At 58.3% G+C, this 126,971-nt stretch overlaps 1 protein-coding gene across 14 annotated transcripts; it reads left to right on the forward strand.

Moving 5' to 3' along the window:
• Positions 1-8,289: 8,289 nt before the first annotated feature.
• LRRFIP1 (LRR binding FLII interacting protein 1) lies at positions 8,290-112,923 on the forward strand. Of its 14 annotated transcripts, XM_053655288.1 has the most exons (25): positions 8,290-8,428; positions 56,978-57,064; positions 63,031-63,048; positions 66,074-66,121; positions 67,072-67,116; positions 67,800-67,880; positions 72,873-72,932; positions 75,153-75,215; positions 78,907-78,954; positions 79,231-79,266; positions 79,620-79,685; positions 81,850-81,927; positions 88,920-88,955; positions 89,412-89,537; positions 90,791-90,862; positions 92,875-93,045; positions 94,886-94,978; positions 95,951-96,043; positions 97,077-97,169; positions 98,310-98,451; positions 107,419-107,468; positions 108,902-109,019; positions 109,652-109,731; positions 110,800-110,904; positions 112,091-112,923. In XM_053655288.1, the coding sequence occupies exons 1-25, from the start codon at positions 8,333-8,335 to the stop codon at positions 112,199-112,201; spliced, it is 2,016 nt and encodes a 671-aa protein (XP_053511263.1). In that variant the 5' UTR covers positions 8,290-8,332; the 3' UTR covers positions 112,202-112,923. The 14 variants fall into 14 exon arrangements, with proteins under 14 accessions (XP_053511263.1, XP_053511264.1, XP_053511265.1 ...); XM_053655289.1 differs by lacking the exons at positions 95,951-96,043; positions 97,077-97,169; XM_053655290.1 differs by lacking the exons at positions 90,791-90,862; positions 95,951-96,043; positions 97,077-97,169.
• The last annotated feature ends 14,048 nt before the right edge of the window (positions 112,924-126,971 follow it).

Below are 126,971 nucleotides of genomic sequence, written 5' to 3' on the forward strand. Positions count from 1 at the left end.
TCACCGAGCTCGGAGTCTGGAGTGGGTGGCCTTGTTCCGTTCTATGAAGACCAGAAACGACGAGCCACCTTGTACTGAGCACGTACTATGTGCCGGACACTGTGTAAGTCCTGGACTTGGGGCGTCTGACTCCGCCCCCTCCCTCCCAGCCAGGCCACCCCGCTGGCCCTCTCCCAGCTGCGCCCCTCTCACTGGGCGAGGCCTCCAGGCCCCACCCCCATTTCTACACCCTCTCCTGGGACCCCCAGGGCAAAGAGGGCTGGCACGTGTTCCCCACACAATGAGTCTCAACCCACCTGTGTCTTCCCGCTGGACCCTCGACCCTGTGAATGGCGCACAGAGCTGGGCGTGGCTTCCATCCCGTCTGACCCTCTGACCCCCAGGTCGGGGCGTCTGGACCCTCGAGTAGCTGCTGACAGGTCTCCCATCCCCCGCACTCGGTCCCTGCTCCCTCTGTCCTTCGTGCTGTCCCCCCTCCCCTGCTCTGGATTCTGCCGGGCCGGTTCAGTATTCCCTTCCCCGGCTCCGGCGGCTTCTGGGCTGGACCACACGGTATTTCTCAGCGCCACGGTTTCCGCTGGCCCTTCTTTAGAATCCCTGAGTGTCCTGAAATTCGCCACTTTTCGGCCCATTAGAGCACGTTCCCCACAGAATTGTCGCCGTGTTTGTCGTGGGGCCTTATGCCCCTCGTCTGTGTACCCCGCCGTCTGTGCGGGGCTCCGAGTCCTCAGACTGGCTGTTTCCTGGTTTCCGTGACCACAGGTCATGTCTCCCCGTCCCCACTTCTGCCTGGGGACCGTCCTCGGTATTGAGTGTTGCGCTTGATGTGTTGGCAAAGGCTCGGGGCACCCACAGTTCGGCAAGAGAGGGGGCGGGCTGGCAGAAACTGCGCCCGCGGGAGCGGACCGCACATTTCCCGGGGGACAAGCTGGGGCCGTGTGTCCATGGGCTCGGGGACATGGCCACCTTCAACCCAGCTGTGGTCCCACGGGCAGGACACCTAGAACGGGGGGGGGGGGGCAGAGTCAAGGAAGTGACTCATGTCTCGAGCTCATTGGCAGCTTTCAGGCGCACTCGGGGCGACAGTAACATCGCTCACCCCCTCGGAGTTCAGCTCTGAGTAGATAAACACCTGAGGTCTGACGGACGGACATGCTCCAGTCTCAGGGTCACCGTCCACCAGGCTGCAGGGTTCGCTCTCCTTTCCCTCGTTACGGCCCAGCCCCCCAGTTTCCTGACCCGCCAGCCTCCCTAGGAAAGAGGCTCTGGGGCAGAGCTCCCCCCGGCCGCAGGGCCCAGCCCTCGCCCCGACCCTCCCAAGCCCCTAGACCCTGGGAGGGGCCCCCTTCCACTCCTGGGCAGCCGTGGGTGGCGTGACCCACAGCAGAGGCTGCAAGCTGCTGTACCCACAGTCTCCCCCAGGGCGAGTGGACTCTGCGAAGATACTCACAGCCACTTTCAGAGGGGGCCAGGCGGGACCAGAGGAAGGCGCAGATGCAGGGACAGCCCCGTTCCATAAACAGTGGGGCCACCGTGTGTCATTGTGCCGCTGTCACAGAGCGCCACAACCCAGGAGGCTCAGGCACTGGGGGTGGGCCGTCTCACAGTTCAGGGTCAAGGGCTGGGTCTGTCTGAGGCCGTGGGGAACCTGCCCCAGGCCCCACCCAGCTTCCGGGGGCTGCTCCGTCTCTGCTGCCACCTCCCCTGGCGTCTCCCTGGGACGGTGCCCACATCCTCACGTCCTCTCTTAGGACGACACCACTGGTATTGGGCCCAGGCACCCAGTGACCCATTTTAACTCTGCCGAGACCCCATCTCCACACAAGGTCACCTGCGGGATCCAGGGCCGAGGACGCCCACAGGCGAACTCTGGGGCAAAGTGACTGAACCCGCGACACCCGGGCTGTCATGAATTTTCACCAGGGGCCGGCACGAGCTCTGCCCCGTGAACAGCCAGTGGGGCCTCTCCCCAGGCCCATCCTCTGGGGTTTCGGGACCAGAGAGGAGGGCGTCAGAATTGAAGCCCTTGCACCAGGTTGAAAAGCAATCCCCAAATTCGTGTTCAGGCACCAGCAAGGACGGGCACCGCCCACCAGAACCCAGGAGAGAGGCCGGGCTGGGTTCTCCTCGGAGCCCCCGGAAGACGCGAATCCCACCTCCTGGATTTCCGGCCCCCGGGACAAGATGGTGTACGTTTACTTATCGAGAGCCTTCCCACCCCCCAGGGCGGCGCCCAGGATCACGGGGGGCTCAGAAACGCCCTTGGGGGCTCACTGTCCACTGAGGAGCCCGTGGAAACCTTCACAAAGGTCAGTGGTAATATGAACTAAATGACCCGCATCAGCACCACCCAAACGCCACACTAAGAGCACGCGGGCAAGCCCCTGAGAGACGCAGGAGCATCGAGGAACACAACTCACACCCACGCCCGCCCCGCACTGTGGGGCGAAGGCCGACCGGAGGTCAGACACCTGCAGACGTGCTCCGGGCAGGGTCTGCCTCCCGCCTCCCCCCTCACCCTCCCTCTCCAGGCTCGAGTGCAGGGCTCTTCACCACCACCCCCATCGTGGCCTGAGGAGCCGGCTCCCGCCACCCCCAGAACAAGCGGGGAGCAGAGGCACCTCCCCAGGAACAGAAGGGGGTGGGGGGAGCCGAGGCCTTGGCGGGCGGCTTCTCCCTGCAGGAACCGGCACCGTGGGAGAGCCCAAGAAGCGGGAGGGACCAGGCGCCCAGCTGGTGCGCCCGGACAGGCTCCGCTTCACCTTGGTCTTGGTGGAAGGGGGGGCCCCGTCACCTCGCTAGCAGAGGGCACCCGGTGACTCTGTCCGCCAACTGGTATGTGGACCAGTGAACGGCGGGCCAATGAGAGGGACAGAGACAAAAAGTCGGGGCTCCCCACCCCCCGAAGCACAGCCAGGCACAGCACTAGACGGCCACCCGAGGAATGAACGCCTCCAGGCACTGCAATATCTGGAACACACTGCACTGGGGGGTCCCCTGGGGGGTCCCCACAGTCCAGCACCAAACCCCCAGAGAGGCGAGAGCTTAGCGGCGGATCCCGCACACTCGTGCGTGCCAGACACACGGACACGAACGCTCAGTCATACCCTGGGACCGGCCGCCGGCCTCGTCTCTTCTTCACTCTCCTCTCTCGGCCGGGCACGCACACGTCCTTGTCCCCTTATCTGGGCCTGTCCTGCAGGGCCGTCCCTCCTTCCTGGCGTCAGCCCCAGCCCGTCCCTCAGCCCCGTCCCTTCCGTCCCACCCCCACACGGCCCCCCAAGGCCGCAGGCCCTCCTCCTTCTTTGGAGAGGTGTCTCATCTTCTCCCCAGGGCGGCCAGGGGCTCAGTCAACAGCTAAGTTCTGGTGCTGAGCACGGACCCAGAGTGCCCTTCTCAGAGGGACGGGCTGGAGTCTCTGGACAGCGCACAGAGGTGGCCGTAGGGAGAGAGCGGGATGGTCCCCCTCTTCTTCCGAGTCCTGGCTGAGGACCTGGCAGTGAAAGACAGAGTGAGGACAGAAAGACAAAGGTCATTAACTTGTATGCCTCGTGTCCCCCTGGGAGACACCAAGGGGACATGGGCCTAAGCCACCGGCTAAAAGTCCATCCTCAGCTAAAGACCACAGACAGCAGGGGCCCAGGCGAGGAGAGGTGGCGGGAAGGGCACAGGCAGCAGGCAGCGCCGTCCGCGGACTGTGCGCCTTCTCCGCGGATGGGCGCCGGGCCGCTCAGCCGTCTCCCCCCCTCACCCCCCACCCTGCTCAGCATGGGGACCCTTCACGCGTGGGGACGCCCTGCGCTCACGGGCGCTGCTCTCAGGAAAGCGCGGCCTCTGCTGCCTCCTGAGCGTCCCTGCGGTTTCTCAGAATCATCGGCCCAGACGCGGTTCGGCGCGGCCCGCCCACCCGTGGTCTAAGGCTCGTCTGCAGGCATGAAGTCAGGACGCGGCCACGGGCAGCGAGCTGACAGCGCCGCTCCTCCTGCTGCGTTTGCAAAGCGAGCATTTCCTCCTGACCGTCCCAGCTACATGGACCCGACTTGTCGCTCCGCCTGCCGCCCGGAGACCCGCTGAGGGCAGGGGCAGCGCCTGGCGCACAGCTCAGGTGCCCCGCTGCGCTTTTACCGGGCGCGGCCGCCACCAGGGGCTGGGGTTCCATGGGGCCCCGCCATCGCTCCCATCTGGCCTTGGGATTACAGTTACCGTGGGGGAAATGTTTCACAGGGAGAAAACCATGTGATTTTTGTTCCCCTTGAGGCGAAGCTGAGTTTTATGAACTGCCTGGAGCAAATTTTTATAAACTGTTCTTTGTCTGGGGGTGTGGAGCACAGGAAGCGAGTGAGTAAGCAGCGAACTATTTTTCTATTATGTTCCTAAAATAGGTCGCAGGCGGGCCGGGAGACCGCATCTTGGCCCAGACCCCTGTGCCCGGTGCGGCTGAGGGCAAAGCCGGGCAAAGCTGAGGCCGCTGCTCCCAGTGGTTTGGGTTCTGTCTTAACGTAGAGAAGAGAAAGTCCCAGATTTTTCCCTTTTCACACCAGAGAACTCTTAAAAGTCACTGCCCCACAAGGGACGAGCATCTTCCTGAGAAAGATGAAGAAGACCGCAGCCTCCCGGGCTCCGTCTGCGCTGGGGCTGAGCAACTGCTGAGGGCGGCCCCTCCAGGGGAGAAGCCGCCTCTGCCCACGGGTGCCCGTGGATAGCAGAGGAGTCCGGTGACTGTCCCTCCTGTCCCTCCCCAGGTGCTCCACATCTGCAAAAGTTCCGGCCACGAGGGAACCTGCCCGTGACCAAGATCACCTGTGGGGACAGGCAAATCCCTACACAGCCCAGAAGCCCCGGGCGGCTCGGGGCTGTGGAAGCCCAAGGACAAGGGGCGCAGAGAAGCTCGCAGGGAGGAAGGGCTGCAGGGAGTGAGAGGAAGTGGTGGGGGAGGGGGACCATCAGGAGACATGAGCCCCTTTCTCGGCACCAGGAGCCAACCCGACTGTGGCCAGTCACCTCTATACCTCCAGGTCCCCACGTTCCCCGGGGCCCATGCAGGCAACAAGCCTGCAGTGGGGACCCAGCAGACAGGCGCCCAACTCACTGACCCCCAAACGTCCCTCTGGCGTGTTTGCTGGGACCCTCCTCGTCCTGGAGGAGGTGGTGTGTGTGGTCAGTGTGTGTTAGGAGGCCCCGCGGGTCGTGGTCCTTCCAAAGCCGTCGGGGCAGAACCGTGAGTTTGATGGGGGCACCCGAAGGTGTGTTCTCGTCTGCTGCCCAGTCGCTCTCATTGGTTTGGCTGTTTTTCCATTGCTTTACATGTTTTTATTTATTGGTTTTTCAAGAGAAACGTCAGTTTGTTGTTCCACTCATTCATGAACTCATGAATGGGTTCTTGCACGTGCCCTGACCGGGGATCAAACCCCCAACCTTGGCGTATCAGGACAACACTCACTGAGCTACTTGGCCAGGGCCGTTCTTTTGTAAAACACTCTTTTTTATTGACGTGGGGTTGACACATAACCAGATGCACAGATTTAAGTGTGCGTGGACGTGCACACCAAACTTCTGCGTGTGCTGACAGACGGGCACATGCAGGTGACACAGGACGACCACAGGTCCCAGCCTTCCTGGAAATGTCCCTGTTTGGGGAAAGGAAGCCCCTCAATCCCAGGTCGGCCTGGACTGCTGGTCACCGGACATGGCAACCCCCTCACAGAGGACAGAGAACGTTCCCATCGCCCACCCTTCGGAGTCCATCCACCCGTCCCTCCCTGGCAGCCCCAGCTCCGACCCTGACACCATCGCTCGGTGTGGCCTGCCCTCCAGTTTCATGTTAGTGGGATCGCTCCATACTGGGTCTTGTGTCTGGCTTCTCTCACACAAATTAACGCTTTGGCGACCCATCCACTTGGTCGCTTATCTCTGGGGATGATGGTCTTTACTGCCAAGTGGCATTACATTTACAAGCAGAGTGCATGAGATCTCCCCCAGCACACCCTGGGGGCTGGACACTGTCCCCTGGGGAAGCAGACGTCCTGGTGGGAAGGCCCAGCCCGCTCCAGTCCCGTCTGTCTTTGATTACTCTCCTGAGCCTGCACACGGTTACTTTTTGTATCTTATTTGACATTTACCATTGTATTGGCCGGAAGGTTACTTTGATATAAGTTTCACTTCTGTTGCTAAAAGCTAAAAGAACTCTGTCGCCTCCTTTTAAAAACAATGTAACTGCTCGTCAGTGACAGCCAGGTCAGGAGAAACACAGGCCAGACAGATCCCATCGCTAGTCTGTGAGCACCGTAGCATCTCCCTTCCCTAAGTAAAAGGAGCACCGACTTCACGTCCGGATTCATCGGGCACTGATGGAAGGGCTCCATGTGGGCGGGCCACGCACAGTTCCTGGGCCCCCAGGGGCCCACCGCCCTAAACGAGACTGAGGGAAGAGAAGACCCCCTGACCTTGATCCTGACCTCAGGAACGCCATTCTGGGGCCTGGCTGAGGAGTTGGCGCACAGGGGGACGGCCACCGGAAGCCTTCCTCCCCTGGGACACGTGTGGCCTGGGGTTTTCCTGAGTGTGGCACCCTCCCCACAACGCACCTCGTTTGTGCAAAACTCCTGCCATGGGGCAGCACTCAGGAAGGATGAAATTATTCGGGTAATGACAGACGTCAAGTGATCTTGCACACCTCAGCATTTTAACCGTCCCCCGTCTCACGTGACTAGGGGCATGTCCCCCACCTGCTGGGGCTCCCGGGACCGTGGGGGTGGCACGGTGGAGCCGCTCTGCCGTCTGGAGTGGCATGTGACAGTGTGTGTTTGGAAGGCTATCCTGGCCTCGGGAGGTAAAGGGTCGAACGGGGACAGTTCAGATGGGAGTCCGAGGCCCCGGCTGGACTCCAAACCGGCACCCGGTAAAGCCACACCCCAGTGACCTGACCGTGGGCCCTATTTTTTCCTGGGGGGAGGGGGAACCCCGCTTTCACCAGACCCTCAAAGACATTCAAAGATCCCTGCAAATTGAAGCACCGCTGGTCTGGAACCAGGCTCTTTCTCTGCACCGTGGGCCCGCACCACGTGCTTCCAACAGCCCCCTGGCATTTACAGGTCAGTGACGTGTAAGCTGTCAGCAGCGGCAGTTCCTGCACCGAGGCAGCGCACCCACTGAAACGAGGTGAACCGTTACTGACTGGCACGCAGTTCGAGTCGCTCACTTCGGAGGGGGGCTCGTCACTCTCCCGTCCAACAGCCCCCGTCGGGTTCGGCCAACCCAGGGCTCCTCCCTGGAGGAAGAGGCCCCACGCACAGTCCGGTCTGTGACTTGGGGGAAGTTTCCAACCCTTTCCAGCCATTTTACTCCTTGAGTTTTTGCTAAAAGTGGGTCGTGTTTTCCATAAATCCATTTAACCTGGTTCAAATACATCAAAATATTCTGGAAATGCCCAACTGGGGGGCGAAGAAGCCACAGCCGCCGCACGGGGCCACTGCGTGTTGCTGCCATGTGGCCGCAGCCCCTTAAAGTGAGGTTCTACCTGACACGTTAGTATTTGCTCTATAACGTTCTTATTTTAAATTCAAAATACGTATTCGTGGAAGTTCTAGTGTGTTCTTCCCCTACCCTGTGGACAGGAGGGCGATGGCTTTGTAAACCCAGGGGACTCTCGGTTTATTTTCAAATCCGCCTTTAGGGAGTGGAAGGTAAACCGGGCAAATTCGTTCCTTTTCCAACAACCCTTGATTGAGAGCAGCTGCGGTTGTCAGGCCTTTTCCCCAGAGGCTGGGGACATGGGAGTGAAGTGACCAGTCGCCCAGGGCAGGAGCCGCAAGCAGGAGCCGCGTCCCTCAACGCGCCGATTCTGACCCTGCCCGAGGCCCCGGGGCTGGCCAAGGTCGCAGGACCTGGAAGCTGCAGACCGGTCCGCGGGCGCCCGGCCTGACCCACTCTCACCGGGTCTGAGCCACTCCATCCGGACGCGGTGGATGCCCCCCACCCCCGCTCCAGCCGCGCAAACCCCTCTCGGCCACCCCGTCCCCGAGAGTCATCCACGCCCCGTGGAGGTCCCCTCTCCACCCACATCCACGGCCCCGGCGCCCCAGGCATCCAGCGCCCACGAGCCCCCGACCCCCAGCCTCCCAAACCTCCCTCCGTCTCTAAGTTCACGGTCCCCGTCCAGCGGGTCCCTACGCCCGGCGCCGTCCCCCGCGTCCCCGCGTCCCCAGTCCCCGGCCCGCGCCCGCTGACGCCATGACGCCGCGGCGGAGGGAGGGGAGGGGCGGGGCGGACCGGGACAGAGGGGCCGCAAGCGGCGGGAGCGGCGGGCCCCGCGGCAGCAGCGGCGGCGTGGCCGATGGACATGGGCACCCAGGGCGCGGGGCGCAAGCGGCTCCCCAACCGGGAGCGGCTGACGGCGGAGGACGATGCGCTGAACCAGATCGCCCGCGAGGTGAGCGCCGCCGGTTCTGCGGGGGCGGGGGCGCGCGCGGCTGTCAGGCTGCTGTCCGTCGGTCTGTCCGTCTGCGGGGGCTGTGGCGCCGGCCCGGCAGGGGTCTCGGCGGACGGGCTGGCAGTCCAGCGGCCCCGGGGACGGGCCAGCGACTCTGACCCCTCCCCCGCCCCGGGCTCCCTTCAGCTGCTGCCCCCTCGGCGCGCGGAGAGCCGGGGCGCCGCCCCTGGCGCAAGGTGGCCCCGCCGGCGGGTGGGGGACAAGCGCCCCGCTTTGTCGTGCCGCATCATGGGGGTGCTGTAGGCCAGACCCTGGAGGCCCGTGGACGTCCCCGGAGACCACATGGCCCTGAGGAAATGGCCGGGCCGCTGCCGGGGACCATTTGTCGTGGTTTGTCACACGGGAGGCAGGGACTTGCGGTCACTGTGGCTCTGGAGTCAGGAAAGAGCCTGACGCCCGGCCCAGGCCTGCTGAGGCTCCCTCAAAGTTTCCTGGGCAGAGTTCGTCCCAGCGGGGTGGCGATGCCCTTCCCTCCAGCGGAGGCACCCGGTGCGCCTCTTCTCCCACCAGTGCTGGACCCGGAGGCTGGACCATCCCGGGACACCTGCGAGGGCGCCCAGCAGACCCGGCTGGGGCCGGCCACAGGGCTTCCTTTTGCAGAGGACCCGCTTCTGTACCTTCCTAGCGGCGCGCTGTGTGTCCGTGTGCGCGCAGACACGCTCCCGATAAAGAATGCGCACGCAGAGGCCGGCGACCCTCTTCCAAGTGCTGGGGTGCGAGGGGCCATTGGTCCCCAGAGCATTGTCCTCACGTGGAAACACTTCCCGGGATGAGGCTGTGTGTAGGGTGGCATCAGTCAGCTGCTGAGTCCACTCCGTGACCAGTTCTTGGGTGTTTTGCTTTAAATTTTGCTGTTATGGGCACATGGCTGCCCGTCAGTATTTGTTGACTAGTGAACGAACTCAGCTTTTTGTTTCTCTCTGCATGAGAAGGGAAAGGCCTTCCCGGGCAAACTCCTCTTCATCCCTCAAAGCCCAGGGTGGGCTTGGTCCTTGTTCACCAGTCTGTCCCCCTGGAGAAGGTGACAGCCGGGCAGGCAGTGTCTCACTTTTGTACCTCCAGAGCTCCACACAGAGGCAGGCACAGAGCAAGGCCCCTCTGTGCCTGGTGCATTCACGAGTTTAGAAAAAAAGGGCTGTAAGGCGCTTGAAGTGAGCTCGGCTAAATATAGCCGTTCGCTATGTGCGGCGGCTTGAGTGCACCCCCCCCCCCACAGACAGGCACTCCTGTAGGTGTCTGACCCTCAGAGCACGTCTGGCCAGGCGGCCAGGGGGACCCGAGATCGTGGCTGCATCTGTCCATCGGAGGTTTGGGGACAGAGTCTGCCTCATCGCTGCTGGTTTTTGGAAGACTGGAGGGAAAGGAACAGCCCTGGGATGGTGCCCTGAGGCTGTGTAACAGGCGCCCAAGTCCTGCATTCCGGCCAGGGAGCCCCAGTGGGTGGCCACCTGTTCAGGCTGGGGTCAGACACGAGCTCTGGAGTGGCACGCAGCTCCGCACGGACTGGGCCTCCCTGGGCAAGTGAGGCCCCCACCCCTGAGCTTCCCACCCCTTGTTTCTGAGCGGGGAGAGTGCACCCCCGCGGCCCTTGGGGTCAAAGCAGGTGCGGGCTGCCCGGAGGCCAGTGACGGGGACTTGGAGAGCCGCCCCCACACACGCCCTTGCAGCAGCACCAGCCAGAGAGCCAGGGGTCACGAGTGCCGGTTGGAGGGGCCGGCGCACCAGGGTGTGTTTTACTACCACTTGGACGCTATCTCCCGGCAGCGAAAATTAGAATCACTAGCTAGGTGGCCATTCTTCACCATCGAGTTCTTGAGAGTTCTTGTAAAAGGTAACGGAGTGGCCTTAAGTTCAGCACTTGATTTGCTCAGTGATTGAGGGCACCCGTGTGCCCCCCACACCCGGTCCTGGTCCTCGGGAGAGGGGTGGCCCTGAGGGGCACTGGTCCCCAGGAGCTGGGTCGGGTCGGGGAGGGGGGAGGTCTCACCGCAGGCGAACAGGGGGAAGACGTGCGATGTGAAGAGAGCAGGCTCTTTGCTCTGCAGGTTTGGAAATGAGAGTCAGCACCTCCTAACAGGACGACGAACGGCAATCCCAGGTGACATCCTGGAGGAGGTGGCCTTTTGGGTTATTCTTTTAATTTTTTAAACTATTTTATTTATTTACTTTAGACAGAAGAAAAAGGAGGGAGAAAGACAGGGAGAGAAAGTGTACGGTTGCCTCTCACGGGCTCTCTACCAGAGACCGGACCTGGCTGCAGCCCAGGCATGTGCCCTGGCTGGGAATCGAACCGGCGACCCTTTGGTTTGCAGGCCAGTGCTCAGTCCACTGAGCAACACCATCCAGGGTCATTTTGAGTTACTCTGGAAGGGACAGAAGTCCTAGTCCAGACGGGCCGCCCCGTGGGTGCAAATTCCCCATCAGCCTCAACAAAGACTGGTGTCTCTGTCCTCAGGACCCCTGCAGCTGCCTTCACTGGGCCGTCCTCTGGGGTGGCCTTGTCCTTGCGTCATTCTTGCGGGAGGCTGGCTGCTGTGTTCCCAGGCTGCCCCCGTGAGCCCACCCCCATCTCTCCTGCGAGTGAGGAGCAGGCCTCAAGCCCTCTTTCCCAGGCTGCTGCTGACTAGCAGCCCACCCCAGTTCCTGTGGCCAGGAGGTGGTCCTAGCCTGTGACCAGTCAGGCCCACCCTGGGACTGGGGGAGTCAACCTCCCAGGAGCACTTGGGGAGGGTGGGGCTTGAACAAAAGCTGGGGAGCGGTGAAGAAAGTGGCAGGGCCCACGCTGGGCCTGGTGACCCGGAACCTGCCCTGGACGCGAAGTGCAGAATTGCAGGCAGAGGTGGTCCCCGGGCAGGGAGGCAGGTCCCAGTTCCCCTGGAGCCCAGCTCCGAGTGATACATTGTGTCTCTGCAGCTACACTGTGGTTCATCCAGGACATTGGGAGGAAATGGAGTTGCAACTTTCGATCTCTGCAGAGGCCTTTGCAGCAGGAACTCACTTCTCACTGTCTGTCCGACCTGGCTTATGGGCACAACGTTGTTGGGACAGAGGCCCAGGAGGCACTGTGAGAGCCGTCCTCACAGCACCCCCCACATGGAGAGCGCCTTTCCCCACACCCACGGTGGGCACTGTCCCCGGCGAGCTTCTCGTTCCCTCTGTGGCCACACAAGCCCTGGTCCCCTCTGCTCCCTCACCCACAGCCCCGTGCCCTCCCACACAACTGTCCCCACAGCCTCCTCTCTGAGGAGGTCCCACCGAGACTGTGTCCTCTGAACTCAGGAGCCCTGCAGGGGACGGCTGGTGGCCGCCCAGAGCTCCGATTGGCAGGGGTTCGTTTCCTGGCCTGTGAGTGCTGGCTGTCGGGGTTCACAGCTACCCCCTTCACTGGAGATGCTCCGTGGCCCCCAGGAGTTACTTTGGGGGGAGGACCATGACGCCCCAGCCCTGGGGCCTCCTGTATCTGCCGCCTGTGGAAGTGAGGGCTCAAACAGGCCCCCCGGGTGAGAACCACTCGTGGGGCATCCAGGCTCCAGAGCCCCTGTGGGACGGTGGGGTCGGGTGAGGGGTAGGTCCGGCTGAGACCACCCCCGGCCCCAGCCCCACTGCTCCCCTTCCCCACTCTGCTGCCTCCACCCCTCCCAAATCCCTGCCTCTGCTTCTGGGGACCCCCCCAACTCAGGGCAATCCCCGTGCCTCATTCTGGGGAGCCCCAAAGATACAGGACACTCTAACCTTAAGTCCCCTGTGCCCTCCCCAAACAGCCCTCTCAGGTCAGCCTGTGGGAGGGACCCCGTGTCCTCCTTTCCTCCGAGCCATCGAGGGCCCAGCTGGGAGGCTGGCCCGGTGCAGGGCCTGCCGCCCCCCACACCCCTGCGCCTCCAGCTCCTGACTGAGCCCAGGCAGCCCTGCCTCGGGGAGGGGACTCAGGCCGGCATTTACCTGAAGGCAGGCTGGTGGCCGTCCCCCCTTAGGTCCTTGTTCTGAATAAATCTGCTTTTCTGAGGTGGCCAGCAGGTAAAGCTGCTGGAAAGTGATTGGATGATTGTGTCACTCAGTGTCACCCACATTTGGTGACCAGGGGAGGGGAGGCAGTCAGCCCCCGGACCTCAGGCTCCACTCACAGGGACACTGACCTGCCCCGCACCCCAGCGCAGCCCCCGGGGGCCCGGGCCCCAGCTCATCTTCCTCAGGCGGACACACAGTCTCGAGCGTCACCCACAGGCATTAGGGATGTGACAGCACAGGCATTCCAGGCGGACTTTTGTCACCCTCTGGGCTGTCAGGGCCGTGGCAAACACAGCGCCCATGACCTTGGGCTGCTTTGGAGAGCCCCAGCAACATGGCCTGGCTGAAGGAGGACGCAGAATCGCATCTGTGGGCAGTCCCCGGGGTCGGGGTCACTGGTGGCCAGGGCCCACCCACGGCTGTGTCTGTCGGACAGCCACTGTCCACTGTCCCTGTCCTGGGTGAACCTTCAGTGACTCGCCGGTGTTGTGGTCGGGGCTGTGACTTGCACGCAGGTGACGTGAAAAGGGCCCATGGGAGCGTGGAAGGCAGGGGACCTGGGGGACAGGCTCAACTGGAACCTGGCCAGGGTGCGGGATCGGAAAGCGGAGAGCGGGCAACTGGGGTTGCTTTTGAGGTGGACAGTGTGCCCAGTGTCCCCAGAAGCTTCACTCCCAGAATTGCAGGGAGTCCCCTCAGAGGAGTTTAGGGATGGGAGGGGACTTGCCTGAGGTCACCTTACAACGAAGAGGTTCGGTCCCTCATCCAGGCCGCGTCCTGGTCAGCATTTGGCTCCATCCTGGGCCCTGTCCCAGGCTGTGCCCTGCAATCCAGCTGGCTTGTGTCCCGTCGCTGGGACTGTTGTCCCCAAGTCACCTCTGAGCCGTCAGGCATGACAGGTCCCGGGGAGTCCACGCAGTGTCTCTTGTCTTCTTTCCACCCCCACATCTCGGCGGAGCTCACTTTTGTTTCGTTGAAGTAAGACCTGCCCTGCCCCTTGTCCTGACTCTCCAGCCCTTCCCCACGCGGCGGCGGGCAAGCCTTTCGCCCTGTGTAAGGTCGCACCCCCCCGCCCCCCCCCCCCGCCCCCCCCCCCCCCCCCCCCCCCCCCCCCCCCCCCCCTGCCCTGCCCTGCCCTGCCCTGCCCGGAACTCGCCAGCGGCTTCTCCGGTCGCTCCACAGAAGCCGGGTCTGCAGTGGCCTCAGGGTCCCCTGGTCGCCCTGGCAGCTGTCTGGTGTCTGTCAGTGACAGGCACACGCCCCGTGCATCAGCGTTTGGATCGTGGGCACAGCCCGGTTTGCAGAAGGACCGGGACCCACGGGGCCAGCTGGGGGCCCTCTCCCCGCCTGCCCTCCTCCTGTGGGGCCACAGCGAGGGTGTGAGTTGAGGTTGGACAGGCAGGCCCGGTGGGGTGCGCGCTCCAGCGGCCGGGTTCCTGGGTCCGACCCTGACCCCCCACCTGCCCCCCAGCAAGCTGCGTGCCCGCTTCCTGCCTCCGTCCCCCCAGTGTGCGAGACGGGGGCGTTTTAAGGGTGCACTTCTCACAGGTGCTTGTGAGGGGAAAGGAGGCGTTTTGTGACGAGCCCTCGGAACGGTGACCGACACACACGGGGAGTGCTCGTGGTGACCACGGGACGCCCGAAGCGCCGGCTGTGCAGCCAGGTGGCGCACGCTGACGTCTCTCCCCGAACAGCGTCCCGCCTTCTGGGGGCTCACCGCTTCCGCTTTTCCCTGCCGCCCTTCATTCCACACGTCCGGCGTAGCTGACTCCTCACACTGTCAGCAGCCTTCCCACAGTGTGGTTTTCTGTCGCTTACACCAGTCAGACGATCGCCGGCTCCACCTCGTTCCCTCCTGGACCCCTCTCCCCGGAGACCTTGTCCTCAAGCCCCGGCCTGCCCCCCTGCTCAGGGTTTGCTGCCGCTGTCTGTCCCTTCCCACCGTCTGAGAGTAGAGTCGTCTTTGCCACGTTCCTGCCGCTGCCCTTGTAACTTTAGTTGCTGGATTCCAGATACATTGGATACATTGTCTTCTTTCTTGGATTACTGTCTCATTTTGCTGGGACACATCCTTCGGTATCTTTCAGAGACGATGCCTTTCTAAATGTTTGCATATCTGAAAGTGTCTTACACTACTCTGGTACATGATGGACAGTCTGGCTGAGTGCTAACCTCCTGGGTTAAAAATAACTTTCAGAGAGATGACAAATATTCCTGCATCTTCCTTGAAATGATGTCCAGCATGTGCGGGTCACGGAAAACGCCAGAAGGCAAGACCAGCCTGCTGTCCATCTGTGAGCAAGCTGTGGTTTGCATGAACCCCGGCTGAGCCCAGCGAGAGACGTGGGGGTCCAGGGGGGTTTTGCATGTGGAACTGTTCACACTCTTGATATCTGAGCCAAGTGACTGACCGGTTCAATACAGTAAACTAATAACCATCAGAAAAATAAAATTAAAAACTAGTTCTACCATCACCTTAAGGCATCTTTCCATTTTGTTTCAGCTCTTTCGGTTGCTTCGAGAGTTCTGACACCGCGTGCATCTTCAGCGTCTTGAGCAACATGTGGTTTTCGCTCTCCAGGGTCCTCTCGATCTTTGGCTTGTGGAATTTTTCTTCTTTCTTGTTTTTTTCTGTGGCTTTTTGAATGTTTGTTGGGTTCATGCAAGCTGGAAACGTGTGTTCTAAAGTTTGAGGAATTTCTGAATTCTCCCCCCCACACCAGTGTCTCACTTTCAGAAGCGCCTGCTGTTGAGGGTGACTTCCCTTTCCTCCTCCTTGAGCTATTTTTGCCTCTCGCCGACGCTTAATGGGAGATCGCAGCGGCCTCTCCGCCACGCCTCCTCCCGGACCCTCGGCTCTGTATTCAGTGTCCCGCCGGTTTCTGTTCTCGCTCTTTGTCTCCTTCTGCAGCACTCTTTCCAGGGTCACTACTACGGCGCCTCATTCTGAGCGTGTCCCTTTCCCCCCCCTGAAGTTTTCTATTGCATTGTGGTCCCTTTTCTTTCGTCCTTTGTCTTTTTGGTCCCTGGCTCCTCGGAGGCTTCCCCAGATGCATGGTGGCCAGGGGCCGTCTGTTCAGATGGGGGACGAGGCCCTCAAGCCTCTGAGAGCCATCTGAGTGGAGGTGGGGGGGACAGGGGGGAGGGGGCACAGCCGCAAGGCTGCAACCGGCCGCCCCCGGGGGCGTGAAGACACGGCTGCGGCTGCTGCGTTGGCTCAGGTGTGGAGCAGTGGCGGGGCGCACGGGCCCAGGCCCAGACCCGAACCATGTCCCCGTCACCAAGGCCGCTGCCCTTGCCCACGGCGTCACGTTGAAGGAAATGCTGCTCCATGCTGATGAGCCTCCTTCTCTGATTTGGTGCCTGTGGGTGCAGTTTCGTTTCTGGTTACGGGGCGGAAGGGACTGGGGAGAAAGTTGGAGACTAAGCTGAGCCTTACACCAGGGAAGCAGAGTTCATTTCCAACGTCCGAGCAGCGCCCACCAGGGGGCGGGCCGCCCTCACACTCCTCTGCTGAGATAAAATGTCAAACTAGGTGAGCCAGCAAAGGGGGTGATAAAAACACGGTTTTCGAAGGTTCGGGCATCAAGGATAACCTGCTTGTTTGTTTGTTCGGAAAGTTCTCGGAGAGCTGAGGTCCGCTTTCCGTGGACCAGCACGAGACGCCCAGAGCGTCCAGGTCGGCGGAACGCGATACGGCCCTGGCAGCGGCGGCTCCGGTCAGCAGGCCACGGGAGCCAGCGCTGGCCTGGGGCTGAGTGAAAAGTCACAGGTGCAGAAACCCACAGTTGTCACGCGGCTTGCTGTGCATCGAAACTCCGCCCTGGAGCGGTGGCCCTTCTACCCTTATCCCTAACTCCCTTTATCTTGTTTTTCACCTTCTTCTCTGGTGTGCCCTGGGCATGTGGCATTTTCCAGGTGACGCTCAGAGATGGGGTTTCCATGTTGACCAAACAGCTGACGTGACTCTGGCCCGGATGCCCAGAGATGTCACTTTCAATGACCCTGGTCCCCGCAAAGCCACCGAGGTGGTGCTGGCTGGTTGGACTTCCCGTGGGGACAGAAATGCGGCCCCCGTGCCCCGCGTTAGGGCAGCCCCAGCCCTGAGTGCTGCGAGCGCCCGGGCGTGGCCGGGGCCACTGAGGACGAGCTGCATTTTGGCTTTCTCTCTGCTCTCATGCATTTGCCTTTAAGGAGCTGCCTGCGGGGAGGCCGCCAGCGCCCGGCACTGGGTGGGTGGCCTCAGCAGCAGCCTCGGGGTGGCCCCTCTGTCTCACACAGCTGCGCACTCAGGGTCGAAACCTGCGAGCAGGTTTCCCGCCCGTCACTGAGCACCGAGGCGGAGAGGACCCCGTCCTCAGTGCGGGTTCTGCTGCTTGGCCTTGCACTGAGGACTCGGCGGTGAGATGCCGTCGGGTTTTCCCAGACGCTTTCTGGTCAGAAGCCCCCCCAGGTGCCAAGTCTGCAGTCGGCTTCCTGGAGGTCCCCACGGGCCACCCCCCAGGCCCTGCCCTGTTTGTCTCTGGGTTAGGGTTAGCCTCTCTGGTGGGGGCAGGGCCGGCGGCCCATTAATCTTTTTACTCCTCACCCAAGGGTATGTTTATCGATTTGAGAGAGACGGTGTGCGGGAGAAACATTGATTAGTTGCCTCCCACACATGCTCTGACCAGGGTTTGAACCTGCAGATTTTTGGCGCATGGGACGGTGCTCCGACCTACTGAACCCCCAGCCCAGCAGCGGCCGGCTGCCTGTCTACCCTCCAGACTCCCCGACCCCACCCGGGAGGCCCACCGCCTGGACCAGAGGGGCCTGGCTGTGGGACGACAAAAAGACCGGTGGCAGCACATTCCCACGGGATTAGCAGTGTCCCGGTCCCTCCTGTGAGGCATGTTGCTTCTGCCACTCACAGCTGAACTCCCTAAAATAGCCCTGCAGAGCCCCAGGTCACTGTGATGTGGAAAGTGGCCTCTCGCCCGGCCCCCTGGCCCGGTGACGGAGCCTGAAAACCGCGTGTTCCAGGGCTCACTCTGTGCCTCCCTAGGCCCCTGGCGTTTGGCTTTCGTGAGCACTGTCACAATTTCCACGTGTTTTCCTTCCCTTTCCAAAGCCTTCTGTCAGCTCTCGGCAGAGCAGGGCCATGCCCAGTCCAGGCTGCGGGGAGGGGGGGGGCGGGGGGGGTTGCCGGGCAGCGGCTCTGGACGGGAGTCCACATAGAAAGCGGAGCAGGTAGAAAACGTAACGAATGATCTGCCCCAGATGCCGTACGGTTCCCATGGATTCTGCTCACAGTTTTGTGTGCAACATTTGAAAACTTCGAATGATTTTGGAACAGGATTGGCCCTTGGAAGGCTTCCCGGGCCCCCCGCCTTAGGCCCTCGGCGGGCTCTCACGGGTGACTCATTTCTCCAGGAGACACGGGCACAGGTGGGCTCGCTGTGCCCCCGGGACGGCCCTCTGAGCCAGCGACGCTGCCGCAGCAGCCAGAGCCTGCGAGTCTGGCCCGCAGCAGCAGCAGTGACCCGCACTCTCGCCCGCCCCCGACCAGCAGGCCCTGCTCTGCCACTCGCTGGGTTGGGGGCGGGGGTCCTTCGCTGTCTCAAAGCTTGCGGTTTGCTCGGGGCTGTCCCAGTGCCTGGTGGAGGCCGTGTCTTCGCCAAGACCGCCTCTACGCCTTCATGGGTACGTCCCCGAGAAGTGGGCTGTTCTCCAGGCAGCAGTCACCTTGAGATGTTCGCTGATGCTCATTGATGTTCTCGGGACCTGGAGGACCCACTTCCCCTTTTCTCTGATGTTCAGATGGGGCTGAGACAGACTCTGTGGGCACGCGTCTCCAGCCTCTTTTGGCCGTCTGTGTTTGGGGTATGATGTCACATTCGTCTGTCCCCACGCCACAGTTCTGTTGGACTGACTCACTGCTTCTCCATCAGCCCTGGGCGGAGGTGGCCTCGGCCCGACCCGGCCCTGCAGCCTCCCCTGGGGCCCCGCTGCCGGAACCGGGAGGCCAGAAATAGCCGTGACTGCCCCCGTGTCTTCCTGGCATCGGCCGCTCCCTCCTGACCCCCGGTCTCCTCTGTCCCTATTTGGACATGGTCCTCTTCTGAAACCGTGAGCCCGCACCGCCGAGGTCTGCCGTGTCCCCAGTGGCCCGAGGATCCATTTCAGTCCCGTGCCCTCGACGCCCGCCGTTTGGAGGACCTGTGGTTCCAACCCTCCTCTTAGGACGTTTATTTTCTGAACCTGGGCAAACTCCTCTTTGCGTCTCTTGCCTTTGGGTGGTGAGCAGCCGACACCCTTTCTCCTGGAACGCCCTGCACCCCCATCTCCCCGGCCCGAACAGTCTAGATGGGGGCGGCGGATCGGAGCCTCAGGGTCTAGAGAAGGTCCCTCAAAGCAGGATGAGGTCAGGGCTTCGCAGGAAAAAGGAAAAATTCTGAAATCAAGCAGTTTATCACCTCTTACCTCAGTCTCTCAAATTCCTGGAAGACTCACATTTTATTCAGGATTTTCTCCCTTTCTTCCCTCTGGGCGTATAATTCGGTGAGATGTGCCGGTTCCGGCTGCCCACTGGTGAGTTCTCCAAGCCAATGTGACAACAACCGAGGGGTGGCCTTTGCCCCCCCACCTCACCTGCACGGTCAGCGTGGTGGCTGTGGGCCCGCCGGCCTCAGCAGGGACAGGGGGCAGAGCCAGGGCCAGGGCTGGGGGCGCCACGACCCCAGATGTGGACTGAGGGACACCCTGGCGGGTCGCTCCCTCCCCACCCACGGAACAAGTGCTGTTTAGCTATTAAACAGCAAATTACGGCTCATTAGATGCCCTTACGGGTCAGGCTGAGGGCGTTCTCAGCACGGTTTCAGGCTTCGCTCTCTAAAAGGGAGGCCGTTTTTTGCAGCATGCTGACAACAGCGACCTGCGAAGGATGCAGGCGTTTTTGCTTTTCAGTTTATTCCCGGGGTCATGGCCTTTTCTCCCCTCCCGCCGTTCCAAAAACAGCCGGCGGGGCTCGTTCCCCAGCACACCGTCCGTGCTGTGGCGGGTGACGCGGTTTCCTTCCTTGCTGAGGCGGCCTGCTACCCCCGCCCTGTGTGCGGACGGGCCTCATCGTGTTCATCACTCTCTGGTCCAAGGGCACCTGCTTTCTCCGCCTCTGGGCCCCTGACAGATGCCGCGTGAGCCCGGCGCAGCAGCGTCTGCTCCAGACCCCGGTTTCGATTCTCCTGGGGACATGCCCACAGGTGGAACGCCGCGCCGTGCTGCACCCCACGGTCGTCCCCCCGTACCCGTGGGGGTGCGCGTCCCAGGACCCCCAGGGGGGGCCCGAGACCACGGCGAGCGCCGAACCCCACCTGTCTCATGTTCTTTTACACGTATACGTGCCCGTAACGACGTTGGATTTATGAAATAAGTGTAGAAACCACAAGTAACAAAGTGGAACAGGGCCCCGTAGTGAAGTTACGGGGCCCTGGTCTCCCTCAGAACGCCTTGTCTTGCCGCACTCAGTTCTCCGGGAGGGGCTCCGGCTGCTCCTCTCTGGCGTCTCCAAATTTCCGGCATCACGGCTGCTGTGCTGTGGGGCTACTGCTCAGGGAGACGAGGTGGCGTGGACACAGGCCCTGTGATGCGGTGACAGTGGATCCATGGCTGAGACGGCTGCTCAGAGACGGCGGGTGGGGGGAGGGACAGCCATCGGGCCCGGGCGGGCGGAGAGCGTGGCACAGGTTGTATCCTGCTCTCAGAATGGTGTGCACTCGAAACTTAAGAACCGTTTAATCCTGAAATCTTTCATTTGATATCTTCACACTGGCGTCGGCCGTGGGTGACTGTGGATAAGGGGGGGGCTGAGGAATCCTTCGCTCTCCTGAACCCCTGCAGCGGTCCCGGGAGAGACCAGTGCTGTGTGACTGTCTTCACCGGAGGTCCCTGGAGGGGACAGTCACAGAGACAGCGAGTGCAGTGCTGGGTGAGGGGGAGGGGCTGAGGGTGGGGAGTCCGTCTCTCACGGGGCCAAGTTCCCATCTGAGATGACGAGAAGGTTCTGGAGTGGACGGTGACGGTGGCCGTACACAGCGTGAATGGGCTTAATGGTCGAAAGGTTCACTTTTACGTTACGTGTATTTTACCACAAAAAGTGGGGGAGGGCATCGAGGCAGGGCTGCCACAGGGCCAGGCGAGCGGGGCGGGGGCGAGCGCTGTGTGAGAGGCGGGGTAAGGGCTGCGCACCGGGAAGGAGGAGGAGGAGGAGGAGGAGGAGGAGGGCCTGGCTGTGCAGAGAGGGGGGCAGCGAGTAAACAATGTTACAAAGTGGACGCAGGAAGCCTGGCTGGCGGCTGCCTCTCCATGGCCACCTGGATGCAACAAAAAAATCCAGGACCTCTTGCTAAGGGTAACTTTTAGGTGGGGTCGCAGCACCCACCCCCCGGGGGCGCTAAGTCCGGACTGCACCAAACGGGACCTCACCTCAGGCAGACGGACACCCCCGGGGCGAGGGCCCCCGCTCTGAGACTGCGGTGAGGGCTGCGCCTCTCTGTCCATTCACTGACCACCCCTGAGTTGTGCGCGTGAGGAGGAGGGAGGTTGGGGTGTGTAAAGTGCACGATTGTGCTTCCCAGGACCCCGAGTGTGTCCCTCACGCAGAGGCCCTGCCCGCTGCCCCTGTTTCCCCGGGCGCGGAACGTGGTCGCAGGCCGTGGGCTGCGCCCCCCGCGTCTGCCCTGTGTCTGGGCCGTCGCCGGAAAGCGCTCCCATCGGCACCAGGTGGCCTCGTCGGAGGCGGCTCCCTAGGTGGCCCGGCAAGACTCCGCTCAGCTCCTGGGCACCCACCCGTCAACCTCCCTGCCACGGGGGCCATCGAAACGGCTCCAGCAGGTGGCAGCTCCCCCGGCTGCCAGCCCCATTCGCTGGCCGCTGGCCTGGGCGGCCCTTGAGGAGACTCGGAGAGTGGCAGTCCCCACGTCGGCCTGTCCCTCCAGATCCTCTCCCCCCGCGGCGTCCGTCCAAGAAGCAGCAGCTGGGCCAGCAGATAGCAACGCGGACGCCGCGGTCCTGCAAACGGCTCTGAGCCCTGCCTTTGCTTCAGCCATTCGTCACCTCATGCCTGTCCTCTCTGTCGCCGGGCCCTGGTGCCACAAGGACACGTCGCCCAGGGTGCTCGCTGCTGGGAAGGCGTGCTCGCCGGCCACCGTCACAGGGGGGCAGCTGCTCCGCCCAGCACAGGACCCGTGGAAGGGACGCGCTGAGCGGCCTCGCTGAGCCCGGACCGGGGCAGCTGCTCAGCGCTCTCCTCTGGGAGCGGCAGAAAACTGTGTGGCCGACGTGAGGCAGAGCTGGGAGCAGTGTGAGCCACTGTCTGCACCCCATTTCATTTACGGGAAGTGCAGTTCGGAGGCCCAAGGGCGCCCACTGACTGAGGGTGTGGACGCAGGCTCGACACCCTTTTTCCCCCCCGACAGCTCCCGGCAGTGCCGCTTCCCACGCATCAGGCCTGGTGCCCCCCGGTCCTGCGGTTCTTTCTCATCAGCAGGCCTGCCTGTCCAGGGAGGAGGCCGTCTCCCGAGCTCCGGGTCAGAGCAGCCTGCGGCATTGGGAGGCCCGTGACGGCTGCCACTCCAAGTGCAAGCAGCGTCTTCGCCAGGACCAAAATGCAGTGCGGTGGGACGGAGCTGGGCCAGGGGGCGCGGGGGTGTCGGCCACTTCCTTTCAAAGTCTCCTCGGTATTCAGTCAATGTCCATGTTTCCAAGTGTCTGTGTTAAATGTCAGAGCCGGCACACACAGAACATTGTTAAGTGTTAGCTTTTATGATGTGAGTCACGAATCTGAAAAGCAGCCCACGCTGGTCATCCTCTCGAAGGGTCACTCAGTCTGGGTGACTCAGGCCCTGGGTGTGGCTGGTGCATCTCAGGGTCTAAAATAGTATGTTTGTGGACAAACTCACTGCTCTGGGGGGCATCGCTGTGCTCTCCAGCCAGGCTTGCCCCCCCTGCCGGCCCCTCCGGCGGAGGCAGGACAGCAAAGGCCCGTCACCTTTGGTGTAATTTAAAGTGAAGCTGACATCTTGTTACGGAGACGTCCAAGTTCACAGGCACATGCCCTCCAGCAGGAAGGCTGGGTCGCAGGTGTGATTCAACAGTGGTGAGCACTTGTCAATGCGCTGTGACCTGGGCTGCTCCAGAAAGACAGGCAGCGCGTTTCTCCTCATCCTCAGTCCGCCCCCCACACCTGTGGGGCCAGGCTGTCCCAGCCCAGGCACCTGTCTGTCCCCAGGAGAGTAGTCACCAAGATCCCTTTGTGCAAAGTGTAAGCTCTGGCCGAAGACGGTGTGCCGAGGGCTGACATGGGGCGACATGTTTCATTGGTTCCCGCAGCTGCTGTAATAAGTCGCCACCAACCAGGCAGCTTCAGACCAAACGTGTGTTCTCTCGCCGATCTGCAGGCTGGACGTCGGAAGCCCAGGGGCCAGCAGGGCTGGCTCCTTCGAGAGGAGCCAAGGAAGGCGTCCCAGCCTCTCTCCTCGCTCTGGGGGGCGCCCCGAACCTCTGGTGTCTTCATGTGGCATCCCCGGCGCCTCTGTCCACATCCCTCTCCTCTCAGAAGAGCACTGGTCCCCGGGTGACGGCCCATCGCTGTCCAGGGTGGCCTCACCCTGGCTGGGTCGCAGCTGCAGAGCCACTTCCAAATCGGGTTCCCCCGCAGGTTTGGGGCGGAGGGGAGTGTTTGGGGGCGTGTTCTAGCCTCCAGGGCGTGACTTCATTCTTCAGGGCACAGTGGGCTGTGGTGCCTCAAGCCCTTTTCTGGGCCCAGCGACTGCACCCGCATTTCCCTTTCTCCCGGCCCTTGAAGACGTGTGACGCTGTGTCCCAGACTGACCTGAAATACTTGTTTGTTCCGCCGCAAAATCCATTAATAACGCCTTACAACTGGGACAGCTTACGCTTCCATTCTCAATCTGGCTATTTATAGTGAAACCTATTTCTCTCTGGATTAAAGCTCACTGGCTAACATTAAAACAGGAGCAGGTTTAACAAAAATGACTAGAATTTGTGGCTTTAAGAAATGATAAAGATCGAGGCCCTTCTGCAGGACAAGAAACGGCCTGCCTTCCAGTGATGACAAAGCTCGGGGAGGCCTGTGGCGTCCTGGTGTCGTCTGTGGGGACTGGGGCGCGGGTGGGGGCAGAGGTGGGGGCGGGGAGGAACGAGGAAGGAGTCCAGTTCCCAGGCTGGGGAGGGAGGTTGGCAGGGTCGCAGCAGCAGAAGACCCAAAGGAACATGTCACTGGGACCATGTGGACCGGGGTCCCAGGTGGCCTCAACCTGAGTGGCTGCAGTGATGTCATGGAGGTGGAGGGACTGCATGGATGGCCCCTAGAGTGGGCTGGGACTGGGCCCCAGGTTGGCGCCCAGCTCTCGGCGGGGGCCTGTGGCTGTCTCCCTGCCGCGGGTCCATTCACACCAGCACCTGCCAGTGGCTGCAGTCCCAGTCTTGACTTCCGGGGGCGGGCGCGGTTGTTCTGCACCTTGGTCTGCGGCCTGCTTGTTGCTTCAGGCGGCACCTTGGGCACCTCCTGCTGGACATCTTGCCTCCGTCACAACAGGACGACTCCGAGACGAGAGGGCTGCCCTGGGAGCCAGAGCCCTCAGTGAAACCGGCCTGGCCTCCTCTGAGTGCTGGCCGGCACCAGCCTCTTACCTCCATCTCCCCAATGGTGTCTGGGGTGCGTGTGGTCAGGGGAGAAGCCAGCAGGCGCAGAGGCCACCGGCTGGGAAGCAGCGGAGCCGGCCGGGGCCACCTGCCCCGGGCGCTGGGGCCACCTGCCCCGGGCGCCGGGGCCAGACAGGCTCCCAGACAGCCCTCTGTTGGGGGCCCGGGGAGGGGCTGCGTGTGCTGAGGCTTGGATGCCACCTTCGGAAGAAGAAAGCGATGTTCTCTGCATAAAGGCGAAAGCTCTGAGGAGGGAGGGCTTTATTCCGTGTAAAAAGGACCTTTCCAGAAAGCAATGCTGCTGGAAAATGGACTTCCTCTTGAGGGTGTTGAGGGTCTGGTCTCGGGAAGTGGGTTTTGCTGCCTTCTTTGAAATTTTGTGTTTGAATTTTAAAACTTGAAGCAATTATCACTTTATGTAATAAGTCATTCCAAATGTCCCCAGTGGCTGCCCAGCACTCTGTCCGTGCTGACCACAGATTACGTACTGAAGGCCCCGCGTCCCCCGGCTCTGGGCCACGCGGAGACGCACACCCGGGCTCAGTCTCTGCAAGCCTGCGGCTGCCCCGGGGCCCTGAGCACCAGTGAAGCCCTCGGAGCCTGCCCGACGTCCTGGCCCCGTAACTTAGTTTCTCGTCACGTGGCAGGATTTCCCGACAGCCCCGGTTTCCATTCACAGAGTCGGGTGTGGGGTTTGCTCTGGAAGCTGGTGAGGCACTTCAGGCTCGTCATCTGCCCAGGGCGCCATGCTGACTCTGGTGTCTAAGTTTCTCGCACCTAATAACGACCAGTTACGATTTTGGTGATTCGGGAAGCATTTAAACGAGCGTCTTGCCCACTGGTGAACTGAGCAGCATTTCTTGCTGAGAAATAAGCTACTTCCTTCTGCTTCTTGAAGCTGACGAAACTGACGTCTGAGAGTTTCGTGTGAGTGCTAAAGTGGTGCATGGTAGGGATTCTACTAAAGAGAAAAACCCGCCAGTTTTCTTACTTACTGGAGTAAATTGTTCTCCCGATGTCCTGATAGCTTAAAATAACTTTTTTCAAAGCCTCCAATTTTGAACAAAACATATAGTGAAGCAACGTGTGATCTTCTGCACAGAGGGGCCCTGATCCTTTCATAGGCGATGGTCGGGGAGCCAGGGCTGGGACCCACGCTTCACAGGAGGACGGGGGCCCCCCAGGTGTAGCCAGAATATCTTTCTCTGTGGCCAGCACAACATTCAGAGTCGGGGTTTCATCTGAGTAACTCATCTCCGGCCCCTGAAGTCCCCAGAGCTCCCACAGCAGTGAAACAAGGGCACTCTCTCTGCGAACTTGACCCACGTGAAGGCTGGAAGCCTAAAGGCATCGCTGCGTGTTTGCGGAGGGCGTGTCGGACAGGCTCCAGCCGCACAGGGCTGGCTCGTGGGGTCCTGAAGCCAGCAGCGCTCAGCGTCTACCCACTCCCACCCTGTCTGTCTCCCACAGCACCTTGCAGTCCACCCGTCGCTCTGCGTTCCTTCCCTCCAGACTCAGTTCCCCTTCCTCCAGGAAGCCCTCCCTGACTTCCGCAGGCCGGGGCGGGAGCCTTCTCACTCGGTGCACATTGGTTATACTTGCAGCATTTATCCTGAAGTTTGCCTTACAAGTTCTGCTATTGTTGTTGTGGAATAAATTAAGAAATTACCAACAAAGGTTATTATTGTTGACAAAAGACTATGTTCAATGTATTCTATTAACTATAATACGTGTTTAGGGTAGAAAATAATAAGCAAAAGAAAGGTAACAATAGGAAATAAAGTCGTGCCTTGGTCCCGTGACCAAGCAGAGACCGTGCCAACGTTTCCTTTTATTCCCCCCACTCTTCCATCTGTGGACATTTTTAACATGGTCTTAATTATGTGTTTGGAAACACCGCATTTTTATTATCTTTTTTAAGAAAAAGAATAAGCACGACCCTCGTAGCAAACGTAAACTCCCAAGTACAAGCGTGTGGGGTGCCGGTGCCAGCTCCCCGGTGCCAGCTCCCTGGAGGGCCGCGTCCTCGCACCTGCGCCACGGTGGGCGGGGCTCCCGCGGTGGGCGGAGCACTGTGCGCATCTCAGCCTTGCGCGGTTGGACAGCTCAAAACGGGTAGCTCTTCGGTTCTTATTTTTTGCAGTTCCTTTTCCGATTGTCAAAACCTGTCTTGGAGTGTGGGCGTGTCTTTCCGGTGATTAGTAGGTTACGTTTTAACCCTTTTCCCAGCTGTTGTATGGATCTCTTCCTGGTCGAGACCAAGAATTGCACATCTTCCAGTTGCCGAAGGAAATCCGCCCGACCCCACGCCTGCAACCCCGCCCTGGACTCTCCCCCTTCGTCCGGGAGACACGGAAGCCAGCAGAGGAGGGGGCAGGAAGCGGGACCTCCCGGGACCAAACTGACGATTCCGTCTTGGCTCAACCCTTCAACACTCTCCTCTCTTTAAAAAAAAACATGATCTCATTAAACAGACTGGCTGTTCCATCAGCTGTTCCCTGGAAACCGTTGAGGACAAGCAGAAGCCCCCCTGGGAGATGAGTCTGCTTGGCGCAGAGGCTGGCCGGTCGCCGCCCGGAGTCAGCCTGAGTCAGACCGGAGAGCGTGGGCAGCTCTGAACCCGAGACACCAACCCCCACTGAAACCCCGTGTTCCCGGACCCCTGGCCAGTGAGTGGGGCTCCAACAGGGAAAAGCAAGGCCTCCTCCCGGGAGCAGTTGCCGGCCGGGCCTTCACGGAGGAGCGGACGAAGTGGGGGTGTCCCCTGTCGAAGCTGCTGGTGGCAACACCACTGGTGGGGCAGACGGCGCTCCTGTGGGAGTGGACGTGCTCTGTCCTGCTCGGCCTGGGCCCGACGCCCCGGGGTGTGAGCCGTGCCACGTGGCCTGGGGCAGGTCCCTGGCAAGACTGGGACAGCAACACCCCCTGCCAGGAGCAGCGACCAGCCCACCTGAGTTTGGAGGCCCCTTCTCGCTGTGGTTGCAAGAAACTCGTTTCTCCCCCGGAGGCCAGACATGGGGCAGGAAGAGCCGGCCCGGAGGACACACCTGCACCGGCCAGAGCCTGATACTCAGCCCGGGCCTCGGTTTCCACCGTGGAGCCTCAGGAGCACGACCGGCCTTCCGGGGCTGCCGAGGCGGGAATGAGACAAAGCACGCAAGGAGCCCGCCGGGCGCCGGCACACGGTCAGCGTTCAGGGTGTCGGGCGAGGGCACTGCATCGGTGTCCCCGTGACAGGGCACGCGTGGCGGCCCCCACGCGGCGGACCTCGCCCTCAACTGGGGAGCAGGTGTCCTCTGTCGAGATGGCTGCGGTGACAAAGGACAGAGCCTGTCGGGTGTCCGGCCGCGCCCGCCACATGGTGTCGGCGCTTGTCTTTGTCATTGGCCTCACCTGGAACGTTCGTGAGGAGGTGGGGCGCCCAGCATGGGGGGCAGAGGTGCCCACCGTGTGGAGCGCAGCCCGAGTCCTCCTTCTGCAGGCTCCGCCCACATCTGGTTTCACCTCAAGAGTCTGCAGCCTCTTCACATGTGGTGTGGGGACCAGCCTGTTGCCCCGAGGAGGCTCTTGGGCTTCGGATCTAAGGGACCCCCTCCGGCTCCTGGGGCCGTTACTGCTGTGACGCCGGGGTTCCCTTCTCAGGTGACGCGCAGTGGGCCCCCGGGACACCCCCACCGCACTCGGGTCCCACCCGTGGCCCTGCGGGTCCCACACTGCCCCGAGGTGCCATCCGAGAGCCAGAGGCTTCTGAGCCAGTCAGGCCTTGACACATGGACCACCTGCCCGTGAAAGCGAATCCAGCACAGCCCGCGTGTGGTCCCGGGAAAGCCGGCCTGTCTGCCACACCTCAGACACACAGGGCGGCAGTGAGCGGGTTCTCTCTCACTGGCCGCTGGACATTTAAGTTGGACGCTTTCCTGTCACAGGTGAACCACCACGATGGCAGAGGTTGTGCCTGGCCTCTCCTATTCTGGCAAGGACCAAAGAGAACCGGAGAACCGTGGCAGCGGAGCGGGGGCGGGGCCCGGCTGAGGCCCAGGGCCCACCCTGCCCCAGCCCAGGTCCCCTTGGAAGAAGGTGGCCAGGGGCTGGGCGCACACCAGTGCCTTCACCCAGTTGGTACTGCTTTGCCTAGGTGCATGCTGGTGTGCACACCACGTGTGCGCATGTGTGGTGTGTGTACATATGCACACACGTGTGCTGATAGTGTGTGCATACATGTGTGTGCATGTGTGGTTTTCTTTTTTGGAATATACAGGGTCTGGCGCAATGACGCCCCCTCTTTATTGCAGAGTCTCTCACTACAAACTGATAAGTGTGTCATTCTGTGACATGCCACTATCACACTCCAGCAACTGTGTGACATTTTAGGGGAAGTGTCCCCATTGAAACTGTGCATAATCACACCCGTGTCATCACCCGGCCCACCACACCGAGCAGGCCTGACTTCGGCCACACGCTGTGCGCGAGACAACCGCTCGGAGTAAGTCCCATCCTGGGACGCCACTCACTGGCCTGGCGCCTGGTGACGCGTTTCTGAAGCTTTGTCGCCGTTCACCAGGGTGAGCTGCCTTTCCTCACTTTGATTTCTGCGTCTTTCACTGAGGAGACAAATGACACTGTGGGAGGCTCCCCAGGTCCCAGGATTCCACGGGGACACCCAGCAAGACACCTGTGTCTTGGGGCCCGAGGTCCCTGACGGACCCCTTCACACAGGACGGGTCAGCGCGCTCCACCCCTGGTTCTGTTCGTGACCCAGCAGACGGTCCAGAGCTTTGGAAAGCAGGGTCAGGAGGTGTGGTTGGTGTACAAAAGAGTCACACTTTTGTGTTCATTGAGAACGTGATATTTGAAAAATAAAAATTGAGCATATATAAAAGATTCAGACGTTCTTGGCTATCTCTTATGTCCATACTACTAGTTCAAAATAAAGAGCAGAGAATTTTCTGCGCCCCAACAGCACAAAATTTATCTTGCCCTTAAAAACACTGACCTGAGTTTAGTTTGTTTTAACTTTGGTTTTATATTCTCATTATTCTAAGAGTATAACTACTTCATCATATATTGAAATAACATCACACAAATATCAGAAAACGGGTGGTATATATTTTTAAATATCTCCTGTAGCCTAATGCTCAATGCAAAACCTCTTGCTGGGATTTCCCTGGTATCGTCAATATTGCTGTAGAGAAGCCATAAAACACTGGCTTTGGTGTCTCTAGTGAACAGTTGCCACTTTCCTATCTTTTTGGAGCATGAGCACGGTGAGTAATTGTTGCGTGTGTGTTCACCCTAGGAGACAAGTGGTCCTGTTTCCATATTAAGTGAAACTGGGACATAGACCAGGTGTTCACTAAGTTCCTCAGCTGATTAAACCTTTCCCTGTTAAATGTTTCTAAGTTTGAGTGGAAGTAGACCGGAAATTCACGCTGAAAGTCCCGAAGTCACCACCAGGCGGCGCAATAGGCTCTGCTGTCCCCCCGTGTGCGGGAGTCAGCTGCGGGAGGGTGGGGAGGGTGGGGAGGGTGGGCGGAGGGCTGGTGGCAGGAAGCCCAGCCAGGTGTGGAAGAGCAGGTCGGCACTCCGGAGGACCCTCTCCCCCGCAACCCCAGAGGGGCGCTTTGAGGGGTTGGCACAGAGGCCTCCCCTCCCCCTCCCCACCACTCCTCACGTCCCCCCAAGGGACAGAGCTGTGTTTTCGGTCTGCCCTCCCCTCCCCGAGAGCCCCGTGGGGACAGTTATCATTATTTACTTATTGTGCAGTTGGGTCACATCAGCCTCCCTCTGGAAGGTGTGTACGCCCCTCGTTCGTGGTTACATCCTCTGGGGGCAGGTGACAGGCCCCAACCCGTGTTTGTGGACTGAAAGGATGCGTGATGGAGGGAGGGAGTGGGTGCATGAACAAGTGACCGAGACTACACCAGCAGCCACACGGGGGCCGGACTAGTGGGGACCCTTCCCATCATCCCCAGCAGCCATGAGGCCTGATGGGAGGCGGCGGCCTGGGGGGCGCTGAGCGGACGCTAAGAGAGGACGCTGAGTGGACACTGCGCCGAAGGGGAGGCGCGGAGGGACAGTGACTGAGAAGAGAGCCGGCTGCGGGCCGGTGTCCTCTTCCTGAGTCCTCACAGTGCCACCCCAGGTTCATGTGAGGACTGTCCCTCACAGGTGGCGGAGCAGAGGCACAGGTGTTGAATAAGCCTCAGGAGGAAGTGCAGGAGGAAGACTCCGGGCGGCAGGGGTCGGTCTGGACCATAGTCAGAGACACCTTTGGGGGTTCCAGGCGGAGGGTGGGCTGAGGCTTGGGGGAGTCAGGACTGGAAATACAGCCCTGGTGCTCGGGGACACGTAGGTCACAGTCACAGTGGGGGGGCAGACGGACCCCAGGGAGCTCTCACGGCCACCCTGGGGTCCGAGTATGTTCCCCAATCCCCCCACCGTGAGTGCGGGGCGGGGTGTGAGGGCAGCGGCGTGTGCTTCCTATTTTCCGTGACGGTCAGACAGGACCCGTGAAACGCATCAGGGGCTCCTGTGTTGGTTAAATGAGAGATGTGGACAAAGGCAGGGCCTTGGTTCCATCTCAAGAGCTTGGATAGGAAAAAAAAAGGTGCAGCATTATCACCAGTGATGCATGTGGGCCAAAAACTGCCGTGGTGTCAGTGTGTGTGTGACTCTGTCACCGGTAGGAATCCTGGGAATGTTCACGACACTTTGCGGTAGTTGCAGACCGCTGGAGGCCACTGTGTTGGTGCGGCCTTGTCACTAATGCGGATAAAGAAACCCACACGTACGCTGGCTGTAAGCTGGCACCTCTCTGCACCCTCCCTTCCCAGCTGCCCTGAGGTGCCAGCTGAGCTGGGCACAGCGCCTCTCGCCTGGGCCCTGCCACGGGAGGGGCACGGGGAAGTCTGAGAGGAGCCGGAGAGCGAGCTGCCCCTCCCCCTCTGCTTCCTGTTTCTGGGTGCCGCGACCCAGCAAGGCTCTGCGCCCTGGCAGCTGCAGCTGCTTCTGTTTCTAGTGTTTTCCACACGCTCAGAAACCGCCCCCATCGCAGAGCCTGTTGGAGCTCCTGAAACCACCCCCCGGCCCTGCCCGGCCCTGCCCGGGGTACGACAGCCCAGCCCTAGCTGTTCCCGAACCTGCTGCCCCTGTGTCACCTGAGTCCCTGTCGCCTTCTCAGCCATCCAGTCCCTGTTTAGTGGACCCCGTATTTAGCTACTTCTGTTAACATAACTGGTACAGTATCTTTTTTTCCTGCTCTGATTGATACAGTGTATCATGGTTTAAAATGTATTTTAATGATGTATTTCTGAATGACCCATTTCCTTTGTAACCTTCTGTACTTTGTCATAAGCACTTAAAGGCACTACCCTGGGACTGGCCACAGACTCCCCGCCGCCTGCGGAGGACATCCACCCTGCAGAGGTCGGGAATGGCTCCAAGCGGCTGCCCACCTAGCTAGCCGCAGCCCCCCGGTCAGCTTTCGAAGCCTCCAGCGGCACATGGCACAGAGGGCATGGTCCTCTGTTCTCTCTCCCTTTCTTGTCAAATACCTGGAGGGGGGAATGGGCTCTGTGTCATCCCCCCCGTGAAAGTCGTGCGTGCTCCTGGAGAAAAGGCTGGGGAACAGAAGGGAAACTGGCTCTGTCACCTCACTGTGACGTGGACACGACCCGGCCCTGTTCTGACGGGTTCCCTCAGAACCCTGGCTTTCGTGTTTCTTCCTCGGCACCGTGGGGGCGGGGCGGTGACGATGAGGACTCACGTCCACTCAGCCTCGTCACGAGCGTCCGCGTTCTCTCGTGAACTCACTGAAGTGCCGTCTTCAGAGCGGGACAGGTGCCTTGAAGTCAGTGTCCAGGGTTGACCTGGCCACGTTCTTCTGATGAAAGACTTTGAGAACCACTTATTTCTATGTTGTGGTAGAGCAGACATAAGGGGAAAGCTACCGTTTAGCCGTTTCCAGGCGCAGGTCAGGTGCGTTGCCACTGTTGGGCAGCCCCCGCCGTCCACCCCTAGAACTGTTCCGTCTTCCCAAGTCGAAACCCTGCCCCCGCCGAACAGTGAGCGCGCCCCCGGCCCCTGCTACCCTACTTTCTGGCTCTGAGAATTCGGTTAACGTGCGTTTATACGGTGCGGTGTTGCTTTTCCAGTAGAAGTTCACAGTGAAGTGACTTAAATGTCCGTCCTCTGTGCGCACAGTTTGCCCGACGGCCGCCTGCCTTTCCTTCCTTCTTTCTTTTCTAAGTAATCAAACTGGCCACTGCCCGCATGGGCCGCCCTCTTGCCGGCCGTGTACTTGTTTTTCTGAGAAGTCCCAGAGGCTGAGACGGCGCCCGTGGGCTGTTCTGTGCATTTGCAGCACAGCAGGCTCGCGGCAGGGAGCGGTTTTCAAGCAGAGATGTGCTCAGCGCCGGCCAGGTTCCCTGGGGGCTTCCTTCCACCTCCATCCTCTGACCCCCTCGTGGGGCCAATTTCACGCAGAGGCCGTGGGAGCCCCCACCATCTCACTTCTGTTTTCTGGGGAAAACTCCACGTGGCTTTTCTCTTCCTCCTTTTGTGGCCTGGGTAACAAAAGAGTCAAGTATTTTTTTTTAATTGTGGTAAAAGGCATGTAACATAAACTTTGCCATCTTGCCCACTTTTGAGTAAATGCGCACTTCGTGGCATTAAGGACATTCACGGCGTGGCACAACCGTCCCCACCGGCCACATCCATAGTTCTGTCTGTCTTCCCGAACTCCGTCCCCATTAACACCCGCTGCCCCCCACCCCAGCCCCTGGCCCTGCCCCTCTGCTCTCTGCCCCTGTGTCCGCCACGGTCCCAGGCGTCCCCTGTACGTGGGACTGTGTGTCTGGCTTCTTTCGCTTCCTCCTTCCCACTTCACTTGCGTCGAGGTCTCTCCCGCGTTGTGTCAGAGTTCCCTGCCTTCGTCGGGGCCCCGAATGGCCCCTGTGTGAAGAGTCCACAGTGAGCTCACCCGTCCCTCTGTCCACGGACGCCTGGGCCGCTTCCTCTTAGAAAAGACTAAATTAGTTCTTGCATTTAACAGTAGTCATTAGCAGTGTTCATGTGGACCGACAAACCAAACCGGCGCTAACGCCCATTTTCGTCATCCTGCTGGTTCCCTGGTACTAGGAAGCCGGCAGGAGGCCTCTGGCTTTAGGCCCCTTGGAAATGCTCCGCCGTGGCCAGCAGGGGGCAGCCACTGCAGCGTGAGGCCCCCCCCCCAAGATAAACGCTTCCCTCTGGTTCCTCCAGTTTGTCTCTCTCTCTCTGCACCCCTTTGCTGTCCCCCAGACATAAAAGATGCCAAAAGGTGGAGGTGCTTCTACCATACTTTATTCTAAGTGTAAGACAAACATTTTAAATAATCATGGAATATTAGCGCTCAACATTTGAATATTTTTGTCTTTTTGGTAGTGATTTAGTTGCTTTACTGTGGGCAGAAAATTTCTTCTTTTGCCAAAACCCATGCCCTAGGAGAGTCCCTTCACCCCAGAGGGGAAGTTCATGCACTCCCCTTGCCCAATGCCTCCTTGTCTGGCTGGAGAAGTTCAAGTCCAGCCAATCTAGCTCATAACTCAGCCAGGAAGTGGCTGGGGGCCTGGAGGAGAGCAGGTGTCACGGAGTGTGGGCTTCTTGTGCCGGAGAGAAACCGGTCCCTCCTAGCAGAGCCCGTGACTTAGGACTCGGGCCGGCGTGGGGTGCCGGTTGTGTGTCCTCACCAGGGTGCACGGGGCTCGCTATGGGTTCCGGGCTGTGGTGGGGGCGGGCCGGTCACCTGCATCCCCGGGGGCGGGGCAGGAAGAGAACTAGGGAGGGGCCCGTTGGTCTAGGACAAAAGTTAACTCCCGCGTCGCTTCGTAAACGATGACTGGACACATTAGTGACACTGAACGCTCCTTGACCTGTTTCGTAAGAACGTGTGGCGGGCGAACCAGGCACCTCTGCGGAGTTTTCCTCATTGAAACAGGATCACGAGTAATCGCTCACTCAACCCTTAGACACCCTGTGAGCAAAGTACCGTCATCACTCCTGCTTTCGGGGGAGGAAACTGAGGCAGAGGAGAGCGTGTGTAGCGTGTGCAAGGCCAGCAGCCGGTTTCGGGCGGGCAGGGCCGGCCCTGGACCGAGCCAGTGCACTGCCCGGGGTCCCCTCCCTGCGGGAAGCGGGCACAGCAGCACTGACGGCCTCTTCCCACCCGACTCCGGCACTCTCCTCCGCAGGCCTCCTGCCCGTCTGTCTGCTGTTGGTCAAAGAGTCTTTTGTTCTGGGATCCTAATTGGGTAACTGGTTTCCTCCCAGGTGCGTGCAAGCCAGGTGGCTGACAATAGACTCTCCCTGCGGGCGAGTTCGGTGCTGTTCCGTCTCCTGACAGGCGAGTCCCGGCCTGTCCTGCGGTGACGATGACAGAGACACACAGACCCTGACTTGCAGGGCTGCCCCGTAGTCTTTGCTGGTTCCCTAGGGGCAGGACATCGAGCTGAGGAAGAGACGGTACCATCAGGGCCCCGGTAACAGCGCAGCAGTGGGGGTCCCGGAGCAGGTGAAACCTGTGACTGCTGCCGATCCATCTCCATGTCCAACCCGACACTCGGCCTCAGACCGAGTTCAGCGAAAGAGTTTGTAACGACAGGGACAAACCCCGGAGTATTCCCGTGCCCCACGGTGATGGTTTTTTAACAACAACAGCAGAAGGGTAAGATCCCATTCAAAGCAGAAATTAGGGATAAAGGAATAAGCAGCACCCCCTCCCCAAAAGTAATACCACATTGTAGGTCAACTGTAACTGAAAAATAAAAAAATTTAAAAATATAAAGTATTTTCTTACATTAAAATAAAAAGAAGAAATAAGCAGGACCTATACAAAGAAAGTATAACAGCCCTGGCTGGTGTGGCTCAGTGGACGGAGCACCAGCCTGTGAACCAAGGGTCACTTGTTCAATTCCCAGTCAGGGCACATGCCTGGGTCCCCGGTAGGGGGCGCTCAAGGGGTAACCACACATTGCGTTTCTCTCCCCCTCTTTCTCCCTCCCTTCTCCTCTCTCTAAAAATAAATAAATAAAGCATTTTAAAAAAAGGAAAAGTATAACAGTATTATTGAAGGACATATCCGATTTAAAAATGGAGACAGACCTACCTTGTTTCTGAATGAGAAGACTTCCTGCTGAAAAGATGTTAATCGATCCACAGATAACTTATAAACACAATGTCACTCAAATAAAATCGCAGCTCAGGGAGAAGGTCCGTTTAAAGTTCACCTGGAAGAATAAACAGTGTGACCACACAGGCAGGTTTCGAAAAAGAATCCTGAGGGCGATCTTCAACCTTTCCTGGAGCCTGGGGACTCTCTGTGCGAACGGAATCTCACCTCCCTGTTTGGAGACTTCCAGCGGGTCCCTCGCTGCCTCCTGAGTCGAGTTCAAGCTCCTTCACCTGAGTACTGTTTGTTCGTCGGTGTGCTTTCGAGCGTCTTACGAGACCCGAGGGAGTCCCAGGAAGCGGCGCGGCCCCCAGGGCCCTCCCGCAAACAGAGCAGCTCTTCTCTGTCTTGCGGCTCCTTCCCGTCTTGGTCTGGAAGCAGGTTTTTCCGTGATCACAGGCACGACGCAGGTGTCGAGCACTCAGACACTGAAAGCTTGGCTTTCGCAGTAGCAAGGAGGCAAAGCCCAAATTATGGGCTTGGAGGTGGGCAGCCGCCTGGGAGGGGGCGAAGCTGGTGAGGGCCCGAAATGCTGATGGAAGCTGGAAACCTCACCCAAGCTAATTAAGTGACACCAGGCTGCCCCCGGCCTCCCCAAACCTGTGTGTAGACGAACCCCAGAGCCCCTCGTCTTGCAGGAAAGGTCCCCTGTACTTCAGAATAACCCACGCAGCATCTTCATGCTGGACGGGGCTCCCACCGTCACCTGCCGTCCTGTCTGGTGGCCGTGTCTGTCCCATTTCACACAGGAAACTGGAAGAGGGCCCCTGAGTGCCTCGAACTGCAGGCTAGGAAGTGTCGGAGCAGGGGCTCCAAGCAGGTGTTCTCTAAACCTCTGCTTTGGTGCTGGGAGGACTTAATGTTCAGTCCCTGCCTTCTCTGCAGGGGATTCACCCCCGGATTCACCCCGAGTGCCGTTCAGTTTCCCTGTTGGCCGAGGGTGCTGCGGGCGCTGTTTAAGTTCAGATGATAAAGTCCTGTGCCCCCCACACTTCCTTCCTTCTCTGCAGGGGCCATGCAAGTGGCCTCCCACCATCAGGTCTCCGACATCGTTGCTTCCAGCCTGCCTGTGCGATCACACCCTTGGCCTTGGCATGGCCGAGTGGACCCTGAACCTCAGCTCCCTTCCCACCCTGGGGCCCCCTCCACTCCCCAAGGGTGGGACGCTCTGCCTAACGGCAGGAAGTACGGGGCCTGGCGATCTTACGGGATGAAAAAAGGGGGCCCCCGAGGTAAGGCCTGGAGTTGGAGTGCTCCCACCTTGGCCACGAGCTCTGTGCAGGTCTGTCTGCAGTTCGAGGGACTTACCTGCACCAGCTTGCAAGTCAACCTCCTTCTGCAAGGTGGGCGCCCAGGATGAAGGCCAGTGTGATCCAAGTAGCTGAGGTCAAACCCCGGCTCAGGAGAAGCCCTGGAAAGCTGTCCCAGGCTCAGGGCCACGCCCTGCATCCATCAAAGGCGGGAAAGCTGCCCAGGGAGGTGAGGGCGGCGATCCAGCTCCTTTAATTGACCTTCTGCTGGTCCTCCGAGATGACGTGGTCAGGAGTGGCTATTTGATCTCCAGTTATTCCAGAATTTCTACTCGCAGGCTAGACATCTCTCTCCAGACTGCCGTCCCTTGCTCGTCCTCCTACTTCCCTGGACGGCCGTCCGAAGCCATCGTTTTCCAAAGGTGAGGGCTCTGTGTTCTGCGTCAGTGTCTTCGGCAAAGGTGTCAGTCTGTCAGGCAAACTGGGGGTGAGGAAGGTGCTGGTGACTGGACTCTGGTGATGGACGGCTGTTCTTTGAACTCTGTTTCGGGGCCGGGCACAGAGGGGGCCCCTGAGACGTGCTGTGGATGTGTGTTTCCCACTCTGCTCTGAAGTGAGCCCTAGTCTCTCTTCCTGCAGAGAATTCCTTCTCCTGGAAAGGTCGCTACGGCGACGCCCCCGGATTCACCCCGAGTGCCGTTCAGTTTCCCTGTTGGCCCAGGGTGCTGCGGGCGCTGTTTAAGTTCAGATGATAAAGTCCTGTGCCCCCCACACTTCCTTCCTTTTTCTTTGAAATCCTCGTCCCAGGATATATATGTATTGATTCCAGAGAGTAAGGAAGAGAATGAGAGAGACGGACGGACGGACGTTGGTTGGCTGCCTCCTGTATGCGCCCTAACCAGGGACCGAACCTGAAACCTAGGCCGGGGCCCTGACTGGGAACCGAACCCACGGCCTTCAGGTTTGTGGGATGATGCTCCAACCAACGCAGCCCCTACAGCCAGGGCGCCACTTCCTTTCCAGGAGTGGCCTCTGTCAGTCACGTCAGCAGACGGGTTGGTTTCTGGGCTTCCCGAGCAGCCAGGAGAGTGTGTTTCCTAGATCCGACCGTCAGGAAGCTGGGGCCTCCCTGCAGCGTCGCCCCCGTCGGTGGCAGGGTCACTGAGGCCACAGCGAGGAAGAGGGCGAGGGTCAGGGGAAACGTTGCCCTCACCTTTCACTCGCTGTGTTCCACTCCCGTTCGCCTCTGGTCGGCGGGGCGCTCTGTCTGCTGGTGGGTACAGTTGTCGAGAGTAAAGCTACTTCCCCCAGTCACTCTCTGGGTCCAGGTATTTTAAACGGGCTGTTCTGGCAGCGCGGAGACTTTTTCTCCGAACCCTGGTCCAGCTGGGGGACTCAGAGTGGCGCTGCAGAGCGGGCAGTGCAGACCGGGTTAGGGGCGCAGCCGTTTTGTAGTTTCAGAAAGTAACTAACTTTCAGAAAGTGCACGTTCCCAGTCTGTTGTGTTCGTGGAAAATGGAACTGCTTCTCCCAGGGACGCCATTCCTGGGCGACCTGACCTCGGGGCCGTCCCCGTGCTGGCCCTGCTCCTGCCTCCAGGCTGCCGGAGCTGGGGGGTGGGGACAGGGGTGCGTCTGACCTCCAGGGCTGCTGTGGACTCACTCCTGGGCACTTTGGAGGTGAACTCGATTCCAGAGGAGAGCGCATTACAAACCGGTTTGGGTGCGGGTCGGGTCTCGCCTTGTGGCAGCGTTTCCGGGGTTTTCCTGAACACACAGAGAACGGGCTCTGCTCTGGTCCCGAAGGCAGTGGCGCACCCCCCCCCCCGGGCCGGGTCTGGCGGCTCCGTGACCGGTCCTTCTGTTTCCGTCCCACGGTCCCTGCTGCACTCTGTGCTTCTGGTCACCTGTCCTCTTCCGGCCGCTTGGCTTCCTCCCGCCATTTATCTCAGAATCCCAAAGGTCCGTACGCGCCTGCCGTGCCCTAGTCAGGGGTCTCTCTCAGGCCCCTTCCCCACCCCCGCTTCACTTCCTTCCCTCTCCTTTGACTCCTGTCTCTCGACCTCCACACGGCTCGGCTCAGAGGGGTCTTCCCCACCCTTACAAAAGCACGGGCCAGTGAACCAATCCCCACGCACCCCACGCCCTCCCCGAGCCCTGCCTCCTTTCCTGCTGCAGTTCACAGCGGCCCGAACCACCAAGCGTGTGTCATTGTAGCATTTGAACATGGGGTGCAGTGCTCACACCAGCCTGCGGGGGGCGCCAGGGAGCCCTGGCTGCGGGGAGTCGGTTTCTGTCCCCGTCACCACCCATCCGCCTTGGCTTGTCCCCAGCACACCTCTAACCCCTTCCATGTGCGCATCCAAGGCTGCCTCTCCCCCAGGCCTGCGGCTGTCTCCGTCACCTTCTTCCAGCAGGTCATACTCCTGCGACTGAGGTGCCCAGGGCCCCCACCCGCTTCCTGCCACCCCCTCAGACTCAGGGAGAACCAGACTCCCCCTCGCCCCCTTCCTTGGAAAAACCAAGGGGATTTTTTTTTAACTCCAGGAAATGAAAAAGAATTTGGTGAGTTGCTGGGTGCTGCGTAGTCATGCAAAACCAATAATACTAATTCCTAAAGATGTGCCAGTTTTAAAGATTGTATTTACTTATGTTTTTAGAGAGGGGAAGAGAGGGAGACAACAATTGATGTGTGGTCGCCTCTCATGTGCCCCCAACTGGGGACCTGGAGAATTGAACCCGTGGCCTTTTGATTCACAGGCCGGCACTCAATCCACTGAGCCACACCAGCCAAGGTGATGTGGGCTTTTAAGACAGAGTTTTCATTCTAAGTTGCTACAGAATATGAAACATGTGAGATCAGTGAGGGTCTGTGATGACCTGTTGAAGTTCTTATTTTATTAGGAGAGGTTGTCCCTCCATCACCATTTATAAAGAGGTAAGAACGTGCCTCCATCCCAGAAGAGCCCCCTCCCCATCTGGGAGGAGGGCAGAGGGCGCACAGGGTCACGGGCAGCCTCAGGGAGGAAGCAGGGCGACGCCCGGCACCGGGCGTGTCCACTGAGCAGCGCTGTTTCCGGCTGGATTTGAGTTCCCTGTTGCTTTGCAGCATCTCACTCCGGGATGCTCTGTCCACTGGAAGTGGTCAGCACCCTGGCCTGAGGGTCAAGTTCACCTTGGTCCTGAGCTGGGCCGGCTGACCATGGGGTACAGCCTTCTCTGCTGACGGCAGGCAGGGGCTGGTTCCCCCAGCTGGTGCCCCCGTCAGTGGCCCAAGTCCTCCTGGGTGTGGGCACTGCTTCGCCAGAGCCCCTGGTCCAGACTGAGCCCAGGGAGATGGCTAAGGACACTGCCCCCCTCCCCCAAGCCTGCCTGTTGACTGTTGGCTCCCAGTGAGGACCCCTGGCTGGCTGGGTGGGGGGAGGGACAACTCGTTCAGGCCGTGCCCTGGATGCTGAGCACGTAGGACTTCTCGTGGGGATTTTGGTTGAAACCTGCTTCACTCTTCGACATCCAGCCTGTCTGTGCAGACAAGTCACACAACTCCTGTGGGCGTCACTGTGTGTGTAAGATGCTTTGTGGGCTGAAGGGCACTGTGCAGATCTGGGCGATTATGTCACAGACACCTTTATAATGTGAAGGGTTTTGATACTAGTCAAAAGGATCCACAAAAAGTAATAATAGCCCTTCTGTTTGCAGAAGGAACTTAAAGAAGTTTATTCTGCCCTCATCAACATGGCTAGTGATTCATGGAAAACATGTACGGCTGTGACTTAGAAGAATGGTTTCATGTCACTCGTCTGAGTAATGGGGAGGCCTGGCGGGAGCCACTGGGGCCCGCCCCCGGCTGCCTGCTGCTCTGCTCAAGGGCTTCTGGACGGGCTTGTCTCTGTGGCTGCAGCGCCGAGCGCTAAACCGCAGCAGGAGGCGAAGCTGGTGAGCCTAGCAACCCAGCAACACGGTGGAGACCAGCAGCCCAGCTTGGGTGTGGCCCTGCACTGGCGACATGCTCTGGCGTCTGCGGGTGAGCTAGGATCCTCGTGTTCCTAAAACAAAATGAGGCCGTTCTATTTACTTCTTGCTCCTTCCTTGAGAAAGAAATTGAGTTTCTGCATAGAACCATATTGTACATCAGAGAAGCGCTTTTTTTTTTTTTAATTTGGGACATTGCACTTTTGTTGAGAGGCACAGCATGAAGGAGTTTAGGGGTGCCCAAGACAGCTGGCTCTCCCCAAAACTCAGGCCCTTCTCAGCGCAGAGTTCTGGATTTCAATAGCAACTGTGCATTTACAGCTCATTCACCACCTGGCAGCCTGGAAGGGGCTGGAAATTCAGAGTCAACCTATCAGAGGTGGCATCCCGCCCAAAAAGACCTGCGCCGTTGACCTCATGGGTTCTTACATATGTCCTTATATGTAAGGACCCTGAGCCCTGGCTGGCACAGTCCAGGTCACCTGCTCCCTGAGCCCCTGTTCCCCGCCTCCCGGCCATGCTGCTCTGACCAGGTGACAGCGCCCGGGCCCCTTCTGCTGACCTTCTTGAGGATGGAAATGGGGGCTCTCGTCTGGTTTCTTCTCACCAGACACTCTCAGGTCGCTTTCACTCTGTCTTCTTCAAGGCGGAGGGTGTGTGTTATTCTGCCCAGCCGCCTCGGAGCTGTGAGCACTGAGATGAACATCTTGTGCCTGTGCCCCACACCGCCCCCCCCCATTTCCCAGTCTGTTCACACAGCCACACCCCTTCCTTTGGCTTCTTAGAGGACTTTCCACAGACTGAGTGTATAGGTTCCGCCACTCAGTAGTCATCATCGCAGTGGCCTTGCCCTCAGTGAGAAAAGAAAAGGCCTCCCCGGCAGGTGGCTGCCTTGCGGGACCCTCTTCCTGAGAGAGCTGCTCACACCAAAGTGGGCGGAAGGCGGCCAGGCCTCTGCGTTCTGCTGTTGGCCCGCTGGCTGCAGCGCAGCACCAAGCAGCGCGGACTCGGCGCTCCCCACGCCCAACAGCTGGCCCTCAGCCCGTGGGCTGACTCGGCCAGGCACCAGCGTGGCTGGGCTGAAATGGGTCAGAACGTGGCCGCCTCCCGTCCAGGACGGTGACTTTCCACTGTGTCCCCAGGAATTTTTAAATCGTGCCGTAACCAACTATTTGGTCAGGGGCACCGACCTTTTTCCTGTGGTTCGTCAAATTAAAAAATGGCAACAGCCAACACAACCGTAGCAGCCTGGTGTGAATGAATCAAAATGATAGCTTATTTTTTGTCAGATCAGCAAAAAATGTATTTGGGGTGTGCCACAGAATTTCGGTAATTCCTTTGTGTGCTGCGAGATGAAAAGGCTGGAGCTGGCAGGTCCTGAAGCCTGTTGGACGAACGGCAGTTCCCTCCGACAGGCCACCGCTCAGCGGGGTGAGGACTCTGGGGCACCCGGGGGTCATTGTGTGGCTGGTGCCACCGGCCCGCTCCTGCATTGAGCCGACTCGGCCGCTTCTTCCTCCTGCACCCTTGGCTCCTGCAGCTGCGCCCCCACCCCCCAGCTTTTGTGGGGTCTCTGGGCTTACTTTCCTTCCTGGGCTGCCCACTCTGTCCAGGCCATCCCACTGTAACCATTGTCGCCAGCGTCCTTCCTGCTGTGGGCAGGAAGGCCTGGGCGCATGGGGTGGGGACATTCCGGGAGCAGAGGGAAGGGTGTGGGCTCAGAGGCGGCAAGGCAGGTGTTGGTTTGAGGATTCAGGGGCTAGGGGGTCTGTGTGCCCTTGGTGTGTCTTTGTCCCTCCGTGTCCCAGGGGCACCACCACAACCCGCAGGGCTCAGTGACACTCCACACACAGGCGACTTGCTCAGGACGCCCCCAGTAAGCGTCAGACAGGAACCAGACCAGATGGCTTCAGGGCAGAGCTCACTTAACCGCCCATCACGGCTTGGCGCTGGGCTCACCCGAAACCTGCCGAATTTCTCACAGCACCCACTCTAACCCTTTACCCCACCTCTTTTCTGTCTCCTCCGTCAAACCTTCGGTCCCCCAGAGCCTCCTCTGCTCTCGGCCTTCCCCAGCCCACTCCCCACAGCTCGTGGGAAAGGGCGTGCGGTCCACAGTCGGCAGATCCAGTGCTTACAGGTTACAGAGAATTAGGTTCCGGGGGGCAGGGAGGGGGAAATGGGGGGGGAGCGGTGACATTTGAAACATTCACGTGTGACTTTGTGGTCTCTCAAGGCTGATTTGGGAGCAGCCTTTGCGAAGAACTAGGTCAAGCGGTTCTGGTGAAAGTTCCCCTTTGGAGGCGGGGAGATGGTTATTCTGAAATGAGCCTCCAAAAACGTGTCCCGGAAGAGGGGCCGAGAGGGGTCGACACGACCTCCCGGCCTGGCCAGGACAGGTTGATATTCTGATGAATGTCACAGTGTCATCAGGGGCTTCTGCCCGGCCCGAGCGAGCTCCGGCAACGTCCCGCTGCTTTGTTGGCTGGACTTTTAATGAACGAGAGGCGCGCATCCTGTGGCTGGAGGAGGGCGTGCGGGGAAGTTGGGTCCCCTTCCCAGCGCCGGAACGACTCCACCCGGCGCCCTGCCCTCCCGGACGGGCCCTGGACCCTGCGGCCCGGCTGTGAGCCACCAGATCCGCGCCGAACCGCTGGCAGCTGCCTCCGTTCCTGCGCGGGGATTCTGATGGGGAGGGGGGCGCGGGGTACACCGGCCTCGGACTCTCCTTCTCACCGCCCGGGCCGTCCTGGAAGCCGGCCCCTTCTCCGGGTGACGCGTTAACGGGCCGGCAGGTGCTGCTGGGCTCGGCTGAGATTGCCAGGCCCGCCCAAGTTCAGTTTGGCCCGAGTTTCGAGGAGGCTGCTGGGCTGCAGTGGCAGGAGCCGGCGGCGCGGCGGCCGTGGCGGGAGCCGGGATGGTGGGGGAGGGGAATAAAGGAGGCGCTCGCCCCGCCCCCACGCAGGCCCCGCCCCCAGCAGGCCGCACACCCCTCGCCTCGGGTTCCCGCCCGCGCCTCTGGCAGGGTCGGCTGGGGTCTGCTTTCCCACCGCTTTCCAGTGGGACCCGAGGGGGTTGGGCGGTGATTAATAACCGCGGAGATGGGGCACGCGCAGAGGACGGAGGGGGGGGGGTGGAGCGCAGACAGGGGGCGTGCCCTGGAGAGGCGGGGCTAGGGGAGGGGCCCTGGGTGGGCGGGCGGGGCCCTGGGTGGGTGGGGCGGGGCGGAACCGTTGGGGCGCTACCCTGCACGCCCGGCCCGCGCCCGGCCCGCTCCCCGCTCGGAGGGCCGGGGCCACCTGCGCCACGCCCCTGGGCCGCGCCCGAGCCGGGAAGCGGGGAGCGCGCCTCCGCCTGGGGAGGGGCGAGTCCGGTGCCGGCGCGGGCCTGTCCCTGAACCGGAATCCGCCGCGCTGGGCATGCGGCTGCGCTGAGAGCCTGAGCTCGCGGACCGAGAGCCCGGCGCTCCCCGAGGTTCTGGCCTGGCTGTGCGAGGAGGTGGACGGGCAGCGGGCACCATGACCAACCCGGCGACCGCGCAGAACAAGGAAATAGACTGCCTGAGTCCAGAAGCTCAGAGACTGGTAAGAGGAAAACCCAACAACTTCGGCGCTGACGGCGAACGTTTGGTCCTGGTTGATGTTCCAGGTCCAGGGCACTAGGCACCTTCGGCCGCAGGCGTCCGTGCCTGGTGCGCTCTGGGGCGGGCTCCACCTGGCCGGGAGCCCCTCTTAAGTGAACGTTCCCACGCGAGGTCGTGCGGGTGGGAGGGGCCCTGCAGTTCGTGTCTCCGTGCGCGCTGACCCCCCTGGGCAGAGGGCAGGTTTCTCGGGACGCCGCCCTTCCCAGGGCCGCTCCCCTGTGCCTGCGCGCGGCTCTGCCCAGCTGGGTGACTGGGCCTCTGAGGCCTGAGACCTGCGCGTCGTCCAGAGTCTTAGAGGGAACTAACTATTCGTTAGGTGTTTTGCGAAGGACAGCGCCCAGGAGGAGCCGGTGCCCGGAGCCAGGCCCCCAGCCTGAGAGCGGCAGCCTGTGGCGGGGAGGGGGGGTTGCCTCAGAACACTGCTCCAGTGCCGCACCTTCCGGCCTCTGGGGGCTGAGCCGGCTTCCCCACCTCCCCCAGCACCCCAATCTCCACATAGACTTGGGCTGGTCCCCTGGGGCCTTGTGGGTCTGGACAGGGTCCTGCAGGATTTCACAGTCACCGGCTTAACACCCGTGGGCGTGGGATAGTTTGGGTAAAACTGGGCGGGGGTGGGGGCTCTGTCATTTCCCGTTGCCATGCAGCTTGGTCGATGGGAATGTCTAAGACAAAAAGGTGCATCTGGGGAAAGAAACACTTTGTGAAGTGACCACTGCAGAGACCCCGACTTCCACTCCACCGGGCCTTGGTGGGAAGTCGGTAAAAGTGGGGTCCCAGAACTCTCACTCCTTCGCCAGGTGGGAATTAGTGAGCACCTGCTGGGTGTCGGGGGAGAATCCGAATGTAGAGACTGCCTGACCTTGGAGGTGCTTAGCTGTAGGCGAGCACCAGAGAGGGGGAGACGTGGGCTGCGATGCGCTCCCACTTGAAAGCCACCTCCCGGGGTTTGGGGTGGGATTTCCATGTCCGCGATGTTGTGCTGCCTGTGAGACCTCGTCTCCTCCGTGGTTTCCAGGGGCCTGGGAGCCTGCAGAGAGACCCTGGGCTCCCCACCAGGGGCGCCCCGGGAGGAGGGAGGGCAGAGTGCTGCCAAGGGAGGTGGGCGTTCCGGAGGAGGAGCCTCGATGGCCAGGGCAGGGCCACACAAACCCCGGGCTAGATGGCGCTCCGAGGAAGGAACTCGGGGCAGGGACTTTCTGAAGGAGGAGAGCCAATGCAAGGGGAGCAAGGACGGGAGGGAGGGAGGGGACTGTCCATCTGCGGGAAGAGCAGAAACAGTGCCCGCTCCCAGGACCCTTCACTTCACCCTGGGGTTGGGTCTGGCGGATGTGCGTGCGTGCTTCACAGAATCGGGGGAGGGGCAGTCTGGACCGGGTTCTGATTGAGAGCACTGGTGGCCCCCCACCCCCCAGTTCAGCGATTTCCATCCGTGGGCCACAAGAATTTTCACAGCATGGGACGCCTGGTTGGGGGTGCTGGCCCCTTTCCCCTTAGATCGTCAAATTAAAAAGTGACATCAGCCAACACAGCAGTAGCTGCCTGGTGTGAGTGAATCAAAACGACTTACCTATTTGTCAGCAAAAAATGTAATGTCTGTTTTTGGTGTGCTGCAGAATTATAGTGATTAGTTTATGTGTGCCCTGAGATGAAAAGGGTTCAGAATTGCTGCCCCACCAATCCCAGAACCCAGGAAGCTCTAAAAACCAAAAGTGGTTGCTTGTGTGTGTGTGTGGGGGGGGGGGGTTGTGGCAGAATTCATGGAGCAGCAAGACCTGCCCTGACAGGCCTGCACCCCCTCATGCCCCGCCCCCCGCAGCCCCGCTCAGGGCTCGAAGGGGGGCTGTTGCAGGGCACTCGCTGGGTGCACCCCAGCACCTCTCTGAGATGGGGAGCTGTTGAATTCTGAAACACACTGGCTCCCAGGACTCCCAGTATGAAATCGGAACCTGTAGGGGGCTTTTTTTAAAAAACTAAATAATAGCAAAATCGCTTTGGGAGGTGGAGGGGGGGCAGAGGTTAAGCCGGCCTCTGCTTGGTGAGGGGAGTGGTGTCCTTGGAAGGAAGTGTGCTCAGTGGCCAGATGGAGGTGGGGTGCCTTGGAAGGGTGTCACCCCGTGGCCACCCTGGGCATTTCACACTGGTCTGTGTCACTTGCGTTCTGTGTGAAGTGAGCCCGTTGCCCTGGAAACAGGCGCCCCCCCATGGGGATGGAGGCCGGGGCCTCAGCAGTGCCGGAGGAGGGCGGGGGTTGGCCTTGCCTGGACAGGAAGGAAAGCGGGACCAGAGCAGGAGCCCAGGCTCCTCCCACGACCCTCAGCGCAGCCCCGGAGCTGCCCAGGAGGACTGTGCAGAAACCACACATTTATCGAACTTGCGTAACTTCCCATGTGTGACATGGTTGTGTCACCTGTGGTTGCTTTCCACACACTGACTGGCACAAACTGACAAACACCAGTCCTGTCTGCTGGAGAGGTTGTCCGGGCAGGGCGCCGGCCCGGTCCCCAGCTCCCGCCTCAGGTGTGTCCCCGAGCCCAGGTCCTGGGTCTCATCACGCTGGCAAAGGTCGGGGGCTCAGGTGGCGGGCCCTTGCCCGCAGGACGCTCAGCCAGATATTTTGAGCCCTGGGACCACATGGTTCGTTTCCTCCAGCGTAGTTAAGGCACAAAAACCCCGAGGGAGGTGTTTTCTCCCACGTTGAGAGGGCCCCGCCAGAGCAGAGGTGAAGGTCGCATTTCACGCTCTCTCTACAAGTTAGTTTCTGTTCGGCCTGAGCTAATGTCACAGAGCGGAAGCCTGCTTAGCAAAAAGTTTTCAAGCCTGTGTAGTCTACACTGCACTTATGCTGAGCACAGGAAATCCAGCTGTTTACAAGTGCAGAGCTCTGTTCTCTCGAAGTTGGTTGGAGTTTTTATTACCTACCAGAGTGAGGCCTTATCTCGATTCTGCAGAACCTCCAGGCTCAACTCGGTGCCCTGCGTTTGCTCCTCAAAAGGCAATGTTCAAGAGGCCTGCCTTATCCCCGAGAAATCGGGCCTGTGACTCAGAGGGAGAGCGTGATGACTAGTTGGTTACTCATGTGCCAAAATCTCCATCCGTGTTCAGGAGTTGGCAGCTCGAGGCCCGGGAGGCGGGGGTTACTGGCCTGTTGAGAAGAGGAGCCTGGTAAGCTCCGCTGTAAGGAGCACGAGGGGGAGGCTGGAGAGCGCCTTGTCACCTCCTCTTCTAACTCCGAGCCTCCCAAAGTTTAGTTTGCTTTTTTGAATGAACAAGCTTATTATTATGACTGAATTCACTGAGACTTTCAGTATTCAAACTATCCAGATAAACTCCAGTGAATTAACTTCCTTCTCCTAAGTGGAAGCATTCTGCTGACCACCCCCAAGCCTCAGCCAAACTGCAACACAAAGGAACCCAAAGCAAACACACCAGACCCCCCTCCCCCTTCTCCCCCCTCCCCAGCAGCTTGCTGCTGCTGCTGCTTAGAGGTGGCGGTGTGTTCTGACCTCCTTCATTCATGGGGGTGAGCCAGCAGGGCTTCGGGTGGTTCTCTCCTTAATGCTGTAACTTGGTAGCTTGAAAGCAGTTTCACTTTGAATTTAAAGAGCAACTGCTTTGTGGCAAAGACGTAATTTATCTTCAGTTACTGTGATGAGCATTTCCTTTTAGTTTTAGCCACAATGTTTCATTCGCACATTTGTGTGATGGAATCAGTGAAAGCAGCCCTGGTCCTGAAAAAGGCCCGTGGGCTTGTGGCCCCGGGGCCGGTGAGGAGTGGGCCGGCCCACCCCTGCCCGAGCTCTCCCTGCAGGTCCTGCCTGAGCTGAGTCCACACCGCTGCAGCACTGGTGGCCGTGGGTAGCGTTTCCGTCACCCCATGCCCCACCCCTTGTCACCCTCTTTAGCATTTCCTGTGGGCGTCTTCCCCGGCGCTGGCGGTCACTGCATCTCCTGAGAGGGCTCGGTTACCCCCACTGACAGATAAAGAGGAAACTGAGGCTCAGAAGGGCCGGGGACTTCCCCAAGTGCACACAGCTAGCAGGCCTCTGAGCTGGCTCGGCCAACCGTCCCCAAGGGGACAGTGCCCCGGGGGCAGGAAGCGGCTGTCGGAAGCTCCTCTCCTTGCAGCCCGGGCCTCACGGCCCAGGGTGACGGCAAGGGTTCCGTTTCACTAGGACAGCCCCTGCAGACACAGTCCTTGCCCCCGAGCACCTCTCGAGAAGTGTTCATCGTGTAAATGTTTCATTTCTATTTCTGGTAGTTTGCAAACTTTTCAGAAGGAGAGAACAGGCAGTCTACCCGAGTTTTCTAAATAAGGAAGAGAGCACCAGAGACGGGGGGGGGGGTGGGGTGGGCATTTCTCTCCCATTCCTGGTACCTGCCTGATGTGCCCTGCTGGTCAGTGTCTGGTACACGGGGACCCCGGGCAGCCGAGCCTTGTCCCAGGTGCTGCGCGGAGCCCCTGCCCCACGCCACCCAGACAGACAGGCTCCTGGAGGCGAGAACGGATGGCGTCCGAGTCTCCCCTGGCCAGTTGCAGGGCTGACACAGGGACGCAGGGAAGGCGGCCAGTAGCCGAGTCCTGCAGTTGTGTCCTGCCCGACACGGGAACGTGTGGTGCTGCGGCAGAGCCGGCCTGACCCTGGGAAGGGGCCATGGCGACGCTCTGGCACCTGGAAGGGGTGGGGCCTGCGGGGAGACCCTGAGTGGACACGGGAAGGGAAGGGAGTGGAGCCCAGATGCCTGGGCAGCAGGGGACCTGTCCCCTGGGGAGCCTCACAGGTGAGCCATGCTGCTGTCACCTGCCAGCCACACGCACGGGTACAGGTGGCCGTCACGCTTTTGTCGGTCGCACCAGCATGTGGAGACTGTTGAAGGAATGGGGGCATTGGCTCCTCTCACAACAAAATTTAAATGTAGTGACAGCCACAGGGGGAGTTTATCTGCGTGGAGGCTGATTTACTCACCGGCAGGACTGCGCTGTGAAGCTCGAGCAGGTGAGTGTTCTAAGGCGTCGCACTTGGTAAGGTGGCATGAGTAATTTTGTCCCTGGGTGACGTAAGTTGGCTGTTTGGTATGTGGGGTACTTGGAAGGCATTTATTATTCTGAAAACAACGTCAGGAGAGACGCTGACTGGCTCAGCACACGGGTCCTGGCGCCTGATGTGGAGACAGCGTGTGAGCCCGTTCGTCCCAGGGCCTGGCGCCTGCCCCGTAATAAGGGCTGATGTTCAGGAGGGATTCGCTTTGCCCCAGCTCACGATGTCACCATTAGTGGTAGGGCCAAGACTGGGGGCGAGGTCTCGAGACCCTCTCTGGACAGTGTCCCTTAGCGGAAACTCCAGGCCAGGCCAAGAGGACGGGGCCCAGACAGAGGTGGCACCCACGGCTTCTTGGGCTGCTCCGTGGGGTCCCCCAGGAGCAGAGGACGGGCGCCCAGGGCACAGCCACGGCCAGCCTGGAGAGCTGGAGGCTCTTCTGAAGGCTGCCGTCCTATCACAGAATTCCATGATAATTTCAAATCATGAGTTCATTTTGGGGGAAACATAGCATTTTAAATAACCAGTTAAACTCTAGTCTTTGACACGTTGTCCTCCAGGTCTCCCAGTAACATCCGTGAAGGGTGGCTTGTTTATTTTATGGCAACACACTTTAAACATCTTTGCTATGAACCTGACATGAAATTCATAAGCCCTCACATCTACCCACGTACATAGTATCGGGTCGATAGAACGTTTAACTGTAACGTTGAAACGAAAGGAAGGTTCATTGCCACACTGGAGTGTGAATTTCGATACCTACGTGGTGTTCCTCACCAGAGGACAGATGCAGTTGTTGGACGGGCGCTTGGGTGAACCCGGGCCCAGCACCGTCGCCACAGAACATAGCCCGATACTGACACTGTCTTCGCACCCAAACAGCACGTGGGTGCAGCCGCCGGTGACGTGACATCCCGAAATGGTGACGAACTCTCGGGAAAGCTCCAAGCCAGACACACACACTCTCCCCTCACTCTCCTGCTCGGATGGCCAGTGCTCGGTGAGACCGTGCGGGCCGTGTTTTGAGTTCGTGTGCAGGCTGGAATCCGCTCGCCGGGCTGAAACTGATCGGGGGTGTCCTGTCTGCTTGAGGAGGCCGTAGGAAAGCGCCTCCTTGTTCAGGCCTGTCTCGGCACAGGGAGGTTGGCAGGCCGCGCCTTGCCCCTAAATGACATTAGTCTCCCCTCTGATCGCTGTCACCTCCCAACACACCCCCAGCCCCACAGCACTTCCAAATGCCCTCCTAAAGCTGCCACTCCCCCCACTGACCGCTGTCGTCCCCCTGGTGCCATATGACAGTCTCGGTCCTAAAGAGACGCCCCCTCGCTGGGGAACTTACTGTGACTGCCTGGGTAAGGGTGGGACTTTGAAAAGATGAGACTTAAGGACAACGGTCAAGTGCACAGTGGCAGCTGAGGGACCAGGGGGGTGGTGGGCACATGGCATCGAGGCCAGCAGGGGCTGCCGCTGGGCGCTGCGGGCCTCCAGTGCCCGCTCACAGCATCGTAGGCTGCCCCCCGGCCAGGCCACTGGGCCGCTCCGAATGGCGGACTATGTTTAGAATCGGCTGCATCCGAGGGGCTGGGGTTGGCATAGCAAACATAAGTCGGTGGCTGTGTCCACTTCCTGGAACCCTTCCACTTCAGGAAACGGACCACGGCGCAGCCTCACGGTCGCCGTGCCCAGCGCCGTCTGCTCCAGGTGGGACGCGTGTCTGCATCGCAAGTCACGGAACAGGGTCACGTGTGTGTTCTCGGGGTGTCAGGCTGCCGCATTGGCAGCTCTGTTCCTTTGTCACCACGGGGGAGACTCCCACGTGGGCAGAGGTCCCTGCGTGTTTCCCGTCACCACTCCAGGTGTCAGCTGGGTGACTGCCCTCTCACGAGAGCGAGCTTTAAGTCCCTCCCTCAGCTGCTCCGGGAGGCTGTAAACTATGCTTACGTCATGCGGCCGGGCAAAAAATAATTCCAGTTTCTCCGTTCTGCTCGATCGTACCACCTGGAGGCCGAGGCAAACGTGGACAGTCAGCACTGGAACTTCCTCCTGTCCCGCCCTGTCCCCTGCAGCTGCCAGATGCTCCTGTCCCCGACAGCCCCACATGGCGTCCTGTCCACTTGGACTCTGAGGCAGCACCCCAGGGAGACAGCCGTCCCCAGGGTCCCTTGTGGGTGTCCAAGGCCCTGTCACCTCTCCATGTCCCCAGCTGGTGTCTGTGATGTGAGCTGACAGTCCCCTCCCAAACAACGTGGAGAATGTCGCACCCAGCGCCACAGGTGGTCATTTGCATGAGGGTCACAGGCTGTGAGTGTCCCCTGGGCTCCGCAGAGCAGGGAGCTGGCTTCTGAGTGACTGTCGCCTCGGTGCCTTTCCAGACCCCAGGGCTCCCTCTGGGCAGGAGCAGGGGAGGGGACGTAACCAAAGCCCGTCGCGGCCCATTTCTGAGGTGTCGCTGTGGAGCGGGGGGCCCGTGCGCCCCTCCCGTGCCCCCGGCAGAACTGGGGAGCCCCTGGGTGCCGCTGCGGCGTCAACAGCAGAGAAAGAACTTGTTCCTGGACTGCGGGGTGGGGTGGCATAGGGCGCGGAATCCACACCATACCCAATCCCAGGGACGCTCCGAATGTCAGGACAAGTACAAGCAGAGCCAGGAACCCCTGAAGCGTGCGGGGCACCCAAAGACGTGAGTGGGTCTGCTTCCTGCCATACCCTTGTCCTCTCCAAGCAGTGGGGACTTGGGCCCCTGGGCCCCAGCATCCGTCCCGGTTCTGTTCTCTGAGGTGCACCACGTGGGCCCTCTGGGCAAATGCATAGGAACCCCAAGAAGGACACAGAGCCCAGTGGAATTGGGGCGTGGCAGTGCTGGGGACGCGTGTGGCCACCCCACGCTGGGGAGCATCTCCTGCTGCGCGGACCCTCCCCTGCAGGCAGGGCTGGGGACAGCCGCCCGCAGCCCAGCTGGCCGGCTGGGGACTGGGTGTGGCTGCCCGGGTTTCTCCTGGTTTCTCTCTCTCTAGTTCTGCTGGGCCTGACTCCACAGCCAGAGCGGGCCGTCCAGTTCCGGCAGGAGGAAAGCGCAGCCCTTATCTTTGGTGGAAGCTCTTATCTTCGGAATTCCTGGCGTGCAGGGCGGGTGGGACAGGACGGGTGCCTGACGGGAAAGGCCTGTGTCTGCCTGCTCAGCCATAGCCCTTGTCTCCTGCCCCTGTGAAAGCCACGTCTACTCTGCGGTTGGTCCGGAGCTACCGAGCACCAGCCCTCAGCACTGCTCAGGGGCCCATCACCGAAGTGACTGCTGCTGTGGCCACAGCTTCGCCACATGTCTCTGCAGCCGTCGTCAGGGGGCTGTGCTGCCCCAATAGGGCCGGTCATGGGCGGAGGGGGGGCAGGGCCCCCGTGGTGGTCTGTCTCCCTGGCCAGCCTGTGTGCCCCGTGGCCTGGACTCGGCCGGCCCCTGGGGGGCTGGCCTCCGAGTGCCCTGTCGGGAGGCCCTGGGGCCGGGACCCGGCTTCTGTGCCTTGTTAGCCCCGTCCCCCCTTGCCTTGCACGTGGGAGCACCGCCCTCTTTGCAGTGAAACAGAATGTAGCAGTGGCACTTTGGAGGCGGGGGCTCAGCTTTTTAGAATTGTAATGAAACAGCTTAGTGCTAAGTGGTGTCTTCATCATCGTCTCCCCCTGCTCCCCATGTTGCCCAGGTCTCTAAGGCTCTGTGTACCGGATTCAGGCCAGCACTGGAGGGGCCCTGGGGAGGGGCGGGGAGTGTCCCCTGTAAGGGGCATTCCCCTCCCACGGGGCTGGTGGTCCTGAGAAAGCCAGGGGGCCTGGACCTCATCAGTGTCGGCGGGGCCCTCCTGGGTCAGCACCTCCCTGGACTCCAGCCGACCCTGCAGGCGGCACCAGAACGGGGTGGAGAGGGGCACGGCGGGGTGCACTGGCAGGGGAGGGGACACAGCCCTGCAGCTGTCTGAGCCACCGAGCCCTGGCCACCCTCTGGCAGGAGTGAGCCCAGGCGCCTTCATCTCCTCCCTCCGCCCCCCCTTGTCTCCCTCCTTCTTTCCTTCAAAAAAGTTTGCAGTTTATTTGAAAACTGTCAAACAACCCAGACGTAGGTGGGGTGACGGAAAGCAGAGGCCCCACACTTGAGCGATGGCTGCCCCACCCCCAGGCTCTGACTGGGGGTCTGCTGGAGGCTGCGTCCCCTGCATCTCTGACAGGCCCGGCTGAGGCGCCTCTGCTGGGAAGGACAGTGTGACACCTTCACTGTGGAGAGAGCCCCGCGGCCCCAACAGCTGTGGCGCACTGCCCGGAGGCCCCCTCCCCTCCCCACTCAGGTCATGTTTCCGCAAATCCGGCATCTCACCCTCCGGCATCAGAGAATAGGTCTCAGAGGGGCGGCACCCGGCAGAGGAGGCGGGGCTCGGCACCCAGCGCTCCACCCCTTCCTGATCCCCGTGAGGGGACTGTGGGGCTGAGGGCCCCAGGCTGCGTCTCCCAGGGCGGGCCCTGCGGGCAGTGGGAGCAGCCTGGGGCCCGGGGAGCTGTGCCCTGCGGACCAGAGCCTGAGGTCGGAGAACCGGCTGGGGGTGAGGTCAGCAACGGGGCTGCAGGCTTCTCCAGCAGGAACTACTACCAATTGCTGACTCCGGTCGGGGAGTGTCCATGGTCTTGTTTCTAAACCTTCTTCTGGAGCCCTGAGCAGTTTATACAATACTTTGTCCCCCGAATTCCATAAATCCATCTACGTCCCTCTATCTGTTCTCACCTCCCATGAGGTTGGGGGAGGGGTAACACAGAGGCTGTGCTCCAGGGTCTATCCAGGTGGCAGCCAGGGGGGTGGGGTGGGGAGGGTGGGGGTGGGGGCAGGGCTTCTTCTCCACGGTTGGCTCCTGGGACGTCCCTGGAACCTGGAGCCGGGGACCTCCGGCAGTGGCCTCACAGCTGTGCGTCATCCTCGGTGGAGGCCCAGCCAGCCCCACCCACCCATGTTCCCCGGGCTCACCCACTGGGCTGCAGCTGCCTTGCTGCTTCCCCACCTGTGCCCACGTGGCCGCCAGCATTCCAGCCAGAGGTCAGAAGTCAGGCCCCACGGTGTTCCTGCTGATACGGGTGCAGATATGGGAGCTGAGTCCTGGACCTCCGCCCTCAGGACTTCCTGCCCGGCCACGAGCCTGAGCCTCCTCCCTCCGTCGTGGCCCACCCACCCTGCCCCCTGCCCCCTGCCCCGCCTGCTGTCTGCATTGCCATCGGGGTGTGGCCTTGGGCTCCTCTCCTCCTGGAAGCCCTCTTGGCACCAGGGTTGGGTTAAGTTCCCCTCCAGCCCCCACTCCCACGTCACTTGCCACTGGTACATGGTCACCAACTGCTTTGTCTGCATCCCGAGACTGGGACCCAGGCTGCTCTGTGAGAGTCCTTCCCAGCTGCTTGCGCAGCTCCGTGCATTTGTGTGGCCGGGCTGGTGGCAGCCGGTGTGTGGCAACGCCACCAACTCAGTCCAGAAAGTGCAAGTAGGCATTGGGGAACCGCTACCCCTCTGATGAGACTGTGGCCCCGAGCGTGCAAGAGCACGTCTTACACTCGCGTGGGACGGCGATGGGCCTGCCCTGCACCGCACGCGGAGGGCAGGGCAGGGCCTCCCACGGCCTGTCGGCAGGGGTGGGCTGGTGTCGGCCTGTGGCCGTGGGGGCCTGTTGCTATTTTGTGTCTTGTGTTCGTTTGACGACTTGATTGTATCAGATACAATCTGGGTCCTCGTCCAAGCTCACGCCCCCCCCCTCGAGAATAATCTGTCTTGTGATTCACTCAGGGTCTGCCGATGAGGGGCTGTCATTATTTGTGCCTATTTGCCACAGACTGCAGCCCAGGGAGTGGCATCCGTCATGCTGTGGGGCCCACACTGGAGGGGAGTAGATCGTGGGGAGCAGGGGCCACCCTGGAACCCCTGCCCCACTGCCGTCCCCCTCTGCCCCCCCTGTAGCCCCCGCCTCTCTCTTACACTCCCACTTCCCTTCCTCCTCCCCCCACCCCTTGCCCCCTTCTCTTTCCCTGGCCCCCTCCCCGTCGGCCCCACCCCAGCTGATGGGCTGTGGCCGCAGGTCTGTGCTGGCAGGGACACAGGGCCAGCAGGCTGCTGGAGGGCCACTGCCCTCGGTGTGACAGTTGTCCTCTCGCTGGCCCACCCGTGGGGCTAGAGGACATCCGTGTGGCCAATGTCAGTCTGAGGAACCTTCCCCTGCCCTCCCCTCTAGCTTTCCCCTCACACAGTGTCCAGAACATTGAAAATGGCCACAAAGGGTCCAAGTTCTCACATAGTCGTGACTTTGACACCTTGCATTGAAGGACCTGGCTTGGTTGTTGAAGGAACCACGTGAACAAATTATAAAGTGAATTCCTTCTGAGGACACAGCTGGCCAACTGCAGACGGGTCAGCTGGGGTCAGTTTCAACTTCGAGTAGAATGCAGAAAGCAGATGAATTTGTAATTCAGTGCGAGTGTGCGGCAGGGGTGACAGATGTCCCTAACACCAGGGACATCAGCCTGCACTGCAGGGGCCCCGTCCCTGGTGGCACCTCCAAGCACCCCACTGCTCGCTGGCCCACTGTCCGCACCAGAAGCCTGCTGGCCGTCTCCCATGGCCTGGTTTCAAGGTGATTTGGGGAACCCAGAGACACCTGAAAATGTCTGCAGAACTGGTGGAAGAGTTACGGGTGTGTCCCTGAAAAAATTAAGTGGAAAGAAGGTAGAATTTGACCCCAGAAAACCTGAACCCTGACGCACCTGCACGCACACCTCCCTGAAATAGTGACTAAGCACGAGATGGGCGCAGCGTGAAGCAGCATCCAGGTGCCAGGTTCAAGGGTGTGGTCGGCTCTGGTCAACCATTTTAAATGCTCTCAAGGAGAATGTGGAGAACAGCCAAGTTGGCAGATAGTTAAACAGAGGCAGGTACGTGTTTATATTTACTGTAATGCTTCTAACAGCTCTGGTCTTGGTCTGGAGAAAAGACAGGCTTCCCGGCGCTGCAGCGGGTGTGGAGGAGGAAGCTGAGGTCAGCAGGGTGCAGCAGAGGGGACTGGACAGCAGCTCTGGAGAGCAGGGCTAGAGTCTCGGGCCTGGGCCCTCGGACGTTATCTGGCCGCCTCTGCCTGCCTCCCTCCCTGCTCTGTAGAGGGAGGGGTGGGGTCCGGGGGCCTGCCCTGCTCGAGAGCTTTGCCTCGTGCATTAGTCTGTTGTAGCTCCAGAGTTAGGCAGACTGCTCAGCCTGGCCACTTATGGGCTGTGTGACCTCAAGCAAGTTACTTACCCTCTCTGTGCCTTAGTTCCATGTATATAACCGGGGGATGGCAACAGCATCTACTTAATAGCACTATTTGGTAACAGTATCCACCTAATAGAGTTGTTTGGTGACCATATCTGCCTAGTAGCACGGTTGTGAGTCGTCCGTGGCACACTGTACCTGAAGCCCGTGGAATAGCACCCACGGCCTTTCGTGGCTCTGTGAATGGCAGCAATCATCAGGACTCGTGACTGCTACCACCACTGGCCCTTTTGACTCTTCCGAGCCTGTGCTGCGCTCCCGTATGTGTGTTAACCTCTGAACAGGGTTTTCTTTAAACAACATCCTTGTTAACCATGTACTTGAAAGGGGCCGCTGGTCCACCCTCTGACCCAGTTTCTGCATGTGTTTCAGGCGGAGGCCAGGCTGGCGGCGAAGCGCGCGGCCCGCGCCGAGGCCCGCGAGATCAGGATGAAGGAGCTGGAGCGGCAGCAGAAGGAGGTAATGCGGCTTCTCCCCCGGCCCTTTCCGGGCGTTTCCGTTTTAGGCAGAGTGTGTGGATGCGGGGGCACTGTCCACCTGAGGTCGCTCACGATCAGAATGCACTTGTGCGTGGGACTTCCGTTCAAGGGCAGACAGGGAGGCATAGCTCCCTGCGTAGCTCGGATGCCAGTCGTGCCCGTCCCAGACCCCGCCTGTGCGACCCCGAGGCCAGCCTGCAGCACCGGGCCCCCGGCCGGCCCCCTGGCTCTGAACCTCGGCGTCTTACTGCTGAGTGAGAATCCCGATCCCCTGAATTAAAAGCGTAAAAGGAGAACAGATGATTATGTTTTTACACCAGCTAAACTGTTTTGTTTAAAAATACGTCTCCTGCGGTTCTACGCTTTCTAACAGGTTTCATGGAGCCTGAGCCCACACATGATCCGAAGCACAGAGTAAACACCGTGGGTGAGCGAGGCAGGCAGGGAAGAGTGTGGACAGGGAGGTGCTGGTACACCTGTTGATGGCGTTCGCTGCTTATTTGCATAACCTTGAACGGAGCCAGAGCCCTGTGAACAGCGAGGGCCCTTTAACTGGCAGTCACAGCTGTGAGCTTCCTCGTGAGCTTGGTGTCCCTGGGGAACAAAGGAGTCCCTGCCCGTGGGACCCTGTTCTCCTGTGGGCCCCGCCCCGGCTCTGCCGGTTCAGGGGTTTTGAGCTGAGTACGTGGGAAAGCGCCAGCCAGCTGCCTTCCCGGGGCTGGTGCTCATACGGTCTTGTCCAGCTCACCAGCCAGATTTTTAAAGTTGAGCCAATGTTTTAAAACTTGTGAGCTTCCAGGGGCAAAAAAATCTCGATGTCCATTTTCTCTTAAAACCACTGCAGGTTCTGCCACTTCCCTCTGGGGTGAGGCCCTGGGGCCAGTCGCTGGGGGCCACCCTTGGCCGGAAGGGCGAGTCACCCCCTGCACGCAGAGGCGTGCCCGTGGGGGAGGGGCACAGCCAGATGTGGATATGGGGAGGGAAATGCTTCCTGGAGCTTTGAAGACCAGGTTGAAGGTCATTAGACGCAGCTCCAGCCCAGGACAATAGCCAGAGTCGTCCCCCCACCACAGCCCCAGTGACGGGAGGGCAGGGGCCGCAAGGCAGCCCCACCGTGCTGGGGACCGGGGGTCCTGCCGCTGAGGGCCAGCCACACCGCACTCCAGAGGTTGTCGGGAAGTGGCAGCATCTTAGGTGTTGCCAGTCCCGAGTTTCCCCGGGAACACGGGCCACACGAGTGTTTGAAGGCAGGTCTGCGTGTCCCCCTCCTGGTTGGGATTGCGAATGTGTTGTAAGCAAGTTCTGGTGTTTATGGTATTGGCCCCTCGAGTGAGTTTAGTGCTTTCATTGTTGGTTTGTTTGTTTTTTCTTAGTTTACTCCAAGAAGCACGGGTCTGGCATTTTCTCAGTGCGCCCCACCCCCCAGAATTGCTTTTGTCATTCTGAAACTGGAAACATGCTCCCAAATTTTCACATGAAGTATTTGGACTTTGGCGCCGCTCCCACGGCCTGATGACCAACCGCAGCTCCTCGGTCATCTTGTCCCGGGCGAGGAGCGGAACGTGGCCGACACCCGGCCGCAGACTCGGGGTGTGACCGGTGGTGACCGGCGCAGGTCACTCAGAGAAGCATTTTCGAGCATGAGGACGGGTGTTGGAGCTGGGATGTGGAGAGAGGAGCAGGCCTTGTTTTGGGGACCTTTGTCCCCCACCCGGGTCGCCGGTGCTGTGGGAGCCGCCCTGGCCCCGCGCCGCTTCTGCACACTCGGCCTCTGCCGAAACCAAAGTCCCCGGAGGCAGATAGTTCTTTCAGCCTGAATTGTTTTCAATAATCTGTGATTTAAGTGACAGATTGCTTTTTCAAACTGCCTGGTGTTTAATGTCTCTTTCAGATATTTCTGTTCATTCAGTGGATGCCCGCCAGCCCACTGGGAGCAGGTCCCAGGAGCCCTTCCCCTCTGCTTTGGGGCTCGAACCCCAGGGGGGTCAGGGGCGGCGGGGTCAGGGGTCAGGGCCCGCACTCGGTGGGGGGACAGCGGGGTCAGGGGCCAGGCACTCACGCAGTGGGCAGCGGGCGGCGGCCCATCTCTCAGGCACATCACCATTTGAGGCAGCGGTTGCTTCTGTCTCCGGCACCAGGACCGCCCACCCTGCCCGCGGCTCAAGGTTCTCACGGGCTTTTCCCCCGAAACTGTCCCAGGCCCTGAAAGCGCTGTGAGAAGAACGCCCCCCCCGTGTTTTTGTCACCACACCAGCTGTGCCACAGCCGGTTGAGTTTCAGCACCAACTCTCCCCCTCCTCCCACCTGTAAGAATTTCTGGTGGCCTGGGACTGTCCCCGAGCTCTGTCATGCACTGAGCCACAGACCCAGGGGGGCCGGCAGTGCGTCTGGGGGCAGGGCCCTGCCTTCGGTGTCCACGGTGGCCTTAGGCATCGTTTTAGTCTTCGGCTCCCGTTTAGGAGAAAGTGACTTTCAGCAAGTGCACTCGCACGAGCGTAGCACTCCTACAGAGCCGGGTGAGCACCAATCACGGTGTGTGTGCGTGCACAGCTGCCTTCAAATTACTCAGTCAGGTCAACTCCATCCTGCCCTTAATCGCGGACGCCTTGACTGAGTGTGCACTTGATCACGTGAGCAGGTTTCCGCAGAGCTGTGTGTGCAAAGTCCTTGATTCAGAGGGTCAGGTGCAGAGGGTTTGAGGCAGAAACCATGTGCTTGAATGGCCTCCTTTAGACAGAGAAACACACCCATTTCTCCATCTGAGTCAAAGGCAGTCGGCTTGTTACAGCTTAATTCTATGGCCTGCAAGTAACCCTGCCTGTTAAGTCGTGGCCCTGTCATTTTGGTAGTGTGAGGGGGGGCCTCGGCGGCTGCCTCACAGGGGCACCCCCAGGTGTGACCCTCCGGGCTGCGGGCCGGGGCACCAGACTCCACCTGGGCCAGGGGGCTGCCCTCAGGGCTTGGTGCCTGCCTGGGCTCGGGGACTCTGCAGAGAAAACCCGATCAGAACCTGGGACACTTGGTTAGAAAGGCCCCCACTGCCTTCCTCAGTCACACACACGCGTCACTCGGTTAGTCGGTAGCCTAGGAATGTTGAAATTCTTCCTGTCCTGGTGCCTTTCACTTCCATGGTGAGGACCCTCCAGGGGCTTGTTCACAGGGATCAGAGGTTTCATCCCAATTCAAATTCATAGGCTGGCTCACGTGGAGGCAGTTCAGCAGTTTGGGACCCTCCAAGCACTGAGCCCCCCCGAAGAGAGGCTCTGAGAGACAGGCCAGGGTTTCCACGAGGGGCATCAGGTGGTGCGAGGACCCGGAGGGGCCCACAGCATCACTGTAACAAACAGTCACCTCAGGTAGCCCCCTCTTTCTACCTGTCCTGAAAAGGTGCCTTCTCAGTGGGGTGCTGACTCCTACTGGGGTCGGGGTGCAGGCCTGGTGACCGTCCCCACGCGTGTGGTCAGGGTGTGCAGTGACAACGTGGAGTGAACAAGGGAGGAAGCAGAGAAAGGAACTTGGTCAGTGCAGCCCAAGGGAAGGCCTGGGCCCCCAGGAGGTGGCAGCGGGGCCGGGCGGGGGTGCAGGGTGTCGGCAGCAGCCCAACTTGTCCCGGGGTCGGTCTGTGTCTGTGGCCCGAGGCCAGCAGGAGAGCACCACTATCAAAAGTGTGCATCTGCTCTTTCAGACTCGGGATTGGAAAGGTTTTAAATAAAACAGAGGGGTCTTTCATTACTAGTCAAAGAGACCCGGGGAGGGGCAGAGGGGAATGGCAGGGACACCGTGGAGCCCTGGCCACGTGGCAGCTCTGGGCCCGGGGACGGTCACCATCTGGGAGGGGAGGGCTGCCAAGTTTTATTTACAGGGCAGAACATCGGACCTCACTGAGGCAGATGCTTTTACCCACAGCTAAGGAAATGGCCACAATATCAGGTTAGATCTGAAAAAGCTGCGAAGTTGTGGTCTTCTCGGTACGCCCTCTGCCTCAAAATCCCGGTTCGACTGGCCGGGAAACCAGGCCGAGACGGAGGGCAGAGAGCCAGCGTGCTCGCCGAGGGGCGAACCGGCTGCCAGCGCCGCTGCCTACTGCGTGGGGGCGGGCAGGGCGAGCCACAGGAGCCAAGTCCGTTTTCAAGTGGAAACGTACCTTGAAAAACAAGTTTTCTCCTTGGTGCTGAGCTGGAGAAACAGTGTGATCAACACAAAGCAGACCATTTTATTAGCAAGGGTTTTGCAAGAACAGGGAGGCCGTCTCTGCTCACCCGGCTGTTTCCGGGGTGGGGCAGTGTTCGTGTGTGCACCCGTGTACACGGGCGTGTGCGTGACATTTGTGTGTGCCCCAGAGGCCGGCAGGCGTGGCCTAAGCGTCAGGGTGGGGGCCGTGCGTTGGGGTTTGGGCAGGTGTGCGGGCCACGCCTCTCAGCCTGTTTGCAGACCTCGTCTCTGGGCCGGAGGTTCTGCCGTCTGCTCACCCAGGGCACTGGCATTTTAAGTCGTTGATGAAGTGGAGATGGGTATGTCCGTAAGGTTGGTGTGCTGCCTGAAGTACTGAAATTTTGGTGTAAAAATTGAGAAAGAGGAGTCTGCCTTCACGGGGTGGTGCTTCTGCACAGGGTGGGGTTTCCTGGGGAAGGAGCCCCGACCGTGGGAAGGTGGACAGGGCCTGTGAACGCCTGGAGCAGCAGTGACTGTCCCTGGCGGCTCAGGAAGCCAGGGTGCTGACCGGGGTTTTCAGAGGCAGAGTGTGGTGGAAGCCCCCCTGGGGCCTGGGACCCTCCAAGGTGGGCGTGGAGAGCGCCCAGAGAGGAGGACGGGTGAGCAGAGGAACACGGGCGCCGAGGTCTGTAGAGCTGTCACTCAGCCCCAAGGACGGGGCCGTGCTCGGCTGCAGGCTGATCCTGACCACCAGGGCCAGCCCCAGCCCCCCGGCTCTGCTCACTGCTCCCCCCCAAATGGGCCTTGTCAGCAGCGCAGACGGTGCCCTGGGCTGTCTGGAAGGGTTGGGAGAGTCCACTGAGGAAGAAGGTGCGTAGGCAGATTCGGGGAACCCAAGAGAGCCTCCCGTTTGAGAACCTGCACGGACAGGGACAGAATGGCAATAGGACGCCCAGCGGTATGGTGGCCACGGTGCATCTCTTCCGTGGCTCCTGACATGGCAAAGAGTCCGCTGGAGGCACCGTGTCTCCCACGGTCGTCATGTCGAGTGAGCTCATCTGTGCTCACCCACGTGAGACCAGAACTGCCAAGGTTCTCATCTTACAGTTTGGCCGAGCCTCGAACGATGGCCCGACTCAGTGAACATGTTCTCAAATCAGGGAGGGAGGGAGCGAAGCACCTCTCAGGCTAACCCGGGGATGCCTGCACCCCAGGTGGGACCTCCGAAGCAAACCGCTGTCTGTGCCAGTGTGTGACAACGGCCTTTGTAAAACGTGCTCCCCGTCTATTCTAGTGAGCGCCCCGTTCGGCCGAATCTCCCCGGTGCTCCATTTGCACCCACAGGATTCAGAACCGGGACGGTCTCTCTCCACCGCCTGTGGATTCCACCGGCCGACTTTCCAACTCAGTTTCCACGCTTTCTGGTTACACTTCTGTCGCTATGGAGAGAAATTCTGAGCTGATGGTGAAGTGTTTTTTCCGTGTACGGTGACAGGTCATGGCGCAGCCCCTGCTGCCCAGCGACAGCAGGGTTTTCGCAGAGGATGATGGGAGAACACGCCCCCCCCCACCCCAGGCACCAGCAACGAGTGTGAAGTAGGGTCGGGGACCACCCAGGCTCCCAGGGAGGCTCCAGAAGTTTTTAAATTCACACTCTACCAATTCCTCAGTTTTTTCCCCTATATGGCTTTTATTCATATCGCTAGGTACTTACGAAACCTTTCTCCCTGATATTTCTACTTTTTAAATTGGATTTCATATTTCTTTTTCTATTTCTTTTGCCCTTCTCTGAAGATCTATCAAGTTCAAAAGGTAGGCTCTCCTTGTCTTCGTCTTCCGATTTGCATGCACTAGTTTTTTCTGGCCACCTTTTAGAAATAACACCTTTCCCTAGAAGACGTGGTTCTTGCTGCTTCTCTTACCGCTTTGCCGTGGCTTGGCTTAACCGGAACGTGCTCACTGCAGTCCGTGCTTCCATCCCTGCGAAAGCAGCACCCCAGATGCCCTTCTCATCCGAGATTCTGTCCAGAAATTAGAAAACTGTTTCTTTGAAGAGAAAAAAACTAATTCTAGGACAAAATTAAATCACATATTAGAATTTGGGAAACCTGTTCAAATCAGATATTTAAAGAGAAAAATGATCCTTCCATATAATCTTGTTAGAGAACTTTTAACATGCAAAGCACCAAATATTAAGAGATGACTGCAGACTATTAAGGAGATCTGAGTGAGAAAGAAAAATGCTGACGTAACAATAAAACTCAGCAGCGTCCAATAGGCCCGCCCTCTGCCCCTCACATTCAGAGGTTGGTGTGCGGCCGAGGTTCCGGAATCAGCGCACAGAGCAGGCTCCGTGGCAGAGACGGAGGGGCAGGACCACCGGGACGGCTCCAGGACGGCTCCGGGTCGGCCCTGACGCAGGGAGCAGGTCCCTGGGGTTTTCCAGACTGTGCTGCCCACAGCCATTCCCATACGTGGGTTTGATCTGTCCCATGTGACACCTCTCCTAGTTGCTTTTTATATGAAATTATTCAGTTTCCAGATAAAGAGCCAGAGCCATGGTTTTTCTTTTAGAGCAGCTACTAATTAAATCAGAGCGAGGCGACCTGAGTCCAGAGGTGAGTCCAGAGGTTTCCGCACACAGTGTCGGAAACCGTGGGGTGCTGTGCTTGAGCCCCCTGACCGGCCACAGCCCCGAGTGGCCTCCCCTTCCTGCCCACACCCCGCCTGTGTGACCGGGCTCCCCACGTCTGTAAGGAGTCAGTGAAGTGAGCACCCGTACCTATTGGTGCCGGGCTGGAGTTTGTAGGGTCCGGGAATTAGCGTGGGCTCCACGCTAAGCCTAACCCTTGTGCTCCAGCCAAGTCACACACGCAGGGTCTCAGGAAGAAGTGATCAGGTTGAGGCGGGGCTGGAACCCTGGCTGTGACCCGCAGGACAGACGTCATTGTCCCAAACCTAGACAAGGGTACCGTCTGGAAATTGCCACTAGGATACACTTGTGACTGGTCGGAGCAGGGACCCCGTACTAGCAGGGGTCAGGGCGGTCTCTGGTGCATGAGGTGCGACCAGCCCTCAGCAGAAACGCAGGCCCACGGTGGATGCTAATGACGGTCCCCTGTCCTGAGATCCCTGACGAGGAGGACGAGGCAGTAAGGGCTCCTCCCAGCCCACGGGGCTGTTTCCTCCGGAATCAAAGCTGTTCCTGAAAGTCAGGCGCCTTCTGCTCCCTTGGGGCCCTCGCTCACCCCAGCGCCTCGCCTGCCGATCCGCCGGTTCACGTGCACGTCTGGAGTTGGCTGGGCCGTCCCAGGAGCCAGCGTCAGCCGCTCACGACACTACTTACAGTGTGCATCTGGGGTCTCCTCCCCCCGCCACGGAACGGCACCGAAACGCAGCGAGACTTCCCCAACGGCAGCTACTTGGAAGCCCCCCCCACCATGAGATGGAAGGTTCCAAACCCTGGTTCTTACATTTACAACGGAAAGAGCAGCAGGTAGTGTGGGTAGTGATGAGGACAGGAACAGAGGAGACTGAAAGACAGGGAGCTGCTCCCACAGGCCTCTTTTGAAATTTCAGTGTGACGTCATGAACGTCTGTGGGCCCGCCTCCTGCTTAAAACCCAGTGTCCATCTGTAATTCAGCCAGGAGGCAAAGGTCCACGGCCTCCCATTTTACTTACTGGAATTGGGCAGCTCCTCGGCCAATAGTAATGGGAGGCAACGGCGCTTTGAGCCCCTGCATCTGACCTAATCAGAAGTTAACATGCGCCCAAGAAGTGCTGACTATTGTTTCCACAGTTTATAGCCCAAGGAAAGTCACTCCCAGACAGATTAGGCCCAGGTATGCTGGACACCACAGTTCCCTACGGTTTGAACATTCAAAGCCTCATCGTCCAACCCTCCCTCCCGATTTTCCCTCTTCCGGCTTCCCCCTCCCACCACCTCAAAGAGGAAGGCCAGGAGAAGGGGCCAGGCTGTCTGGAGGCCCGGGAGCTGACACCAGGGCCCCCTCCAAGGGAACGGTGACCGAGCCAACTGTAGCAGCGGCGTAAAACAACGCCAAGACTCGTCTTGTACTTCACACTCCCACTTTTTCCTCCTGGTTATAAGGCTTCACTGTGTAAAGAGAAAAATCTCATCTATGTGGTGGACCTCTGGTTGGCTGTGCCTTGATTTTCTACCTGGAAATTGAGGGCAAAGTGAGGAGAAAAGCAAACGTGGGCTCCCGCTGTCTCAGGAATGACCGACTGTGTTTGGGGACAGTCGGGGCCGGTCGGAATCCGTTTTCCTGATTCCGACAAGGATGCCCTTAGACAGGTGAGGCAGAAACGCGGAGGCGGGAGCTGCAGGCAGGACCTCCTCCCGTCCAGAGGCCGCTGCCTCCGTGGCCCTGACGGCTCCTGGAGTTCACCGTCCCCTGCACCCAGCTCAGCCCAGGTGTCAGGCAGTGGGCACAAGTGACCGGGAAGCCAGGGGGTCACAGTGGCCCCCTGCCGCCAGGTTTCCTCATTCCTGTCTGTGACACGGGATTGGCCGTCAGCTGCTGTCCCTCTGCACCAGCACAGAGGGACAGGGCCAATCCCTGGTCTCAGGGAGCCGCCCCGACCCAGTGCTTCGTTCCCTGAACTTGCGGGCAGGTGGGTGGGGGCGGGGAGGGTGTGCCCAGCTCCTGGTGGCGCTGCCGCTGCAGAACCCGACCTGCTGTCACAGCTTTGTCTTGGCGTGTGACCCGCACCGTGTGGCTTGGGCAGCACCCGGGGAACGCATGTCATGGCAGCTCCTTGCGCAGCGACCATTGCACTTCTTGCCTAATTGTCTCTTCCTTCCGTCTGTAGAAATACTATGGGCTGGAGACGAAGTGGGGCGACATCGAGCAGTGGATGGTAGGCCTCGAACTCGGTTTACGGAGCTGGCAGGGCTCCCAGTGTGGTCTTTGCACCAAGTGACTGCGTCAGGGGGTCCCTGCTGCCCCGGGACTCAGTACCGAGGGCTTCCTGCAGGTCCCCAAGGCGTCCGGCCTGGTCAGCAGGGCCTGGGCCAGGCGTCTGGCCCGGCTCTGATCAGTGCCACGGACCCCTGCAGTCTCCAGGCCAAAGTTGGTGGGGGGCCTCCGCCCTCCCTGACCTCCTGGGGCACAGGACTGTCCACTAGGGACAGTCGGGCGTGCGTCCCCGGTGTGCGAACTCCCCCGTGTCCGCCCTGCCTCCCCAGGCTCTAGTTGGAACCCAGAGGTCACACGCCCCGTTTCCTTCATTCGCCATTCGGCCAGCGGGCCGCTCTGACCTTCCTCTGCCTTCCCTGTGCGCCCCGCCCCCACCTCGCCACTAGGCCCACCGAAACCGCTGTTCTTTGGTGAGAAAATTCCTTTCGCTTCTCACCATTTCCCAGAACAGCCCCCCTGTCTTCCTGTGTCTGCTGAGAGATGGCTCACCCCTCATGACACCCTGTCCTTCCGACCCTCCCCAGGGGGTGCAGTGCTGTCCACGGTCCCCAGAGGACATGGCTCCTCCTCACTGAGTCAGGCACCTGGCTGTGCTCCACCACCCCGTCCCTGTCACCGGCCTCCTGGACATTGTCATGTGCCTTCAGCACTTGAGAACATGGCCAGTATGAAACGTCCTGTTAAACACCCCTTATATGCATTGATAAATTAAGGAAATGTGAAAGCACTTCCTTGCCGATCTAAAATAGGAAGGGCAGTAGAGTTCCGGGGGCGTAAAGAGCGCGGGCTCCCTCCGTCTGAAAAATGAACCCCACCCCATCCTGCCTGGCCGTCAGAGGCTCCCCGGGCGGGTCTCTAACCTCCCTGCTCTCTCCTCCTCTGCTTCGGTAGGAAGACAGTGAGCGCTACTCCCGCAGATCCAGAAGGAGCGTGTCGGTCAGTACTGCGTCCACTCGCTGCTCGGGCACCTAGAGGGGAATCCGGCCTGTATTTTTAGTGGCTGAAACACGTATATATTTCTATATATGATTCATACGTGTGTATTCCTCAGAAATTAAAACTCCTATTATTACCTAAATGAAAACTATGAACTCAGCTTGTATGTAGCGTGTGGACCTGGTTTGGGGGAGGGAGGGAGGGATGTTTGAGAAACTGCCGAGTGTTGATACGGTCACGACAGTTTTCGTGCGTTTTTGCTGCCAAAGACCCCCGAGTACCTCACAGAGTACATGTGCAGGGCGATGCACTCACAGAGTACATGTGCAGGGCGATGCAATACACGCAAAAACATAGTTCCTTAACCCTCGCTGAAGTATTCCCCATTGCATTTGAAAAACTCTGTGCTTTGGGAAGTGAAGCGATGGCCGGCCCAGCCAGCGGCCACGCTTTGAAGGGGCTGGTGTGCAGCCGCCTTGGCCCAGAGCAGTTTCCCCCGGAAACAGGCGCCCAGGCGGAGCCCGAGTCCCAGGACCTGGGCTCAGGCCGCCGGGTGCCTGGAGGCAGCCAGGGCGCCCTGCCCTGGGGGCCTCAGCCACCCCGGCCGCACCCCCCCCACCGCCAGCGCGGCTGCTCCGTGTCCCACCCCCGAGTCACGCCCGTCTCCTCCTTTCTCTCACTAGGCTTCCGACGAGGACGAGCGCCTGTCTGTGGGCAGCCGCGGGAGCCTGAGGGTCCGTGCCCGGGCGACTGAGTCCGCGTGGGTCAGTGTGTGTCCGGGGCCCTCGCTTGCTCCTCCCTGCGCTGACCTCCCCTTCTCACGGTCCCTGAGCCCTTGGCATCAGTGTCAAACCGATAAGACGCATATTTAAAACCTACTCTGGGGGTGGGCGGAGGGGGGAGGGGAAGTGGGGGCATTTGTAATAGTGCCCACAACAAAAAACAAATTTTAATGAAAACAAAATCTAGGGTGGGGGTGGGTGGGGTGGGGGGAAGTGGTAGAGGAAAAGGGAGACAATTGGAGTAGAACAACAGTAAGAAAAGGAAAAAATCTGCTTCAGTGGTGGGGTGTCCCCTTGCTGCTGTGGGGACAGTCCTAGGAGGCTCAGGCCGCACCTTCGAGGCATCTCTCTCCAGGAGTAGAGGCCACTGTGTTTTTACACGTCTGTCCCTGGGACGGGACGGCCACCCCTTTGTTGGTCGTGTCCACCCGCACACCACCCCCCAGCCAACTCTGCGCCTCGCCCGCCGGCCGGGCTGCCTGGCAGGAGCTGGGGTGAAGGGTCCCGGGGCCGCGTCCGCTCTCCTCCAGGGGACGCCCCTTCTGTCAACTGGATGGAACCTCTTCATCACGGCCACTTAATGGCTCATAAACATGAAAACCTGTTTTCCTTAAACTTTCCAAAAGGGTTCGTGATTATATTTGAAAACTGTTGTGTGCTTTGGGAAGCAAGGTAGGGAAGCTGTGTTTCTAGGCCGGTCCATTGGTCTACACACTCCAGGTTAGTCCACCTCGGGGTTGAATTTGCACCCCCCTGGGGTGATAACTAGGTCTGGAGCAGCCACGGGCAGGGCGGAAGGCTTGTTTTAACCAGCAGCACCCGGCAGCAGGGCGTCACTCCCAGACCTCTCTGGGCACTAGGCCTGTAACTGCCGCTTGCAGCAGTGGTGATACCAGGTGCCACGCAGTAGTCGTCCTTGTCCCTGCAGGGCCAGGGCGGACTTAAGAGGAGGAAATGAAGTTGCTCCAACCGCGTCAGATTCCGGGCACCGCAGTGGCGTTTGCCGCGAGCTTCCTAGTTCACGGTACTGACCTCACGGCGGCTGCCCTTCTGACGCGGCTCCCTTTGCAAACACCCGTGAGGTCCGAGGCATCACAGGAAGTTGACACTGTGTTAAAGTTTTCGGTTGTGCCTGCCCTCTGGCATTGTTCTGTTTCACTTCGCGTTTTAACGGTGTGGCCTCTCTTTTCTGTCCTTCCCCTCGTCCGTCCCGCCCCGACAGCCACGGCCCGACTCGGAGACCGGGGGTTCCTGCGCCTGGGTGAGACGGGTGCATGAGTTGCTGTGTGTCCTCGATGGTGTCGTGTGGCAGATAATAACCAGTGTGGCCCCACTAATCTCATGGGTGTTTGTCTAAAAAGCCAAGTGTGTCGTTGTCTGAAAAGATGCACAGGCCACCCACCAGTCTCCAGCTGGGGACCGAGGGCCAGAGGCAGGCGCCCCCTCCTGTGCTCGGTCCTCTCCCCGGGCCCCGGGCGCATCTCCAGCCACCTGGTCAGGCTCTGGGTCCCCGGGGTGGGGGTGGGGGAACAGAGAGTGTCCTGCTCTCAAGGAACTCAGATCAGATCAAGGATTCCAGAAGCCTCTACGGTTCCTTTAAAAGATTAAATTTAAAGTTGCTTGATTTCCTGAAAAAAAAAACATTGTTTCTAATCTGCATCCATTTAAGTTAATGTTGCACGGGGCTCCTTTGCCTGAAAGGTCCCCATCTCAGCAACAAAACGAAGGCTTTCTGTTCAAATTCGAAGGCGCTCCTGCGCACCTACCCGGGAGAGGGGCTGTGCTCCCCGTGGCCCCTGAGCGTAACTCCCAAAGGAAGGTCTCGTCTCCACAGAAAGCGCTCTCGGCACCAAAGCTGTGGGAGCGCTTCTAACACCCTTTCTGCTTTATTCAGTCCAGTGCATCTCACCGTTCTTTAGCAAATTCCTGGTTTAAAAAAGTGTCCTCGCCTTTAAGGTGACAATCAGTAGTGCCGCCATGCTCCCAGCACCCTGGACTCGGACCCCTGAGCCTCCGGGGGAGCCACTGAGCTCCCGGAGGAGACTGGCAGTCCAGCCTGGCCGTGGCTCAGCTACCGGGACAGGCCTGCTGCGGTGGCGGACGGGCAGGGACACGTCAGAGCTTCAGAAAGTGCTCTTCCCCAGTGACACTGGCAGGCGAGAGCAGGTCTGTGACGATGCTGTGGCAGCTTTTCCATTGTTTAGTGCATGAGTGGCACGTTTCTGGGTGCTTGGCCCTCTCGTTTCCAACTGAGAGTGAGCCCCGCTCAGGGCCAGTCCCTGGTGGAGCGGAAGACGGCTGCGTGGGCGCGCGGCCGCCAGGGGCAACTTCTGGGGTTCGCCTCCCTTGTCAGCTTCCGCCCCGTCCTGACGGGGGGCACCAGGGGCTGCACGACGGGTTTGGGGCTGCCTTCTCCTTTGTTCCCCGTCTCACTCCCTGCGGAAAACTAATCTCACATTGATCGTCAGAAAAGCTAACGACTGACTCTCGCACGGCCACGTGTGAAGTTGGTGGACGCTCTGACGGCACTGACCGACTACACGCAGGACTCACCGTTAGGATGAGTGGTTTGGACGGGGCCTTAGTAATCCTGGAATCGGATTTCTCCTCTCGCAGGAGACGCTGGTCTGCGAGTGTCTGTCGTCCCCTCTGACCGCAGTGCTGCCCCACGTCCCTCCGGGGAGACTCCCCTCGGGGTGTGTGAAAATGCAGATTCCAGGCCTCCGGGGGATGTCCCAGGTCAGGGCCCAGAGTGCTAAGGAGCAGGCCGGGTGACAGCAATGCCGGTGGACGGCACAGCTCGGAGCGTGGGAAACATCCTGTGGAGAAAGCTGGTGGAACGGCGGGGACTTCGGATGCACTTGGCCTGGGGTCTCTGGGCCTTTTGTCCTGGAGTTCCCGTTAGTTTTCAGCTTTCCCGGGCCTGTGGCGGCACAGGAAGCAGCCCCACCGCCTCCACTCGGCACCCAGAACCCTGAGAGCAGAACTGGCGGTTTCTTGAAGAAAGTCAGAGAACTTTCCACCGCAGAGGTTAAGACCCAGTAGGTTTGGGAACACGTCCTGGGAAGGTGCCCCCCATGACCGAACTCTGCTCCTGGGCAGAGGGTGCGTGCTCCGCCGCCTCCGAAGGCAGGGGGCCCAGGTCGTCATGGAAGGCCGGGGGAAGGGTGACAAGTGGGAGCGGAAGCTCCCCAGCCTCCCCGCCCCCTGCTGCAGGCTGTCCCCCATTGGAGGAGGAGACCGGAAGGCGGGTTCGGGTCAAGCAGTCCTGCCTCATTAGCAGCACTGGAGATGCGGAGTGTTGATACGGAATCCATTTTCATTCGTCAATTAGTGTGGTGAAGTAAAAGTTTCCTAAAATGGATCGCTGTCAGCCCTCATCGTCATATTTTTTCCAGAACCTAGTGGGGTTTTTTTGGGGGGATTTTATTTATTTATTTTTAGAGCGAGGGGAAGAGAGGGAGAGAAACATCAATGTGTGGTTGCCTCTTGAGCGCCCCCTACTGGGAACCTGGCCTGCAGCCCAGGCATGTGCCCTGACTGGGAATCAAACCAGTGACCCTTTGGTTCACAGGCCGGCACTCAGTCCACTGAGCCACACCAGCCAAGATAAGAAACTAGTTTTTAAACAGATATGAAGAGAATAAGGCCAGGGTCTGAAATACAGAAGTCAGTGGCACAAATTTCCATATCAAATAATCTTGTTGGTCAAGAGAAGAAATTAAACCATTAGACTGAGTAAAATTCCTGACCATCTCTAAACATTTTTTTCGATTAAATTTACTTCAGAAATGTTTTAAAATTTCTCCTAGAGTTGTCCAATCAAAGGCTGAGAGATTTCTACACACTCTTCTTTAATTTAGAAACTTCAAGTTGGTTTGGTTTTGTTTTGTTTTTAGTTGTAGCAAAAGTAAATACAGAGCTTCAGTAGTCCAGATCTCACGAATCTGGGTTTATACTCTGGAAATTCATTTATCGATTCTACATTAATGTCATGGCCGCAAAATAGTGCTGAGTGCCGCCCCTCCCGGTCTCAGTCAGGGCTGACCCCCGCCCGGTGTCCCTGGAAAGTGTGTTTCTGTGCACACCCGCCCAGCCCAGGCGGGCGAGGGACTGAGGGCTTCCGTTTCGAACTTGGACTCGTGTCCACCAGCCTGGCACCTCCTTCCTCTCTCACCACGGGTGGGGCCTGCCCCTCCTTCTCCTGCCCCAGGGACTGGTTGTCTTCGTCACGGGACACCCGCTCCTCAGCAGAAACCTCCGTAGGGACGAAGGAGAGCAGCTTGGTGAGCCCGGAGCGCCGGGCTAGGGGAACTCGGGCCGGGGCTGGAGAGAAGAGACTGGCGTGTGTGCAGTGTGGCCTTTCTCTTGTTTTTGCTGAAGGACAAATTATGAAGTCGTGAAATAAGTCATCGGATTTCATTTTGGGGAGAAAAAAAGATAGGAAGACTGGGCAAGTGAAAAACTAAGAGGACATATGTCTTCCATGATGTGCTTTTATGTCCAATCGCGGATTGACCAGACGCTGTGTCCGAACTTTCTGAATACAGCTTCCTTGTGGGCTGCGCATGTCCCGGACTTGCCCGAGCCCAGGCCTGGCAGCTGACTGGCTCCGGCCGAACATCCACAGCACGGCCAAAAAGCTGGAAACGAGAAGAACCAGCCAGAAAGTGGCTGCCCCCAGGCCCATGGGCTTCATCCACAGGAGATGCCCTGTAGTTACTCACAAGTGACCCCAAGTGGACCCCCCTGAGCTGCAGAGGGGCGGGCGGAAGGCAGGAGGCATTGCAGGGGTGGGGGGCTCGGCTTCGGGTTCTCCCAGGCTTCCCCCGCACCCCCCCTTCCTCTGCTCAGAAAGCTCGGTGTGTGCCTGGTGCGTTCCTCCTCCTCCTTGCCCGTGTGCATCTGTCTGTCTGCACCCTGTCCTGTCTTGTACGCTGATGTCACTTTTTCTTCTTTTCTTCCTTGAAACAGACAAATGGTTATGATGGAGACTTGTATGGATCGCAGTCCCTGAGCAGAAGATCTGGCAGGGTCAGTATGGTCGACTTGCATGCCTGAGACCCAGACAGGGTGCGGCAAAGCTTTTCCAAAAGACGGAGCAGTGTGGCCGCTTTTTTGTTTTTCTGTGGCAGTGGGTCTTCCCCCCTAGTGCACGACAGAGTGAAAGCTAACTGATGTTCTTCAGTAAACATTCTCAGAATGTGAGTCCTCTGGCATTCTAAGCAATAGTGTAAGAGATTCGTTTTTATCTAAGTTTAAAAGATCTGGAATTACAGATTAGCTCTTCCCTTGTTTTACCGCCCTAGGTGTATGTGTGTGGTGTGTGAATCACGTTGGAATTCGACATCACCAGTCTTGGGCCCCTGGTCTGCGATCTTGAAGATAGCAGAGCCTGGGTGCTCCGGACGCTCACAGGCCGGGGTGGGAGGCAGAAGTGGGGAGGGAGGGCCCAGGGGTCCTCTCCCAGGATGGGGGGTCGCTGAAGCGGCACCCTGCCGGAGGCCGGGGAGGGCTCCGTGGATTTCAGAACGTTTGACTGGATCCGTTTTCCAGTTGCGTGGCCTGCGGCAGTGCTGTTCTGCATTAGGTCATCTAGAACCTTCCCACACTAGCCATTTGCTCCCCCTTTCCGTGGTAATGCATTTTACTAGCTGTGTGAAATACTATTTCTTTAACCGTATTAGTGGTATTAAGATATCTCATCTGTACACTCAAATTACACGTTCAGGTTTCGAAGGGGGAAGCCAGCTCCAGCCCCGCTCCCTGAACTGGACTGACAGGTCCGCCCCCTCCCCCCCCCCCCAGCCCCGCCGCCTGGGAGGATCGCGCACGCGCTGTTGCGTGCAAACCCTCCCGCTCCGCTGCTCTTTGCGCCAGGGTCCCGTGGGCCTCCTCTGGTCTGTCCTGTGTCTCCCTGAGTTTCCGTCCACGCCGGGCACGGAGCAGGCGGTGCGCCCTCGTGACCTGCAGCCAGTGTCGTGCAGGCTCTTGGGACGAGAGCCACCGTGTGCTCCGGGGGCCGCAGACGGACCGCCCCTCGGGGCTGCACTGCCTGGGTGGCAGCTCCCCGCCCTCCCCACGTCCTCCTCCGTGAGGATCGCAGGGCCCGGAGTCCGGGGCCGGGTCCCGAACGTGGAGCCGCCACTTCTGTGACAGCCAGGGTGTTGTCGGGCTCTAGGATCTACCACAGCCACATGTCTTATTATTTACCACTTTTTTTTGCCTAAGAATTTTTATTGTATTTTTTCCATTACCGTTTATCCCCCTTACACCTTCTTCCACCTACAGCTCTACGTTAATCTTTGATTTTTACATTAAACCAGTAACGCTGTATGATTTATTAAGATTTAAGTCATGCCTGGAGAAATACACAAAACCTTGATTGTAAAACTGTTCACCACAGAGTAAAATTGGGCATGAATTGGATTTCATAAGTAATGAAGAAGTGCGATGATCGAAGAACCAAATGAGCCACAGCTCATGCAGCGTCACGTGGGGTGGGTCCCCGGGCAGGACCCCTGAGGACGAGTGTGAGAAAGGCTGGGTGGGGCTGGGAAGCCTTGTAGGCGCAGGGAGGACCGGCTGGGGGTGGGGGGCTGAGATGCCCAGGCTGAAGCAAAGCGTCTGCAGACATCGCCTCCTCTGCGCAGGGGGCCGCTTGCTGGTCTGGATGCCCGCCTCGCCACCTCGCCTGCCCATCCAGATTCTGGGCTGGATCTGACCTTTTTGGAGTATAACCCGAGACACCTCAAAGCCGGCTGCAGGGCCCTTGCTTTCTGTGGACAGTGGTCCCCAGCTGGAGGGGACAGATCTCTCAGGCCACCCGCCTGCATGGGGCCCGGGGCCCGGGGCCGGGCAGCAGCCCTCAGGCGTACAGGCCTGGACGGAGATGGGACGTTTTGCTACAGATGGGGTTTTAGCTGAGAGAGTGCGTGACACCGAATCCAGGCCGGGAGGCGATAGTTCGTCCCTTGTATTAGTGCCACCAGAGACGGGAAGTTGTGGAAAACGGTCCTCGTTCAACCACATGACTCACAGAGACGCGGACACCCGACTGTGAGGTGCAGCCTCGACCCCCCGCTGCTGAGAGTCTCTGCTGTGGCAGACCCTCGACCCTTCACGTTCTGGAGGGCTGATGGGGCGGCGTGGCTATGTCCTCTGTAGCCTGCGTTCGCCTTTGCCCCGGGGCCGGTGGGCTTTGGGCGCGGTAGCGGAGTGCGTGCCACTTACAGTGTCTTATTCGGTGCCCAGAGTTGCAGCTACAGCGGTGACGGCAGGCCCTCCACTTTGTCAGCATCCAGAGAGGAGAAGCTGGTTGGTTTCCCTTTCAGCCTTCCCCACCCTGCTGTCAGAAGCGGCCGGTTTGCGGCATGCAGCCTCGCGTGTGTGCGCGTGTGAGCTCGGCTCTGCCCTTTTAACGCCCGTGTTACAAACTTCCCCCGGGTGGACGGACGGCAGCGTCCATCCTGGAGCGGTGGCAGGCGCGCTGCATCTCATTCTGACTTAGCCACGGTCCTTTTGAATTCACGTTCGGCTTTTTGACGGTGGATCATGGGATTCAGCTCAGTACAATGAACAGAAGTATTTATGTGGCTATGTCATGTTAGAATTAATCAGGAGAAAAAAAATAAGAAAGACTTGAACATCTTTCCTTGAAAATTCCTGAAAAGAATTACTTTGTAAGGTGCATGCCAACTCGGGGCAATTTCTCAGGGAGGAACTAGGACTGGAACGCAAGTCAAAGCCCAACCCACGTGTCTACACAGCAGCTCCTCCCATTGTCAAGGACCTGCCTCCCTTTTGAAAGGCAAATATTGCGCAATTCTTTAAGCGTCCTGAGAGGAAGGCTTGTTTGTCCCAGGTAAGGCTCCAGTGCATGGCAAACAGGTGAGCTCAGGTAGGAGGAAGGTCACCGACAGCCATGTTTCCTTCTGGAACAGAAGACACACCTGCCTGACAGGTGCATCCGTGCCACAGTAAACAGGGCGACAGGGACAAACTCATCTTCAACAAGTGTCACGAGTAAGAACGTGCACTCAACTTTAAGGTTGCGGAGAATGGGGTGGGGGAGAAAGAATACAGGGAAAGTGACTGGGCAGACCCACAGGGGTCTGTGTCCTCGCCTCTGTCATGCCTGGTCCCCCCCCCATTTCCTGCTTCTGCCTTCGGGGAGTGGGGGGGTCCATACACTGCTGGAAGCTCCCACCCACCCCCGTCAGCGTGCTCAGCCCCTCTCCAGAAGCCCACCACCCACTGTGACCAGGAGGGACCGCACTCCAGCCTCCCTGCTGGTTCTGGCCCTCACCTCCCCAGCAGGTGAGCTTTGAGTGAATATAAACAAGGTCAGCTCTAAGCCGCCAAGTGCTGGTGGGTCTGAACACCTTGAATTTGGGGGGTATTGTGTATATTTTCTCAATTCCAGGGACGCTTTGCTATTGCAAAGAGCACTTTGTCCTTCAGGAAACTTCTTGCTCCTCACTTTCCAAGTGGAGACACCGCTTCTCCACTGGGAGAGGGTGGAGGAGGCCCAGTGCCGCAGCGCAGCACCCGAGTTCATTTAAGAGAACCCACACCCGAAGTGTCAAAGTCAAAATTCCCGTCAGAACTTCCCCCGGGCCACCTGTCCCCGCCCCACACTGCCTGGCATGTTTTACTGATCTTCCCAGCCACCACTGTGCGTGCGCTGCAGACGCCACGTCTGTCCCTGCGCAGGCGCATCGGCTTGTTTACTGCCACTGAAATCTGATCACGGCAGGTGTCCCTGTAGTGTGGAGCGGTGGTGACTTCATGAAGAGCCTCTCTGGGCCCTCAGATGCCTCAGACCCAAACGCTGGACGGGACCACACAGTGTCGGAGGGGCTACGCGTGCCTTCTCCCACGTGGCCGCGTGGGCCTGCACGCTGTCAGCACAGCCCCCGGACCAGTCGCGACATTCACATTAGACATTAGGAAGTGTCCCTCTGCCCACTCCAGAATTCCACCTGTCTATGCCTCGGGTCCTTTGGGTGTCACTTATTCGAGGCATAGGAGTGACAGGCACAAACCACGGGACCTCGAAGGGGTGGTGAATGTCTGAAGGTGCCATCCAGTTACCTGAATGGAGCCGCTGCACCTGTAGGGATGGTTCCTGTTCTTGCATGATTAGTGGAGTACTTCCGACATAGACACCTGGGCAACACAGTTTATTTGAGGCAATTATTAAGTTGTAGAGTAGTACTCCCCAGGTCTCAGAATTACAGCACTGAATTTGTCCTGTCGCCTATGAACTGTGAGCACCGGCCTCACGTGACTTCCTAGGAGGCCAAGCCAAGGACAATTTCCGGTGGCACATCCTGGTGCGTAAGGCAGAGGTTGATATCTCTGCAAAGTCTTGGTTTTGAGCTTTTCCCACCAAACTTTAAAAATCAGGCCTCAAATGACAAAAACATTCAAAACCCCACGGTCTTGTTACCAGTTAAAAAGAATGAAACCGGGTTTTGCCTGTGTGTAGATTCACGAGTCCTGATTCGGTCCCCCACCCACACAGACACCCACGCACAGTTTCGTCCCTTAATGGGACCATCTTGATCTCCCCCTGGTGCTGCTTCTCTCTCCTGCCCCTGCACGTGCATGGCTGTTGCCGATTTTGTTGGAAAAGTGGTTTGTGTGAATTGACAATGTGATGTGCCTTTGAGATGAAATAGCCCCTGTTCCCTCCTGCCTGTGTTCCCCGGAAACAGGGACTGTCCTGCTCTGACCCTGGCCTTGCCCGCAGTGGCCTTGCCCTCCGTGGCCTTGCCCTCCAAGCTCCAGCAGCCCAGAGCGGAAACCCGGTCCACCCCCCTCCTTGTCATGCCCCCTCTTCCTTCTCCCGGAGCACCCCTGGCATCGCTGAACATGAGTGCAGACGCCTCACCTTCCTCTACATGAAGCCCAAAGAGCCAAGCCTGGCCAGGGTTTTCATTGGCTTGACAAACTTCCTAATTAAGACTTTTCTCAACCTTTAAAAACATTATTGAACATAACTGAAGACCTTATATAGAAAAAAGGAACTTAGGGAAAAGGAGGCCCTAGTCAATGTGTATTTTCAAAAGCTCTGGCCCCCAAAATTGGTCTCTTGGGTCCCTCCTCCTTTTCCAGCAATTGTTCCCTATTTGGGGTTTCATTTGTCCTTTAAAAATATTTTTCTCTTGTCAGTGTGTCCAGGAAGCAATTTGGGAGGCTTTTGTGCCTCATTGGACTCCCCTGTCTGGCAGGCGTGGTGAAGCCAGCCTGCTGCTTTGGCTCACTCTCCCCTCGCTTCCTGTTTGCGCGGGGCGGGGGAGGGCCGGGCCTGTGCGGCTCTGGGCACCCAGTCTGGTGCTCACACAAGGAAACCCGGGTCAGAGCTCCAAGTACCGACTTGGAGGCTGAATTGTCATCTCCCTCCATTGTCCTTTCCCTTGCGACGCTGAGTGATTCATCCGCAGTTGTGCACCTTCCAAGACTGGCCCCGGGGGCCCTGTGCTCTGGGCCTTCCGCGGCCAGGGCCTGGAAATGAGTCACGATGCTATTCATTTCAGAGCTCAGTCGCGGCAGCCCCAGCCTTTAGGTGCCAGCATGTCCCTGTGCGCGTGGGCTCGAGCTGGCCGCAGGCTGGCACCCGGATGGAAACAAGCGCGCTCCTGCCCCCTCTGGCCGGCCGGCAGTTTGTGGATTAACGCCCTGTCTGGTTGCTCTCGGGCGTGTTGTTTAGCTCGTCACCTTCCCTCCCAGCCCCTCGCCCTCTCTTCCAGGAATGCCTGGAAAGAAATGGCTAAAAAGGAGTCACGTGTCAAAGACTCCGGGGAAGGCTTCTGTGTTCAAGTTACAAACCATCTCGAGTTTATCTTCCGTGGAAAGTCGCATTTGCATCCACCGGAGGGGCTGAAATCATGCATTTTTCCTTTGGCTGCCTCGCAAATGAAAGCATGGAGAGCCCCTATCCTGATTTGTTGCTGGGTTTTTTCAAAGCTTTTAAAACCTGCCGTTTCCTTCCGTCCTCCAGCCCTCCTGTCTGTACAGCGCTGCCGGGCCGTCGTCGGGGAGTTACCGGGTGCGTGCGCCCCCCACCCCATCTGCGCTCCTGGCGCCTCCGCCGCGCCCCACCACGCATGCGCACCTGTTGTCCAGGGTTGAATTATGCGACATGGGGGTTTGCATGGTGCCTGTCAGTCCCCTTTGGCCAGCTAACGATGACTGTCACCCCGCTTCCTTTTCCCCCTCAGAGCTCCCGGGAATTTCAAAGTTGATCGGCTATTCTGTTTTCCACTTTATGATTTTTAAAGAATTACGGAAATTGAACTATAATTAACATCCTTTTTCATTCCAGAGCCACTTCACCTTAGAGTCACTTTCTAAACACCAGGTATGAGGACGCCGTGACAAAGTTCAGGCTACTGGAGTGATCTGCTCGTATTAAATCTGGATTACTAACAAATTGTCCCTTAGCAAGGCATCTTTTTCAGAGTAACACCTTTACAGAGTCACTTGGCCCTTACATTGCATGCGGGTGACAGCAACCACACCGTGTCCCTTAGGTGCCACCCTCCCCACCCTGCTGCCCGGTGCTGGGCCTGTGGAGGTGGCTTGGAGCCCGCCACGCACGTCCCCCTCTCGGTGTTTTCAGGACTCATTCCTGGCACCTGTGTTCCTTGGCTTGCCTTTCAGTGTGTGCTGGGGAGCAGGGAGCCCTGTCCTGACAGTCCGCTTCTGTCGCAGGCACCTGCGTGGGACGGCAGCAGCCTCGGCGGGGTTCGGCGGGGGAGCGCCTGCGGCGTGCAGGCTGTAAGGCCCTGTCTGTGTGGCACCCTGGGGTGTTCTCCCCTCTACTGCATGGCCTGGGCTGGCTGTGGCGGCCCTGTCCCTGCCCCTTGAGGTCCCTGGCCCGAGTGAAGGGTCGGGGACGATGTGACTCACAATGCCTGTGGTTGCTAGTTGAATGTCCTCACTCGTCAGTCTACGTGGCGGTCCCGGTGGGAGACTAACCTTGTTTGAGCTTCCTCGGCTCCTTCCCTGCAACACTCCGGCAGCACTTACTTAGTGAAGGGGCCACTCTCAAAACAGCAACGGGGGGCCGGGGGGAGTATTGGACAGGCCCCCAGTTGTTCTCACGTCCAGGTAACTGAGGAAGATGGGCAAATTCAAGGACTCAGAACGTTGTCGTTTCCTTTTTTTGTCTTTCATCCTCCCAGCTCTTCAGAGGATTGGAAATGGTCATGATAAAGGCTTGGTACTTGTGCAGGAAATGCTTGTTGAATGAAAAAAGGGAGCAAACGAGTGGCAGGAGTAAGCAGGTCGAGAACTAGGTGGGTTCACGGAATCCAGGAAGCTACTGGGCGTTTCTAGCAGCAAAGCAAACCACGGGGAACCCCCCCCCACACACTCTCCTGTGCAGTCCTTGGCGCCTCTGTCTGGTCGAGGTCCTTAATTCCGTATCACAGGTGACAAGCTGAGTCACGCTTCCACAGTGTCACAGCCAATAACAGATGGGACCTGGACCAGAACATGGGTCTCTCCAACTTCCCCAAGCGCCCTGTGAGCCACACTGACTCCCTGCCACAGGCAGCCCCAGGGTGGTGTGTGGGCAGTAGCGGCTCAGACCAGAAATGGCTTCTGTGGGGTCCGGCCAGGTCGGAGGATTGCAGACGGTTTCTGCCTAAAGAGCTGGGGAAACCGGGTCGGCAGTAAGCTCTGTTAACACCGTGTTGTGGCCGCACCCTCACCCAGGGCGCACGTGGCGGGCTACAGCAGGAGGCAGGATCTGTCTCGGGAGGAAGGCGCCTCTCTTGTATCCACAAACCCAAAGGTGAAATTCTTCCTCCTTGAAGTGTGCAGGTCGGGTGTTTTCCTTTCCTCTGCGCGGCGAAGCTGCAGGACGAGGCCAGGGCTACTGTGACACCTCTCGTGTCCCCCCCCCGCCCCCATGGCCGTGGGCCTGACGTGCAGCTGTCCACACCCGAGACAGCGCGGTGCCTGCGAGTGCACGTGTGCCACAGACATGCATGGGGGGGGGCATGGGAGTCGGCGGGATGGGCCTGGGGGGGTCGCTTGTCCTGGCCAAGGCTATTTATAGTCTACAATTGACATTTTTCATTCAACAAGTACTTTTTGAGTGCACGCTGTTTGCCAGGCCTTATCTGGCCACTAAGGACCCAAAATACATGCAGACCTCACCCTCGGGAATTGCATGCTGGCGGGAAAGCAGGCGGACGAGGAGGTGGCAGGCACCGAGGCGCCGTGGCCCCTGACATCTGCAGTAGGGGCAACGCCTGCGGGGGTCCTGGTGGTGCCTACTGGACGCCTGGGGTCCCAGCTGGTTCTGGGACCTGCCCCTCCCCGCCTCACTCAAGAGGAAAGTAAGAATTTTTTTTAAATGAGAAAACATGAAGTGTACCTAGGATGGGGTCAAATGAGAAAACCAAAGTGAAAGGTTGTGGCTTCCAGATAAATCAGCTGCCGCTGCTTTCCTCTCCCAGAAGAGAGATTTTAGTTGGGTGGACAGACAGACCGACATCTGCAACAGACCCTCATAGGCGCCTGAGAAAGCCATGCCCAACTTTTGCCTGCACCCCAACCCTTATTTTGCTTTCACGTGGGGAGGTGGAGGAGGAGCAAACGCCCCCTTCGCCCAACGCCAGGGCCCGTTCTGCTCTCTGGGCGAGTGCCGGGCCGGGAGTCGGCCTCCTGTGTGCCCGGCGCGTTGGTGCTCCGTGTCTCTCCCCTACTAACCCAGCGCTCTGTGTTCTTCCAGGGTGTCCATGAGCCCTCCTATGCTTTGCAGCCTTCGCGTTCCGGGGAGACGGGCGCTCCATGCTCCCCTCTGTCCTCCGCAGCCTGTGGCTGGCCTCTCGGCCGAGGGAGCGCTGGGCGGGGTCTCCTCCTCCAGCACCTCCGCTAACCCTGCCTTTTGTCTCTGTCTTCCTGCCGCCCTGCGGGCCCCTGCGGGCAGCCCTCGGAGCACAGCGGCTACCTCAGCTCCAGCTCCCGCGCCTCCTCCAGAGCCAGCTCGGCGCGGGCCAGCCCGGTGGTGAGTGAGCCTGCGTCTGCTGCCTCTGCTCCCCTCACCTGTCTGTCCTCTGTCCGCCTCCACAAGCCGGGACTCAGGGGAAGGTAGCAGGGCTGCTCCATCACCTGCCAGGTCTGACCACCAACACGGGGGCCGTGCTGCCTTGTTCGGAACGGCCCTGTCCCGTGGTGCCGGGATTGCCCTGCCCGGCTGCTGAAGGGCCCCGCAGGAGGCTCTGCCCGGTGCTGGGAGGGGGCCCTTCCTGGGAGGAGGGGGCCCTGAACGGCGAGGGGAGTGTAGCCACGCACCCCGGTGTGTCGTTTGTGTGATTTAAAGTGGGAAGGACTTTCGGCCTATCGATGGGCAATTCTTTGCTGTTGGCCCAGGTGTTTTGGAAAACGCACCTGGGCCTCTCTGAGCCGAGAGCCACGCCCTCGCCCAAAGGGCCTCAGGTGCTTTGGCTGTGTGAGCCCACGGGGCTCACTCTGGGGGTCAGGAAGCAGGGGGTGCCCCTGTTCTGCTTGGGAGGAGGAGCAGTCCGGCCCTCGCCCTGGAGCCGCCTGTCGCTGGGAGTGTGGAGGCTCCCAGGTGTCTCTCCTCGTCCCCGTCGGAGGCTGTGCACGGTCTTTAAACAGGAAGGGTCTGCAGGGTGGTTTTGCCCCGAGGACACCTGGGGGTGGGGGGCTGGGTGACCGGAGGGGGCATTCAGTGGGCAGGAGCGGGGCTGCGTGCGTGCGCTTGCGTGGCGGAGGGTGGCCGTGCCAGCCGGCGGCGCGTCCATGCTGAGCCCTGGGCCCAGGAAAGCAGGGCCGGGCCGCGTCGGGCTGTTTTCTCCACACCTGGTCCCGGGGAAGTGGGAACATGGTCTTGGTGGCCCGACGCCAGCCAGATGCCAGCTGCCTGGAGTTTCGGTGCTGCCCCCGGTGTTCCAGGGAGAAGCTGGGGGGCTGAACTCTCCACCCACACAGATGCGCCCGTCCATGGCGGGGCTGGTGACCCATTTGTCCTTTAAACTAGATACAGTGTTTCAAAGCCCCGAGGGTTCCTACCGGATGCAGATGGGGCTGCGTCTAGGGAAACAAACTGAGGGTTCCCTGGAGACGGAGCACGTGCTGCTGAACCGGGGCACAGCTTCGGTGCCCCCTCCCTGAATCCCTGACACCAAGGCCAAGGCCAGAGCTAGTCATGCCTGGGCTCGGGCTGGTGTGTTCCTGATGGTGGAGGAATGTTCCCCTCCGCCACTTCCCTGTTCACGGTGCAGTGGGGGGAAGGAAACAGAAAGTGGGTGGAAAGGACGGTATCAGAGCAGGGGAGCCCCGGTCCCTCCGTGTGGGCTGCAGACACCGCCGCTGTGCACGAGTCGCCTGCCCGTCAGCGCCCCCCACCGCCCCATCCTGGACACCAGCCGGGAAGGGGCCGGGGAAGCCTCGTCCTGAATACGCTCCACTGGATGGTGAATTCACCCGCGACGCCGGGCCCTCGCTCTCGGCAGGGAGAGTGGGACACCCAGCTGCTGGGTGTCATGTAACTTCACTTTTTAAAATCTGGGAAGCTGCTCCCCGTGGACACTGTGTCCATGACCGAGGGGCAGGATCCGCAGGCTCAAGTTCCCACCAGCTCCCAGCTCAGCCTGTTTCCTGAGTTTTCACAGGTCAGCTCACCCCCGTGAGCCCTCGGAACTGCTGGGAACACGCACCCTACACGGGACCACACTCCGACCCAGGCCCCCGTGGTCACAATCCTGCCTCCTGTGTCATCTGGGACAAACGGTGCAGTCGCAGGTGGCCGGACAGGCTGTGGCCGGGCTGCCTGAGTCCTGGCCCCGGAGTGCAGGGCCCTGTCTGGCTCCTGTGCAGCCGGAACCGTGAACCCTGGGAGCGTTGGGTGTCGAGGTTTGTTCTCGAGTCGGGATGAGATCACAGGACAGGACTGAAGAGGTTGGACTCGCGCACCCACTTCGTCAGAAGGTTCTGGATTTGCGACGGGCACACTCACATCACCCAGGTTTAGTTGGGAGACCGTGAGCCGAGAGCGGAGCGGCAGATGCGTCCGGTGTCCAGGGCCTGAGGATGAACAGCAGGCGGAGCCCCCGCCCTGGGGGGCTGTGGGCGGGGTGGGGGCCGCTGCTTTCCTCCAGGTGCAGTCAGGGGGACAAAGGGAGCAGTGGGCAGGGGAGCCCTGGGCCCCTGGCAACTCCCAGTCTCTCTCTTTAACTCTGAGCTCTCAGCCAAGGGGACTTGTCACCCACCTTCCCGAGGGCCCTCAGTGCCCAGGGCTGACAGGTGCTGACCAAGCTGATTGGCAGTTGCTCACAGACAGGAATCAGTTCGATCCTGTTTCTCCCGAGTCTGTTGCTCACTTAACAAAGGTCGACTGATGGTCATGTTGTTGACACGTTGAGGGAGCGAAGGTTAGCGTCCGGCACACTCTGTGGGACAGGCTGTCCCAGGCCCCATCCAAGCACCTCCCGAGGTAGGGGGGGCTCCAAAGCTGAAGACACCCCTGTGCGTGGTCCTTAAACCACAGAGGCACCTCCGAGCTGGGCAGGGCAGCTCCCCAGGGGATGTGGGCACAGTGGCACTTGACCCTCTCGAGGGCAGGAGGCAGCGAAGTCCAGAAGACAGAGCTAGCTGGCCCTCTCTTCCTCGAGTTCCAGAACCCGCCGCCCTCTCCATTTTCTGGGTCCTGGGAGGTTGCACTGTGGGAAGGCGGTGGGTGTTGGTGTCTGGGGCTCGCCAGAGCCGCGGAGAATGTCAACGGGTGTGTTTGCCCTGTTGATTGGAAAGGAGCCAGGACAGCCCAGGAGGGCGTGGCAGCAGGTGTGGGCGGCACCGGGCATGGCTCACGGGGCCAGTGACCCTTCCAGCCTGGTCTTGCAGAGGGACCTGGAGCAGGAAAGGAGCAGGGAGTCACTGGGCCCAGGGCCACGGCTCTCCTTCCTGCTTGGGCCACCTGGCCCGGGCACATGAACTTCCTGAGCTTCACCTGGAAACTGCAGGTCATGAACCCTGAAGAGGCAAAAGGACACACGGCTCGGGCACTGGCAGGGCTGGAGGTGTGGCCGTGTGCCGCAGCTCGTGGGACCGACCCCTGGCCTGGTGACTCGTCAGGACTCTGAACCCAGGGGCTGAATTACAGACACGAGAGTTCAAGGGCAAGCCACTCAGGGTAATGTCAATATTATTGGATTTAAAACCAAAAACGCCTGCCCCAGTGGCAGGCTCCACTGCTGTGGGTATTTGAAGGAAACTAGCCCTTAAACTGGGTGTGTTCTGAGCAGTGTTGACGGTGGTCCGTCTGTCAGTTGGGAGGGGCGACGCAGTGACCTTGTTTCTGTGGTCTGTTTCCCGTCAGGGTCGAGTTGCCGGCCGGGGTCTGGGGACACCTTGAGGCAAAGCCCTTGTCTACCTGGCCCCTGTGCTGGGTGTCGCGGGCCCACAGACTGTGTGCTGGGCGGCCCTGTGGGGCGGAGACCCCCGGATGTTGCCCCTCACCAGACCGGGTCAAGCGAGCCCAGAGTCGCCTCTCGGACAGGATGTTAGACGGCGGGGTCAACAACCCGTTCCACGCGCTCCTTTAAACGTGCGTTTTAGAAAAGGAGGAGGTGCCAAGACCGAAAACTCGACAGACATTTTTAGAAATGACTTCTCAGAAGCTGTGGAAGCTGCCCCCGGGTGCGCTCAGCGGGGACTGGAACCTGCCGCGTGCCTTTCCCACCCGTTACCGCGAGGCCGTGGCGCCGACCTAGGGGTCGGTGTCATCGCTCAGAAAACAGGCTGCGGGAGGCGTGGCTCTGGGGCCTTCTCGCTCTCAAGGCCATCGGTGCCATGGGGGTCCCACGCCGGTGCGGTCCCCACCACGGGGGCCCCCACGCCGCGGCACGCAGCAGCCGCCACAGCTCTCTTCCGTTTGGTTTCATCGTGTGTTAGTCTCAGAGGTAAAGGGCTGTGCCGTGTAGCAGAGTTAACACACCATCTGGGTTACTTACCTGTCCCTTTGTTTTGGGGACAGCGGGTGCTTCATTCCAGTGGGTGCAGGTGCCTGACAGCTGGACACACTGCCATCTAGTGGGAGCCCAGGCCACTGCAGCGGCTTCAGGGCACTGGGTCCTCTTCCCAGGGGCTCCAGGGGCTTGTGTCTTCCGGAGGTGGGTGGACACACCTGTCCCTTGTGATTCAGACAGAGCACACTCACTCCCGCGTGTGGAATAGTGACCGATAAGCCCAGATTGGCTCTCACTTCTGTGGAGACTTGGCTTTTCCTGCGTGGTCTCTCCTTAAAGACACGTCCTTACTCTTCACGGTCTGAGTCCATTGTGCATGTGAAGCAAAGGCCCCTTAAAAACTGGGTTTTAAACTTGTTTTAATCCTCACCTAAGGATGTGTTTATTGATTTTTTGGAAAGAGAGGAAGGGGAGAGAGGGAGAGAAACATCATCAATCAGTCGCCTCTTGTATGCACCGCAGCCAGGGATTGAACCTGCCTCCTTTCGGTGGCTGGATGACGCTCCAACCAACCGAGCCACCCAGACGGGGCTTTTACAACTCGCTTTCAGATTAAAGGGTGACCTACGGTCTGGGTTTTCCTCCTTCCTTACTCGAGAATTACAGGAGCGATCTGAGTGGGGCGAGCGAGAGGACGCGGAGACAAGAGTGTTAAAGCCACACGAGACCCACACTCGGCTCTGGGGCGTGTTCTTTCTCACCTTCCTCGCAAGAAAAGCTGACCAAAATGTGGGGTCCCTGTAGAGGGACGGGTGTCTGTGTGGGTGGACACGGGACTTCTGGAGCTGCATGTCCCCGTTGCTGATGGCCAGGCAGGAAAGCTGCCCTTTGAACCAGGACGCAAGGCGCAGCAGGCTCCGCGCGGGGGCTGGATCGAGGGCCTGTGAACAGGGCCTTTTCCTTCCACAGAGAGTGAAAGGACCCTCTTTATTTTCATCTCGCCGACAGCCGTTTGGGGGGATGAAGACCATAAGCCCAGGAGGTTTGATGAGTTCATTTCCGGCAGACCCGGCGCCAGGCAGTCAGCTTTTCCTTAGTTATTTGAAATTCTCAGGAGTGTTTTTGCTCCCAAGTCAAGAGAAGGCCTGCACCCGAGGGCTAAAATCACCACGGCTCAGAGCAGGGGTGCGGGGCGGCAAGAGAGGACCATCTGGACGCCCCAGAATATCAGGTCGCGTGGATGTGGTGTGCACAGCTGAGAGAACGGTGATTCCGGGTGTGCACTTTTACACGGGGGCAGTGTGGCGCTCAGCCGCACCGCCCCGGGGACTCACAGGCCTGCTCCGGTCCCGGGAGGACAGCGAGCGGTGGGCACGTGGGCTGAGGGACCACCCAGGGGCTAACATGGGGGTGGGGCCGGCCCGCCCTCGGGTGCAGCCCCCTGGCCCTGAGGGGCATGGTCTCATCTGCTCTCCTGCTCTTGGGACACTAAGGGGACTGTCAGAGGAGAGCAGAGAGTTCTCTGAAGGCCCCACTGTGGTCGGGTGGACGAGACCAGGTGCTTTGGCAGCCGGAGCCTGGATTGGGCTTGAACCCAGTTGTCCTGAGCGGAGAGCTGGTCTGGGATCGCCTCCTTTCGGAGAAATGGAGTATATTGTCCGATTCCGGGATCCCTTCAGTTGGCTGATTAGCTGTCACACTTCACTGCGTCATTTCATAGTCCCCTGGGAGAGAAAGTTGAAGTGCAAGTTTAGAGAAGAGAAGGTGGCAATGAGCCTCCTTGTGGGGACAGGACGGTGAGGGCCTCCAGCCTCACACACGTGGGCCCAGGGCAGTCTTCTTTATGGGACATCACCACCTGGCCGTGCCGACCAGGGCTCAGCCCCTGTACCCATCTGCTGCCCCGTGGATGACGTCACCGCACAGTGCAGGGGTCACCAGCTGCTCTGCCAGGGTTTCCCAGGCTGCAGTGTGCACCGGCTGTGGGGCAACATGCAGGGCTGGCTGCGAGTCCCAGGTCACCACCGATGAGCTGGCTGACTCAGGTGTGCTCTGCCCTGGCCAGTGCACCCGTGGAAGGACCGCTGAGCCACAGGAGGCAGGTCGGAAGCATGAGGACAAGCATGACAGCAACGGCTTTGCCGGGAGAGCGTGGAGAGAGCGGAGCGCAGGGTGCTACCGTCCTCTGGGACCCTCCCGACGGGCTGTGGAGAGGAGCCCTCCAGGGGCCAGAGCAGGAAAGGAAAGAAGTAGCACCCTGGCCAGCAAGGCCCCTTCCCGAGATCCCCTCACGGCACAGGGTGTCCCGGGGTCAGGGTCACGCTGCGTTGTGGCTGCTGTGGGTCCCCCCACCCCGAGGCCCCCACCTGCTGAAGGGAGATGCCAGGCGTCAGATGAGAAAAGCCAAATTGTCGGGGTCCCACTTTTCTCCCAGCAAACTCTCCTGTACCTTCGGCTGCCGCCCCCACCCCCAGCCAGCCTCCCACGCCTGGCACCCTTCCCAAGACCTTTAAACCGGAGTCTCCCACGACTCGGTCACTCATGAAAAGCAGAGAAGGTTACAACCGGCTCACTGCTCTCTCTTGCTTCCCAGGCCAAGTTCAGGGAGAGTCGAAATTAAAACTCCTGCGGTTGCACCTGCCGCCCCCAGGCCCCGTGGGGTCCTGGCTCTCTGATGGGTCCTGCAGAGCGCAGGCGAGCAGGAGTGTGCCGTCCCCGCCAACGGGGACGGGCCTGTATGCACAGTGGCAGGGATCTGTGACGCCGGACTCTGTGCATGAGCTCATGGACACGTCCCCATCTCGGGCCTTTCTCTGCCTGTGTAGTTCCGACATCATCACATCTGGGGAAGCCTGGGGGCCAGGAAGCCGCACGGGACCCTCAGCCCGGCTCTCTGAGTAGCTACGGGCCTGGCTCACACCTCCCGGCAGAGGTGTGCGGCCATGTCTCCGGCAAAGCAGGTCTTTTAAATCGCAAAGGATGCTCTTGTACTATTTCATTGTCACTTTCCCCCTGCGTCCGGAGATCCATTTAGTGCTTATGTGTGACATTTGTGCACTTTCCTCTGCAGGTTGAAGAGAGACCAGAAAAAGACTTCACTGAGAAGGTGAGGAATTTCTGCCGGCCTTCCTGTCACGTCATTGGTGAACTTGGTGGGTCCCGGCACTTAGGGGTAAAACTGACAGGAGATTATGTTGCTTGGTCCTTGATAAAGTTCTTCACCGGTGAGTGAGCAGGACCAGTGTGTGGCCCACCAGCCAGTGTCACGACCTTGGGGAGGGTCCCCGGGGGTCACTTCCACTGTGTGTTAAGCCCCCAGAACAAGGAAAGGGTTGACCCTGGCCCAACGTGGAGCTTGAGGGGAGTTCAGACGGGCTCCCCAGCCAGCCTGCTTGGCCCCCAGGTGCAGCCCCCAAGTGCGGCCCCCTCTGTATTGCTCTCCACAAGCTCACGGAAGACGTTCCCAGTGGGAAGGCAGATTCAGGTGAAGGTGGCGTGGGAGCAGACGTGCAGGTCACGTGGGTTTTGTCTGAAACCGAGTTTGGTCCTTGCCTTGCCCTAGGGGCCCCGCAACCTGCCCGGCCTGTCTGCAGCCACCCTGGCCTCGCTGGGCGGCACCTCCGCTCGGAGGGGAAGCGGGGACACCTCCGTCTCCGTGGACACCGAGGCGTCCATGAGGGAGATCAAGGTAACACACCCTGCCCACGTGGGACCCTTTATGACAGTCTGTGTTCGAGGGAAGAAGGTGTCATTCCCAACTACCCAGATCTTTCCTCTCACTCCTGTCCCCGCTGCATCCCAGGAGCAGGTGTTCTGGTGACACCAAGGCTCGGCTCAGGTGCAGCCTCCCCCAGGACGCCGTCCCTGACTGCCCACCCAGCAGGGCCCCCTCGGCTCTGGGGCCCACCTGTGTCCACACTCGCCAAACCACATGAAGGCCCCGGGCCACTCTGCCGCCTGCCCTCTGCACCCCTCCGTCCGTTCCTTGTCTTCACCGTCCACCCTCCTGGACCCTCGTCGCCGTGGGTTTCCATGTTTCTTTCTTCCCCCTCTGCAATGTGGACGTGTTCTGTCACATCTCCGACACCCCGGCCCGAGAGCCGAGAGCAGCGCCGTTCGTTGAAGTGGAGGAGGAGGCCGCGCGCAGGGGAGGGAGGTCCGGGCTCTAGAGCACGTGCCCCCCGGAGAGAGGGAGGCGCCTCGGGCTCAGACGTGGCTTCATTTGCAGAAGTGCTTTCTGAGATTCAAACCATTGGAGGAGGAGCCTTCGCCGTGAGCCCGTTGGTCGGGGAGGCAGGAGAGGAGGTTTCGGTGTTGGCGGGGCGTCCAGGCTCCCACGGGGGCGGCCTCCGACGCCTGTGCTCTGTGAGAGCGTGTTTTGGCCATTGTCCCTAAACGGTCCCACGAGCCATTCCCGAAGCTCTGCTCATGCCTTCGCTCCAGCGAGGCCGAGTCCGCCACAGCCCAGACTCACCACGGCTCCATGGCTGCGAGCACCGAGCACCGTTCGGGCACCAGGGGTGCGGCAGTGCTGGGACGGGCAGAGCGAGGCCGGGCGCAGCCCCGTGACGCCTCTCTCCTCCCCGTCGCACCGTGCCAGCACGGCGTAGGGACTCCGGGAGCCAGAGAGCCTCCCACCAGGAGCGATGTTTCTTGTTCCGTTTCCAGAAGCTCTTTGGTCTGCTTTATAAAACTGCCAAAATATCGTGCAGGAAAGACCTCAGTTTTACAGAAATCATGTGAAAATATCATGAGATACACCAACTTTTAATCTCGGTAACATGGAAATTTGGTTTTTTCCTGACACTTCACGGAAGCCAGGGGCAGCCACTGCTCCGACTATTGAGGGCGGCCGGGAGCAGGACGGCCTGAGCCCTGCCCCTGTCCTGCGGGGCCCGTCCGTCCCCTGACGTCACTCGCCTGTCTCGCCATCTCCCCCAGGAACTCCATGAGCTCAAGGACCAGATTCAGGACGTGGAAGGCAAATACATGCAGGGGCTGAAGGAGATGAAGGTGCCGTGTGCAGAGTGTGGGCTCGCCCTGCTAACCCAGCTGACCGGGAAAACACCCCAAAGGGCGGGGGGCTCAGCATGCACGCTAACCCCACAGACACCCCGGGCCCCGCGTGGTGGGAGAGCTAGCGTGGGGTGCGCATGCAGCGTACCCCCGTGCAGCCTTCGAACCAAGAAAAAGTCCCTGGCGTGATTCCCGGTGCACGTCTCGTCCTCACGCAGCCTCCCGAACACTCGAGAAGGGTGTTCGGCTTCCTCGGCTTCCCACAGCAGCCGCACTGTGTGCGCCTCACACCGTGTGTCCCCAAGCACCTGCCATCTGCAGTGGCACAGCCCGCGTGGCTGTGCTTTGGGACACCGAGTCGGGTGCATGTTTGACATGGGACTAACCGCAGTGCTGTCTGAATGAGCACTGTCTTGGGTGTGTCTGAGTGAACACACACCGCCCTTCGGAGGCGGAAGCTGCCCTGTACCAGCCGGGACATCGATCGCCATTCCTCGGCGGCGAGGCAGATGGTCAGGCCACACTCTTGTCTTCACGGGGCAGTGGTGGCAGACCACAGCTGTAGCCTAGCTCCCCGGAAAGTGCCCCCCAGATAGTCTGAGTTTCTATCCGGGGGCACCAAAGCGGAGGAAAGATCACATGGCTCGTCAATGTCATCGTCATCAGCTCTTTAAAAAGGGAGAAATGAGTGCTGGCTTTTAACCCACAGGAGACGGGACCCAGTGGGGCAGGCGGCAGTCACGCACCCCCGACCCCCCAGAGTCAGTGCCTCGCTCGCAAGTGCAGGCAGGACCAGCGCCAGCCCGGGGAAGCCTGCCCGTGGCCCCCACGACACCCGGCCGGCCCCACCCGCCCTTCTTTAGCTGTGGGTGGTTTGCATCCGGGGACCTCTGCTCTCTCTTCCAGAGTTGCTTCCCCAATCTCTGTTTTGGGACCAGAAGGCCGCTGTGCTCTCTCTGTGGCCTGACCCGCAGGGGCGTGGGCCAGGCAGGGCCACCTGGACTCTGCCGGCCCCTGTCCCTGGGCTGTCCCTTTGGAGGGACGGCTGCGGCCTTTCCAGGGCCCGCCCACTGCGGCCTGTGCACCTTGTGTGGTTCTCCCGGGGGGTTGACTGAAGCTCCTCCTACCCCTTGCCTGGGTGGTGAGCCCGGGCCTGGCGGCCCGCTGCAGTGGCCCGGTGCCCCCCGCCGTCCCGCGGGCTCCGAGCCCTGTCTGGCCACGTGTCGGGGGTCACTTCGGAAACCTGCTGAGCAGCCCGGCCCACTGCACCCCGGAGTCATGGGGTCGGGCCTGGACTGCTCGTGACCAGAACCCTTCCCACCAGGCATGTCCCTCATCCTGGTGGCTGTTGGTTATTCTTGTCCCTCAGCACAGTGAGTAACCAGTTTTCTGAGTGAGGAGAATTCGGTCAAATTGAAAAGGAGAAATTTCTTCACTTTTGAAATTGCTGTGAATTCTATTTTGATTCATTTACTCGAAGAAATAAAGTCTAAATTTAGGGCTGAGTTTTTTGTTTTTAAGAATACTGAACTAGCTCTGGCTGGTGTGACTCACTGGATGGAGCACCAGCCTATGAACCAAAAGGTCGCTGGTTCGATTCCCAGTCAGGACACATGCCTGGGCTGTAAGCCGGGTCCCCAGTTAGGGGTGTGAAAGAGGCAGCTGATCAATGTTTCTCTTACACATCCATGTTTCTCTCCTTCGTTCTCCCTCCCTTTCCCTCTCTCTGAAAAGAACTAAGTAAATAAAATTTGTACCAAACAAGAATAACTCAGTGGGTTAGAGCCCAGTACACCAAGGTCGCGGTTCAGTCCCCAGTCCGGGCACAGGAGAGTCAACTGATGATGCTTCGATGAGCAACAAAAGGATGTTTCTCCCTCCCTGTCTCTGGGGCCACCCCCCGCCTTCCCCCCTCTCTGTCTCAAATCAAATTTTAAAAAAAGAATGCCAAACTAATCTTAGTTTGTGTTTTCTTATGTGACTTCACAACTGCGGCCTGATTCCCGCAGGACTCCTTGGCGGAGGTCGAGGAGAAGTATAAGAAAGCCATGGTTTCCAACGCCCAGCTGGACAACGAGAAGACGAACTACATGTACCAGGTGGACACCCTGAAGGACACGCTGCTGGGGCTGGAGGAGCAGCTGGCCGAGTGTCGGCGGCAGTACGAGGAGAAGAGCAAAGTGAGCCTCGCCGCGCGGAGGGCGGGAGACAGTGCACACGAACGCAAAGAGACGGCTTGTGTGTGTGTGTGTGTTTTCCAGGTCCCGTGAACTTATCAGCGTTTTTTTAAATAATTATTTTAGTTTTCAGTGCGTGTGTGTGTGTGTGTGTGTGTGTTTAACAACGATTCTCCACTTGTCCAGGGGGCCCAGAGCCCTGGGGAGCATGCTGTGCCCCTTGCGGAGGGACTTCGTTACTGCTGGGCAGGTTTTCGTAGTAACTAGAGGTGCTGTGACTGGGGGAACACGTGTGCAGGGCACGCGGGGCGAGGTCGGACCCAGGGAAACCTGCCCGGGACAGAGGCGGCGTGCTCGGCTGCCTCAGGGTCTTCCTGTGCATTCCCAGGTTTTTATTTTCTCATCCCTTAATGCCATAGACAACAGCCTGCTGCACATATCCAGGATTTTAAGGAAATTATATGGGTTTATTTTCTGCTGATTGGGGAATGCCCACTTACTGCGTTGAAGAACTAAGTATTTCCCTTCAGCCCAGAGAGGGGTGGTGTCTTACTCGGGCTCCAGTTCCAAAGCGCCGGAATTAATGAGATTGGCGTCATCGGCGCACGGCACGGGCACACGCTCGGGTTGATTTCAGCAGACTGGCCTGGTGACCCACAGTCTTCATGGCTCATAGAACAAGGGGTCCTTGACTTTCACGTTTTGGGAATTAGTTGGTTAATCGGACCCTATAACGTCCACTTTTCCAAATTTGCTGAGATAAACAGAACATTTATTTCATTAATGCATGTCATTATCTTGAAAAAAACGAAAAACCTGGCTCCATGCTGTCAACCCCAGGGGCGGAGCCAACTCCAAGCCCCACCCCAGTTGCTGTGGAGTTGTCAGATGCCACTGGGAAGGCCCCTGACAGTGGAACTCCGGAGGGAAAGGAGGAGAAACCTCTCTCCAGACCCCAGGTCCCATTGGGATGAATGAAGGAGCTGAACGCTGTTCTGATCCCATCTCTGAGAAGAGGGGGCTGTTCAGGGTCCTTGATACTCCTCAGGTAGCCTCATTCAGGCGTCAGGAGGACCAGGGACCCTCTGACCTAATTCCACGGAGGTTGGGTCATCCTGAAACGTCCTCCCAAGGAGGAGACTGTGGGCCAAGAAAAGCCCGGCTGACACACCCTTGACCCAGCTAGGGGGTGACCCGGCTTTGGAGTCTGACCCCAGACTCCGCACGTGGGTGAGCAGAAGCGAAGGTCTGACCCCTGAGATAACCCGGCTCCCAGGCCCGGGGAAGCCGGCCCTGAGCTGCTGGCAGTCAGTTAGGCACCAGACCATGACTGGGGACGGGCTGCTGGGCGGGGCTGGGCGGGGGGCCAGAGACCCGCACTGCCAGGTCTCCAGGGCAAGTCTCCCAGAGGAGAGGGTCCGACGCTGCCCCCACCTTTGTCCCTGGAGGACAGTGTTGGCCCAGCCGCTGTTAAGGAGACAGGCTGGCCAAAGTAGACACATTTAGCCCCCTTTATCCCAAAGAGTATTCCTTGTCATATTTCAAAATTGGGGATGATTTTAGCCTAAGTCCTTCACAAAGCTGCCCCCTGCTCGGGCCATCAGCACAGCAGACACCCTGACGGGGGCCCTCTCTGGGGTGTCGCCTACCAGAGAGGAGCGGGGCACTGCCCCAGGCTCCTGCAGCTCCCCTGACTGGTGAACCACAGGGCGTCTTCTAGAAAGCCCGGAGAAACATGTTCGTGGCGTCCTAAGGGCCTGGGACGCCGTGCTGGCGAGGTCGCAGGTCATTCGTTCCGAGGCAGAGAGCAACACACCTCACTCTGCTCTGTGCCTCCTCACAGGAGTTCGAGCGGGAGAAACACGCCCACGGGCTGCTGCGCTTTCAGCTGGCGGAGATGAAGGCCGCCCTGCAGCAGAGAGAGGAGCTGCTCCAGGTGGGTGGCCAGTCCCACGTCTCCGTGTGCGTGTGTGTGTGTGAGACTTAGGAGCATCCGGCTGGTTCGTTACTAGAGTCACGGGTTTTCTGGAAAATTGGGGGCCTAGGCTAATTCTCCGTGTGACCTTCCATGGTAAAAGGGTCCTTGTGATGGGAGATTGTCCTGGGTTTTCTGGGTGGGTCCCGTGTGCCACAGAGTCCTTCCACGGGAGGCAGAAAGTCACAGGCAGGAGAAGGGATGTGACAACGGAAGCAGATATCAGAGGGGCCAGAGGAGGGGCCCTGAGCCAGGGAATCGGGAGCCTCTAGAAGCTACCAGAGCGTGCTCTGCTGGGCTCCTGGGAAAGCCCCCAGGCCAGCCCACACCTTGACCTTCGTCCGCAAGGCCCACTGGGGACCCCTGAGCTCCAGCACCAGGAGAACACATCAGCGGTTTTCGGGGCCACCGAAATCTCACTGGTTTGTTTCAGTGGCAACAGGAAACGTACAGGGTTGTTTTTCCCTTTTTAATTTTTTTAATCCTCGCCCAAGGATATGCTTATTGATTTTAGGGTGTCGGGAGGGAGGAAGAGAGAAACATCGATCAGTTGCTTCCCTTACATGCCCCGACCAGGGACTGGGGACCAGGGACCGAACCTGCCGCAGCCTTTTGGTGGACAGGATGGTGCTCCAACTGCCTGAGCCACCCGGCCAGGGCCCCGGGGTTTTTAACCTTTTTAACTTGATCCGAACTTGAGTGCCTCTCAGTAAGCATTTCACCCAGTGGGGTTCCTCCTGGCCTTCTGGGGCGGGGAGCAGGACCGGAGAAGGCCAGCTGCGAGGATGAGCTCTGGAGCGTGAGAGGTGGTGCTGCCGCCTCCCCAGGCCTGCCGGCCGGAGGACACCCCTCGGCCGGCCTGCATGGTCAGCACCGGGACTCCTTCCTGCCTAACCCTTCTCTGCTCTCTTTCCACCTGTCCCTGTTCTTCAGGAAATCCGGCAGCTGCAGCAGAAACAGGCCAGCTATGTCAGGGAGATCTCTGACCTCCAGGAAACGATAGAGTGGAAGGACAGAAAGATAGGGGTAGGACTCACGAGTCCGAGAGTCTGTCCGGGTGGGCGTAGCCGGCATGTGGCTTGCAGAGGCCCTGGTTTGCTTGGACGGGCGTGCATGCAGCGCTCACCCGTGCAGACTCAACCGTGCAGGCTTCCCAAGGTGATGGCGACTCGATGGGAAGCTGGTGTCCAGCGTGGAGAACCCCCTGAGGCCAGGAGAGCCAGGCTCTCCGATGCCCTGTGAGCTGCCTGGGGCTCACAGAGACCCTCCCCTCAACAAGGGAGGCCCTCGGGCAGCTCCGATGTGTTGGTTTCCCTGCCCATCCTGCCTGGGCCTTTTCTCAAGGGGTTCCAGGAAGCTACAAGGCGGCAAGGGCCGTGCTCCACGTCACCCCAGCTTGCAGTCTCCCCAGAGGGTCCTCAGACCCCCTCCCTCCCACCCACCTGCCTATAGGGGTGAGGAGGGGGAAGAAAGGGACCCCTCACAGTCACGGCCATGCTTCCTGACACTGGCTTCTGAAATGTGCGGACCCAGCACACCACGTCGCCGTGACGCTGCCCTCGTCCCCTCTCCCATGTGCTCACACACTCACACGGGGCCTGTGCATGTGCATGCGTGTTTGCTTTAGGGCCCTTCCTGTTCACCTGCGCCAGCCGCCTCCGGGAAGGCGCGTAGGAAAGCAGCCCAAATGCTCGTCCCCGGGGCTCCTCTGTCTTGCTCCCTACTCTGTACGTGCCCCGCATTCAGATGGGGGTGGGGGCGTGGCCCCTGTCGACTTGCTAACGGGGCTGTGAAACCCAGAATGAGCCAGAGCAGGATGCGGCTGAAACCCTCCCAGTGCCTTCGGGGGCTCCGGTCTTTTGTTTGGGGAGCATGGCAGCCGCGTTTCTCAGCTAAAGGAGAGTTTGCCGCTTGCATCTCGCTGGTGTCTTTGAGTGCATGCTGTCTAACGCCCAGACTGATGGCCTTTCACCCAGTACTCGCCGCCCCCTTAGTCCGCTTCCGAAGCCACCTGCTGACCTGTGCGCCTCTCTCTCTCCTTGCTCGGCCGCACGCTCAGGCCTTAGAGAGGCAGAAGGAGTTCTTTGACTCCATCAGGAGTGAGCGAGAGGACCTCAGAGAAGAAGTAGGCCTGCTGAAAGAGGCGCTGAAGGTAGGGCCCGCGGACGCCCAAGAGGGGGCGTCCCGGTGGCGACAGCGCGCCCTGGGACGCTGGGGCCGAGTGTCTGACCACGGTTCTGTTGAGAAAGGCGAACCTGGGGTGAAGTGACACCTGGGAGACCTGGAGAGTGAGCTGGGCTCCGTGGGGTCTGCCCGTGACCTTCGGACGTTCAGAGGCCCATGGAGCTCGAGAGCAACTCTGATTTCCGAGGGTTTGGACGCGTTGTCCCAGTGTTTTCCGTCCTCATCAGTAAACGCCCCGAACCCGACTCGGAGTTAAAGAGCGTCTCTTCTGTGACAGGCTCGGCTGCGAGGGCTTCTCCCGCCACACAGGGTGGGGGCAGCTCCTGCCAGTCACCCTGGGAGACCCACGGGATTGTGGGACAGTCGCGTTCTGTCTGGGCCGGGTCCGGCTGCTGTCTGGGCACCGAGTAAAGACACCCAGCGCCCAGCCGAGGGGGTCAGAGCTCTGGGTGGCTGTGTGCCCCGGAGGGGGTGGGTTGAGGCAGATGGCCATGGGCAGATACGTCCTATGTAGTCAGCAGACGTATCCGTGTGGCTGCTTATTGGCAGGGGTCAAGGCCAGAGTGGTGAGGGAGAAGGCTCAGGGCCGAGCTCCACAGACTTTCCCCCAGGGCTGCGAGTGCGGGTTTGGGGCTTCCTCCCAGCACAAGAGAGGGAGCCGTCCATGGTCGGGGGGCCCTGGAGTCATGAGGTGCAGCTGTGAGGGAGAATGTCCCAGACACCCCAACCCCTTCTCTCCACCCCACCTGTCAGAACACTCAGTCCTTTCTTTTCCTCTGTACCTCTCCTCTGCAAAGCCAGCGTCACCTCCCCAGACGTGCTCGAGGCCTCCCGTCCTGGCGCCTGCAGCCTCAGTCCCAGTCCCCAGGGTCCCCGCCAAAAGTGCCTGGTCGCCAGCACATGAGGACGGAGTGGGGACCCCAGGAGGGACGGTCCTTTGCAGGACGTGCCCCCGGTGTGTGGGTGTTGGCAGACCCTCACTCTTCTCGACACTGCCCGGTTTTCCTCTGCTCCAGGGAAAACGGCTTCCCTTGACATCATTATTAATAAGAGAGTTTAACCTAGCATCACTCGGCGAGTGTCACCACGAGCCTGTTTTTGTCCCCAGAAACATGGGATCATCCTGAATTCGGAAGTGGCTGCCAATGGGGAGACGCCAGACACTCTGACGAGCCCTAGACACCAAGGTCCCACCAGGACGACAGGGGAAGAGCCGAACGCCCTCCAGGCAGCTGGGGACGGGCCCCTAGGTAAGTGTGTTTTCCCCCGGATCCTGTCACCGTCCGGCCAGCACCGAGTCACCTCCCATGCACTGTCAGAGTCCAACTCATCCTCACTGGCCATTAACAGCCGCACAGCATGCCCTGCGCTCTGTCTCGTCACGGACTCGCCCCGCCCCACGAGGCGCCCGCCCACGCGTGCCGTCTGGCCTGCCTCTTGTCAGGGCTCCCCACGGATGCTGCGGGTGCCGAGTGAGGCTGTGGGTGCCAGAAAATTGCCTCCAGGTCGGGTGACAGTTTTGGCAGTGCTGTTTGGCTCTCCCCAGATATGTGCCGAGTGTGGCTTTTTCACGCCGTTACAGAGCTGTTGCAAGTCAGAGTAGGGGAGACTGTGAGTTCGGGTGGCTGACCACGTTTACAGGCCGACATGACGCCTCCTGCCGGCGCTCCGCGGGCACAAGCTGCTTCAGGACAGCGGGTGGAGGCCGGGACACGGGATGCCGCGGGGGGCCTCCTCCAGGGAGCTCTCGAGGGGGCACACGGCCCTGGGCGGCGGGCGCAGGCAGACCCCGGGAGTCAGTGCGGGCAGCGTGCGAGTCTGAGTGTGCCCGCCCCTCTGGCGATGATGACGGCTCTCTAGTCACGTCTTTGCTTCTGAAGGGACACGCACGGGGGTTCCAGTGGACGGTGGGAGTGTCAGAAAGACCCGCCAGCCATTGCTTGTCATCGTGCTTGGCATGGGGAAGGGCCTCCCAAACCTGCCTGCTGGGCAGCCTGATGCGGCCACCGCAGCCGAGGCCTCCGGGCCACTGGCCGCCAGCGAGCCCCGGCTTTACCGGGAGGCAGCCCACCTCGCTTCTCACTCTTTATGGAAACTCGAGACCCCAGGGCTCGCTTCGCAGGCCCCTCCCTAGAGCAGCATAGCTCTGTCTGCGGCCTGAGTACTGCCGACAGACGGCTGCCCGCCCTCACACCCGTGTGTCAGCGGCCCAGCAGCCGGCATTCACGTGGCCGACGCCGGTGCAGACGCGCTGTGTGAGTCTTCGGTAGTCGTCGGACAGACAGCTGAAGCACCAGAAATGTCAGTTTTGTAGGTGGCTTCCATATAGGGGGGTTCCCAGTATTTATATTTATTTTTTTTTATGTTTTTTAAAAGATTTTACTTATTTCTAAACAGAGAGAAAAGGAGGGAGAGAGGGGGAGAAGCATCAGTGTGTGGTTGCCTCCTGTGCGCCCCCTACTGGGGACCTGGCCCACAACTCAGGTGTGTGCCCTGACTGGGAATCAAACCGGCGACCCTATGGTTCCTGGGCCCACACTCAATCCTCTGAGCCGCACCAGCCAGGGCCGTGTATTCATTTCTTGTTTATGTAACATTGTAATAATATAAAATGTGCATTACATAACAGGCACTCAGACGTTTTTAAAGGGCGAAGCAAAATTAACCTCCCTTGCTTGCCCTGCGGTAAGTGCGCCCCCTGGGCCGACCCCCGGGTCCTGGTGTTACCAGCCTTTGCCCTGCAGTGGTCTGGGTGCCCCCCGAGCTGCGGCTCTGTTGTGGGGAGGAACCCAAACTGCAACTTCATTCCAAGGCAGTGACGGGTCTGGTCGTTCATGATTGGTCACCTGCTGAGTCACCCGGTGTTTGTTCAGGTATGAGGTCATCTGGATTCCAGCGTTTGCCTCCCACTGGGACGCCCTGTTCTGTTCCAGTGGGGCTGGAGCGGAGGTATTCAGGGCGCAGGCCACCCCCTGGGGACAGTGTCAGTGGAGGGCGGGCCTCTTTGGACCTGGTACAAAGTTATTGCAGAAGTGTAGTCCCTGAGACTGACCAGGAGGCCGAGTTTCCCGACGCAGTTCGGAAGCTGCCCTCGGGGCTGTGTGATGGGCAGCCGGCAGCGTGCGAGTGGTCCGGATGCGCGTTTGGGAGTGAGAATGGGGGCTGCCTTCTGGAGGGTCCGGCGGCCTGGCCCAGGGCTCATGCTGCTGGTCACAGCCTAACTGAGCATGGGACGGTGCTAGCAGCCACCTGCCTTGAGGTGGTGGCAGAGGCCTCGTCCTGGGGACTTTCTGCCAACTCACTGTCTCTCTCTCTCTCTCTCTCTCTCTGGGAGCAGGGCCGGGTGGGAAGGAGAATGTGTGTTTACATTGCAATGTGTGTTTGAAGTGGTCACCACATCACGGGGTCCCTTCCATTTTCTCAATGGTCTTTTAGGAAAAGCCACTGAAGTGGAGGTGAAAACTGTGGACAGTGTGGGGCACAGAGAGATCTCGCAGAGCGCTGGGCGAGAGCAGCACCGGGAGGACCCCGTAGAGGACGGTGCGGACACGGAGGTCTTACCTCCTGGGGGCCGCGCCGAGGACCAGAGACCCTCTGACGACAGTGCCCTCTCCCTAGCAACAGTAGCAAATGCCACAGACGAGGACCAGGTTCAAAGCCAAGTTCTAGCAAACATGTCCGTCCTTGAACACGCAGAACGGGGTGTGTCCAGTGAGGTCACAAGCGCCCCGGATGCTGGGGCCGGGGCTTCGGAGTGTTTGAGGGAACTAGATGGCGACCTGCTGGGTCCCGAGGCAGAGCGAGGCGGCGGGGGTGCCTCGGATCCCCTAAACCAAAGTAGAGAATCCGCAGAAACGCAGGAACGAGAAAAGCAAGGTTGTGGAACCAGTTTGGGAGAGGCTAGCCCAGAACCACACCAGGAATCTGCTCCCTCGCAAATCTCCGAGGTTGATCAGGCGAGCGGCTCCCAGAGCTCAGCGCAGGCAGGACCGACCGGGTCGGGGGGGCCAGAGGGCACGGTGGCCTCCAGGCCTCCCAGGGGTGGTGTTGACACCGGGAGTCAGGATGACAGAAGTGTGGCAGACGTCCCCAGAGAGGTGGGTGCCAGTGTGGGCTGTGGTTCAGAGACAGAGCTCACCAACCAGGAGGCAGCAGAGCCCGGGGCAGCCCCAGCGCAGAGCCCCGCACCGGGGGTGTGCGGGGAGGAAGGAGAGGCGGAGGGGGCCGGGGTCACGAATGAGAGACCCACCCAGACTGAAGTCCAGACCGGCCCCTCTTCTGTGGTGGCCACGCACCATGTGCAGGAAGCAACAGGCCCACGCACAGCAGATGCCAAGGGCAAACCCCTAGATGCGAAAGAGCCCGGCGAGGACAGCAATGACCTGCAGGGAGAGGGACTGGATTCCCCTCAGAAGAAGACAAAGAACAAGAAGAAGAAAAACAAGAAGAGGAAGTCAGCGGGACCAGCAGAGACCAGTAAGGATGCTAAGGAAGAGTTACCGCCCCAGGGCCCAGGCCTGAGCGAGGTTAAGGAGGAAGAGCCGGAGAGATTCGCTGACGAGAGACCAGGGGTGGGGACGCCAGAAGAGGCCCCTGCTGGTCCCAGACGGAACTCGAACTCGGTGGCGGGGAGCAGCAAGAACCTGGACGTTCTGGAAAGTGCTGCCGTGGAGGTGGATGGGAAACGTAACCCAGGGGGTGGCGATACAGACGCGGAGCTGGGGAGAGCAGGCACCGACGGAGAGCCAGCACAGCCGGACGGCGACGCCGTTCGGGCCTCGGGCTCCCGAGCAGGTGCAGGAGGGTCAGAGGAAGGAGGAGGAACGAACGGCGACGGCGCCGCTCCATGCTGGCCCCCTGGGGACGAGGGTGTGCCCCACAGCACCCTGCCTGGAGGCCAGCGTCCCTCCGGGGTTGTCAACGGTGAGAATCAGGGCGTCAGGGAGGCTTCCGAGAGCCTTAGTCCAGAAAGTGACGGGGTGGCACCCAGAGAAGAGGCGGGGGGCCAGAGTGAGAAGGACAAAAGCAAAGAAGACTGCACCTTGTCATAGGTGGGGCTTGCTTGTCAGGCAGAGGGGGTCGGGGACCGCCCGTGACAGCCCCCGAGCCGCCCTTGACGTGGTCTAGACACACAAAGACAGTCAACCGCCACGTCAGCTGGTACTTTGAGTGACAGACTGTTACCTGTAGATGTGTATTTCATTAAGGCTGGCACTCCACTCAGAGGCAGAGACACATGTAACGGTGTGAGCTCTGACCGGGCGCATTCCGCTGGTCGGGCAGGAGCGCACGCTGTTTACAGCTCACGCTCACTGTCCGCCTCTGCCCCTGGCTGCCCCGGACGTGGGTGTTCTTGACCAAACGTGTGGGCCTCTCACTGAAATGACCAAACAGCATTCTGAGATTCCCATGCCCGGGGTAGAGTCGGTATTTAAATTCATTTGTCCCCCTCCAACACATGTGCTTTCTTGTTTGCTTTGGTATGGACGTTATAACCTGTGTGGTGTTTCACTTAACAACGAGGCCAGCAGCCAGGCCGCGTGCAGGTCACTGCGGGAGCCGTTATTTTAGGGGCGATGCACACCCGGAAGCCCTGGGGGCTCCCCTCCCATAAAGACCGTTTCCAGCTCCTTGCACCTGAGTTCATGACACGTGACCTCCCGCCACACCGATCACGTACCAAAGTCATTTCATACAAAGACTTTTTAAACATTTTTTTCTGGAAGAGACGAATGTTGCAATTCCATTTCCTAGAGTGTTATAGGGTGGGGAGGATCACTTCTAAAGTTTAGTTTTTTAACTTTAAAATTACTTCTCTGTCTAATCACTATTCAGAAGAGCACGGGAAGTGGGGGCTTATTGTTACGCAGTGCGAGCCGCCAGGTAAACTACAACAGGGGGTCCTGAATTGTTCAGGCACTTTGGTATTTTGGTATAAATGTTTGCATTTGTTGTTTGCCCATTATATTGGAAAATTCTTGTTTTGATCTTCCTGAACAAAATTTGCATTGTCTACATAAAGAAGCATTTTTTAAAAAATAATTGTAAAGTGAAATTTAAAAATAATTGTAACACAGTAAAAGCACAAGAGAACGAGCGTTATGAATGCTGTTGTCACTTGTGAGAGTCTGTGAACTACGTCGCTGTTACAAGATGCGCCTGAGTGCAGGAAGGACCAACACCTCGGCAGCACTCGAGGCGACTGCAATAAAGACGTTCCCGAGTGTCGCAAGCCTGAGGTTCCACTCTTTGGGCTGCACGGACTCCGACCGTGGCTCCTGCTGCCCGTCGCCCAGCTGTGCGGTGGTGCCCCCCTCTGAGGGGCCAAGTCCCTGGCAGGGTCCTGGGAGGGGCCACACCTGACGCCCGTCATCGGGGAGGACTGAAGTTCTCTCCTGGCATCCAGACCATCTAGGTGGGGCTGGGGCTGGGCCGTCGGGACTGGGTGGGGAGGGGGCCCAAGGAGAGCTTCTGCCACAGCGTCGCCTGTGAGCTGAGGGTCCAAGGAGGAGCCCCCGTGGAGAAGGGTGTCCGTGCCGTGTGCCTGGATGGGGGATGCTTTCAAGAGCATGGTGACGTGACAGGTACTTGTGGCCTTCCTGTGTGCGCATCCCGAGTGGAGGGCAACGGGGCCGCCGGCCTCTGCCCACCGGGGCCACAGGAATAGAGGACGCACAGGAGGCTTGGTAGGGAATCCAGTCCAAGGGTGGAGAGGCGTTTCAGGGGTTTGGCTGATGCCTCTGGCCTTGGCAAAGCTGCAGTCATGCTGCAGTGCCCACTGGGAAAGGCCCTAGCCCTGGGCGACTCACTGGAGGCTGAGGCCCTTAAACCACCGTGTGGTGCTGTTCACCAGCACACACAAGGACGGCGGGCACAGCTCACACCCCCGGGCCAGCAGCGCCTCACTGGGTCACTCATTCGTTCCACGAATAAACGTTTGGTCGCTTCCCATGCAGGAGGCCCTGTGCCCGTGCGGGGCAGGTGAACCCACGTCTGGTGGGGGCGGGAAGGCTGAGAATCGGGCATGTACACCGCGGAGAGAAAGGGCTCTGCACATCCGAGCCACTCCCCAGTCCCCTCGGTCCCCACCGTGACCATCAGTCCCTCTGGTCTGAGTGCGACAGGACATCCTAGCCCAGCAGGTGGCCGATGCTCCTGGTGGAGCCCCTTCCACCTCACACAGGGTGACTGGGGTCCCTGAGAGCCAGGGAGGCCTGGAGGTGGGCCAGGCGTGCGGGGAAGATTTCAGTGTCCAAAGAGTCAGAATCAGAAAGCAGTCCAAAGGTCACCCATCCAGCACGAACCCTGGGGAATCCGGGCCACCGAGTGTCACCGTGACACGGAGCAGGGGAGAAGAGCAGTCGCCGCACGCCCAGAATGCCCCTTGTGCAGGACAGGCCGGGGCCCTGTGTTCTGTCAGTGGACTCTCGTCCTCGGGGACAGCGCCCGTCTGCGCAGACGGACCCCTGGGCCCTGCGAACAGGGGTGACAGGCGCCCTCTGCAGCAAACTGTCAGCATCTTCATTACAGGAAACAGGTGCCCTCGTGGCCCCGGGGACCGTGAGGCTGACCGTATAGCCAGACTCAGTCCTGCGAGGAGGAGGTGGGAAAGCTGGGCGCTTAGTGGGTTTCTGGAGAGACCTCAGTCTCCCCTCGTTACCTTGGCGAACGCGGACGGGAGGGGACTGTGCCCTGCCACAGGCAGGCAGAGGAGGCCTGCCCCTCCCCACCCCCCGTGCTGCCTGAAACCAGCACAGGGACGAGGGACGCACTCCTGATAGGACGATGTCCCCTGCCGGCTACACACCTGACGGGGCCTCAGTTTGCACCTTGAGAATGGGGTTGGAACCTGCCTTCCAGGGTGTGGAGAGGGTCAGGTCCGGGCGCAGCACTGAAGAGTGGCCGCTCGATGGCGTGGCTGTCACTGGTTGTCGACGTGGCCGTGCCCTGGGCGAGCAAGGTGGCAGTGTGAGGCCGCAGGAAAGAGCGGCCGGCGTGAGCTCGGCGGCCCCGCGGCCCGGCCACCGGCCTTAGCTGTTTGTGCCTCGTTCCACGGGCTTCTGAAAGGTGCACTGGAGAAGTTACACAAATTTGGTATAAAAACGAGATTTTAAAGAATGTAACCTTGACCAGTATTGCTAAAACACCTGCATAGCTACCTCACGTTAACTTCTCACTGTTAAAGAAAACCCCGAATTTGAGACATTGTCACTTCGAGTTCTCTGACGCCTTCTTCCCGAGACTGTACTCACAAGGCCTTTAAACCGGTGGCATTGCTTATGAATCGGGTGTTTTAGAGCAACAGTGAGCGGTGAGCACAGAGCGGTGACGGGCTCGCCACGCTCTTGTTGTGAATTACAGTAAGTTGCCGTTGGGGGGAGTGGTTGGGAAAAAATGCAGACTACTGTAATTGAACAACAATAAAATATTAATCTTTTAATCTTTTAAAGATTAAAAATTCTTAGTCTTTTTAAAAACAGCAAAAAGAAAGATAAACAGTAAATATATTAGTGAGCGGGTGCCAGCCAGCCAACGAATTAAGTATCAATGGTTGAAACTCTAAAAAGGTGCTCACTTTCTTCATATCAAAGAATTGTGCTTCCTTCTTTTTTCTATCATCTTAAAACTATTAAGTTTTAATCTTCTTTAATTCTGCTTTAAAATTTCTCTTCCTTAAAACTTCCACTTCTCTCTCTATTTCATTTTTTCTCTATGAGACTAAAGGTTAGATGATGCTTATTTTTTATTTTTATTTTTTTCTAGGGCTATTATTACATTTTAACATTTTTTACTCGCTATCCAGAGTATTTGAAGTCTCCTAATAGAAAAGTAACTTTAAAATTGTCCAAAACCTATGTGAGCTCCAAGACTGCTGTCTGACATGTTCAGCGTCACTTCTGATGTCCATGGTTACGTACTTAGGAATGTGAGACACATAAGATCAAATAAAAAGTGATATTGAACAAAAGGTCTCGGTTTATTACTACAAATTTTTTTTCAGTGTTGAGTGGATTTATGGAAGGGAAAGAATGAATCACCCTAACAAGTTCTGGTCTTGTTTATCTTGTTACTGTGCCTTCCAAAATAACAACTTGGGGTGTTTGGAAAAAACAGTTTGAGCAAGCATGTAACTAGGATTAGGATGTGGATACATGACTTTTCAAATGGAAACAAGGGCGCATTTTATATGAATTGTTTCCGTTTCCCACGGGCCGGTCAGAAGCTGGGTGGCCTGAGGACGGGGTCCCTCTGGAGCAGGGCCCTGGGGCAGGAGTGGGGGGGATCTGGGCCCGGCTCTGAGGTCTGAGTTCAGAGGTGGAAAGCAGTGGGGGGCCTGGGGGGGTGGGCCAGGCCTCCGGAAAGTGGCTTAATTGTGCTGGGCCTTGGGTCTTGGGACGCCATAGTAGTTAGCAGGCTCCACAGGTGAAAGGGTGACAGCCGTGCCCGGCACAGACTGGGGGCCCGGCACGTGTGAGCTTCCCCGTCTGCTTCCTGGTTCCCCTCGAAGCTGCCGCGGGATTCAGCCCGAACCCCTCCAGCCACTTCAGGCCGGGGTCTCCCCCGCGTGCTGAAGGTTGCGTTCCTCAACAGCCCTTCAGGGAGAGGTTCAGGGTGATTGCTAGATGCTTCCGTGGTGCATCCTGGTGTGTCTGGGGAGGGGGAGGACAAAATCCTGCTACTGCCTTCTTCCTCGCATGAATAAAAGTGTTCGACAAGCGGGTGAGCACAGCAGACTCGTGCAGTCAAAACGTGTAGTTCTGATTCGCAAACGGGCAGTCAGAACTCCGGCCCCGGTGATCCTGGAGAGAGCAGCCGCTGGGGCGCGCACTCGGAGGGCGCGGGCGAGTGAACACGCGGGTGGCTCTCAGCGTGCGCGCACCTCGCTGGCGACGTGAAGCCGTGAAGCCTGTGAGATTTTGTGTTGCAGTGTGGTTTGGCCCTAGAGCCCCTGCATGCTAACCCCGGGTCGAAGAGCGGCCCGTGTGCGTGTGGCCGGACCTGCCCCTGACGAGACAAGCATGCGCTGGGCAGTTGGCCGCCGCGCCGCCCGCGGCGGAACTCTCCCCATCCTGTGTGTGGCCTCATTCGCTGTGGTACGTGCATAATACCTTCATCATCACCCCCACTAACCCGAACGCTCATTCTCCCGCTCACCCGCCTGCTGGAAGGTGCGGCCCGCCGAGAGCCCTAAACCTGTGTCTTTCTTGTTTCTCCAGACATCAGGTTGAAAAAGCTCGTCGATGAACGGGAGTGCTTACAGGAGCAGGTAACGATCTTTCTGTCACTTCTCGAGCCCTCCCGAGGGGCTCCCGAATCCAGCAACCCTCCCGTCCCTCCTCCTCGCTGTCAGGACCCCTAACGCACCATACCCGAAAATAACCCTCACGCCTGCCCGGGCTGTTGCGATTTTTTTTAATCCATCTGAAGTCACAGGAGGTTTAGAGAGGAGGTCTCCGGGACCCAAGGCCGTGTGCTGAATTGGGCGTGTCCCAGCAAATTGCTGCTGAACATCGATACTTACCTAGAAGGCTTGGACCATCCCCCGAGGCAAGGGCTTGACTGCCCAGGTCCAGACCCCAAAGGAAAGCCCGCTTCTTCATGTCTCGGTGACCAGCGCCCCCTGCTGGCCTGCCAAAGTCATTTTCCCCGCGGTTTACCTTCCTCGCTCTGGACAAATACCCAGTGGTTGTCCTCTTTGGCCTTTTCCCGTGCAGGGCAGCTGTCCAGTCATCCCACAATCACTCTCCAAGGAAACGAGTCCTCTCACTTCCCCTCAGGAGCCTCACCTTTTTCCAACTCCATTAACGATTTCTCCCCAAGTCAGGGGAGCTCTCGATGTGACAGGAGTCTCTGGAAGCTCCTTTGAGCTTTCAAAACCCTGTACCCACGGTGATTCTGTACTTGTTCTCTTAAAGCCGTGTGCACCGACAGTTCGTGTGTGCCGAGGTCAGCCTGGGGGACTTCCACCAAACCTGCAGAAATTGGATGGTAACAGGACAAGGCCTGGTAGATGCCCCCCACCCCCTTTACACAGCAGAAAAACCTACAGTCTGGCTGCTCACCGCACCCCCAGCCAGAGAGAGCACTGGCCGGGGGGCCGCTCCTGTCAGGTGGTCCACCTGCAACTGGGCCGGGCTCATGGGGAAGTGCCAGTTCTAGGGGGGACTCAGGCAGAGCCCACCTGTGCCTGGAAGGCCTCCAGGTGGCCCTTCCTGGCTCCTGAGTGAATAAGGCAGAGGTTAGTAGAGCCCTGAATTGTAAGTCTTAGACACAAGGTTAAACCATTTTACGCACCGTCTCCTCCCGCATTCACGGGGAATCTCAGCCTGAGGGTAACTTCTCACCAGAGTCACCGGGAAGTCGGTGCCTGAGTCGTGACCGTAAACGCGTCTTCGTCCGTCACACCTAGTTTCTGAGAAGTGAGCTAACCGGCAGGCGGTAGCCGTTTATTTGTTTAGCAGACTCCCTGTCTCCCTGGTGGGCTGCATCTCTCTTTCCAGTGTTTGGACCTAATTACGTGACCCCTGTCTCCTTGGCATCCCAGAGACACGGGGAGTAACTGCCAGGCGACGTCCGGTCGCATCGACAAGGCGTTTTCTCCATGGGACGGCGCCTCCTTTTCGATGGGCTCAAAAGCTCAGCTTTTTAGCCTCGTTTGGAGCAGACAAATCAACCTCCTTTCTCGGTGGGCGTTTTCAGATCAAGAAACTCAAAGAGCAGCTGGGGGAGAGGCAGAAGAACAGCAGGCCGGACGCGCCGCGGCTGGAGGGCGGAGTCTTCGAAAACGGGACGGACGTGCACATGGTGGACCTGCAAAGTAAACGCCAACGCTCGGGCGGCGCAAACGCTTTGACGTGTGCGGTTTTAGCGTGCTTGTGCGGCAGGAGGAAAGCCCGGTGTTGCTCCGGCCCCCCACCCCCCAGAGGTCCTTGGTCACAAAAGCACGAAGACATGTTCCTCTGTGAGACAGGACAGGGTGGGCAGGCGGGCGAGGCCGGGGTGTTTCCGTGTGAGCCTGAGAAGCAGGACAGGTGCCCCGAAGCCTGCCCGCACAGGGACGCCCCCGGAGGGCGCGCTGCGGGAACCACATTTACCGTGCTGGATGCGGCTGCGTTTTGAGCTGCGTGGAAAAAGTGGAAGGAATTTCTCTATGCCAGTAAACAGGAAGGAGGCCTGAGGGCGGGCAGTGAGGCCCAGTCTCTCTTCCCCCTCTCCGCTCCCCACCCCCCGCTTCTCTGTCTTCCGCGCTCCCAGGAGCTCCCTCTCCCCTGGGCACCTCCCACGTGTGGAAAGAGTGCCCTCCTGTCTCGCTTGGGAGGGCCGGGGTCACCGACCAGGACATGCAGATCTATGCTGGTCACGGGGTGAAGGTCTGGTTCCCAGGAACCGTTGTTCTCACGTTTTAAAAGCCCAAGAGCTTCACGAAGTTCCTTCTTTTTCAACCTTTAGGGGACGCCAACAGACAGATCAGCGACCTCAAATTCAAACTTGCAAAGTCTGAGCAAGAGATCACTGCACTGGAACAAAATGTACGTGCCCACGGCGGGCCAGTCACGGGCGGCCAGGCCGATGACTCACTGGAGCCCTGTTTGCCGGACCTCGCCCCTGGGAGGCTGAGGACAAAAAAGAAGCAGATATTTTTAGAACAACAACAAAAAAAAGATTCTTGGTGTATTCTCTGAAAAGAGAGAACACAGGGATGAGAGGTCATTCTTGGGACTTGGGTTGTATAGTTGATACCCTTTGTTTTTAAAAAAAGAAAGGATGTAGAAAGTAGCTAATGTAGCTAAGGAGGGTTTTTTGTTGTTTTTTTTTTGCAGGGGGGTGGTCTTTAAAAAAATTATTTTTTAAATAATAATTTTAAAGCGCTCCCTGCGGGGATGTCCCTCTCGCCCAGACCCATCCTCGCCCCGCCAGGCAGGCTCCCTTGATTCCTACACGTGACCACTCAGGCCTTTAGCCTGCGGGGCAGACCAGGGTGGACTGCGTCCTAACTGAGGGACGACAAGAGAAGTGCTGTCCCCCTGCGTTGTGGGTGCACATGGGAGAACTTCCTGGTATTTGTAAAGGGACCGAGGAAGAGCAGAACGTGGACAGTGATGTGTTTTCAGGGCCTGGGCCTCAGTCTCCACAGAACAGGGGCCCCCCTCCCGCAGCCTCTCCGCTCACTCCCGTTCTGAGCTCCCTGCCTTTTCTCCTCCCGCTCCCGCCTCCCTACGCCCACGCCCCAGGAGAGATTACACGGGAGCGGAGGTGCTGGTGGGGCCTTGGCCTTCTCGGCCCTGTCCTGTGTGGACCGGCCCAGTTCCGGCAGAATCGCCCCGTGAAGGGAGAGATGGCAACAGCATGAGTGGGTGGGAACCACGCTTTCGGAATCGGGCTGGATAGGAAGTCAGTTGGAGTTGCTTAAAACCAGGAACAAATAGCTTGCTTGGCTAGAACCTATACAATAACCAAAAAGGCTGGGCTGTAATTCTCTGCGTGGTGTATTCTCCCATTTTATTGAGCATACACCCTTGGATCGTGAATGTAATAAAGCAATCGGAGAAAGAACACAGGCAAGTCCGCATATACAGATGGTCTGTCCTTCCTTGCAGGTAATAAGGTTAGAGAGCCAAGTATCCCGTTATAAATCAGCCGCTGAAAACGCAGAAAAGATAGAAGACGAACTGAAGGCTGAAAAACGGAAACTCCAGCGAGAGGTGAGCGTTTTGGGCTGTTCCTAGGAAGACAGTGGGCGCCGTACTGTAGTTGGTGGAGCAGAGGAGACCCCGCCACAGCCCCGAGGCCGGCGTCCCATCACCACACGGAGTCTGGTGTCGGGCAGGGGACTGGAGCCCCAGGCTTTGCCTGCCCAGCGCCCTGTTATATGTGGAGTTGTCGTTGCCCATTCCGCTCGGATGCGTTACGTTTCATGACCGTGAAGTCTTCTCTCTCAACCGTGATGTCCTCACGTCATCCCCTCCCTCTGCTCCCTCTGGGACACCGGAGGTCAGACCTCTCCATCGCGGCCTCCCTGCGCACCCACTGGCCGCCTTCTCCAGCTCCCGTCCCCACACCCGTCCCCCAAATAAATACCCAGTCTTTGCAGAGTCCTCCCAGGTGACCTTTTGTTTTTCTGAAGAGTGTTCATTCCTGACAGTTTCTGGAAGTGTGCTCGTCACACTTGCTCTGTTTCTCCCCCGTGTCCTCACCCTTTAAAGGCCTCGCGCACGGCTGCGCGGTGTTGCGAGCCTGGCGACTGACACGCGTTCAGTCTTTGGGAGTCTCATTCTGTGGGGTTTTGCTTCTGCTGACTCCAGAGGTTTGGTGTTTTGTGAGGTTGTTTGTGCTTTACTTTTAACTTGTAGGAATATTCCAGGCCTGACTTGGAATTTCCTGCAAAGAGGGTTTGCAGGCCCGAGGGGTTGAATCTGTCCTGTGACCCCAACCCCCCTCTTCGAGGGCTTTGGATGGAAATCAGAGCCACAGACTCTCCTGGCTCTGGGCCCCAGCTCCCGGGCACCCCCATCTTGGCTCAGCCATTCCTGCTCCGGTTTCTGCCTGCAGAAGCCTGGCCCCGGCTGCCCAGGGAAACCCTCTCCAGCCGCAGTCCAGGCTCAGCTACTGTTTCTGCCTCACTCACCTTTCAAGACTCATCAGGGTTCCCAAGCCCGAGCTCCCTGTCTGGGGTCCAGTTGTCTCCGAGAGGAAGGTGCCCACGGGGCCAGACCCCTGTGCCTTTTTAAGTTGAGAAGCACAGGCGTTCGCACATGTACGTCAGTACACACGCCCGGGATCTCGGGGGCCCAGGTTTTAAACTGGGATGCTCGGTGGGACGGAAATCTCACAAGCCTGTTGTGTTGGGAGAAGCCAGGTCCCCAGAGCCGCCTCCCCTCCTCTTTGCAGCTCCGCTCTGCCCTGGATAAGACCGAGGAGCTGGAGGCGAGCAACGGCCACCTGGTGAAGCGCCTGGAGAAGATGAAGGCCAACCGCAGCGCGCTCTTGTCCCAGCAGTAGCGCCAGCCGCGCACGGCCGCCGGCCGGCGGGGCGATCCTGCCGCAGGCCCTCCTGGGCTCCCGTCCCGGAGCCGCTGCTGCCCCTGCTCCTGAGAGGCCACCCTGTGGTGGCTCAGCTGCGGGAGCCCGGCAGCCTGCGCGGCGCCCGTCTGCAGACCCCGACCCGGCTGGGTGTCCACCCCGGGACCCGCGGGTCACACAATAAGCACACTGGGCCCCGGGGCCTGTACCCGCAGGTGTGCCAGCCTCCTCATGCCATTTACAGGGGTCGTCAGAGTAAAGATTCAAGGGGGACTTGCATTTTCTTTTCACGTGTCTTGCTGAAAATAAGGGGGAATGTTACGTGCTGGGACTTCCCTTCGGGGCAGCCCCCACAGCCGGCGCGGTTCCTGTGTCTCTCAGTCCCCGCTCTTCACACACGCACGCGCTGCGGAGCCAGAAGCCATTCGCGAGCAGAGCTCTTCCACCGGAAACGAGGGGACGGTCCACGAGTCAAAGTGACCTTAGGAAGACTCTTTCCAGGCAACAAAAGACGCTTTTCTAAGGGGTTTTTGCATCAGTTCGATCATAATACTTTTTCCCAGGGAATTAGGCAATAGCTTACTGGAAATGACAGATTTCATTTGCATTATTTAATCCTTATATTTGGAATTGAAGTTGTTAACTTCTTTTAAAGAATGTGCTATTAGAAAAATTAAAAAATGAAAAGTTAAAAAACTTTAGCTATGTGGCTTTTTTTTCCTCCTGAGAAAGAAGGTCTTTAACCGATTTATATTTCATTATTATGTGTATTTTGGGTCATCTTTTTTATTTTTTAACTATGTCAAATCAATTTATTTTTCTTTTTCTGTGTTTTTAAAAAAAGGGGTCTGTTCCTAGTGAATAAGAATAGTGCGCTTAGAAGAACCGGTGTTCGTAGAAATAACATAAACCGAGGAAGTCGCAGGCCGGAGTGGAGACAGCTCCGATGTCCTCTAGGATCAAAGTCAAGAACGTTTGGCTACTTGCTAGTTTTTAGTTACTCTTCCTATGGGTTGTGTTTCGAACAAGGCTGGTTAAGTAAGACAGCTTTGCGGGTAAGAGGGAGTGCAGACCGGGAAAGACAGCACCGCCTGCACCGTGTCTAGTGTGGACACTTGCAGAACGCCGGGTGGGGGCGGAGGCGAGGACATGAGGTTGGGAAAGTGCTCTCGACGCAGTGCCACAGGCCACCCGGTCTGCCCCCGGCATCCACAGGCCACGCGTCCTCAGGTGGGAGAGAGGCTGTGTCCCTTGTGCCAGGGACAGCGTGCGCTCAGACCCTCTTCCTGTTCCGTAGACCAGGGAACGCCATCACTAATGCACGTCAGTGGCCGCAGACCCGCTCGAGCGCTGCGTGTTCAAAGCCAGTGTTTCCCCACAAAAATCCATCCCACGCTGCTCCCCGGGGAAGCCGAACCGCCCCTCCGGCGGCAGCCTGGCTTTGCGTCTGCCTGAGACCGGACAGAGCCAGTCTCACGGCACTTGGATTCCAAAGAGTTCTGGGTTTGAAAGTCTCCGTAGTGAGTGTTACACATCCCGAGTTCATCCCGGAATACGGCAGACTGGGGTCCAGCCCGACCACGGACGCCACCCAGTGGTTTAAACCAGGACTGGACGTAGAGAATGATCAGCCCGCAGTAGGGGATTGACTACTAACCAAGGGTGAAGGAGAGGTCTCAACAATGGCCTAGGCTGAGAGAGAGGGGACTCCAGGAAGGGACAAACTGCAGCTGAGGCCTATTTGGAAGGTGGGGACCGCTGCCCTGGGGGGGTGGTGCCAGGGGCTTTGGCCAGCAGGCAGGAGCCGTGGGCCGGGACCGGCAGCAGACGTGGCTGGGAGCCGCACCACCGCACCGCCCCGAGGGGTGCCAAGTGAACCAGGAAGGAGGAGCCATGGAGGGGGCCCCACTTCCCACACTGTCCCCCCGCCCGCCCCGGCCAGATGGCAAAGGAGAGCTGTCCGCTCCATGGTCAGATCCTCACAGTTCCTCCCACAGCATCGTCACGCAGACACGGGCGACCGGAACACACCACGGAGCTCACAGGGAGACATCCACGTGGCACCGGTGCGGCGCTCAGACACGCATGTAGCCTCCTCCGATTCCAGGGGCACCCTGACCTGGCGACTCTCAGACTCCGCCACCTCGTGGCACGCGTCAGACCAGTGACCAAAATTCTGTGGCACTCCAAATAATAAGTTTTTTGCCGATCTAACAAAAAACAAATATGTTTGACTTTTTTCTTTCTCCTTTTTTTATTGTTGTTCAGTACACTTGCCTCCATTTTCACGCCACCACCCCCCGCCCCACCCACCCATCCCTGCCCCTCACCCGCAAACCTACCCCCCTTTGGCTTTGTCCGTGTGTTCCTTTTATTCTTCTTTTTAAAAAACATTTTATTTGTTTATTTTTAGAGAGAAGGGAAGGGAAGGGAAGGAGAAAGAGGGAAACATCAATAAGTGGTTGCCTCTCACGTGCCCTCTACTGGGGACATGAATTGGCCCGCAACCCCGGCACGCACCCTGACTGGGAATCGAACCGGCCGCCCTTTGGTCTGTCCATGTGTTCTTTATACAGGCACCTTGGTGGCTCTTCCCCTTACAGCTTTGATTTCATCCACACTGGATGGCTCTTGTTCTGTTGGCTGTTACTTTTCCACTCGACAGTCTAAGGGAAAAGAAGTCTGTGCCCCTGACTAAATGGTCAGGTATTGCATATTTTAAACATTCTTGCAGTGCGCTGGTTGAAAATCGCTGTCCTAAGAGGAAGATACTATTATCAACTCCATCCTGCAGGCAAGGAAACCGCACCCCAGGGTGGCCCGCCGGCCAGGCCAGACTCCCACCTCCCCCCAGCACTGGGGAGACGGCCTTTCTCTCCCGAATCGGCAGCTCTGAGGATGTCAACACAGACACCTCCACACCTAACGCCGGTCCTGACAGGAACAGCGGGTCCGCATTACACACCCCAACCCAGAGGGAGGCAGAGTATGGCTTCCCCACTAATTTCATCACAAACTTCTTCCTGCCGCCGTAGCTATTGGACATTGGTAGCTGGCTTTTCTTCCCTGTAATCCAGCATTTCCCCCCACCTCACGCTACTGACATCCTGGGTGGGTCACGAGCAGGACCCCTGGCCCTACCCACCAGAGCCGACGGCCCCCGCCTGCCTCGTGCCCAACGCAGCTGTCTGCAGACATCGCCAGATGCCCACGGGGCGTTGGGGTGGGGTGTAGACGCACCCTATTGTGAACCACCTCAACCCTGACTCAGAAGAACATGGAGGAGACAAGTAGTCGGAAACTCAGCTCAGGATGCCTGTTACCTGCTTTTTACAAATTGCTTTCACCCTTAGAAACAAAGACATTTAGACTGTACAGCAATCCACTCAAAACACATCATAAACACATGTTCAGAATTGCAGTGAGATGTTATTTTTCCACTGTGTTTTAGATTTTCGATTTTCATAGTCTAAAACGTAAGCGAAGGCATCAAAAGTTACTGCTGATATTTTTTAGTTTTTGTTATTGTTTAGCTTCGTGGCTTCCGCTTTGTGCATCGCTGAGCTCTTGGGGAACGCCGGGTGGATGCCTGTCTTGGGAGCCCGCGGTCCTGAGGACCGGAGAGGCCCGTGCACAGCCGCACGTGGAGATGGTGTGGAAGGCCGGGTGGGGGGGCTCCGCTCCGGCCGAGTGGAGCCGGCCAGCCTCCAATTTCCAAACCCGGTACAAGCACTGGCTGTGTTTCTCCGAGTGGCCCAGGTGGGTCACGCGCACATGGGCACATGCCCATCTGGGCATTTGAAGGTGACAGAGCTGCTGTCTGCTGACCTGCCGGGCTCCCTGCTCCTGCAGCCACAGGTAGGGGACACCTGATCCCCACCCTGCATGGAGGGCACGTGGGGGTTTAGAGGACCCCAGCTCAGTGGTCGGGAACAGGAGGCTTCCCTGTTCCCAGGAGCCCCCGGGGCCAGACTGCCACCCAGCTGCCCATCTCTCAGGGACTCCACGGTTGGCCCTAAGCCCCAGGCCCGTCCTAGATGCCACTGCCCATCCACTGGCTGGTGTGGCTCCCTGTGTGTGGCTGGTCTTCAACTGCCCCTGCCCGCAGCTTTCCCCTCCTGCTGGAACGGCCCCTGTCGCCACTCACCAGGTGCTCCTACCCAGTCCCCAAGGTCACGAAAGGCTCGGCAGGCCCCACCCGTCCAGAGTGGAATGAATGCCACTGCCGTGGTTGGGCTCGTCTCCCTTTGCATTTGCTCGTGCCCGTGGGGGCACAGGAACAAGAACAATGCAGACTTGGGCAGAGCCTTGAACTAGAAACATGTGAATTCTATATTAGTGCCCCTATATCCCAAGAGGTTCCAAGCCCCTATTTAGGATAACGAGGGAGGTGGGATCTTTGGGTCTATGTGTGTCCCTCACCGCCAGCCTTCTGGGCCCACCTCTCCCATGGCTCCCAGGAGCCCCACCCCACTCCGCCTTCTGAATGCAGCACCAGGTCCGGCCCTCTGCGGGTCAGGTGGGCGAAGACCTTCCACTGCCTGAGCTTTTCTCCTTGCAGTCACCAGGTGGTGTGGCAGCCCAGGCAAGGCCACCTTTGCTCCCTGCGTGGATCATCCCACGCGGACTTCCTTGCCTGCCTCAGAGAGCATGGCGTTTTGTGGCCGCCGTGATTTTGTTAAATGTGGTTTTAAGATACTGTTGGATATGTCCATATTATCCAAAGCTTTTCATTCACTCTCTTAATAGTCTAGGTCTAATTTGTTTCGGATGCCATAAAGACAACCAGTTACTGCCCCCCATGGACCATCTGGGCCATCTGGGGGTGAAAAGAGGTGTCTGGCTTCTGCGTACCCGACAAGAACAACACGACCCAGAAGAACTGCCCGGAGAACCCTGATGTGGCAGTGTCGAGAACTGTCAGAGAGGAGCTGGGCGAGGCAAGTGCAAATCCACTAACGCTGCAGCGGTGAGAGGGAGGGTGAGGACGGCGCGGCCTGGCTCACCTCCGACAGGGAGCTGCCCCGGCACCCCCGCTCCAGACGCCGAGGCAGGAAAGGACGCCATTACTGGAACAAACAGGCTTCCCGACCTGAAGCCTCTCCTGTGTCAGAAGCAGATGTCTGTGCTGCTGCAATTTCTGGAGTGTATTTACGTTTTTGTTCGTACCCTGAACACTTGGTATGTGTGTGTGTCTGTGTATTTATATGATTTTATCGAGAATGACTTTGTGAACCCTGGCTGGTGTAGCTCAGTGGATTAAGGGCTGGCCTGTGAACCTAAGGGTCACCAGTTCAATTCCCAGTGAGGGCACAAGCCTGGGTTGCAGGCCAGGTCCCCAGTAGGGGGCACATGAGAGGCAGCCACACATTGATGTTTCTGTCCCTCTCTTTCTTCCTTCCCCTCTCCCTAAAAATAAACAAATAAAAAATATTTTTAAAAGAATGACTTTGTGAGTTTTCTGGAGGATGACCTCTCTGGAGTTGATGATAATTCACTAAATATTGGTCAAGGACTTACCCCAGCGCTGGGGATGGAACAAGGAACGCAGACGACAAACTTGTGAGCGGTAAGTAACACTTCGGATCGTGAACGTGATGAAGGCAGGTAACGGGACAGAGTGAGCTAGTGTGAGTGTGGCCAGGTGTGCGTGGCTGCTGCTTGGGCTGGGTGGTCAGGGAAGGCTTCACGGAGTAGTCGGCACTTAAACTGCAACCTGAAGGAGGAGAAAATCCTGCCCCTTTGACTCTCTTGAGCAGTGCTGTCCAATTGAAACTCAGTAAGAGCCCCTTGAGTAACTTAAAGTTTTCTAGGAGCTATATTTTAAAAAATAAAAACAAGAGAAATTCACTTTAACAACAGATTGCATTTAACTCACTGTATCCTAAGTACAGGGTGGAGCAGACATAGGTTCGCAGTTGTTCCCGTGGAAAACAACACAACAACTAATAAACAGTAATACAAGCATTAACTCCATGGTCACGTACAACTGTAAACCTGCTCTTGTCTGACCCCGTATTATTTCATCATGTAGCAAATATGTTGAAATTATCAGTGAGCTACTTTACAATCTTTATCATAGTAAGTCTTCAAATCCAGTTATATGTTATTGAAGATGTAAATCCAGTAAAATTATATATACTTGGTATTTACAGACCTTCCAATCTGATGCTGTTTTCATCATACACACCTTATCCATATTTACATTTAATAAAATTGACAGTGGGAAAGTGGGTTTACATACCTGAGTTGTTCCAAAGGTATTTGAAAGTTTTCTGATAATAAAATGGAATGCCAAAAAAATCCCGTTCTTTTAATAATTGCACCCACACTGACAAAACTGTCTCATCTTTTTGGAAGAACTGCTTTGACTTTCAAGCAAAAGCGCTATCGGTTTCAAAACTGCGTCTCTCCAAATTAAATGAATTTGTCAACTCTTGTGTCGATTCGGGATTATTAATGTCAAAGAGATACTGCAGAAATCAAAAAGCAGTTCTAAACTTATCAATACCAACCAAGTGTTCTTCAAAATTTTCTTCTAGTTTTGGCTACTAGTTTACACAAGGCTATTGGTTCCTCTTAAAATCTTACCTATATTGACACGTATGCAAACATCATTATTAATTTGTAATTTGAAAAGTCTATTAAACAAATCCTCACTATCTTTTAGGTCACATATAAGAATTTTCTTGAAGCTTCACATTGAGCTCATTCATATGCAAAGTAACATCGGTGAGAAAACAAATCACATGGGCAATTTTCATTTTAATTATTGAATATTCGGCAATGATTTTTTTTTTTCATGAAAATCTGAAGTTGAAGTTCACAGTCAGTAAGTCCTTGTGAAGCCCTTTCACAGCTCCACCGATGAGCCCTGGCAGAGAACAAAGGTCGCTGCTCCACAGTTCCAGATGCTGGTGATCAGCAGTTACTCCTGCGTAGGACTGACTTCGGCAATGGCATCCACGACCCTTTTTACAGAGGTTACTCCAGAGGAGTGAGCACAGAATTCTACAAGATGCATCTGAGCCCGGGCCACGCACTAGAAACAGGGCAATAGGATTCCAGTTCCAGCCCCTGCTGGTACCGCCGCCCCACCGTGAGGCCAAGGAGCACGTCTGTCTGGTTGAGACAGACCAAAATGCCTAGTGAGCACTATTTAGCCAATACAATAAAACACAAAATTGTAACAAACTATAAATATTGAAAAAGAGGCAACATAAGCATTATTTGTAGTCAATGGCGACATTACAAAATTTAGTGGGAGTATGTTCTTATGTATTAGGATATGTTATCAAAATACAGAGCTCAATAGCTTCCCTGTATATCAACACTGACCAGTTAGATTTAGATAATACTGTGGAATCTCACAATAGTGAGAAAAGAAAAATTCCCTTGTAAACAAAGCAATAGCTATAACCTTAAAAAATATAAGAGGCTAGGCCCTGGCTGAGTAGCTGAGTTGGTTGGACGTTGTTCCAATAGGCCAATGTTGAGGGTTCAATCCCCAGTCAGGGTGCATACAGGAATCAACCAATGAATGCATGAATGAGTGAAACAACAAATCTCTCTCTCAAATCAACTTAAAAAGGAAAAAGGAAAAGAAGAGGCAATATTAGGAAATCTATATATTCCTCTAAGAGATATGACATGAAATACTTTAGAGGTGTATAGTAAAATTAAATATCATAAAAATGCAACTTTCTCCCAAATTTATAGATCTATACATTTCTTAAGAAAATAAATCATTTTGACTTTTGGGGGGACTCTCAGAAGACTGTTATGATAGTCACCTGAAAATTGTTTAAAAAAAGAAAAACAAAACATCGAGACTCACCTACGTAATATTTTAAAATCTATAATAAAGATGTTGGGGTGCTGTTAGAGAAGTGAAAAAGGCTTCCTGGGGAAGGGCGGTAACGAGCTTTGAGAAACACTGAACTGGAAGCCAATGGCTCGGTCCCATGCGTTTCCTCTCAGCACTGTCACTACGCCACGCCACAATGTCCTACGGTGTTCGCCATTTGTGGTTTTCATAAGAACAGCACAATAAATACACCCGGGACAAGACTCCCAGGATAATTAAGAAACTGATTATCGGCCCCAAACACAAAACTATGGCATCTAAGAGACTTACCCTTTGTGGGGTTTTCTTTTAAGATTTTATTTGTTTGTTTTTAGAGAAAAGGGAAGGAGAAAGAGAGGGAGAGAAACATCAACGTGTGGCTGCCTTTCACGCACCCTTTTCTGGGGATCTGGCCTGCAACCCAGGTCCCTAACGGGGAATCGAACCAGCAACCCTGAACCACACCAGCCAGAGCAAGACTTAGGCTTTGAAACTGACACCAACTTAGGAAAATCAGTTAACATTTATACAACCATAATTATAATTGTGGCATCTATATTAAGAATCACGTATTTGAGGCCACAGGTTGGCAGTGACAGCTGAGTTCCAAAATGAGCACTTAAAATGCAAATCGGCAGTCTTTTCAGAAAGCATTTCCTTTCTTTACAGGGTCACACCGCCCAGAGAATTGACTGGGGGCAGGGGCGGTGTCGGTGAGCAGCCTCTCCCAGGTTTCTGGATGAACCACAGGTGCCAGGACAGATGGGTCTCCTGCCGAGCTCACACGGCACGGGTGCCCCGAATGCACCTGCTGCACACCCGCGCTGTGTCCCCAGAGTCCCGGGGCGTGGCTTCCGCGCCAGCAGCGGCGCCATCTCAGCCTGGTCCACATCTGAGCCCCCAGGGACCTCGGTTCGGGGCAGCCAGACTGGGCTTTCTCTCGCAAGAACTGCCTTGAACTTGGGGCTTCGTGCCCTGCGCAACGCTGGGAAGAACCTCGGCAGCCTTTCGGGATAAAAAGCGTCCCTGGCTCCTGAACAGAACGTCCCGTCGCTCGGCCAGGGGCCGCGAGCCCGGAGGGACCAGATACCACCCGTGCCTCTCCCCTCACAGCCCCCCAAACACCCGCAGCGAGGCCGTGCTGCGGAAATAGGAGCCCGCAGAATTTCTAGTTCCTTCTTTACACTTTTCTGCACGTTTGATAAACACGTGTGACTTCAATCGTGTTAAAATATTTAACCCATCTTTAAACAAAATGGCCTAAACAAAAGCAACTAACGAAAAAAATTGCGATAAAAAATGCACATTTTAAGACCGAATAGCAGTGCCTTTTGGAGCCTGGGACAAAGGAGAAAATTAGGAGTACAGATTTGGATGTTTTGTTTCGCCAGTTTTCATTACTTTCGACTTTTAAACGACTGCATTAAGATAGTATTTATCTTAACGACTGAGTTTTTAGGTGCCCCTTAAAGTTTGCAGCGAGGCCAGCTTCGCGGGCCCTGCGGGCGATACTACGAAGGCCTGTCGGAGAGCGGGCACCTCTGGTGAACGCAAACCAGGGACACGCGGCGGAAACCGGGGTAGCAGCCAGCGACCCGTGGGAGCCTGGGCGGGCGGATTGAGGGAGACGGGCTCGGCCCAATGGACGGCCTTCGCATGCGGTGTCTCCGCAAAGCAGTCCAGACAACGACGTCGCACTACAAAGCCGGAAAGGGCTCCAAATGCGCTCCTGCCGGACCAGCTTTCCTTCCAGAACCCCCTCCCCACCGCCTCACGGCGCAATCGCAGTGGGCACCGACTTTCCCTCCTTCGCGCTCACACCGGGCCAATCACAGCGCCGCCCCTCTCCCGCCTACCAATGGGAGTGCATGAGGCTTCAGAAGGAGGGCGGGCCCCCAGCAACCGTTACCCGGCGGGCCCTGCGGCCGCACGCGGAGGGCAATCGCTGTGTGGTTGCGGCAGCAGTCGGATGCTTCGAGCCAAGTGACGGCAGCAACGAAGGCGACAGCTCCACCCGGAGGTACGGTGGACCGGGCAGGCTGCGGTCGGGGGAAGTTGGACCCGGGCTTGAGGGGGACGCGGCAGTGAGCCCAGTTACGGAGGGTGCCAGCGGGGAGGGCCTGTCCCGGGGCCGGGCGGCGGCTGTGGGAAGGAGGCCTTCGAGGGCCTCCCAGGGCCTCCCAAGGGTGGTGGGGAGGGAGGCGGGCGGGGTTGGACCCCGGATTTGCGTCTTCGCCACGTGGCCGTGGCGGCCCAAGACCGCTTACTTTGGTACCTTTACACTCGGTTGCGAGCCGGTCTGCCATCCGCACTGCGCAGGCGCCAGGGACGGCTTGTACCCCAAAAAACTTGTTTAGAGCCCAGTTTTGGGGGCCGGTGACTTTTGCACTTCGTACCTGGGAAAAGGTGGGGAGTCGCTTGTGAGTTCGTCATTGCGACGAGCGTGTCGTCGTTACCTACGCCGGGCGAGCACGCACCCGGCGGCCGCCGTGAGAAGTGGACGTTACCTACTTGCCGACGCCTGTGCCGGCGCCGCCGGGGGGCCGGGAGGTCGCCGTAGGAAGTGGGTGTCGGGACGCGATCTAAGGTGGGCGGACCTGGAGGGCGGGCGGGGGGCGGCGTGGCCGTGGTTGGCGCAGAGCCGGGGCCCGCCGAGGACCTCCCGGCCGCCCTGGGAGTTTAGTATTCGCCCGAAGGACGGAGACGGCGTTGCCGAGTTTTAAGCAAGGGCGCGAAGTGACGAGGTTTGCGTTTTGGAAAGGTGGTTCTGGCTGGGGAGAAGGTTGCCGTCGTGGCACGTGGAGTCGCGGGTTTCTGGGTCAGATTGACGAGAACCGGGGGAGGCCTGTGGCTTCGGGCTCGGTGCGGGGGCGGAAGGCCCGTCAGGTAGTCGTTTGGTGGACGGGACGAAGGTGGGCGCGCCTGTGGCCTTCTGTGCCCACGGCCCTGCTGGGGACGCAGCGGTCCGCCTCCCGCAGCAACCGGGAGGTTCTGCGTGTTCTCCGCGTCCTGCCGCCCCGAGCGTCCCGCTGTCGGTCGTACTTTGCCAGCCACCCTAGAGGTTGGAAGCAGGGGCGGCCTCTGGGCCTTTCCTGGTCACGCTGGAAGGAGGACTCATCTTGGGCCACACGTTCAATGCATCGCAACCCGTAATCACAAAAATCGTGTTTTAAGTCAACTTACAGTTCTGTGCTGGGCAATATTCATAGCCGCCCTGGGCTGTGCGCAGCCCGCAAGCTGCAGGTCGGACAGCGGTGGAATGGTGTTTTCCTGATTTTGATCTGCATTTCTCTGAGGAACAATGTGACTTTGTGTGCTTATTGGCCATTTGCTTGTCCTCGGAGAAATGTTTATTCAAGTCCGTTGTTCTTTTTAAAAATTACATGTTTTTCTGTCGAGTTGTAAGAATTCTTTATATGTTCCAGATAATAAACTTTTATCTGATGTATGATTTGCAAGTGTTTCTGTTATAGTACCATTTTTCCTTTTGTCTTAGTTTCTGACCTTGAGTGACTGTTCATATGAATCTTACAACACATTGAATGGAGATTGGAATGCAGAATCAAATATGAATTACAGTGCAGCTCGTTAAGACACAAATTGAAGAGATTGGTGAAGTGTAAAATGTTATTCTCACTAATTTTTAAAAAATATTTTTAACTTAAAATGTTTGTTCGTTACAGGTTTATTGTATATGAATAAACTAGCAAACTTTTATTTTTTTCTATTTTAATATCTTATGTTGTAGCTATTAATAGATATTACTCATATAAATGAAAACTTCTAGGGATACCCAATACTTGTAAGAATGAAAAAGACTTATCTAGCCTAAGGCCAGTTATTTTAATGAACTGGCTTTTTTATTTTAATTTTTTAAGTGTGTTTTATTGATTATGTTACATGGGTCTTACATATAAGTTCTTTGGCTTCTCTGTTTCCCACACTACTCTTGCCCTTCCCCTAGCTATTTTCTGCCTACCATCCATGCTACTTATTCTCTGTACCTTCTCCCCCCTTCTCTTCCTCCCACTCTCCTGTTGATAACCCTCCATGTGGTCCCCATTTCTATGGTTCTTTTCCTGTTCTACTTATTTGCTTAGTTTGCTTTTGATTTAGGTGTGGTTGTTAATAACTTTGAGTTTGCTGTCTTTTTACTGTTCATATTTTTTATCTTCTTTTTCTTAGATAAGTCCTTTTAACATTTCATATAATAAGGGCTTGATGATGACGAACTCCTTGAACTTGACCTTCTCTGAGAAGCACTTTTTCTGCCCTTCTATTCTAAATGAAAGCTTTGCTGGATAGAGTCATCTTGGATGTAGGTCTTTGGCTTTCATGACTTGGAATACTTCCTTCCAGCCCCTTCTTGCCTGTAAGGTCTCTTTTGAGAAATCATCTGACAGTCTTATGGGAACTCCTTTGTAGGTTACTGTCTCCTTTTCTCTTGCTGTTTTTAAGATTCTCTCCTTATTTTTAATCTTGCTCAACTTAATTATGATGTGCCCTGGTGTGTTACTCTTGGGTCCAACTACTCTGGGACTCTCTGAGCTTCCTGGACTTCCTGGAAGTCTGTTTCCTTTGTCAGATTGGGGAAGTTCTCCTTCATTATTTTTTCAAATAAATTTTTCATTTCTTGTTCTTCCTCTTCTTCTCTGACACTCCTGTGATTAGGATGTTGGAACGTTTAAAATTGTCCTAAAGGTTCCTAAGCCTCTCCTCATTGTTTTTGAATTCTTGTTTCTTCATTCTGTTCTGGTTGAATGTTTATTTCTTCTGGTCCATACTGTTGATTTGAGTTCTAGTTTCCTCCCCATCAGTATGTTGGTTTCTTGATGTTCACTTTTCCTTTACTTCACTTTTTATAGCCTTCACTTTCTCCTCTATTTTGCATCCATACTCAATCATTTCTGTGAGCATCCTGATTACCAGTGTTTTGAACTGTGCATCTGATAGGTTGGCTCTCTCTTCATTGCTTAGTTCTTCTGGAGTTTTGATCTGTTCTTTCATCTAGGCCATATTTTTTTGTCTCAGTGCTCTTGTTAACCATCTCAGGGATGGAGCCTTAGGTATACACCAAGCAGGGGCAACCCACCTAGCTGTGTTGTGGCACTGTCTGTGGGGGAGGGGTCTGAGGGAACAACAAAGTATTGTTGCTCCCACCCCACTTTTCGCCACTTCCCCCGCCACCCACAAGCATATTGGGCCCTTCTGGTGCTGATTCCCTGGGAGCATTGGTTTGTGTACATTCTTTGACCCTGTGGGTCTCTCCAGTGAAGTCTTTTGTGAGGCTGGGAGTTTCTCCCACTGCTGCCTCAACCCCCACAGGTTTTTTTTTATAGTCAGAGGTTTTGAGGCTTTATTTCTCCCCATGTTAGAACCCTGGGTTTCAGGGTCAGTCTTGCTCCCCAGTTGTTCCTGCTGGTTTTTCCACCTGCAAACATGGCACCACCCGCACTTCTAGCCACTTCCTCACCCCCTGGTCCACTGCCTTGTTGCACATCCTGTCCACCTGAGCTGCCTGCCTCCACCCGGCCTACCAGACTGGACGGATGTTTCTTCTTTAACTCCCTGGTTGTCAGACTTAATAAAGTTCTATTTTCTGGCATTTCTGGCTAGTTTTTGTCTTTAAATTTGTTGTCATCCTTCTTTTGGTTGTGCGAAGAAGCAAAGTGTATTTACGTATTTTTGATCTTAGTCTTTATCTTAAGTATTTACCTGGTATTCCTAGAGAAGGGTCATTACTGACATAAATACAATCTTTTAAGTCAGGACTTAACTAACTTTAAAATTTTTAAGTGTATTAGAGAAGTCCATACATTATGTGGGTTTGTGCATTTTCTCAGGGAAGTAACTGATTTTATCAAATCTTTGGAAAGTTCATAACCCCAAAAATTAATCTGTAGCTAGTCTCGTGGCAGTAAAAATATTATTAGGCCATTTTTCCCCATTATTAGCTAAAAGGAATTTTTTTTTTAGATTTTTTATTTATTTATCTGTAGAGGGTAAGGGGAGGAGGAGAGAGGGAGAGGAACATCAATGTATGGTTGCCTTTCTTGCGTCCCCTGCTGGGAACTGGCCTGCAGGGAACTGGCCTGCAGCCCAAGCATGTGCCCTGACTGGGAATCGAACCGCGATCCTGTGGTTCGCAGGCCCGCACTCAATCCACTGAGCTACACCAGCCAGGGCCCTAAAAGGAATTTTTGAAACATTAAATTGGAATCACATACTTCCAGTGCAGATAATTCCTACAGTTCACAACTGTGTAGTTCAATTTGTATATGTTGTAGGCACTTAGAACATATTATGTATAGAAAGGAACTCATCATCCTAGCCAGTGTGGCTCAGATGGTTGGAGCGCTGTCTCGCAAACAGAAAGGGTGCAGGTCTACAACCAGACCACCCTGAACTCGCCCAGTCTCTGACCCCTCCCTTATCTGCCTGCCCCAGGGCTGGCTCTGGGCACGCTTTGGAGGAAGGTGGGTTTCCAGACCCTTATGCCTCCTCATCCCCCACTCTACTGTGAGCACAGATGTGGATACAGAGCCCCAGGTGGCTCCTCTGCTCTCCTTCACCACATGGTGCACCCCCACATCTCTACTCCATTGTCCCAGCCCTGGATCCACTCCCTCCGGTCAGCCAGGCTGGGTCAGGGCTGCAGGGTTGTGATTCTCGCAGCCTCTCTACCAGGAGCAGCATGTTCCCCCAGGTTCTGCCCGGATGCCCTCTATGGAGAGACCTGGAAGGTCTTTGAGGCGATAGAGGAAAGGGTCTCTGCCCACCCAGCAAATACTGCACCCTGGATGCTCCCTGTCCCAGCCTAGGCTTCTGCCCACCCCCTGGGCAGGGTTGCACTGACCTTGCCCAGCAGTGACCCTAACAAACCTCAGGGGTGGCTGCTGGGAG

Source organism: Artibeus jamaicensis, unplaced genomic scaffold, assembly GCF_021234435.1.
Source record: "Artibeus jamaicensis isolate MK-2021 breed Jamaican fruit bat unplaced genomic scaffold, CSHL_Jam_final contig_944, whole genome shotgun sequence".
Lineage (NCBI taxonomy): Eukaryota > Metazoa > Chordata > Mammalia > Chiroptera > Phyllostomidae > Artibeus > Artibeus jamaicensis.

Excerpts from the sequence above, each read along its gene's own strand:
- LRRFIP1 (XM_053655282.1), top strand. The coding sequence starts at position 8,333 with ATGGACATGGGCACCCAGGGCGCGGGGCGCAAGCGGCTCCCCAACCGG. Across the intron at positions 8,429-56,977 it reads TGAACCAGATCGCCCGCGAG|GCGGAGGCCAGGCTGGCGGC; the intron begins GTGAGCGCCGCC and ends CATGTGTTTCAG. Across the intron at positions 88,956-89,411 it reads AAAAAGACTTCACTGAGAAG|GGGCCCCGCAACCTGCCCGG; the intron begins GTGAGGAATTTC and ends GCCTTGCCCTAG.